At 49.2% G+C, this 140,589-nt stretch overlaps 4 protein-coding genes and 1 pseudogene across 12 annotated transcripts in view; 2 read left to right on the forward strand and 3 right to left on the reverse strand.

Annotated features, from left to right (window-relative positions):
• Positions 1-15,928: 15,928 nt before the first annotated feature.
• GBGT1 (globoside alpha-1,3-N-acetylgalactosaminyltransferase 1 (FORS blood group)) lies at positions 15,929-23,821 on the forward strand. 4 transcript variants are annotated; one of them, XM_003407403.4, is made up of 8 exons: positions 15,929-16,096; positions 16,380-16,596; positions 17,127-17,218; positions 17,713-17,778; positions 19,844-19,894; positions 19,976-20,011; positions 21,076-21,210; positions 22,189-23,821. In XM_003407403.4, the coding sequence occupies exons 3-8, from the start codon at positions 17,148-17,150 to the stop codon at positions 22,871-22,873; spliced, it is 1,044 nt and encodes a 347-aa protein (XP_003407451.1). In that variant the 5' UTR covers positions 15,929-16,096; positions 16,380-16,596; positions 17,127-17,147; the 3' UTR covers positions 22,874-23,821. The 4 variants fall into 4 exon arrangements, with proteins under 4 accessions (XP_003407451.1, XP_010585842.1, XP_023400544.1 ...); XM_010587540.3 differs by having other exon boundaries at positions 16,380-16,582; XM_023544776.2 differs by lacking the exons at positions 15,929-16,096; positions 16,380-16,596; positions 17,127-17,218; positions 17,713-17,778 and adding an exon at positions 17,785-18,722.
• Positions 23,822-26,792: 2,971 nt separating this feature from the next.
• Positions 26,793-80,070, forward strand: RALGDS (ral guanine nucleotide dissociation stimulator). Of its 6 annotated transcripts, none has more exons than XM_064291250.1 (18): positions 26,793-26,825; positions 65,378-65,488; positions 67,349-67,542; positions 68,067-68,162; positions 69,063-69,256; positions 69,519-69,949; positions 70,674-70,889; positions 71,257-71,360; positions 71,850-71,934; positions 73,323-73,391; positions 73,854-73,940; positions 74,694-74,726; positions 75,047-75,168; positions 75,350-75,445; positions 75,743-75,944; positions 76,151-76,393; positions 77,587-77,701; positions 78,995-80,070. In XM_064291250.1, exons 1-18 carry the CDS (start codon positions 26,808-26,810, stop codon positions 79,168-79,170), a joined length of 2,592 nt encoding a protein of 863 aa, XP_064147320.1. In that variant the 5' UTR covers positions 26,793-26,807; the 3' UTR covers positions 79,171-80,070. The 6 variants fall into 6 exon arrangements, with proteins under 6 accessions (XP_064147320.1, XP_023400542.1, XP_010585844.1 ...); XM_023544774.2 differs by lacking the exon at positions 26,793-26,825 and adding an exon at positions 46,551-46,793; XM_010587542.3 differs by lacking the exon at positions 26,793-26,825 and adding an exon at positions 47,272-47,958.
• On the reverse strand, positions 51,366-52,511 carry LOC135232379 (small ribosomal subunit protein uS8-like; annotated as a pseudogene).
• Positions 80,071-90,325: 10,255 nt separating the features above from the next.
• On the reverse strand, positions 90,326-99,821 carry CEL (carboxyl ester lipase). The gene is made up of 11 exons (XM_003407404.2): positions 99,661-99,821; positions 96,736-96,886; positions 96,522-96,644; positions 96,026-96,223; positions 95,282-95,412; positions 94,997-95,104; positions 94,732-94,849; positions 93,269-93,455; positions 92,840-93,043; positions 91,408-91,605; positions 90,326-91,004 (listed from the first exon to the last, which is right to left on the reverse strand). The coding sequence occupies exons 1-11, from the start codon at positions 99,724-99,726 to the stop codon at positions 90,326-90,328; spliced, it is 2,163 nt and encodes a 720-aa protein (XP_003407452.2). The 5' UTR covers positions 99,727-99,821.
• A 21,618-nt stretch (positions 99,822-121,439) lies between these two features.
• Positions 121,440-140,589, reverse strand: part of GTF3C5 (general transcription factor IIIC subunit 5) — a 24,944-nt gene continuing 5,794 nt past the window's right edge. The window contains exons 4-11 of the mRNA XM_003407405.4: positions 136,441-136,636; positions 135,074-135,178; positions 133,699-133,813; positions 133,177-133,257; positions 132,832-132,926; positions 131,462-131,544; positions 130,715-130,857; positions 121,440-129,795 (exon numbers count right to left, since the gene is read on the reverse strand). Of these exons, the coding sequence (XP_003407453.1) occupies positions 129,641-129,795; positions 130,715-130,857; positions 131,462-131,544; positions 132,832-132,926; positions 133,177-133,257; positions 133,699-133,813; positions 135,074-135,178; positions 136,441-136,636 (973 nt within the window). The 3' untranslated portion in view covers positions 121,440-129,640. The remainder of the gene's footprint in view (positions 129,796-130,714; positions 130,858-131,461; positions 131,545-132,831; positions 132,927-133,176; positions 133,258-133,698; positions 133,814-135,073; positions 135,179-136,440; positions 136,637-140,589) is intronic.

The raw sequence follows: 140,589 nt of genomic DNA on the forward strand, positions 1-140,589 counted from the left end.
CAGGCCTCAGCCTGCATGTCCCCTCCTCAAGGAGACCTTCCCTGACCACTATACCTATTTAGGGGACTTCTCCCTCTACTTCTTGTTTCCCTCCATCACTTCTCTCTGTTCATTTCCTTCGTAGCATGGATCCCAATTGGTAAGTATATTGTCTATGTATTTGTTTTTTTTAAATTATCAATTAGATGTCTCTCACACTAGAATATAAGCTCTACTTCTGTTCTTGTTCACCCTTGTGTACCTAATGCTAGACATTATGTTTGCCGAATAGTTAAGTTCTCAAAGACTACTTGCCACACGTGGAAGGATGAATCACCCTAGTTTGTCACCTTCTAGGGCAATTTACTTTCCTTTTTAAACATTCTTATTTGTAGAATGGGGATAATTGTGGTACCCACCACATACTGTTGTAAGAATGAAATGAGATAATGTATATAAATTCCTGGGACAATACCTGGCTGTCTTAGTTTCCCACAGCTGCTGTAACAGAAATACCCCTGTGGGTGGCTATAAAGAACAGAATTTATTTTCTCACCATTCTGGAGGCTAAAAGTCCAGATCAAGGTCTCGGTTGTGTCAACTCCTTCCATGCAGGTAGTCCAGGGCATTCCTTTGTTCCTTGGTTTGTTGAGGATCCTCACATGTCATCTGTCTTCCCCTGTGTGAGTGTCTCTGTGTCTAACCCGCTCTTTTTTTAACTTAGAAGTAATTAGATTTAGAACCCACCCTACTTGGGCCTGATCTAATTAACATAACAAAGAAAACTATTTCCAAACAGAATTATATCCACATATATAGAGGTTAGGATTCCAATACATATTTTGGTGGGCCACTATTCAATCCATAATACTGGCACACAGTAAGAGCTCAACAATGATTATTTTCTTCTTTCCCCATCCCTGAATTCTAGGTAACTCCAACCCTGGGCTTGGGCAACCTTGGGTTAGTCACTGAACCTTTGGGCTGTCAGGGTTTATTTAATCAACAAGTATTTATCAAGAGCCAACAGTGTGTCAGTTGCTATTCTAGTCCTTTGGATACGGTGCTGAGCAAAACAAGCAAAAATACCCACTCTCACAGAACTTACATTCTAAGCTCTCTAAGGGCTTTGATGCTTTTGCTCAAATTCTTATAATTTAGGAGCTGGAATTATCTGTTGGAATTTTGATTAGAGGAGGGAATGAGGAATGATCTAGCTTGACAATTGGGTCTGGTCATCAGTTTAATTTGGTCCAGCTCCAGCAGGTGTTCTACAATTACCTAGCAGACTTCCTCTCTACTGCGGTTTGAAGGGGACATTTACAGATGACAGAGCACCTGATGTTGTCACTGTAGTTCTTCACTCTGACAGTGGATTAGAATCAAGGAGTTAGATGTCTGCCAGAGTGCCTTTTGCCCAGAGGGTTTTGAGAAGGGTTGAGGGAAGAAAGGAGCACAGGCAATGATAGCATCCAAAGGGCCCCAGCTGCCTTGGGACTGCATTTCTTATTCCCCACCTTTTTGTGTCCCTCTTGCTAGAAAATAAAACCAGGGTCCTTGTAAGAATGCATTCTTATTGGAAAGTGCTGTGTGCATAATTTTATGTGTGGCAAGTCTGAAACAATCCTCTTGAACTGGCATCTAATTTACAGATGGAAGTCCAGAGAATTAAGTGTGGGTCCAGAACCCAAAACACCTGATTTCTGGTCCAGTACACTAACTCTCATATTAGACAACAAGAGTTCAATATGATAAAGTTATATCAGTCCCACGGACTGCTATATCAGTTCTATCAGCTTCAGTATATCAGTCCCATGGAAGGGTTCTGATTGGCTCTGCTGGGATCATGTGTCTACCCCTTGGAACAATCACTGCTGCTAAGGGAATGGGAACATATGATTGGCCAGGCTGGAGTTGGGGGAGGCGGTGTATATTACCAGATGAAGGGGAATGGGAAAACTTTCCAGGCTGCCAAAAAGGAGAGCTACCCATAAAGCCTTACATCTTTAAATTCCCACTCATTCTTGCTTGGCCTTAGGCTTCAGCTCAGGCATAGCAACAGTGCTCTGACTCAGAGCCTAAAGACTTAACTTCCTGCCAGGAGGTGATTTTGGTTTTGGGGAAAAGTTGTTGTTAGTTGCCACATTTCAGAAGCAAATTGCCAAGCCTGTCTCCTGAGGTGCCACTGGATGGGCTCGAACCTCCAACTTTTCAGCTAGTAGTTGAGCAGGTAACCATTTGCACCATGCAGAGATTCCTAGTGAAAAGCTAGTCCATTGCATTTGCTTAGATTGATTGACAAGATAAATTGCCAAAGGCATATTTTTCTGTAATGAGGGATGAGAAGCAGCAATATGTCCTAGGAGACTAATTCGGGGGCCAGAGCCTGAATCCAAGCTCTGGAATGAAATTTGCTACATTAATTTGAATTTAATATAGATTAAGATCATACGATATGCAGCAAATTAATTGATCAATAATTCCAAAATGTTTTTGACAATAAATATTAAATCTGTGAATAATTTAAACAATGTGCTAATCATGAAAACTTTTAGTGGCCACAAAAAAAGGGGGTTTGGACTTATTTTCAGAGAAAGGTTCCCTGCAGGATCCCTTGGGCTATGTGTGATAATGTTTGATCCTTGATCTAACAGGTTATGAAAGTTTCAGGCAGGGGCCTCTCTCTTGTGCAAAAAACTCTCAAAGCAGACTGATAGGACAAGAGGAAAGAAGCATATGATATTCAGAATATCACCTGGGGAGAGTCATTCTTCCTGCTTAGTGAGGAATTTGCACTAATACTCCAACAGCCCTCAAGGAAGCAGTCTGGTGGAGTGGACATGTGTGGGCTTTATGAAGCCAGACAGGTGTATTTTCAGAGCATAAATTTCAACAAGTTAAAAATGTAATTTTCGTACAAATACTTAGTGAGCATATGCCAAAGATTTGATTAATTAGAGAATTAATTAAGAGGAAGCCAGCAGGAAGGCAAAGCTGGTTGAAAGGAGACTAGAAAAAGCTGATTTATACAGTCAGTGATGTAAACAGAATGCTGCAATAGGGTTACTAAATTAGGTATCTAACTGGTTAGTGTCTGTCATGGATTGAATTGTGTCCCCCCAACATATCTGTCAACTTGGCTAGGTCATACTTCCTAGAATTGCATGATTGTCTACCATTCTGTCATCTGATGTGATTTTCCTATGTGTTGTAAATCCTATCACTATGATGTTAATGAGATGGATTATTGGCGGTTATATTGATGAGATCTACAAGATCAGATAGTGTCTTAGGCCAGTCTTTTTGGTGATATAAAAGAGAAGCGAGCAGAGAGACAGGGGGACCTCATACCACCGAGAAAGCAACTCCTGGAACAGAGCACATCCTTTGGACTTGAGGTTCCTGTGAAAAGAAGCTCCTAGACCAAGGGAAGAGTGATGACAGGGACCTTCCTCCAGAGCCAATGCCCTGAAATGGGACTTGTAGCCTACTGGCCTATGAGAGAATAAATTTTTCTTTGTTAAAGCCATCTACTTGTGGTATTTCTGCTGTAACAGCACTAGATGACTAAGACAGTGTCCTACGAGTATAAAAACCATAACCCTTGGGGCTACCTTCCTAGGCAAGACTCATTGGCATCATTTACAGATCTCTTTTCTATAAATTGACATTCTTGAGACCTAATCGATAGCACATAGTAAGTCAGATAAAGCTACATTACCTTAGAGCAGAGTTTCTCGACAGCAGCGCTACTGACTTCTTGGAGCAGATAATTCTTTGTTGTGGCTATCCAACTTATTGTAGGATGTTTAGCAGCATCCTTGTGTCTCTACCCACTTGATACCAGTAGCACCCCAGGAGTGACAATTGGAAATGTTTCTAGACGTTGTGAAATGTTCCCCAGGAAGTAAAATTACCCATAGTTGAGAACCATTGTTCTAGTATAACTTTGAATTAAAGGCCTAAAGTCATCTTTTTGTGTGTGTGTATGTGTGCCTTACTTTCAAATTTTAGATAATTTTTGTAAGTGTCCAAATCCCTGGTTTGCCTCTTACTGGCTGTGTGATCTTGGGCTATTTTTTAACTGCTCCCAGTTTCAGTTTCTTCATCTGTAAAATGGAGCTAACCCCTTCCCTCAGAGGTTTGTGTGAGGATTGAGTGAAACAGTAACAGTCAAACACAGAAATCAGCAAACATTAGTAACACATTTAGCTTCATGGTTAGCCACGGTGGCTTTTTTTCTTTTTTAATCATTTTAACAAATGTTTTATTTAGCCTCCATATGGAAACTCCGGTGGCGTAGTGGTTGAGTGCTATGGCTGCTAACCAAAGGGTCAGCAGTTCGAATCCACCAGGTGCTCCTTGGAAACTCTATGGGGCAGCTCTACTCTGTCCTATAGGGTCACTAGGAGTCGGAATCAACTCGACAGCACTGAGTTTGGTTTTTTTGGTGTAGAGTCAAAGCTATAAGAAATTATCATCTTTTAAAAACATATATATTTGATTTTATTGTGCTTTAGAAAGTTTACAGTGTGAATTAATTTCTTATCCAAAAATTTAGACACAAATTATTTTGTGACATTGGCTGCAATCCCTGAAATGTGTCAGCACTCTCCCCTTTTCCATCCCAGGTTCCCCGTGTCCATTCCTCTAGCTTTCCTGTCCCTTCCTGCTGTCTTGGCTTTGCTTTTGGGCAGGTGTTGCCCATTTGGTCTCATATGCTTGATTGAACTAAGAAGCACATTCCTCACCTATGTTATTGTTTGTTTTATGGGCCTCTCTAATCTTTGGCTGAAAGGTGGGCTTCAGGAATAGCTTCAGTTCTAAGTTAGCAGGTGTCCAGGCACCACAGTCTCAGGGTTTACTCCAGTCTCTGTCAGATCAGGGAGTCTGGTCTGTTTTTTTGTGAATTTAAATTTGAATTTTGTTGTATATTTTTCTCCTGCTCTGTCCAGGACCGTGTCTGGTGATCCTTGTCAGAGCGGTCAGTGGTGGTAGCCAGGCACTATCAGTTCTTCTGGGCTCAAGCTGGTAGAGACTGGTTCATGTGGTCTGTTAGTCTTTTGGACTAATATTTTCGTTGTACCTTTGGTTTTTTTCATTTTCCTTTGCTCTCTAATGGTTAATGAGATGCAAATCAAAACTGCAATGAGATACCACCTGACCCCTGCAAAAATGGCAATGATAAAAAAAAAGAAAAACAGAAAATAACAAATGCTGGAGAGGTTGTGGGAGGATTGGAACTCTTATACATTGCTGGTGGGATTGTAAAATGGTACAATCACTAAGGAAAACAGTATGGCGCTTCCTCAAAAAGCTAGAAATATAAATAATTTATGATCCAGCAATCCCACTCCTAAGTATATACCCCAGAGATATAAGAACTGAGACGTGAATAGACATATGCACACCTATGCTCATTGCAGCATTATTCACAATAGCAAAAAGATGGAAACAACCTAAGTGCTCATCAACAGATGAATGAATTAACAAACTGTGGTACATACATACGATGGAATACTATACAACTGTTAAGAATAATGAGGAGTCCAAGAAACATCCTTTTTTTTTTTTTTTGAGGGTATGATTTTTAAAATATTTAAATTAAATCAAATTTTATGTTTCCTGTTCTTAATTTCAAAAGTGTAAAGATTGCTAGCATTTTAGGCGTGAACCTGTCTTTAGAAATCATCTGTTATTATTCACTAATTTTTTTTAATAAGATGACTTCAGGGAATATTTTTGGTTTAATGTTTAAAGATTATCTCATGGCAATAGTTTCAGGGGTTCATCCACCCTCCGTGGCTCCAGAAAGTCTAGAGTCCATGAGAATTTGAAAGTCTGTTCTGCATCTTCCCCCTTTCGATCAGGATTTTCGTCTATGAAATCTTTGATCAAAACATTCAGTGATGGTAGGCAGGCACCATCCAGTTCTTCTGGTCTCATAGTAAAGGAAACAGTTGTTCATGGAGGCAATTAACCACACATTCCATAACTTCCCGTTATTCTTGATTCCCCTTTTTTCTCTGTTGCTTCAGATGAGTAGAAATAATTGCTGTGCCATAGATGGCCACTTCAAGCTTTTAAGGGCCCTAAACAATAAACTAGGGGGTAGAACAGAAGCACTGAACATGTTATTATGCCAATTAACTGGGATGTCCCATGAAACCATGACCCTAAACCTCCAAACCAAGGAACCTAATCCCATGAATTGTTTGGCCATACATAAGCAGCCTCAGCAGCTACTCTTTCTTTCTGTGGTTGTTGTAAATATATCTGTCATACAACTTTTGCCCATGTAACTTTTTACAGGCGTAAAACTTACTGATAGCAATTATAATAATCAACTGTGCAACCCTATCCTTAATGTGATTTTTCCCTCTCCCTCCTTCCCTGATAACCACTAATAAACTTTGTTTTCTATACATTTGCCTTTTCTTGTCTTTTTGTATAAGTGAGGTCATATGAAATATTTGCCCTTTTGTGATTGACATTTCTCTCAGCATAATGTCTTCAAGCTCCATCCATGCCTGAGCGTATATCAAGATTTCATTTCTCCTGCTGGCTGAGTAGTATTCCGTTGTATGTATGTTCCACATTTTGTTTATCCATTCATCCGTCAATGGGCATTGAGGTTGTTTCCACTTTTTGACTACTGCCAATAGTGCTGCAGTGAATATTGGTATACACGTCTCTTTTTGAGTCTCTGCTTTCAAGTCTTTTGGGTATATACCTAGGAGTGGAATTGCTGTATCAGACTGTTTTCCACAACAGCTGTGCCATTTTGCATTCCCGCAAGCAACAGATTAGGATTCCAATTTTCCCACATCCTCACCAACATTTCTTATTTTGTTTTTTTTTTTAATTTTAGCCACCCTACTAGGAGTGAAATGATATCTCATTGTGGTTTTGATTTGCATCTTTCTGATGGCTTATGACACTGAGTGTCTTTGCATGTGTTTGGTGGCCATTCAAATGTCCTCTTTGGTAAAATGTCTATTCAAGTCCTTTGCCCATTTTGTGATTAGGTTATTTGTCTTTTTGTTGTTGAAGTTTTTATATATTTTGGTTATTAGATTCTTGTTAGAGATGTGATTTCTGAAGATATTCTTCCAGTCTACTGTTGAAATCTTTTGATGAACAAAAGTTTTTAATGTTTATGAGGTCCCACTTATTTTGTCTTCTGTTGTTTGTGCTTTTGTTATTATATTAGATAATCCATTGTTGAAAGCTGGGCCTGACAGCATTGCCCCTCCTTGTTCTTGTAAGAATTTTATGGTTTCAGTTTGCACATTTAGGTCCCTAATCCATTTTGAATTTGTTTTTGTGTATGGTGTGAAGCATGGATCCTGTTTCATTTTTCCACATGTGGAAGTCTAATTTTCCTGGTGTCATTTATTGAAGAGGCTCTTCTTTCCCCATTGAATGGACTTAGCACCCTTGTCAAAAATCAGCTGACCACAGATGTGTGAGTTTATTTCTGGACTCTCAATTCAGAGCCCTGGTGGCACAGTGGTTAAGTGTTCAGCTGCTAACCAAAGGTCAGCAGTTCAAATCCACCAGCTGCTCCTTGGAAACCCTACGGGGCAGTTCTACTTTATCCTATAGGATTGCTATGAGTCGAAATTGACTGGACAGCAACAGGTTTGGTTTAATGTTGCTGTCATTATACCTATAGAGTTAGAATCAACTCAATGGCAATGGGTTTGGTTTGGTTTTTGTTTTTTTTGTTATACCAGTTGTGAAATATCCTCTAACATGGATGGATCTGGAGAACATTACACTGAGTGAAATAAGTCAATCACAAAAAGACAAATATTGTATGGTCCCACTATTATAAAAAATCTAGACTAGGTATACACATAGAGAGCAAAATTCTTTGATGTTTACCAGGGATGACAGAGAAGGAATCAGTTTCTAGATAGCAGATACTTGATACTTTTGTTGATGGGAAAGGCAAGACCAAATATGTGTGGAGTCAGCACAATTTGACCAAGATAAAGACACTAAGAAGTACACAAGAAAAAGGGACAGTTTCGGTAAATGCTATAACATATAGAAATTTGCAACAATAGTAAAAACAACTAAAAAATATGTGTGCGGTTATGTGGGTTGATATGGATGCATATGTGTGTATAGAGAGGCAAAAGCAAGCAAATACGCGTGCGTGTATAGGTGTATCTGTAGGCATGCGTATATACACGTTTGTGTGTGCTGCATATACACCCACATAAATAACAAACCACATAGGGGACACAGTTACAGAGCCTTCCTAGACATATCCACATAACTTGTGGGATTAGTTTACTGGGTTAGAAGGCTTGGGACTATAGTCTTGGGGGATAACTTAGTCAATTGGCATAACATAGTTCACAAAGATCATGTTCTACATCCCAGATTGGTGAGTAGTGTCTGGGGTCTTAAAAGCTTGCAAGTAGCCATGTAAGATACAACTATTGGTCTCTACTCACTAGAATGGAGCAAAAGAGAATGAAAGAAATCAAAGGCTCAAAGAAGAAACTAGTCCATGGGATGAACAGTGCACACAAACCACTGCTTCCTCTAACCTGAAACCAGAAGAACTAGATTGTGCCTGGCTACCACTACTCACTCTTCTGGTCAGGGACACAATAGGAGGTTCTGGATAGATTGGGAGAAAAATGTAGAAAAGTCAAGTCCCCAAAAAGGGCCAGAACTACTGGACTGATAGAAACTAGAGGAACCCCCAAGACTATTGCCCTATGATAACCTTTGAACTGGGATTTGAAGCTATTTCTGCAGGTCAGCTTTCAGCCAAATAATAGATCGGCTTATAAAATAAACAATATCACCCATGAGTAATGTGTTCCTTAAACAATTAACTATATAAGACCAAATGGTCAACATTCACCCAAAAGCAAAGATGAGAAGTCATGGAAATAATGAGAATGCTGACACAGTGGTGTAAAAACTGTAATCAATAGTATAAAAACTGTTAAATGGAAACCTAATTTGCTGTGTAAACTTTCACCTAAAACACAATATTATTTTTAAACAATTGTGTTCCATTGTATGATTCTCCCATCATTTATTAGTCTAGTCCTCTATAGATTAAAGCTGTTCTCAGAAATCTTCAAATTATAATAATAGCGTGCTATTCAGTTAAAATCACCTGTGTGGATGTTTAAAAAATATTAAGGCTTAGTCCCCATCTTCCAAAGATTCTAATTTAATTGACCCTCGGTGAAGCCCAAGCTTTAGTGTTTTATGAGATTTTTTTTTCTTTAATCTCTAGGTTATTGTAATGTGAAGCAAGAGTTGAAAGCCATTGAGTTAGGGGAATACACCAAAAAAACAAACCCATTGCCATTAAGTCAATTCCGACTCCTAGTGGCCTTAAAGGACAGAGTAGAACTGCCCCATAGGTTTTCCAAGGAAAGCCTGGTGAATTTGAACTACCAGCCTTTTGGTTAGCTGCTAAAATTCTGTCTGAAAGTGTGCTTTCTCCCATGCCTTCTGCTATGAGAGTGTAGAGTGGGCACTCTTTCATAGCTACTGTTTACCGAGGACTTACCATATGTCAAGGACTATACTGAGTGCTGTTCGTGCATGGTTACCTCATTTAATTGTGAATTCCTTGTCAAATGGTAGTGTACTTTTGTGTATACACACTTCAACATACATCCCAAAACCCAGTGCCGTCGAGTCGATTCTGACTCATAGCGACCCTATAGGACAGAGTAGAGCTGCCCCGTAGAGTTTCCAAGGAGCGCCTGGTGGATTTGAACTGCCGACCCTTGGGTTAACAGCTGTAGCACTTAACCACTACACCACCAGAGTTTTCAACATATATACACTTCTGTATATATATATATATATATATATATATATAGTTCTGTGTATATGCACTTCTGTGTTTGTTTACTCCACCTGTATATGCACTCCTGTGTATATACATTTCTGGTACTTACACTTCGGTGTTTTTTCACTTGTGTGTATATGCACTTCTGTGCATGTACACTTCTCTGTTTATTCTCTCTACCTGTACACTCACTTTTCTGTATATATGCACTTCTGTAGATATCCACTTGTGTGGCTATGCATTTGGGTATAGCCCCTTCTGCTCTTATTCACTTCACATGTGTATACTATTCTATATATATGCACTGCTATCTATATGCACTGTGTGCATGCACTTGCATGCATATAACCTTGGTTGTACACCCCCTTGTGTCAATATCCACTTGCATGTATATATACTTCTGTGTACAGGCATACCTCAGAGATATTGCGGATTCAGTTCCAGACCGCCACAATAAAGTGAATATTGCAATAGACCAAGTCACACAATTTTTTTTCATTTCCCAGAGCATATAAAAGTTATGTTTACACTATACGGTAGTCTATTAAGTGTGCAGTAGGATTATGTCTAAAAAAAGTACATACCTTAATTAAAAAATACTTTATGCTAAAAGTGCTAACCATCATCTGAGCCTTCAGCAAGTCATAATCTTTTTGCTGGTGGAGGGTGTTGCCTCCGTGTTGATGGCTGCTGACTGATCAGGGTGGTGATTGCTGAAGGCTGGGGTGGCTGTGGCATTTCTTAAAATAAGACAACAATGAAGTTTGCCACATTGATCGGTTCTTCCTTTCCCAAAAGGTTTCTCTGTAGCATGCGATGCTGTTTGATAGCATTTTACCCACATTAGAACTTCTTGCAGAATTGGAGTCAGTCCTCTCAAACCCTGCTGCTTTATCACCTAAGTTTATGTAATATTCTAAGTCCATTGTTGTCATTTCAACCATGTTCATAGCATCTTCACCAGAAGTAGATTCAATCTCAAGAAACCACTCTCTTTGTTCATCCATAAGAAGCAACTCCTCATCCATGAAAGTTTTATCCTGAGATTGCAGCAACTCAGTGACATCTTCAGGCTTCACTTCTAGTTCTCTTGCTATTTCCACCACATCTGCAGTTGATGGGTTGAAATCAACTTCTTCCAAACTCCTGTTAATGTTGATATTTTGACCGCCTCCCGTGAATCACAGATGTTCTTAATGGCATCTAGAGTGGTGAATCCTTTTCAGAAGGTTTTCAATTTTCCTTGCCCAGATCCATCAGAGGAATCACTATCTATGGCAGCTATAGCCTTACAAAATGTATTTCTTAAATAATAAGACTTGAAAGTCAAAATTACTCCTTGATTCATGGGCTGCAGAATGGATATTGTGTTAGAAGGCATGAAAACAATATTAGTCTCCTTGTACATCTCCATCAGAGCTCTTGGGTGACCAGGTACATTGTCAATGAACAATAATATCTGAAAGAAATCTTTTTTTCTCAACAGTGGGCTTAAAATATTTAGTAAACCATGTTATAAACAGATGTGCTGTCATCCAGGCTTTGTTGTTCCATTTATAGAGCACAGGCAGAGTAGATTTAGCATAATTCTTAAGGGTCCTGGGATTTTCAGAATGGTAAATGAGCATTGCCTTCAACTTATAGTCACCAGCTGTATTAGCTCCTAACAAGACAGTCAGCCTGTCCTTTGAAGCTTTGAAGCCAGGCATTGACTTCTCCTGTCTAGCTATGAAAGTCCTAGATGGCATCTTCTTCCCCAATATAAGGCAGTTTCATCTACATTGCAAATCTGTTATCTAGTGTAGCCACCTTCATCAGTTATCTTAGCTGATCTTCTGGATAACTTGCTGCAGCTTCTACACCAGCAATTGGTACTTTCACCTTCATGTTATGGAAATGGCATCTTTCCTTAAACCTCACCAACCAACCTCTGTTAGCTCCCAACTTTTCTTCTGCAGCTTCCTTACCTCTCTCAGCCTTCACAGAATTGAAGAGAGTTAGGGCCTTGCTCTGGATTAGGCTTTGGTTTAAGGGAATGTTGTGGCTGGTTTAATATTCTATCCAGACCACTAAAACCTTCTCCACATCAGTAATAAGGCTGTTTTCACTGTCTTGTCATTCATGCATTCACTGGAGTTCAAGAACTTTTCCTTTGCATTCACAACTTGGCTAGCCATTTGGTGCAAAAAGCCTAGCTTTTGGCCTATCTTGGCTTTGGGCATGCCTTCCTCACTAAGCTTAATCATTTCTAGCTTTTGACTTAAAGTGAGAAACGTACGACTCTTCCTACCACTTGAACACTTGGAGGCCATTTTAGGGTTATTAATTGGCCTAATTTCAATATCGTCATGTCTCAGGGAATAGGGAGGCCAGAGGAGAGGGAGAGAAACAGAGGAACAGCTGGTCGGAGGAGCAATCAAAACGCACACAACATTTATTGATTATGTTCGCCATCTTATATGGGCATGGTTCACGGCACCCCAAAACAATTACAATAGTAACATCAAAGATCACTGATCACAGATCACCATAACCGATATAATAATAAGAAAGCTTGAAATATTGTGAGAATTACCAAAATGTGACACAGAGACATGAAGTGAGCACATGCTGTATGAAAAATGGTGCCGGTAGGCTTGCTCTATGCAGGGTTACCACAAACCTTCAATTTGTAAAACATGCAATAAAGTGAAGCGCAATAAAACGAGGTATACCTGTATATACTTCTGTGTTTATTCACTCCACCTGTATATAGCCGCCTGTGTATACGCTCTTCTGTGTTTATGCACTTCTGTGTATACGTTTTTCTTTATATATGCACTTGTGTTCATATACACGTGTGTACACTTTTGTGTATGTGTTGTTGTTTTTAGGTGCGATCATGTCGGCTCCAACTCATAGCGACCCTATGTACGACAGAACGAGATGCTGCCCATTCCTGCACCATCCTCACAATCACTGTTATGCTTCAGCATACTGTTGCAGGAAATGTGTCATTCCATCTCATTGAGGGTCTTCCTCTTTTTTGCTGACCCTCTACTTTACCAAGCATGATGTCCTTCTCCAGGGCCTGGTCCCTCCTGATAACATGTCCAAAGAATGTGAGGTGAAGTCTTGCCATCCTCCCTTGTAAGGAGCATTCTGGCTGTACTTCTTCCAAGACAGATTTGTTCATGGCAGTCAATGGAATATTCAATATTCTTCGTCAAAACCATAATTTGTGTATATACACTTGTTTATGCATGCGTGTGTATATGCACTTCTGTATATGTGCACCTCTGTGAACATGTATTTGTGTATACATGCACCTGTGCGTACATGCATCTCTGTGAACACACACCTCTTGTGTACATGGTCTTCACTGTACAGGCACTTTGTTGTATATGCCCTTATGTGCACATACACTTCTGTGTATACACACTTGTCTGTGTATACACACTTGTCTGCGTATACTCACTTGTCTGTGTATACGCACTTCTGTGTATACACTATTCTGCGTACGCACTTCATTTGTGTACACCGTTTTGTGCATACACACTTCTCTGTATACATACTCATGTGTGTACACGGTTGGTGTACACATGTTGGTATACACACACATCTTTGTTTAGTCACTCCACCTGTATATATACCTCTGTGTTTATTTGCTCTACCAGTATATACATGCCTGTGTAATACATGCCTATGTGTGTATGTATACCTGTGTGTATACACTTCTGCCCAGGTATGGATAATGAGGAGGTGGGTGTGGGTAGGAGGCAGTCCAGACTTGGGTAATGAGGAGGGGGGAGGGTTCCAGAGAAAGCATAGCTGTAAAGAATAAGCAGGTGAGAGGGTCCAGGAGAATGCCCAGGTGTGGCCAATGAGATGGTGGGAGGGATCAGGAAGCAGCTCAGGTATGGAAAGTGAGGAGGTGAGAGAAGCCAGGGCAGAGCCAAGGTGTGGGTAATGAAGAGGTAGTGGGAGTAGAAGATAGCTCAGATGTAGGTAATGAAGAGGCGGGCGGGGTCAGAAGGCAGCCCAGGAATGGAAATGAGGAGTTGGGGGGTAGAGGGCAGAAGAGGCAGAGGGGTGATACGGAGGCACAGCTATGGAATATAAGGATGTAGAGATGTCTATAGAAGGCATAGCTGTCACAAGGGAGGAGACTGAAGAGCCAGATAGCAGCCCCAGTGTGGGTAAGGAGAAGGTGGGAGGAGTCAGGCGTGGGTAGCGAGGTTTGAGGGATCAGGAGGAAGCCATGTTATGAGAAGTGAGAAGGTTGGGGCGGGGAGGAGATTGCCCAGGTGTACGCATTTTCAGGCAGTAGGAAGGGTCATTAGGGTGCTTAGTTGTGGATAATGAGGAGGTGGAAGGGGCAGGAGGCAGATCTGTATGGGGAATGAGGAGGTGGGAGGAACCTTTTCTTCAAGGGCAGCCTGCTGACTGATGCCCCATGTTCTTTGGTCCCATGGTCCTCCTTATCTTCCTCCATACCCTTGAAAATGTCTTTGAGTCTCACATTGCCATGAGAGACACGGCCAAGATGAATATTCCCCAGTGTGGCCACCATGGACACCAACTACAACCCTTGCCTCATCACTTACCCTGTCCCAGGCAATGACATGCCCCATTCCTCTGTCCCTTCTGCAGGCTTTTCCAGACAACCAGTCACCAGGCCAAGGAGAAGAGAAAGCAGACTGAGGCCCTGTAGGCCAAAAGGTGGCCAAGGGCTGGGGACTACCAGATGCCCCAGGGGGAACAGACTGGACTGGACTTGAGTCATTCCCTCTTCCCAGATAAAAACAATAGCCAAGCCTGTACCTGAACTGGGAATCCCCTTCTGGCTATGGGTCCTATAGCATTCCCAGTCATTCTAAGCATTTGGGACCCTATTAACTAAAGTACTACCAGGCTCCATCTCGGACTCCTGGGGCTAAGCAGGCTGAGATTGGCACTGGATGTTTCCCGGCCTGGCTGCTCCATCTGTGCCTCCTTTCTGCCTGTTCCTACTTCTGTCTGCAGAGCTCCACGCAGGAGATCGAAAAGCTGGTCAACAAGGTCATTTGTTATTTTCCATCTTTTTGTTTGTTTTTAGTATCCATCCTAGTGAGTATGAAGTGATATCTCATTGTGGGTTTGATCTGCATTTCCCTAATGACTATTGGGACCTCCGGTGGCGCACTGATTAAGAACTCAGCTGCAACCAAAAGGTCAGCAGTTCGAATCCACCAGCTGCTCCTTGGAAACCCTGCGGGGGCAGTTCTACTCTGTTCTGTAAGGTCGCTATGAGTCAGATTTGACTGCAACAGGGTTTTCAAATGACTAAAAATGTTGAGCATTTTTTCATGTGTTAGTTGGCCATTTGTGTATCTTTGGAAAATACACAAGTCCTTTGCCCATTTTTCTTTGGTGTTTTTGTTTTAAACATTCTTTACATAATCTGTATTCTAGGCCCTATCAGATTATGACTTGCAAATATTTTATCCCATTCTGTGGGTTGTCCTTTCATTCTATTGATAGTGTCCTTTGATGCACAAAAGTTTTTAATTTTGATGAAGTCCAATTTTTCTATATTTTGCGGCTGATGTTTTTTTAGTGATATCTAAGAATCCACTGACAATTACAAGGTCATGAAGATTTACAGTTGTATTTTCTTCTAATAGCTTTTAACTCTTACATTTAGCTTGTTGATCCATTTTGGGTTCATTTTGCATATCTTGTGAAGTAGGAATCCAACTTCATTCTTTTGTACATAAATATCCAGTTTCCTCAGCACGATTTGTTGAAGAAACTATTTTTTCCCCATTGAATGTTCTCGGTACCCTCTTGAGAATCAGTTGGCCATATATGCAGGAGTTTTTCTCTGGACACACAATTGTATTCCATCTGTCTGTCTGTCCTTACGCCGGTACCACATTGTTTTGATCACTGTAGTACTGGAGTAAGTTTTGAAAGTTGGAAGTGGACTCCTTCGACTTAGTCAAAACAATGTTGAAAACAGACCATCTGGAAGCCCTCGCAAGGCCGTATGAATTTGACATCCGCTTATTCATTTTCCTGGGCGGGTGGGGCGCGCTGGCGGGGCTGACGGTGGGCGGGGCGCACGGGCTGGAGGCTTCCTCCCCCTTTATGTCCCGCCCACCGGCTCTGGAAAACACTGGATTCCGCATCTCCCAAGCCAAGCTGAGCCCAGGGCGCTCCAGTAGGCGCAGTGCGGCTGCCTAGGATAGCCGAGTCCCTGGATTTTGGGCCAGGGTGCGACCCAACGTCTTAACGCCGGTCTGGTCGCTAGAGGTGAGTGGTCAACCCGCCGGAACAGTCGCCGTTCTCCACCCCAAGCCCGGAGCTAGCGGGGCAGGCGGAAGTCGAGGCGCGCGTCTTGTCCCCGGGCTACTGGGACCGGTTAACGGGGCCGAAGGACGAGGCAGGGGCTTGCAGAATCCTGCGTCCCGTGGCCTGGGTGGGGAAACTGAAGCCCGCAGAGGGAGGGAGGCCTAGCGAGCTTGCCCCAGAGGCTCCGGAGTTAGCCGGGGACCTACCCCCGGACCGCGGCCCTGGGATTTTTCTCTGACCCCAGGCGGACCGCCCTGGAGCTGTCAGTGGTCCCCGGCTCCTGCCCAGCGCTTGACAGCGGTTTCCGCGCGTCGTCCTCATGGGCTCAGAGTGGTGCGTGTTGTTATTCCCCGTAACAAGAAGTCTTAACTAAGGAAGACACAGGCCGAGGGGATCGACTTACCCAAGGATCAAAGATGTGGTGAAACCTATATTCACTGCAGTTTAGTAAGTAAACACAGGTAAGCCCGTGGGTACATTGCTTACTGGTTAATCCGCCCAAGGCAGTAAAACCAGGGAGAGTTGAAGTCGATTCTCGCGGTTCTGGGGAGAACCCAGGCCCCCCCACCCCTTCCCCACTCCCGGGGAATCCCGGCGCCCTCCCTGCCTGGCCACCCTCAGCCGCCGCGCCTGGGCTGGGTGTGTTGTCGCTGTACCGGCTTTGGGGACTTGGTCACGTGTGCCCTATGGGAATCCTCCTCGAGCCCGGCTCTGGAGCTGCTGCTTGCCTGCTGGGGGGGGAGGGGGGGCGGACACGTGGGCGGGACTTGGGGGCGAGACTTGGGATCCACCATTCCTCTGCAGTGGCCGTCCAAGGGCAGGGCAGGGCAGCGCAGGGTAGGGCGGAAGAAATAGTTTCCGGGTCAGAACACCGGCCTCCGATAGGGAGCATTCTGTTGTAGGGGTCCCCAGGACCGCGGAGACGCGGGCTCAGCGTACAGCCCTGGGAGCGGAGGGGCTGAGCCGCTGAGGCTTGGCCCTGTCTCTGCAGGTCTGATCTCTGCACCCAGTAATGCACTGCAGAAGATTGGTCCTGGGTCTGGGCTTCTGCCTGCTAGCAGGTGTGGGCCTCTGGGCCCTGTGGTGAGTACACCCTTCCTTCTCCACCCCAACCCCAGGACTCTTGTCTATTGGCATCTCAAGCCTAAACCGTGACCCCTGCACGGGCTTCCTGGCTTCTACCCACCTCTCCTGGCTCACCCTACCCCCAAAGCCAGCCCTAGCCCGAAATAGTTTGTTTCAGAATTTCTGCCAAGACCATCCTTCCACCTGTCTTGAGGTGAATTCATCCCTGTTCGACTCTGACTCTCCCAGGCCATTCTTTCCCAGGGCTCCCCCAGCCCCTGTGTGACCAGCCTGTGTCCCCATCTGACCCCTGCTGCTGTGTGCTTGGCCTGGCATGGAGCCGTGCCCCATGGATGTGTGACTGCATGGTGAATGAATGACTGAATGCCAGGTCCTGTGATTCTCCTTGTAGAACCCAGGAGTGAGGGAGGATATACCACTAATTTGCACTAAAGCAGGTTTTCAGCCTCGTGCCAGGGAGTTGAGTTAGCAGATTTTTTTTTTTTCCCCAGGGTGTATACTGAAAACTGGCTGCCAGCCTCCTATGTCCCCTATTACCTCCCCTGTCCGGAGATCTTGTAAGTAAGGGGCTGAGGGATTGGGGGCCCTTCAGGCTGTCTGGAGCAGGACAGGAGAGTTTTTATGGCTACTTTGTCTGCACGTTCTTGTGTCCTGAGCCTATGGTTCTGATGAGTGTTTAGATAATTTATGGGTTCTGCTGTTTCAGTCTTCAGGCGTCCTTGCAGCTCCTCTCTCACAGTTTGACCTTGGGTGTGCTACATACCCCTGAGCCTAACTTTCTGCGTCTCTAAAATGGGATAGTGGGGGTGATCCATCTTGCTCCCCAGAAGGGCAATGGCACATCACATGCTCACACATATGCCACCCAGCTGTGCCCAACAAAATTGTGACTGGACTGCACCTAGGCTAGAGCTGGGGAATACTAGGTGTTTTCATGAAAAACAAAAACCAGACTACCTTGCTGATTCAACATATGAGAAATGTTCTCTTTGGTTTAAATTCCATTTATTTGGCGCTCTATTCAAGAGTATATATAGACTAAAGATGGGAAAGCTCAAGGAGGCTTAACCCATTCCATCATATATGACATTGAAAATTAGTAAACAAGTTGCAGAAAACTGTGTCACCAGGTGGCCTAATCCTTAGGGCGCCTGCTTTAAGACAGTTGACCTCAGGCGTCTTCTGGAGCTGGCTGTGACACACTCACTGAGTGGCCACGGGCAGGCCTTTTCCTTCTCTGGACCTCAGTTCTACCACCTGTGGGAATGACTCAATGGAAGGTTTTAGCACCCCTGTTTCAAGGAGGAGGGAACTCAAGTTTGGGGAGTGAAATGTGCAGCCCAGGTCCCTCAGCCCACTGGCAGCAGAGCCACAGGCAATCCCAGGTGTCCATCCTGCAGCCCTGTTCCTTCTTCCTCCGGAACCCCCTTTTCCTGGGCTCAGACTGGCATTTGTGGAGGCAAGCGGAGGCTGACCGCGGCAGGCTGCTTGCCAAGAAGGGGTGAGGATGCTTGGCTTTCCTGAGCACGTGCTCTGTGCTGGGCTAAATCCCCACATTACTTCGTTTAATTCTAACAGCAACTCTAAGGCTTAAGAATGGCTTCCCCATTTTGCAGATGAGGAAAGGCAGGTGTATCACTGAGGGTTCCTTCCATCAGAGAAACACCAGTAGTGGTATATGTATGTGTGTGTGTTTATGTAGGCTTATTGCAAGAAGTGATGGGGGCTGGTTAGGCAAGTCTGAAATCCATAGGGCAGGCCACGGCAGGAAGAGCAGGTTGGGAACTCTTGGGCAGGGGCTGATGTGGCAGTCTTTCTTTTCTTTTGATGCTGCAGTCTTGAGTCATAATTTCTTCTTCAGGGAAATAAGTTTTGCACTTAAGGCCTTTCAATTGGTGGATTCAGGCCCATCCAGATTATTCAGGACAGTCTCCTTTACTTAAAAAGTCAGCTGATTGTACGTGTTAAACACATTTACAGAATACCAACCTGATGAGTGTTGGATGGAGTAACTATCACCTAGCCAAGTGGACACATAAAACTGACCATTCTGTTGGGTTCAGGTGAAATAACTCACCCAAGGTCTGCAGGATAGAAGGTAGCGAGGTGAGCCCGCTAGGTCTTGGTGCTTCTCAAACCTTCTAGGAGATGCTGGGATCTTATAGAACGATGTGGTTGAAAAAGCATCTGCTGTGGACCCATGTGGCACTGGGTTCGAATCTTGGCCCTGCCACTTTGTCAGTGGACCCTGACAGACCACCTCACCTGCAGAAGCCTGACCCCCCTCCTCTGTAGAGTGGGCAGAACTGTGGTGAAGGTCAGAGAGTTGGCATGGACCCTGGGGGGTACCTGCCTATCTAAACCTGTTGCCGTCAAGTCAATTCTGACTCATAGCAACCCTACAGGACAGAGTAGAACTGCCCCATAGTGTTTCCAAGGAGTGCCTGGTGGATTCGAATTGCTGTCCTTTTGGTTAGCAGCCATAGCTCTTAACCACTACACCACCAGGGTTTCCCCTGCCCATCCTAGGGGTGGATTAGTCTCAGCTTCGTCATTATTCGTGTGCTGAGTTCTTTGCTACCAGTCCTGACACTAACGGCTCTTTCTCACCTCTGCCACCAGCAACATGAAGCTGCAGTACAAGGGGGAGAAGCAATTCCAGCCTGTGGCACAGTAAGGAGACTGTCATTTCTCCCTTTGGTGGCCCCTGGGGTAGGGCCACCTTGCCTCACCACTGGCCCTTCTTGGTTGCAGGTTGCAGTACCCTCAGCCCAAGCTGCTGGAGCAGAGGTAGGTGTGGTTAGGGCCTGAGAACAGGATGGAGAGTCTGGGGGAGGAGGTGGGTGGAGGGGTCAACAGAGGCCCTGATTTACAAGCCAGGATGGTGGAGGTGGAGTTTCAGGGTGGCCTGGGGCCCAGGTAGTCTGGAACTGTGGAAGGACACAGGCTGGGAGTTGTACCTGGGTGGGTCCCAATTCTAGCTGTGTCACTAGCTGTGTGACCTTGGGCAGGTTACCAAACTGCTCTGAGCTTTTTCTCTATAAGGTGGATGATAATAGTACCTACCTCATAGGAAAAGGAGCCCTGCGGTACAGTGATCAAGGGCTCGACTGCTAACTGAAAGAAAGGTTAGTGTTCAAACCCACCAGCAGCTCTGTGGGAGAAAAGACCTGGCAATCTGCTCCTGTAAAGATTACAGCCTAGGAAACCCTATGGGGCGGTTCTGCTGTGTCCTATAGGGTTGCTATGAGTTGGAATCGACTTGATATCGCACAACCACCACCTTATAGGGGGTTGGGAGACCAGATGAGATGATGTTTGTAAAATTTGCAGCGTTCTGCTTGCCCCATAGTCAGTGCCCAGGAGGCTGTTAATGATGGTATTAGCATTGTTAGCATCCTTGTTGATAACTCCTGTTTATTAAGCACTCAGCAAACCCGTGAAATGCCAGGCTCAGACATTTGAATTAACTGCTGGTCCTCTCAACCACGTTAAAAACCAAAAACCAAACCTGTTGCCATCAAGTCAATTCCAACTCATAGCGACCCTACAGGACAGAGTAGACCTGCCCCATAGGGTTTCCAAGGCCGTAATCTTTACAGAGCAGACTGCCACATCTTTCTCCCGTGGAGCGACTGACGGGTTCAAACCATCGACCTTTCGGTTAGCAGCCGAGCTCTTAACCACGGTGCCACCAGGCTCCTTATCCCCACTTTCCACATGAGGAAACTGAGGCTCAAAGACAGGGACAAAGTTGCCTTGGGTCACACACTGTGTGGCAGGCAGAGCTAGGCTGAGACTCAGGCTTTCACAGAGGAGACATCTCAGTCCCCCATGACCTCCCCTGCTGCCAGGTCCACACAGCTGCTGACACTCACGCCCTGGTTGGCACCGATCATCTCAGAGGGAACCTTTGACCCCACGCTTCTGCAGAACATCTACCAGCCGCTGAACCTGACCATTGGGGTCACAGTGTTTGCTGTGGGGAGGTGAGTCCCAAGCTGGGGTGAGGGTTTCTCCCTGAGCCACAGGAGCTTACAGTGTAAGGGAGGCCCAGGACCTCGTGCTGGGACCTGATCTGGCACCACGGAAGGCCGAGCAAATGGGAAGGTAGATAATAGTGTGATGGCATGGAGGGGGAACTTCCTGGAGAAGGGGATCTGGGGAGGGAACAGCAGAAACTGATTCCTCTGAACAGATAGGTAAGTTTCAAGGAATAGAAATCCCCTAAGACCACTGAACATAAATGAGGTTCATAGGCCATAGGCAGGTTGCGGGTCTAGGCAAGCCTCAGGAATATCTCCCCTCCACCCCTTTAATGTTTCTGCCCCGCTCTCTGGATCTCTCCTCTTCTTCCTGGCCCTACATGGCCTTGCCTTTAGAAGCCTCCACCTGGCAACTTCCCTCTGGGTCTCTTCCTGGAACTCCTAAGAAAAACGGTGTGTGATGGGGCCACAAGGCCTACGGCACTGGCCAGATGATAAATGGCCTACCTGGGGTCAGGTGGCCCCTTATCCAACTGCTGAGGGTGGGGTCATGGTGTCCACTGCCTACCCCACATCCCTGGCATCCACAACGCACCTTCCCTTGATGTCTCCAATTACTTGTTTCCTGGTGACCTTCATCTCTGAACCTCAGAGTTCCTGCCTATAAAAAAGGGATTAGAACACCTGTCTTATAAGGATTGGAAGAGGTAAGAATCCCTTAGGACACTTCCTGACATTTAGAAAGTGCTCAGTAAAAGTTAGCTTGGTTTGTGAATATAAGAATTGTTACTGTTAAGTATCATCCTTACAACAGTCTTAAGAGGTCGGGCCCGTTACTTGAATTGGACAGACTAGGACCTTGGGGGTCAGACCTTAGTAACTCTTGAAGTGAGGAGCTGGGAGGTGGACCCCATCCTGGCCAACTGCAAAGCTCATGCCCCACGTGGCGGTGGTGAACATGGATGGGGGTCTTATCACCAGGTACACTCGCTTCGTCCAGCACTTCCTTGATTCGGCCGAGGAGTTTTTCATGCGGGGTTACCGTGTGTCCTACTACGTCTTCACTGATGACCCAGCGGCCATACCTCACGTCCTGCTGGGTCCTGGCCGGCTCCTCAGTGTCATCCCCATCCAGGGTTACTCCCGCTGGGAGGAGATCTCCATGCGCCGGATGGAGACCATCAGCCAGCACATTGCCAAGAGGGCGCACCGTGAGGTGGACTACCTCTTCTGCCTCGATGTGGACATGGTGTTCCGGAATCCGTGGGGACCTGAGACCTTGGGGGACCTGGTGGCTGCCATTCACCCAGGCTACTATGCTGTATCCCGCCCGCAGTTCCCCTATGAGCGTAGGCGTGTTTCTACCGCCTTTGTGGAGGACAATGAGGGGGACTTTTATTATGGTGGGGCAGTTTTTGGGGGCCAGGTGGCCAGAGTGTATGAGTTTACCAGGGGCTGCCACATGGCCATCCTGGCAGACAAGGCCAACGGTATCATGGCAGCCTGGCAGGAGGAGAGTCACCTGAACCGCCGCTTCATCTCTCACAAGCCCTCCAAGGTGCTGTCCCCTGAGTACCTCTGGGATGACAGGAAGCCCCAGCCACCCATCCTGAAGCTGATCCGCTTTTCAACACTGGACAAGGATACCAACTGGCTGAGGGGCTGACAGCAGAGGAGGGGCTACCACATTCTGTTACCCAAAGCCCTGTAGCCAGGTCGCCCAGAGGAATACTTGGGTCCCCTCAGTGGAGCACCTGGATCCCCCCCAGGGAGCCATCTTACACCAGTGCCTCACTTCTTCAGGTCTTTGGTGGGCACCAGCCCTGCCCTGCTTACTACCTCTCAGTCTGTCAGGAGAATCCAGCCAGAAAAAGGATGTGGAAAGGCCTGCGTACACAGTGAAGGGCCGTATACACTCAACACAAAGGTCACATGAATGTGGCACAGGAATGGTTGGACGTGAGGACAGGAGATAAAGAAGTACAAGAAGGCAGGGCCCTACAGGCCTCCCACAGCAGAAGTGCCTTCCGGGTGAGGCAGCAGAGCCTCAGCCCCACTCAAGTGCCTGAGAACCCACCTCTGCCCCCTTTGCTTGCGTACTGCCCTTAAAGTTGCACTGATGACACCCTAGTGTGGAAGACTTCCCAGATCCGTTTTCTCTGGCTGGAGAGGGTCCTGAGTACTGTGATGCCCCCAAGCACATGTAGCCAAGTCCTCACTTAGAACTGAGAAACCAGCCTTTGAAACGCACAACGCCTAGGCTTTCGGAGTTAAGTCCAGCGCACACCCTATGGCCAGCCATACACTCTTATACCAGCTGCCTCCTTTGCAAGAGGGCTTAGGGCAGTTTTAATGAAGGTGGCATGTGATAGACCCTCATCAGGGGTCTGTCCACCTACATGTCTGAGTGTCTGTCAGGCACTGGAGACCCAGGCAGCTTGGATTTCAGGTACACTTGCAGTGGGGGTAAGGAGTGCAGAAAACCTGGGCTAAAACCAGCTGCTGCAACAGATGGTGGGACTTAGTTCTGATCCTCCTGGGAGTCTGGGTGAAGTGGAAACTTGCTGATGACTGACTGCACTCCCAACTGAGTAAAAGGAAGCAGAACCCTCAACTGAGAGCCTGTGGGCTTTTATCTGTTTGTCCCTGACTGTATCATTGATGTCTGTCTGGGTTAACCTCAGCTCTATAAGGCCCCTGGCTGGTGTGAGACTCCTGGGTAGCAGTGATGTGTGCCCAGGATTAGAGGGTGTGTAAGGGTGGCCTCACCAACCTAGACCAGAGGGATTTCAGAGACCTATGGTGGTTCTGTTTGCCTGGGAGGGCAGAGATAGAGGTGGGGGCTGGGGTCAGGACTGGGTTGCCTAGTGCCAGCTTCCCTGGGAGAAGGATCATTTCCACTGAAGGGGGAGGCGAAGGCTAGGGAGCAGGTGCCCGCCCACCTGGCCATTTCTGGCAAAGCTGGGGACCAGCCTTAAGCCCACTGTTACCTGTGCCCTGTGGATTGGCTGGTGAGTGGGGACAGCTGCCAAGAGTGTAGGCAGGTGGAGTGACCAAGTGAAGAGACAGCTTGGGCTGAGGAATGGACTTAGGGAGAGGCCCCAGGTATTGCTTGAGCAGAGGGCAAGGGGTAGACTGATAACCCATGTGCCCCCAATGGGGAACACCTTCCCAGGGCCCTCTACCCTGCCCTGGGGGGCAGCCTGTGTAGCACTGCTGTGGAGGACGATCAGGCCCTGCCTTCAAGGAGCTGGGAGAAACCCTGAGATGTGGAGACCAGGGAGGGGGCTTTGGCAGCATTGGCTTGGCAGAGAAGGGAGCTTCCACCTCACTCCCAGCCCAGCTCTGGGCCCTGGCACAGCAAGCTCTGTGATCCAGCCTCTCCCAGACCTCACTGATGGGCCCTTGTCCCAAGCCCCTAGGGACTATGGCTGACTCTAACCTATTCCCAGGGTGTGATTTGAGATTCCTGTTGAGTGACAGAACCCAATTCCTGGAGCCAGACTAGTCCAGGCCACTTTTCAGAAAGGAGTTGAGGGACAGACGAAAGCTGCCCCATGGTTGGGAAGAAGTCAAGGGTCTGCGGGTGGGGTGAGGGGCCTGACCAAGCAGAGAGAAGCAGTTGTGGGAGGAGCCGGGTACAGAGTCCCACAGGATTGGGTTCCAGCTTTTCCTAACTACAGGTACCGATCTGGCCAGGATAGATCCAGGTTTTGTGGGCTCAGAAGTCTTTGAAATTTAGGAAGTACCTGTTCATGAAATACAATACAAATACAGAATGCCTGCTGCCCTCCCCACCTTAAAATTAAGGCCCCTTAAGCTTCAAGTCCTTATGGTCAACTGTCTTTCTTCCTGTACATTACAGCCCAACATCATTTCAGCCTATAGGGCTTGGCCCAGCACACTTGTTCAGGCCGCCTACTAGTCTAGCATAACCATCCCACCACCTGGCCAATACCAAGTGACCCCCATCTGATATCACCTCCTTCAGGAAGTTTACCTTGATTTGTGCCCCCTTCAGAGTGAGTGCCCTTCCTCTATGTTCCATAGTACTTCCTTCTCATATCTGCTATCACTTACAATGTACCTATGTCCATCTCTCCGCCCCTCCCCAGGCTGTAAGCTCTGAGAAGGCACGGATGGTGCCTGACCAGGTTTTGTTGGACCTGCCTTCAAGACTGGGCTCAGAGGCCACCTCCTTGGGGCTCTTCGGCAAAGTACAGCCTTTGAGGTCAGATTGACCTGGGATCAAACCCATGGCTGGGGTACATCATAGCCTGTGACAGGCAAGCTCACGTTGTGACTTCTGGAGCCTCAGTCTCCTCGATTGCAAATGGAACCAGCCACTCCGACCTTGTGGGGGTGCGTTGGGATTAAAGCCAGGGAGATGAAGGCACCTAAAGTGCTTGGACTTCAGGAGTCCACCTGGTCTGGGGAGCCGTCAATGCAGGAGGCCTCTGGTGATCAGGTCAGATGTCAGTGATGGTTAAGAGCAATGACCCTGGTTGGAAGCTGGGCTTGGTTCCTTAGAACTGCATGACCTTGAATGCTGGTGCCAGTGGCTCGTCTATAAAATAAGGGGAAATCACTGAGTGCCTAGAAGGGGCTCCCTAACAACGGTAACTAACCCCATGCTTGGCCGGCTTCAGCCTGCCCGCATCTCCTTCATGGGCTCCTTCACGGCCTCTCATACACCAGCCAGGGCTCAGGCAGGGATAGGCAAGACAGGAGGAGGTGGTGGAGGTTGAGGGGTAGGGGCCACCCGACCTTCTTCCCTGCTTGGACTCCCTGGTCACTGCCTGCTCCAGGTCCCCCTAATCTTGTCTCTCTCCCTCGCTGGTCCCTGCGGGTGGCATCAGAGGACCAGGACCGGCGGAGGGGTATTCGATGGGTCCCGTGTCTCCAGGTTGTCCATGCCTACCCCGCCTAGGGCCTGACGGCCCCTCCTGGCTGAGGTGGGGGTGGCCCCCGGGTCCCATGGTGGTGTGGGGGGGGAGGGGCGCACAGCAGGCGGCGGGGACGGGGAACGTGGATTCAGCCGCAGGGGCCGCTGGTGCGTGGAGCGAGCAGCCAGGCGGGGCTCATGTGCGTGAGCTGTCCGCGGGCCCGTGCCGACCTCATGTGCGCGTCTGGACTTGGATACGGGGCCCGGTTGCCCCGCGTGGTGTCCACCTGCATCGCCAAGCCCTAGGCCGCCCTCCAGTGTGTGCCCCCAACCCGCCCGCGGAGCCCGCCCTTACACCTGCGGGACGGGCTGGGGCGGGGCCGGGACGGGCTGGGGCGGGGCCGGGGCGGGGACGCGGCTCTCTCCGCCCACCCCGGCCCGAGCCCGGGAAGCCTCTGATGAACCAACCGAGCGGCGGGGCCAAGCGGCCGGCAGCGGGGCGCGGCGCAGACAATGGGAGCGGCGCTGGTGGCGGCGGCGGCTGCGGCCGGGGTAGCGGGGAGGGCCGCTGAGCCCCGGGCCCGGCGGGGGCAGGAGGCCGCGCAATGAGCCCAGCAGCCGCGCGCCCCCCTGCGCCGCGCGCGGGCCGAGGCGAGCGGCCGCTGAGAGCCCCGGGCTCCGCCCTGGGGCCGGCGATGAGCGGCCGAGGCTGAGGATGATGGTAGATTGCCAGGTGAGTGCCCTTCCCTGTCCGGGCCTCCCTTCCAGCCGTCGGGTGTTGGGGGAGGACCACACACCCCACGCCCACCCCCCAGCCAGTGTTGGGGGACCTGGCCCCGTCCTTGCTGAGCGCCCGCTTATGCAGTTCCACGTCCAATCCTTTACAATTGGGAAACTGAGTTCCAGAGAGAAGCAGGGACTGGCCCAGGGCACACGAGGTTGGCAGAGATAAGGATAACATAGAGTTCCAGTCTCCTAGGTCAGGGCTCAACCATCACCCATGGGATTTGATTTGGGAATGAGATCTGGGGATCCCTGCTCACCCCTTCCCACATGGGGCTGTTTCCTCTTGGCATCCCCACACGTGCACAGGTGCGCCCCTGCACACACTCACACATGCTGACTTCACTGGTGGAGACCATGGGGGTGGGGTCAGAGGAGGAACCTACCCTAGGGAAATGACAAGAAGGACGAAGAAAGAGGTCGGAGGCAGCTCTGCCATGGGGCAGTGGCAGTAGCAACATGCCCACAGATCTATAGCATAAGGATGGGGAGAGATACCAGGCTGATGGGTCAGGGGATCCCCAAGTTCCCCAAGGGGTCTGCCTGGGCAAGAAGACAGGGCCTGAGGTTCTGCAGTCCACGGCTCTGGGCCCCTGGAACCAGGATGAGTATTCCTAGCATGGAGCGCGGCTATAGGAGAGAAGGCCTCAGTATCTCCCTCTATAAATTGGAGTGCTTGGAGTGATTGACCACAAGAGTTTCACAGGCTTGGAGAAATGTCCATTGGTCTTGGTTCTCCACTGGTGACCTGCTGTGCTCTCTGGCCCTTGGAAAACGATTTTTACTCTGTGCAGGTCATCCAAGCAGAGAGAGGCTTGGGGTTCTGGGAACTGAGGACTTGGGGTAAGGCAGAGCATGGCAGAGCACTGGACCATGAGTCCGGGGTCCAGATTCAAGACAAGTCCTTGTTGGAGCCTTGGGATCCTCCTTTGGAAGTGGGGCTGGAATCACCCTGGTGTGGCAAGGATACCTCATGGCTGGACTGGACACCCTAGGGTGAGTGGAGGCAAAAAGCAGAGAAAAGGAGTCTTTTGAAATCCCTTGCACCGCTTGTGGAACCTTCAGATTCCTCTCTTTTGCCCCTTGGGGCTGGGAAGAGCTGTTGCCTTGACAACATGGGAACAAAGGTGTGTTTTGTTTTGTGGTTTTCTTGTCTGGGGCTGCAGTGCTAGTGCTGGCCGCCAGGGGGCAGGCAGCCTCTTCTACTAGTGGTGCCCGCTGGGCTTTGCTGGAGCAATTGGAGCCAGGAGAGAGTCACCCAGCGGTCATTTTGGCCACCCCTTTCCTCAGACATGTACCTCCTATTACCAGCTTCCATCTTCACCACCTGAGCTGGTGAGAGGTGGGAAAGGTATTGGAGAACCTCTGATATATTCATTCAGTACCTATGCCCCAGGCACTCACCCTGTGCTAGGTGCTGTGTTAGGCTCTGGGTGCAGTGCTGAAAATGACTGATGTGGTCCCTGCCCCGTAGGAGCTCAAAGACTGGAGCGGTAATGGACAAAGGCATGAAAGCAAGTACATGTGAAAGAAAAGATTAAGTGCTACTGTAAAAATAAAGCAGGGTGCCAAGAGGGAGGGCTGGTGGGGGGAGTCCAAGAGGGCTCACTGAAATAACATTTATGTCTGGCCAGAATGACAAGAGGGACCAGCCCTGCACAAGTCTGGGAACAGTGTGCCAGGGAGAAGGCACAGCTGGTGCAGAGACTCAGAGACAGAGTGACTGGCCAGAAGGGAGGTTAGAAAGGTGGCCAGTGTGACTGGAGTGAGCTTGGGAGGAGAGGAGGGAGGGAGGGAGGAGGGCAGGGCCAGATCCTGGAGCGTAGTGAACTGTGTTATCCACTGCGTGTGACAACGTTATCCCAGAACTTAATGACTCACAACAACAGACATTTATTAGCTCACAGTTTCTGTGAACTGGGAATCCAAGCACAGCTTAGCCAAGTGCCTCTGCCTCTCTTAAGACTGAGGCTGCAGTCTCAACTGAGGGTCGACAGGGGGAGGACCCGTTTCCAAACTCACTCACGTGCTGTTAGCAGGATTCAGTTTCTGGTGAGTTTTGGCCTGAGAGTCTCAGTTTCTCTCTGACTGTTGGCTGGGGCTCTCCCTTGGTTCTTTGCCTCATGGGCCTCTTCACAGAGCAACTCATACATCAGAGCCTACTACTCCAGAGCATGGGATCTGAGAGAGAGAGACAGACAGACAGACAGACATACGGAAGTGATACCCTATCACTTTTGCCCTATTCTGTTCTTTACAATCAAGTTACTAAGCCCAGTTCACACTGAAGGGGGTAGGAGGACTACAGAGGATGTGTATTCTAGGAGGTGGGACTCGTTGGGAGCCGTTATGTAAGCTACCATAGTCCAAGATGAGGCACTTGGGTCTGATTCTAAATATAATAGAAAGCCATTAGAGAGTTTTATGCCAGGGGGTGACGATATCTGATTTCCATTTAATTTTAGCGCTTCCATGGTGCAGGCTGGGAAACTTAGCCAAGAGCACACTGCCAGGGCCCAGTCCTGTTTTGTTTTATTTTATTGTGGTACAATCCCAGCCCTGTTTTAGTTTGTGCTGCATGCTGCTTCTCACCCCTTGTAATTCATTCAGGGTCACAGAACTAACTGGTAAGAGGGAGTGGCTGGTTGCTCCAACTCTGTTTCCTTGTTCTGGAAATGGCCCCTTAGCCAGCTCAGTTGGCCAGAGAAGCTCAAGACAGCCTGATGTTCTCCTGCTATACCCCTACTCTCCAAGGCTCTAGCTTCAGGAAGAGGAGCCCTGGTAGCACAGTGGTTAAAGCGCTCAACTGCTGACTGAAAGGTTGGCAGTTCAAACCCACCAGCCGCTCTACGAAAGATGTGTCAGTCTGCTTCCATAAAGATTATAGACCTGGAAACTAAGGAGCAGTTCTGCTCCGACCTATAGGGCCTCTATGAGTGGGAATGGACTCAACAGCAACGGTTTTTTGTTTTTAGCTTCCGGAAATCCTGGGAAACCCTGAGAACCTTTTCTATCACTGCAGACGTTGGCCCAACCCTCAGTCTAGGCCATCTGGCAGAAGGTGCCCAAAAGTAACACAGGGCAGCCCTAGGGGAGGCCAACGCAGCTCAGGCCACCACTGTGATCCCACCTGGGCAGCCCCTCACCTCACTCCTAGTGGGCCCACCCCTAAGGCTGCTTAGAAGGCCTGGAGGCTCAGGCCCAGCTGTATCCCAGCAAGCTTCTCTGTGGCCCTGGGCAAATGGCTTTCCCTTTCTGAGCTTCAGTGGCTGAGAATATGGAAACACAGTAGTTGGTTGTCCCAGCTCATAGGTTTCAGGAGCACCTGGAAGCAAGCTGCTACCTTGGGGCTCTCCTCCTCACCTGCTGTCATCCTCCCCATTTCACTTCACCCCTAGCACTGCTGTCCCGTGATTTTTATGAATCTCTGAATCTGGAAAAGTTACAGAAGAGGTCATTCATTCATTTGTTTAGTTGGCACACATTTCCTGAGCCCCAGGCCATGCCAGGGGAGGCAATAAGTACTGTCCAGAAAGTTGTAAGGAGATGGGGCACAGTTCATTCGGGGACTAGCCAAAGGACGCACAGAGAGATTCTGGAAGGAGGTGTTCCTGAGGTCTGGCTTGATATGAGGACAGAACATGATGATGATGATGGGGATGATGGTGGGGGCAGCCCTATTGAGCTGCACTCCATCCTTACTACCCCAGGAGGTTGCCCTCATTGGATTCTTAGGGCACTTGGTTGGGGGCAGAAGTGGAGTTTGGTCCAGTAGTAATTCTCCTCCCAATGGCCAGGTTCCCAGGTGCCTATATGGAGTAAGGGGCAGTTGTTGGGGTCTGAGGATGTCTCAGGGAACTCACCTCCCGGCTAGAGGTTGTAGGGTGTGAGTGGAGTCTGGGGATGCCCAGTCAAGAACAGCCCTACTTCCCTTGCTTGTCACACTCTCTGGCGGCAGTACCAGCAGGTGGTGCTGTGACCTCCTGTGTGGACCTCCTGGGCGGGGCATGGAGCAGTGGTGGAGTAGACAAAGGTTTCACCTTCTAGTTGCCAGGAGACAATTCTCAACTGTAAACAGACTGGTAGTATAGTCATTTCAGGGGTGATATGAGTCGGAATCGACTCTACGGCACTGGGTTTGGTTCCTTTTGGTATACAGTGGGAAGAAAATAAAACAGGGTGGGGCCATGTGATGGTAACTCAGTAGGGACTTTTTTTTGAACATTTTATTGTGGTTTAGGTTAAAGTTTACAGAGCAAATTAGTTTCCCAATCAACAATTTATTCACAGTTTGTTTTATGACATTGGTTCCAAATCCTTGAGTGTGTCTGCACTCTTCCTTCTTCCTCCTGGGTTCCTCATGTCCATTTGCCCAGCTTTCCTGCTGCTACCTTCCTTCTGAACTTTGCTTTTGAGCAAACGCTGCCCTTTAGGCTTGTATAGTTGATTGTCCTGAGGTGTACTTTCCTCACTGGTGTTATTGTTCATTTTATAAGCCTGTCTGTTGTATGGCTATACTGTGATCTCTGGGAGTGATTTCAGCTCCAAGTTTGAAGAGTGTCTAAGGGCCGCTGTCTTGGGGGTTCCATGATGGCAACTTTGGCTTGGAAGCTGAGAGGCCCTCTGTAGGAGGTGACCTGAAAGAGGAAGAGGAGCATATCCTAAGTAGTGAGGTGACTCAGGGACAGCAGGAAGGCAGGGGAGATGGCAGTGGAGAGCAGGAAGGCAGGTGGTGCCAGAACCTCAAGGTCAGAAGTGCGTGTTGGAGTCTCCACTTGGAAGCCAAGAGGGCCCTTCACAGTGATTTCGGCTATGAAACTACTGGTTTCAGAACAGCTCTCCTATTACGACAGGGCAGCCTGTGTGTGCAGGTCTAGGAGGCACATGGGAGGCAGCATAGGGATGGGGGGCTGTCTGTCCAGAACATGACATGAGGGTCCCACCTGCAAAGGGACGTTGCCCAGAGAGGGTGATGATGCCTGAGTCTCACCATTGCTGCACTTGGTGGGGTTTGTCTTTGTTCTCCTCAACTCCCCTTTTGGTATACAAAGAGGAGGCAAAGGGCAATCTGGGGCTGAGGAGCAGGCCCCAGGTCCCTTGCCATGGAGTGGGCTTACGTGAGACATCAGTGAGATGGCCCATGGACAGAGGCCATTCTTACTGTTATCACCCAGGCTCTTCTGAATCCCAAGAGGCCCCTTCCCATGGAGCTGCTGGAACCACCGCCAAGGTGGTCCTTGACAGCCAGTTCATTGATTGGCTCACACAGCAGATATTTATCAAGGGCCTCTGAACCTAGCCCTGTGCTGAGTACCTTGGCCTGAAGGGAAAGCCGGAAGCAGGGGTGTGGGAGGGTCAGGTCTGATAGAGAAGGCACTGGGCTGGGAGCGGTGACCTGGTTTCAGTGGGAGGTCTGCCATCAGTGGGGTGGTTGGGGCAGGTCAGCATGGCCACTTCAGCCACGGGCCCCTTTTCTGCAGAGTCCTCCCAGGCTGCTCACAGGCCTTTGTCCCTCTGCTTGTGGGGGTGTCTCATGATGGCAACCATCTTCACTTACAGGTGGGAAAGCCAAGGGGAAGTGACCCCCACATCTCATTAGTGGCATGGCTGGTGGGAGCACATCCCTGTGTGCAGACAAGCCTGGGAGGGGCCAGTCTCAGGTGCTGGGACCGAATTCCTTCCAACTACAGTGGACTTCCAACAGGGAGGGCAGGGCTGGACTGGGCTGGGCTGGGAATCCCCAAGGTGGTGGTTAACGGTGTGGAGTGGAGACATAAATAGAGCTAATGAGCCCGTTTCGTCCTCTCCCTGCTCCAGTGAAGACCTTGGACTCTTGTTTCTGCACTTTCTCAGGGGTTCTTGGTTTTTGAGCCACAAAGATTCTTCTTGCCTCCCACAGCCTAAGGCGGGGAATGGAGGGGATGGAGCCCTTAGGGCCAGGACTGGGAGGCCTTAGGTGGGGGGCATGGAACCTCTATGCCCTCTCCCAGACAGGTCCCAGGACAGCCAAACCAGAGTGAGGGGTGGAGAGAAAGGGCGCAGGAAGCATTGCGGCATCCCCTAAAAAAATGACAAGCCCCAGAAGACGGAGAGTTCCCATGGCAACCAGAGCAGTTGCATGGCAACTGCAGGGTCCCCAAAATACTTGCCTGTAGGAAGGCTCTGGAGAGGGGGCTTTCCAAAGGTCTCTGTGTGGACCTTAGCTGCTGTGTTCATCCCATACTCCTCCTGGCTGATCCCTCCCTGCCCCTCTGCCAGGACCCAGCAGCCCCCACTGCCTGAATCCTACCTAAGGGAAACCCCAGTCTGCTCCTCCTCCCTTCCCCCTCCCATTGCCCCACCCTACATCTGGGCAGTCCCCTAGCAACAGAGGCCATTTCCTGGATATCCAAGTGACAGTTGTCAACAGAATGTCAGAGAATACAGGGTCAAAGGGCACAGTGGTTAGGCCTGGCACAGTCAAAAGAGTGGGAGGGACTGGGCAGGAAGCCTTGTGCTTCACACATTCTGCACCCTGCAGCCAGGAGCTGACTCTCTGGGTCTGGGGGCAGGATGGCAGGGCAGAGGTGTGGCTGGGCTGAGTGGAGCCCCTAGAATAGGGACTGCAGTTCTGGGTCAGCTGTGTGACCTTGGCAAGTCCCTTCTCGTTGGCCTCCCCGTGTTCCACTCTGCCTGTGTATTCACCATTCAGTGCATAAACATAACCTGTGAATTTTGTGACCTATTGGGGCCTTGGAGCAGGAGGATGAGGGGGTCAAGACCAGGTCAGCCTCTGCCCTCAGACCTCCACCTGCCTGCTTTAATTTCAGCAGTCAGACCCCAGGTGCTCAGGAGGAGGCAGATGGTGCCATGGTTATGGGCACTGGCTTTGGATATGTGGGTTTGAGTCAGCTCAGTGCTAATTACTGAGTGCCCTGCAGTAGGCACTAAACCGTCCCAGCTTCAGTGCTCCCGCACAGTGAGGAAAATACCCACCTCCAGGTCTATGTGAGGATAAGGAAATCAGGCCCTGTGGGCTCCCTTCCAAACCAAAAAACCAAACCCACCACCGTCAAGTCGATTCCGACTCATAGCAACCCTATAGGACAGAGTAGAGCTGCCCTATAGAGTTTCCAAGGACTGCCTGGCGAATTTAAACTGCCGACCTTTTGGCTAGCAGCCATAGCACTTAACCACTACACCACCAGGGTTTCTCTGGGCTCCCTTAGAGTCTGCTTTAGTAGGGGGTTTCCACCCTGCAGGAAGCAACAAGGGGAGGGAGCCCCTTGACCACAGAAGGTGATATAGTAGAATGGGAGTGAGAGGACAGGTAGTGGAGCGGGCTGCCTCATTAGGGAGAGAGCAATTGGGAGTATGTAGCAAGGTGGATATAAGTTTTTGTGTGAAAGACTGACTTGATTTGTAAACTTTCACTTAAAGCACAATAAAAATTTTAAAAAAAGAGAACAGATGGGATCCAGATTGTCAGGTGGCTTTGGACCAGGGGAAGGGTATGAGGCCCTCAGAAATTCACTCTGCTCAGGGCAGTGAGGGGTGGAACTATTGGTGACTGCCTCCCTGACAAGGGGTTTTTGGGTGCTGTTATGGATTGAATTGTGTTCCCCCCAAATATGTGTTGTAATTCCTAATTTCTATGCCTGTGATCATAATCCCATTTGGGAATTATTTGCTATGCTAATGAGGCAGGATTAGTGTAGGGTGTGTCTTGAATCAATCTCTTTTGAGATATAAAAGAGATTAAACAATCAAGTGAGCAAAGCATTGATGGGGTAAGATAGATGCCAAGACACACGGAGATCTCCAAGAAACCAGAAAGCAGAAGCTGAAGAGACACGGACCTTTGTCTAGAACCAACAGAGAGAGAAAGCCTTCCCCTAGAGCTGGCACTTTGAATTCGTACTTCTAGAATCCTAAACCATGAGAAAATAAAAAGCTTCTGTTTGTTAAAATCATGCACTTGTAGTGTGTCTGTTATAGCAGCACTTGATAGCTAAGACAGAATTTGGTACCAGAAGAGTGGGGTGCTACCCTAACAGATACCTAAAATATGGAAGCGGTTTTGGAATTGGGTAATGGGTAGAGGTTGGAATAACTTTAAGGTGCCTAATAGTAAAAGCCTAGATTGTCTTCAGGAGACTGTTGGTAGAATTATGGACGTCAAAGACAATTCTGGTGAGGGTTCAGAAAGTGAGGAGACCTGAGAATACATGTGGTACTTACCGGCAACAGAATGTGGCTGGAAATATGGATGTTAAATGTGCTTGTGGTGACCCTTTAAAAGAAAGTGACGAACATGTGGTTGGAGGAAGGTTGATGATTTTCATGCGGTGGTAAAGAGCTTGTCTGAATTATGTTCAAATGTTTGGTGGAAGGTAGAACTTATAAATGATGAACTTGGATACCTGGCTGATGAGATTTCTAAGCGAGGTCTTAAAGGGGCTGTGTGGTTTCTCCTTGCCTCTTTTAATAAAATGCGAGAGGAAAGAGAAGGACTTAAAAATGAAGGGTGCAAAATGAAAACAGAACTTAAAGATTTGGAAAATTCTGTTGTACAAACTAAGGACACGTGTCCTAGAATGTTCATCAAGGACGTGGCTACATAATCTTTTGTTAAAGAAGTTAAGCCTGTGACTGATGGATCTAACCAGCTACCGCAGCAGAAAACCCACCAGCTTAGACTAAAGGGGACAGAGAAAGAATGAAAGGAAAGAATACCGCCTGCCTCTTAGAATTCTACAGGCAGGAAACAGGCCAAAGGAGCTACATCTGTTGTCCTCCAAGAAAAGAAAAGGATCACCCTGGAGCAACTCGGAGATCAGCGGAACTATTGGAAGGAGCACAGGAAAGCAGAGCCTTCTCCATTTCAAGAGTGGGGCCAGTCTCCTGGATTTCAAAGGGTGGGGCCTCAGCCTCTTAGGTTTCAAAGAGTGGAATCCTTGCCAACTCAGTCCTGGAGCATGGGGCTGCCATTAAGATGTACCAGGAGGATGGGGCCACTGTCTAAGGATGATGGGCCAGGGTGCCATGCCCAAGGGGCAGAAGAATGGGGCCTGCCAGGGCCAAGAGGATATGGCGGCACTCAGATAGTCTAGGAGAATGGGGCTGCCTAAAGCCAAGGGGGCAGAGTTGCCATCCCAGAGGGCCTGGAAGGTAGAGCTGAAGCCCGGGCACGAGGGGCTTCCATCCAGCATCCAGAGGGCATGACCAGCACCCAGAGTCTGGAGGGCAGAGCCATTGCCTAGATGCTTTCAAAGAAGAAAGGATTATTTTCAAGTCTGGAGAGCTAATGTAAATTGTTCTGCTGGGTTTTGGACTTGTTTGGTGTGTATTATCCCTTTCCCTCCAATTTCCCCCATTTGTAATGGAAATGTCTACCTTAAGCCTGTTCCACCATTGTACTTTGGAAACAGATAACTTGTAGTCTAGATTTCATAGGGTCACAGATGAAGAGGAATTTTGCCCCGGAATGGAATACACATGAAGTCTCACCCATGTTTGATTTAGATGATTCAGAAGATGAAATTTTGGATCAGAAGTTGATTTAAGACTTTTGGGATGGTGTGATGGGGTAAATGTGTTTTGCATGTGGGAAGAACATGAATTTTAGGGTCCAAAGGGTGGACTGTTATGGACTGAATTGTGTCCCCCCAAATATGTGTTGTAATTCCTAACCTCTACCAAAAAAAATTTTTGGTGGCTTTTATGCCTTTGGTTATAATCCCATTTGGGCATGGGTTGTCTTTTGTATGTTAGTGAGGCAAGGTTAGTGTAGGGTGTGTCTTGAGTCATTTTCTTTTAAAATATAAGAGATTAAACGATCAAGTGAGAGAAGCAGAGATGGCGTAAGATAGATGCCAAGACAGGGGAGATCTCCAAGGAAGCAGGAAGCAGAAGCTCAAAAAGACAAGGACCTTCCTCCAGAGCCAGAGTCCACAGAGAAAACCTTCTCCTAGAGCTGCTGCCCTGAATTTGAGCTTCTAGTCTTCTAAACTGTGAGAAAATAAATTTCTGTTTGTTAAAGCCATCCACTTGCGGTATTTCTGCTGTAGCTGCACTAGATGACTAAGACAGATGCCCTCAGGGAGCCAGGATTCTAGTCTGACCTGGAACCTTCACTCACTGTGTGACCTTGGGCCCTATCCTCACCCCCTTTGAGCCTCAGTTGCCCCATCTGTCAAATGGAGGTGGGGCGGGGAAAAGTGCCCACCTCTGGAGGAGGGGGAGGCTCCCATGGCCCTGTACTAAACACGTTGTGAGTGCTCTCTCCTTGTGTTAGCAGCTATGTTCGATTTGTGGGGGGTGAGGGCAGCAGCCTTGACTCTGCCAAACCGCCAGCCATTCAGGCGTGGCGGGAGGAGGGGGCGGGGCAGAGGCTGCGCAGACAATGGCCTTCAGCTGGAGTTTCCCTGGAGCACCCAGAGCAGGGCTCCAGGCGCAGCTGGGGCCAGATGGAGTTGTGGAGCTCAAAGAGAGCCTGTCCTGCCAGCCCTGACTGGTGCAGCCTATGACAGTGTTCATGCTGGGCATCCCACTGATCGTGCAGGTGGACCAGGTGAGAGCGTGAGGCCCTGGCTGGGTCGCTGCAGCCCCAGCTCCCTAGGCCTGGGAGGAGGGGGCAGGAGGCCACACAGCAGGGGGAAGGAACAGAGATGGGAGCTCAGTGCCCCCTGCTCTACTGGTGGCTTTGGCCTGTTCTCCCTGTCTGGTGGGTGCATAATTAATAGAATTGAGGCTGCCCCAATCCTCCCAGATAGGATTAGAGGGGGTGAGATCCACCTTTTGGCAAGAAGGCACGCTGGGTTCTCCCCTCTCTGAATTGGGATCCAGAAGTGGTTCCCCTGGGGAGGGCTCAGGGCCTCTTTTCTTGACTCCACCTGAGATTCCAGGTGTGTCCACCTGACCTGTGTGTACCAGGCACGGGTGGGAGGTGGGCCTGTCCAGTTGAGATGAAAGGACCCTGGGCCAGTGAGTGGCCCTGAGTCCTAGAACTTCCTCCTCCCACCTCCATCCTTACTGGGAATTCATCCTGGAAAAATGGGGGGTGGGTTGGGTGGGCGTCAGGCCCTTCACTTGTTACTACCCGGCACAAAAATGCGAAGGTGAGAATATGTGGGAGGGGCAACCCTTGGGGCCACCACCACCTGGGAAAATCTGTTCCTTTGGAATTCTTGCTCCCACCCCACCCCACCTGGCTGGGGTATGGCCGGAGAGAGAGGGGCAAGCCCAGCCCCCATAATCTCCCCAGGGTGCCTGAGCCCTGGCTGGGAGGGGCTTCTGGCCAGAACCAGGAGGTGGTGACAGTGACATAGGGGAGGTTGGGTGTCTAGAGGCCAAGCGGGAGAAAGCAACCTGGTGCCTGGGTAGGAACCCTAGATCGTGGGACCCAGACAGGTAGGTTACTTGACTCCTCCAGCCACAGTTGCCTCATCTGTGGACTCATTGGGGGTAAAGGTATGTGACGTGTTCTGAAACACCTGGCATAGTACTCGGCACACACATATTCAGCAGATGCTGGGAAAGATCTGTTCCCACCAGGGAAGGCAGACAGTCATTATGGCCACCGGTTGTGAAGATGGTGGTGGTGACTGTCCTTGGGGAACTGGGTACAAGGCCGGGGGGTCCTGTCTTATGGGCCCTGGGTTGCTCCACAGTTTCTCCAGGTGAGGAAACTGGGGCTCAGGAAAGTGTAGTCGATTGCCTGGGTCACATGGTGAGCCCCAGTAGGATCTCCTTCCTCCTTGAGACCAAGGTTCCGGCCCCTCCTCCCTCCAGACCAGATGCCCTGGCCAGGAAGTCACCTGGAGTTGCCCCTTTGATTCTTCAGTTGCTCCGAGTTAAAGTTCAGAGTGAGCCTGGGGCCCTGGGTGGCCAGGGAGTGGGGAGTGGGCTTGGTGGCAGGGAGAGTGGCAGGCAAGCAGTGCCCAATGCTGACAGGCTGTTGGCAGCACTGCCATCTGCCCCCCTTCCCAGTCTCAGCAAACACTTGAAAAGCTGCAGGATTTCGAGAGGAGTTTCCCTTCCCAGCCGCTTGGGGCCAGGAAATCCCTGAGCAGAGCGTGTGCCTCCTCCTCTCAACAGCCTGCCAGGAGCAGGCACGAGGCAGGCACAGGGCAGGCGCCCGGTGGGCATGCGGGCCATGAGGAAGCATGCTCCTGGATCCGAGCCATAGGGTGGCCTGGAGCCTCAGGCAGACTGGTGGGTGGGAGGTGCACTTGGGGCTTCTGGGCCTGCAGGGGTGAAGCTGTGTCTCTGCTGGTACATGAACACGAGGTCCTGTGTGCACCAGCATGTGTGACTGTGTGTGCACCTGTCAGGGGCCTCTCCCTACCTGTGGGTGACCTTGTGCACATTTGAGCGAATACATGAACATGTGGACATCGTGTGGCTGCCAGTGTACATGTGCATGACTGTGGCCCAGCCAACCCAGTGAAAGGGCGTGTGGGGCTACATGTGGAGACCTGCGACCTGCCTGGAGGAGGGCAAGCATGTGTGTGAGGAGGTGTGCCCCGTGTGTGCCTGTATGTGTATGCATATGTGTGTGTATGCATCTTACTTTTCTCAAAGCACCAGGCCCAAGCCTTGGCCTGAGGAGACCTGAGAGTTTGTGGCCCAGCCCCTCTACCTCTGAGTGTTAGTTTTCTCATCTGTTAAATGGGTTGATAACCATACCCTCCTCATAGGTTGTGGTGGTTGTAAAGGGCTTAGTACAATGTCTGGCACATATAGTCACTCTTGCCCTGGAAGTGGCATGGAGACCTATATTTGTTCTTAGAAGGCCCCAATCAGGTTGCTGTCCCCTTTTCAGGCATCCCGCATATGAGCAGGTACAGGCAGAGAGGAGAGACCCTTGAGGTTTTGCTTCTGTATACAGGAGAAACTAAGGAAGGAGCAAAGTCCAAGGGGTTGGCAGAGGGACAGTGAGTGGCAGGAAGGTAAGACAAAGGCAATGTCTCTGAAACCATCACTCAGCCCCAGGGCTCTGGAAACCCAAGGCATTGCCTCCCCCACTTGCCAGAGAAGGACTGTGGGAAAGAGGGCAGCAGGCACCAACCCCACCACCTCCTGGCAGCCAGCTGGAGCCCCAGGCCCTTTCAAGAGGCCAAGGCAGCTCAGGAAATCCCTCTCTAAAAGGGCAGCCCTGCTTCCCAGGCCCCCGGCCCCCTCAGGCAGACAGCAGGCGGGCGGCGGCACCAGGGACACAGTGTTCCTGGCACGACGGGCAGCCTCCAGCGCCACAAGGGCCCGTTTGTCCTGACTCCCCTAGTCCCAGAGTCCTGGGTACCCAGAGCCTGCTGGGCACAGGGGCCTGACTGTGGGCTTAGCCCCTCTCCCTCATCCTCACCAGGCCCTGGCCTGTGCTGTGAGGAAGGGCTTCTTAGCCCAAATCAGACCACTCTGGAGCCACAGCAGCCTCTACTTACCTTATGAGCAGATGCCCATTCCCAAAGAATTTTTATTGGTCCAGGAATTTAGGAAGGGAAAACACCCCAGGTTGAACCAGAGCTGAACTGACACTTCCCTCCTACCCCTCCTCCCCCCATCAGTGAAGGCTTCTGCTTTTAAGAAAAAAGGGCTCCTGCTTCCCAGAAAGCCTGGCTCCCTCCTGACTTCTTCCTGCCTGGGCTCACTTCCCAGCTTGGTTCCCAGCCATGCTCCTTGGAAAGCACTTTAATGGGAGGCAGGTTGGCAGAGATGGCCTTGCCATCCCTTGGGCTCCTCACTGGTCTCCCTTCCTCCTCTGAGAAGCTTTCTTGGTGACCTTCCCCAAGGAACTCTTTGGCCCTGAACTCCCTGAATATCTTAGAGTCCAGGAACTTTGAAGCTGGAGGAATCATCTGGAGTTCGTTTGTTCATTCCAGTGTTTATTGAGTGCCCACTGTGTGCCAGGTACTGTACTAGGCATCAGTACATGAGGGAATAGAGTCCCTGCTCTCATGGAGCTTACGTTCAAACTCCCTGCCCCTCCAATTTTAAAAAGGGGGAGGGGATGCTCAGCCTAGAACGCCAGTGCTCTTTTCCCTGAACCACAGTGTCATTCGTGTGATGCTGTGTGTGTACATGTGTATGCACGTATGTGTGCATGTGTGTGCCCTTGTGTGCATGTAAGTGTATGTTCAACCACCTCCCCAGTAGCAGCTATGAGAATGTACTACATGCCGGGCATTGTTCTGGGCACTTGGGTGTGGAGGGATGAACAGGACAATATGGCCGCTGCCCTTAGAGAGTTTCAAACCTAACTGGATTGTGGGGTAGGGGGACATGAAACCATCCCACAGTAGACGGTAGACCACTGGTTTTATTAATGTTCCTCATTTGAGCTTTTACCTACATGTCACTGTCTCAACTTTCCCATCCTATTTCACACTGCAGCGCACCCACCTCTCACATGCCCAGTCCTTCTACCCTACTCCGTTATTTTCTTCCACCGCATTCTCACCTTCAAATGTGTCTTATATACCCCGGGACCAGAAGGTGATTTTTCTCTGTTTTGTTCCCTGGTGTATCGCCAGCACTTGGACAGTGCCTGATACACAACAGGTGCTCAATAAGTTCGCACGGGCTGCGTATGTGAGTGCCGTATTTGTGTCTTTCTCTGGTCTGTGAACAGTGCAGGCTGCAACCTTTGTTACTGACCTTGGCAACATAAGTAGAGAAATTGAAATTGCTTAGAAATTTTTATGGCGATTTGACATGGCTGCAATATTTTTTTTTTCTTTTTACCTTTGTAAATATATATATAACACAACATTTTCCAATTCAGCATTTTTGCAGCGACATTTTGATGCATTTTACAAAAGTCTCCGTCTGCTCTGAATTGGGAACCAAAAACAAGAACCACTGGTTCTTCACTACAGAGAGCGTCTAAGGCTACTTTGGGGTCATATTTTTTAAACTTGCAGCGTATGCCAGGCCCTGTCATAAGTGCTTCCCACTCAGGATGGATGACCTTTTTGAGACACCCCTGTTTATAGGCCAGAAAACTGAGGCTCAGAGAGGGACAGTAACTTGTACAATTTCACCCAGCCATTATTAGGTGGCAGGCTGTGGGTCTGAATCCAGACTCTGTCTTTTCAAAGCCCCAGTTTGTAGCTGCTGCTCCAATCCTTGCAGTTGGACATTGGGTTCCTTGCAGAGCTGGACATGGGAGGCAGGCCCAGGCTGGGGAAGGAGGAGCTGTCCTCTCTGTTACGGAAGGAGGGAGCTGCCTGGTGCCCTTGGGGCATAAAGCTTGCAAAAGCAGTTGGGGCAGGGCCCTGGTTCTCAGCTCTTCAGCTTCTCGGCTACAAGCATGACTCACTGGGCTGGTAAAAGGAGCTGCAGGGGAGCCCTGTGGTGGGTGAATCAGTGACAGAGAACCTGACCGCTGAGTTACTGTTCTGAGGTGGAGCTTGGTAGTAACTTGTCAGTAACCCAGCAGTGCCAAATAAAAACAGGTGCCAAATAAGCACAGCCCTTCTTTGCCTTTCTCCCCACCCCCCAGCTCCCTGGGGCTGCCCACCCTCCCCATCCCTCAGCAGGTGCTTCCTGTGGCTCCGCCATTCCCAGGGGTTCCTGGGTCTCCCAGCCTGGAGTAGGGGAACGGGCCTCCCCAGTGGGGAGCAGCTGGGAGCACTGGCCTCAGAGTTGAGTGGGGTTAGAAGCTCCGCTCTGCTGTGTGACTTGATCAAGCCTGGTGCTGTCTCCCCTAGCTCCCTGCAAACTTCCCTCATTCATCATGAAGATCAAACGATATCCACACGGTTACAACAGGGAATGGTAGAAATGTCAGTGTATAATTAACTCTGGCATAAGCACTGGGTTGGGATGGTGGCGGGGCGGGGTGGGGGGGAAGTAGAAGAACAACTGGGGATAATCGAAGTCATAGTCCCCAGCCTGCGCCTCCTACAGGGGACAGACTACCCACTCCAGTGACAAGGACCCCTAGCACCAAGCCTGCCTGTGTTGCTGGGAGCAAATTTACCTATGGTCTTTACCCCCAGGGCAGGATGGAAAAAGCAAGCTGCCCTAAAGGTCGAACAGGCCTGGGTGAGCACCTGACCTCAGAAATGACCACTGTGTGACTTGGGGTCAGGCATTTGCCCTCTATGGGCCTCAATTTTTTCAGTGTTACAACAGAGATAACTACCATGGCTTCATTTGCCTTGCAGTTGCTGTGTGGATGGGTGCTTTGTCCATGCTATGCATCTCTAAGGGCTGGGCTGGGCTGGGCTCTGTTGTGTGGGTGGGGGTTGGTCCTGTCCCCAAGGCGTCTAATTGTGGGCAAGTGCTGGCCTGTGGGCTGTGGAGTGGCTGTGTTTGCCAAGCCCTGGTCCCTGGTAGACTTGCGGTCAGAGTGGAGGAGGGAGGGGCTGCCAGATGGAGATGCCCCCAGATCTACGCCTTTATTCCAGCTGTGTGGGCCAAGGAGCAGGATGCCTAGCTCGGGGCTGGCTGTCTTGTGCGCAGTTGTGTTACCATCCCTGGTGCAGAGCTGGTGCACAGAAGGCTGGCAGTGACTCCGTGTTGAGTTACTTAATGGTGGGCCTCAGGTTCCCAGAAACAGGGGGAGGAGACCTGAGCTGCTCCCCCCCCCCCCCCCCCGCCCCGCGGGGACCCCCGTGTCAGGTCAGGAGGCTGCGGGAAAGAGGAGCAAAAGCAGGGGCTGCGGCCTTTCCTATCTGCTTCCTGGACAGGATGTCGTGCTAAGTAAACAGTTTTGAAACCGAGTCACCACTCTGGCTCTGAGTCACAGCTCCTAGCGACAGCCACAAGGTGTTTATAAACAATGTGCCTAGTACCCAGACAAGGCCTCCCCGCCAGGGACGGGGAGCCTAGAAGGAGTGAGAAGCCCCCTGCTTCCCATGCACAGCCAGGGCTCCAGATGTAAGATGCAGCAGGCCCCCACGGTCCCTCTCTGCCCCCCAAAGGACTGGAGAGCGTGGGTGCACGTATATGCACACATCTGTGTCTGTGAGCAGAGTTCTGCTACACCTGAGCTTGTGTGGCTGGCCAGGTGCCTTATTCCTGAGCCACCTGGTGTGCTAGGCAGAGCATCCTGGGACCACTGGCGTCAGTTTTGAGTCACGTGACCTCAGTTTTCTGGTAGAAGCGTGGAGTCGGCTGTTGTGAGCGCTCACAGAGCTCCACGCACAGTTGGTGCACAAGAAATGTTTGTGTTCGGTCCAGTCCTGAGTAGACCCAGCTCCGGAAAGTGGCCGAACTGCTCAAGCACGCAGCCACGGGCCCCAGGGCGGATGCTCCCAGCCCCCAAAGCCCTGGCTCTTTGTGGCCGGTCCACGTTCCAGGCGGTGACAGTGATGCCGTGCATCATGTGGCGACACCCAGCCGGCAGGAACAAAGGCACTTCTGCTCTCCCCGACGCTGGGGGGCGGGGAGGGCCGTGGACCACGTGGGTGGGAGGGGCGTGCGCTTCTCTCCTCCCGCCAGCCCCGCCTCCCTGAGGGTTCCGCCTTTCTGGGCTGCAGCTGGTGGTTCTCCTACCTCCCTACCTCTGGGCTGTGACTCAGGCCCTCGGCCTTCCCTTGAAGCTCCCTGACAGCAGCCTGGGGCAGCCCTGGTTGGCTGGGAGGGGCTCAGAAGGAGTAGACCTGGGATTGGGCCCCGAGGGTAGACTGACCTGTGCCTGGAGGTGCCAAGGATCTTAACCTGCTGAGCCCAGCTGGAGGCTGGGGTTGGGGAAGGCAGTTTTGCAATTATGAACTCTGGAGGGAGAGGTGGGCCCTTGCACAGGGCCTGCTATCCAGGAGGCACTCAGTAAATGTTCACTGAATCAGACTTTTAACATACACCCCTCCCCCCACAGGGCAGCCCACTCCCTCTTGGTGCCCTCGCCCTCCTCTACTCCTCACAGTTAAGCACTCCCTCCTAGGAATTTTTAAGCTGTCTCCCCCACCCCAGACCCCACCCCTCCACGTGTCCAGGCTGTAGGGAAGGCTTCCTATCCATTGCCCAATGGCCCATTTCTGCCACAGCTACAGCAGGCTGGACCGGGACCTGCTGTCCCACCTTGCAGAGCAGGAAACCAAGGCTCAGGGAAGGCCCTTCCCTCCTCCTCCAGTTCATCTAATGCCCCCAAAGGCTCAAAAGAGGTCACTGTCAAAGGTGCAGGACAGCCAAACTGAACTGCATCACAGCAGTGGCTGTGGTCACATGGCCAGGCAGTTGGCCATGCAGAGGTGAGAGGCTGAGGCCCAGCCACCCCAGATTATAGGCTGAGGTTGTGACCAGCCCAGCTATCACTGGGCTGTCTCCCTCCCTGGAGCTCTACTGACTCCTGCCGCCTGCCTCAGTCAGATCCTGCCTGAGTGTCTACACAGGGCTGCTCTCCACATGAGACTGAGTGCCCAGAGGGTAGGGGCCGAGCTGGTGGGCTTTACAAAGTGCTGTACCCATCCTGGAAACCCTGGTGGCGTAGTGGTTAAGTGCTATGGCTGCAAACCAAAGGGTTGGCAGTTTGAGTCCGCCAGGCGCTCCTTGGAAACTCTATGGGGCAATTCTACTCTTTCCTATAGGGTTGCTGTCAGTCGGAATCAACTCGACGGCACTGGGTTTGGTTTTTTTTTTTTGGTGCCCATCCCAGTGTTGGGCCCAATTTGGGGGAAGGAGTGGCCTATCCGCTAGGGTGTGTCTGCCGGACCTCTCTACTCTCATGGGGACAATCCTGGAATGTGGTTGCAAGACCACACTGAGTACCACTGGGCAGACCCCAGACTGCCATCTTGGAGCTTGCTCTTGGGTGTGGAGTCAGGCCACAATACTCCCAATGTTTATCACTGTGCCAGCATTTATTGAGCATTTATTAGAGGGCAGGTACTGGGACAGGCACGTCACCCCATCACGCCTCTATCCTCAAGCAACCGACTGGGATAATCAGAGTTCAAGTCTGCTCTGTGTGGTCCCTAAGCCAGGCCCGCGCTGAGTTCTCGTTGAATCCTCCAGCCTCTTGTGCCTTTTAGAGGAGGAAACAGAGGCCAGAGACACTATGTCACTGGCCCAGAGTCCCCAAGTTAATGAAGAAGTCAGGATTTGAACCCTGGACTGGCTGGTCTGCTCTGCTGTTTCTCAGAGGTCAGGGCGGAGTATCAGTGTGTGGCAGGAGGCAGAGATGAGGCCTGACTCCCAGAGGACAGGGCCTCAGAGCCCGGCATGGAGCAGGAAATACGCTGAATGAAAAAGAAGGGGAGCAGGATGGCTGGCAGGAGGGACATCAGGGATGGTGGCTGTGCAGCTGGGGGTCCCTGGGTTGACACCATGGGTATTCCCGATGCCTCGCCCATGTTGGATTGGTGCCCTGTTGGCAGATAGCAGGCACCCACACTCTCTTAGAGAACCCCCACCCCAGGGATTTCCTAACTCATATTCCTGGCATCCTTTCTTCCATGAAAGACACTGGGTGAAAGCTCAAGGTGGAAAGCTCTGGGTGAAGCTAGGGGGTGGGGAGTGGCAGTGGAGGTTGGGGGAGCAGGGGACTGAGGGGACAAAGCTTTGGATTTGAGTTTCAAAACCTAGCTGCCTCCCCCACCCCACCCGTGGTACAGCAGATCAGGAAACCGAGGCCCAGAGAGAGGAGGAACTTGCAAGTCCCACAGGGAGGCAGTGCTAAGCAGGGACAGGAATCAGGTCTCAGCTCAGCTGGGTCCCCTGTGCCCCACAAAGCCACCGGAAGAGGATGTGAAACGCTCCAAAAGGCAAGGCAAGGGCAGCAACAAAACGCCAGTGGAACTCTGGGTCAGGGCGAGATGCTGGGCCCTGGCGACCCCTGCCAGGGCCCGGGGGCCTGATGTGCCTATGGGGCAGCTCCGAAGCCCCTGCCCATCCGCCTCTCCTTCCTGCCTACTCCGAGGTCCTGCACGCCCAGTCCGCTGCTTTCTGCCCGAAGCTAGGGTCAGGATGGCCACCTGAGCACTATCCCAGGAGGGTAAGGAAGCAACCCAGCCTCTTGGCTTTGACTTCACTCTGGGATCTCTAGGCTTTGGACTCTGGGCTCTGAACTCTGACAGAAGAGTCTGTGGGCCTTGCAGAGCTGCTGGATAGACCTGGGCAAGTCCCTACTCTCTCTGGGCCTCAGTTTTTACATTTGTAAAATGGGTGTGTTGAACTTGGCCGATGGCTTCCAACGTCTGGGTTGCAGCAAAATGAGATGAGGACAAGGAAGTGAGTTTTTCTTAAACCTATATTTATTCATTGAACAATTCTTTTTTTTTCTGATGGTACGCTCTTCCTACTTACTTTTGGTGTCTTTTCTGAAATGATCATAATGTTAGTGGTAATTTTTTTTTTTTTTAATTTGTTGAAATAACAAGTCGGCAACCCTGGGTCTGTCCCCCCAGTTTGAAATGAAATCCCGTGTCTGGGTGCCAAGCGCTAGAGGAGCTCTGAGGTCCTCTTGCCTGTGTTTCTGGAGCTTTGTTGGGCAGGGAAGGCTTCTGGAATGTGGTGGTGGCTTGGAGTAAGCAGGGTCTCTTGCTCTTCTCCCACCCCACTGGACTGGGCCCACACCACCAAGGGACTCTGGGGCTGAGCCTATTGGACCTCAGTCGGTGTTTTGTGTGGCACTGTGTTGAGTATCCAGACCCCCAGGCTGAATGAGGTGGGGTAGAGAATGGAGTCTTGGGGTATTGGAGGAGAAACCAGGCCCATCCCAAGAGGAGCAGACCTGACCTAGAGTCACGGGCCCCACTCGAGACAGAGACCTGTCTACTGTCTTTGGCTAGCCCAAGGCCTAGTATGAGCGGGAATTCCTGGCCCTGCCCATCATAGGAGCAGGTATGACAGCCATGCGGGTGACACCAGGTCTAGGCACTTGGGCAATCGACTCAACCAGGGTGGATGGGCAGGCTGGCGGACAGGCAGACTGGCAGAAGGCCTCCCAAGGACCCTAGCCCTCCGCCCGCTCCCACCCCACCATGGCCCGGGAAGCAGACCCAGCCGGCGTCAGGTCTGCTGTGGCCAGGGGGAGGAAGGGTTGGGTGTTCTTTGCCTGTGTCTCGGTGGTAACTGCCAGGCGACGGGCCATTGCCCGCCGCACCACTGTCCGGAGCCTGGCACCTTTGCCAGCACCTTTGCCAGCCTCAGCAACAGAGGTGAGTTTCCAGAGCAACACTGCCTTTCCTAGGAGAGGCTGGGTGGGTCACAGCCAGGGCCCAAGGCTCAGGAGTTGGTTTCCTGCCAACTTCCCTCACCTCCTTCCCTGACAGAACTTGTTGAAGGAGTTTGCTGGCAGCCGCCCGGGCAGCTTCATCTCCCATTCTGGTGTGAGAGAGGAAGTGAGGGTCGCTATGCCGATGGAGTGAGGGTGCCCACTCCGCTGGCCTCTCTATCTGCCCCCAGCCCAGGCCAGTTGGTGGGGTATTGCTGTGGGCTGCCATAGGGGCTCCTGTCTGTGTGGTGCTTCTCCTATTACAGAGCGCTCCTGTGTGTTGTTTTATCATTCTCTTTCTTTTTTTTTTCTTTGAGAACTCTGAGAGCCAGGTGGCATTAATATTATTGTCCCCATCTTAAAAAAAAAAAATTTTTTTTTTTTAAGATTTACTGGTGAACAAACAAGTTAGGAAAGGGCAGAGCAGGGACTTGAACCCAAATCTAGCCTCCAAATCTTACGAAATGGTTTTCTAGAACTACAGAAAAGCACAGCCTGCTCAGGGCTGGGTCCTCCCAGACCCCACACTGCTGTGATGGTTTTCAGTGGGTACTTTCCTGAATGCTTAAGAGGAGCTCGGCTGAGCACCCAGCAGGGGAGGGGAGACAGGGGAGAGCCAGGAGTCCCTGGGCTGTGGGCCCCCAGGGTGTGATAGGAGCTTTCACATAGGGCTGATATCTCCGCCGAGCACAGATGTGGGACTTTGCTGGCTGCCTCCCAATCAGGGCCTCAGGGCTTGGGGGCAGGCTTGGGGCTGAGCCTGTGGGACCCGCCGGGACACCCGTCCCTTCCTTTCCATGGACAGAGGGGCCATGTGTGCTCAGCGCGCCCGCCTCAACCCCACACCACGGCCAGCCCAGCCTTGGTGAGGGACAGGAACCCTCTGTCTCCATCTCTTTCAACTCTTTCCCTTCCTCACCATTTCTATCTCCGTTACTGTCCATGTTTCAGTCTCAGTTTCAGAGTCTCAGTCTCCATTTCAGTCTGGTTTTGTCTCCCTTTGCTTCTCTTCCTCTCTTTTACTTCCCTCCACCTTGGGCTGTCACATATTGAATTGGCGACCCTCAGGGGTATGCGTGACCCCCCCGGGGGTGTCGGGCACTGAGCACCCTGGGAGCGGGAGACAGTTGTGAGGGCAGCCTCAGTTCCCACCCAGTGGACAGCATTTATCACACTGGTACGTGGACCATGTGTTTGCTCCTCTAAGTGCTTTCACGGCCACGCCCTGAGAGTCAGGGGTTGTGAGTACCCCTTACAGAGAGGGCAGCAAGGCCCCACAGTGAGTCACACCTGAGCCCGAACCCTCTGGGCGTCAGTCCTGGCTCTAGGCTTTGGTGCATCTTGTTCTGGTTGCTCTGGGACAGTAACACCCTGTGGGGTCAGAGATTTGGGATGGATGGTGATGTCACATCCCTGTGTCCATTGTGGTCTCCTGGATGCTATGTGATCAGCTCTCAGCTCAGTTCTCTGGCCCATGGGAATCACCCTGAATGTTCCTGGGAACTCAGCTATAGGGAGTGCGTCACTTCCCACCAAGGTGTGTGCTCATCCGCCCACAGAGGGCCAGCCTAGGACTCAGGCAGGCCAGGAATGGTGATGCTGGTGTCAGGAAACGACTGGGGAACCAGGCCAGGTCACGCCCTCTCCATAGGCATTAAATATAGGCCACAATAGAGAGGCAGACAGTGACCTCCATCTGCCCAGGGACAGGTAAAATGTCCCCTGGAGTCTGGCCTGAGTCTGGGAACCTGGCTGCTGTTCCTCACTCTGCCATCACAGGCTGTGGGTCCACAATCCCAGGCGGAAGCTGACCGGTGGCTGCCCCTGTTAGCCGGGGCATGCACTCACAGGTATGCACAACTCCACTGGGCACCTTCCAGTTTACATCTTCCCGGCTCCAAGAAGTACCCCTGAACGACCACCTCCACTTTAGGGAAAAGGCGTGCTAAGGTCCAACCTCTGTGGTCCTTTTTCTTCCCTTCCACCATCACAACATTGGTTCCCCTGCCAAAGGGATCTTTGACCCTTCAGTGGCCTCCCAGTGCCCTCAGCAAAAGGCCAACTGGGTGGTGTGGTTCCAGGTAGCATCTCCAGACTCTTCTCTCATTGCACCCAGCATGAGACTCCCTCTCTGCTGTCCCCACTCTGGGCGTTTGCCCATGCCATCCCTTCTCCCTGGTTCACACTTCCCACCTGCTCCCCGCCCCTTTGCCAGGTACACGATAGGTGATTGATAAATGCAGCTCGAATGAACATTCAAATCAAGATGTAGGCCAGGGCCCTGATGGGAATCAGGCTGGGTGCAGCTTGAATGATGTCTGCCAGGCACACAGCAGCCTGGATCCAGCACTGGGCAGAAGATAATGCCCAGGCTACAACACACCTTGGCAATCACCTTTTCCAACCTGGGTTTGGCCGAGGCCAACGAGGGAGACACCCTGAAAGTCAGGATGGCCAGGTCATCTGAATTTACCAAAGAAGCCGGAAATGTAGATTTTTATATGAAATCACCTGACCTTTTACTGTTGCTCAAAAACATAAAAATACTTTGCAAGCCAAACACAACACACATGTGAGTTGGCTTTGGCCTGATTCTCATTCTGGGCCATCCGTTTGCAGCCTGCTCCTCACAGTTTGTTCACAAGGAGCATCCGGTCTGTGGGATTTTCTGTACAGTGTTGTTCTTGGTGGCTTATTGTGACCTCTGAGGAAGGGGAGATGCACTCCCCAGGAGAGGTGGGGGCCTGGGAAGGCTGGGTGGGTGGGGGGTGAGATGTGAGCAGGATGAGGAAGGAAGGGAGAGACAACACTTGGTAATCATCCCCCATTTCATATAGTGCTTTGTGCTCTCCAAAGAATTGTTTCCTTTGTTCCTCCCAGCAGGCCCTCCAAGGGCAAGAGTTATCACTGGTTAGATCTTCAGACTTGCCCCTTTCAGTGAGGCTGCCTCAAACCTCCATTCCCCCAGCCTTCTCTGACAGCCAGTCCAGGCAGAGGGACTCAGTTTCCCAGCTGCCCTCTGTCTGGGCCCTCAAAGCAAAGCTCCCAGTCCTTTTGGTCGTAAGGATGCCATGAGTGACCACTGTGGGCTCAGAGCCAGGAACCTGACAGCATGGGGGAGTGGTGAAGCTGATAGGCGTTACTGCCATGGCTCCTGCGCTGGGGTTTCTGACCCTCCCTCGAAGGCTGCTGGGAGCCTCAGGGTTGTCAGAGGGTGAGTCTCAAACTGTGTCCTTTTTCTTTTTTTAACTATCATTATGGAAAATTCCAAATACACACAAAAGAAAAGAAAATGGCATGATTAACTGCTGTGGTGCATCCCCAGATTTAATGATCATCAGCACAGGCCACTTTTTTTTTTTTTTTTTAATAATTTTTATTGTGGTTTAAGTGAAAGTTTACAAATCAAGTCAGTTTTTCACACAAAAACCCATATACGCCTTGCTACACACTCCCAATTACTCTCCCCCTAATGAGACACCCCGCTCTCTCCTTCCACTCTCTCTTTTTGTGTCTATTTTGCCAGCTTCTAACCCCCTCCACCCTCTCATCTCCCCTCCAGGCAGGAGATGCCAACATAGTCTCAAGTGTCCACCTGATCCAAGAAGCTCACTCCTCACCAGCATCCCTCTCCAACCCATTGTCCAGTCCAATCCATGTCTGAAGAGTTGGCTTCGGGAATGGTTCCTGTCCTGGGCCAACAGAAGGTCTGGGGGCCAGGACCGCCGGGGTCCTTCTAGTCTCAGTCAGACCATTAAGTCTGGTCTTATGAGAATTTGGGGTCTGCATCCCAGCACAGGTCACTCTTGTTTCACCTCTTACCACCCCTATCGCCCTCCCTCTCCTGGCAGGTAATATTTATGCAGATCTCAGGGGTATCATTCCATCCATAACTAGCTCAGTATGTGACTCTAATAGTACCTGCAATACCATTATCCCACCAAAAAAATAATTTGTGATATTATCAAATATCCAGTAGTGTTTAAATAGTCCCAGTTGCCTCATAGTCTTTTTTTGTCTCCGTCATTGAGGCGTTATATTTGTACATGTTTTTTTTTTTTTTTATTATATCCCTGGAAAAAGAATCTCAGGATTTTCCCTCCTGTGTGTTTTTGTCTTACTTCCTCATGGTCCGTGATGCCAGCTGAGCTTATCAGTATAATGAGACCAAACTAATGGAAGAGAAGTAGATTTATTCTGCCACTTTTCAAAGTCTTTGAGTTGCATGTCAACTCTAAGGCCCATCACTGCTGTGAGGTTCATAACAACTTTCCCAGCTCTGCAATCATCAATGATTTCAAATTTGCCAACGTAAGCATGCTTCATCATCCCAGTTAGAAACCAAACGATGACTTTGGAGCATGGCCTGATAAGAACCTGGTGTTTGCCGGTCTTCTCGGTGCTATTGATGCTCTTGAGAGCGTAGGCCGGGATGTTCACGTACACCACTATGGCAGCATGGAAAGATGGCGGAAAGAGGGTGGTAGGGGCGAGTGCACGGTGTTATCTCTTAATTGTTTTTTGAATAGCTAGCATGTTGAAATCATGATCCAAAGTCCACGCATTGCGTTTAGTTGATGTCTCTTCCCTTTCTTTGATCTATAGCTTTCCCCTTCTTTGCTTTCGCCCCTGAAATTCACTGGAGAAACTGGGTGGTTTTTCCTATAGGGATTGCCACAGTCTGAGATGCGCTGATTGCATCCTCACGGTATTTTTCACATGTTTCTCTGTTCCCCGGATCTCCTCCAAACTGGTAGTTCTATGTAGAGGCCTTACTGGACTCAAGCTCAGTTTCTGGCCTGGGTGTCACCGTGTTCTTCCACAGTGATGGCACAGCTGGGGGGAGGATTCGAGGTTAAGGGGCATATGCCTTGCACACAGAAGGTGCCCAGGAAATTCAGCTCCTGTTGCTAACGGCCTTGAGGCAGTGTCACCTGCTTGCCTGATCTCGGGGCCCCAGGCACCACGGCCTGTGTGAGGTGCTTCCTCTGTGCCATCTCATTAGATCTCATTATTATTCTCACTTTACAAAGAAGAAAACTGTGACTCAGAGGTGAGGTAGCTTGCCTGGGGGTCACGGAGTAAGAAGCAGGCAGAGCTGGGATTCAAGCACAGATATTTCGATGCCAGAGCTTGCTCTCCATGCTACGCTGCCACTCTGGGAGCTAGGGCCCCGCTGTGTGGGAGTATGCAGCTGGGCAGGGGTGGGGGAGCCCCAAAGTGGAGGCGAACAAGGCAGGGAGGGGGACTTTGTGAAAACAGACAGGCGCCAACTGGAGAGACTGGTTAAGTAATGGGTGGGAACTTTCCCCGTGTAGATGCTGGCTAAGCAGTCGGATGGGATACAGCCAGGCCTGTGGCGTTTGGGGAGGGGTGGTGATGGTTAACACCCCCACTGTCCAGCCCCTTTCCAGCCTTCTTGCCCCCCCCAACCCGTGTACCCCTGGAGCAGAGTGGTGGTGACATTGGATACCCTTGTGAGTCGCTTGGCCTCATGGGCCACTTTTCTGGCTGTAAAATGGGTACAGGGTTGCTTCCCAGGCTCTCCCCTCTGCGAAAGAGATAAAGAGACAAAGAGGGGCAGGGAGCTGCCCAGTTCACTCAGCCTGTTCCAAATTCCCAGATGCACTAAGCTTGGCCCTGGAAGACGGGGTAAGCTTGGCCCTGGAAGATGGGGTGGGAGGAGAAGCTTGGAGTCAGAGGGTCAGTGTCTGGGTCACCCCCTTGTTGCCCTTTGAGGAGTTTTTCCTCTGAATGAGCTGCTGTGCACCTCACCCTCCCAGGCAGCAGGGTATGAAGACATCCCGGGGACCTCCACTCCAAACCAAATCCAACCATCTTGCCCTCAAGAATCCCTGCATTTATTATATGTTTCTGATTCTAAAAATATATATTTTAGAAAATTCAGAGAAGTAAAAAGAAAAAATGCTTACTCCCACCCAGAAATAACCACCATTACTTTTGTGAGGTAGATCCTTCTAGTCTTATGCATATATTTACTTCCCAATCATAGCTGATGCATTGTCCTGTGTCGTGGAAGAGTCTGTTTCTCCTATGGCATCAAGAGTCCCCTGATTTATTTCATCATTTGGTCCTGGTGGGGACTTTGAGTTAGTTCAGTTTGGCAGTGTAATCAGTGCTTCCATAAACATTCTTGTATAGAAATCCCTGTCCACAGCTCTGTTTCCTTTTGATGAATTCCTAAGAGTGGGATTGGCCGGTCAAAGGGCATGAACGTTTTCAGTGCCCTTAATATAAACTGCCCAATTATTTCGTGCCTGTGTTTGTCAATGCTTGGCCTTGTGCCCAGACAGGAAACCTCCCAGCATGTGCTCAAGCTGCCCAGGTGGGTTCCCAGGGGATGTAACTTTCTGGGACCCCAATGCCCATAGACACCTGGGGTTTGGCATAGGCACATAATAGATGTGCAAGATATGTTTGTGGAATGTGTGGTCTGGTCCTGTCCCCTCATTTTACAGATGGAGAAGCCGAGGCCCAGTGGGTATGGGACTGATTGCGGGGAGGCTGGTGGCATTGCCAGGGCTGTTAACAGCAATGCCACCTCTGTGAGGACTAAGGGCCGAGGCTAGGGCAGTCCTCAGCAGTGGGTTAGGTGTGGATGTTCACTCATCCATTCTACAAATGTTTTTAAAATGCCTCTTTTGACCCTGCTATTAACCTCTAGGCTCCCTCTTCTTTGCCTTTCTGACTTCTGGAAAAAGCAGCTGAGGCTCCCTAACCCCACTGCCTCTCCATCACTCAGCAGCCTCACTTCTACCCTGACCTCTCCCGAGACAGTGGGCACCAAGGTTGCCAGTGGCTCCAGCTGACCAGGCCAGTGGACAGGTGCTCTGTCTGGCATTTATCACTCTTGATCCCTTGCTCCCTACTTTTTTTTTCCCCCTGTCCCCTTACCCTTTCATCTTTGCTTTTGACCATTTGGTTTCATATAGATGATTTTTAAAAGATGCACAGTACTCACTGCTAATATTCTTTATTTTATGAGCCAATCTGTTATTTAGCTAAAGGGTGCCTCCCTCCTTTTTGAATTTCTGTAGACCCCGACCCTGGTGACTCCATCTCCAGTTCTCCCCCACCTCTGACCATTCCTCCTCTGCCTCCTTTCTGCCTGTATCTACTACCCATGGTAGCTGTAGTGCTGGAAGGCGATAGTGCGGGGAAAGGTTCTGGCAGGCGTAGCACACTACACTCCCCCTACCAACCTTAGCCTAGCACCAAGCACACAACACAACACTCAGGACTTCCAAATAGGCACGTACACCCAGCACGTGGACACCATTCCAGTACTTACGAGTACTGGCCAGCCCCCGGCACCCGTGCCTTACATCAGTTACCTAATGTGATCCTCTCAGCAACTCCTTAAGGAAGTGCTTTCCATTACACGTATTTTCCAGATGAAAAAACCGAGGCTCAGAGAGGGTAAGCAACTTGTCCAGGGCCACAAGGAAGGGCTGAACTGAATTCAGGGCCTGGCTTTACCTTCGGCTTCGTCACAGATCAACACGTACACAACTCAAGCCCATATAGTGTACGTACAGCCACATACCACACACACCCACACACAGCCGCACACCCTCTTCTCTGGCCCCGCCTCTTCTCCCGGCCCCGCCCAACGGCTCCAACCTCGCTGTTCCTCCAGGGCCCCGCCCCTCCGCGCCGTGGGCCCCGCCCCCGGCCGGGCCCCGCCTCCGGCCTGACATCAGCAGGGGCCGGGCTGCGGGCCCAGAGCGCAGGCAGCGCCGAGCTGCGCGGGCCGCGCTGCCGCCCCCGCCGAGCGCCGGGCTGGCCTCCAGCGGCCGCGCCGCCCCGGGTCCCGCGCCGCGGCTGGCCGCCCGCGCCGCTGCGACCCGTCCATGGTGCAGCGCATGTGGGCCGAGGAGGCCGGGCCTGCGGGCAGCGCCGAGCCGCTGTTTCCGGGCTCCCGGCGGAGCCGTAGTGTGTGGGACGCCGTGCGCCTGGAGCTGGACGTCCCCGACAGCTGCTCGGTGGTGCTGCACAGCTTCACGCATCTCGACCCCGATCTGCCGCGCCTGGAGGTGGGTGAGCCAGGGTGGGCCCGAGCCAGCCCCGATGGGGGTCGCGTCTGGAGCGGACTGACACACAGGCAGAGCGAGGCTGACGCGGGCTAGCAGCGGAAGGGGGCCCATCCCTCCTTGGTGGGTCACCCCCCTTCAGAATAGGCGTGTCGAGGGTCGTTCCGCAGAAATCCACTTCCTTGCTCAATCCCAAGACAGCAGAGTGGGCATGGGGGCTGCCAGCACCCCGGTCCAATTGTTTAGGGGCCAGAGCTGGGTTTTCGTGCCCCCTCCTCAATACCGTACCAAGGCCTGCTCTTGCCAGCCCAAGCGTGCCTACCGGAGCTCCTACATCACTGGAGTAGACCTTTTCCCGCGGTGCTGTCACTGTTTGCGTCTGTGGCCCCAGTACTGCCTGTGAACTTCCCGACTGCAGGGGTTGGGTCCTATTTCACCTCCCTTGCCAGGGAGGGGCCAGCACCCGGCATGTCAGGCTTTCCGGTAGCAGACAGTGGTTAGGGTGGCAAAGCCCTAGAATCCTCAGAGGCGATTGGGACCCTAGGGGCCTTCCCAACAGCCCCCTTTGGGGCCAACGTGGATCTGATGATGAGGGAGACATCAGGGTTGCTGGGGGCGGGGAGGGAAGGGGGAGACACAGAACTCCAAAATGTGGGGCCAGGTGTCCAGGCTGAAGGGGACAAGGTCCTCATTTCTGCTTGATTAGAAAATGCGCTGACACCCTGAGTTTTTAAGGATTTGGGAGGATTCGGGCAAGAGGGAGTGTGTATGTGCCTGTCAGGGATGGGGGCGGTAGGAGCCGGGACTCATGTTTGTAGTGAGCCCTGGGCAGGGGGATCCAGTGAATGGCCTACCACCTCCAGCCTGAATCGCTCCTGGCTCCCTTACAGCAGAGGCAGCAAAATGCAGGGCAGTGCCTCTTACCTGCCCTGCGTGGGTCCTAGACAGAGGGCTGACGGAGGCCACCCCTGGCCAGGGGATTCAGAGCAAATTTAGGCTCTGTCTGGGCCAGTCCTTAACAGTGCTGCTCCTGGTCCCCGTGCTGCTTAGGGCCCCTTGGTGCTCCTCCAGCCCCTTCATTACTGCAGGCCACGGTGCATTGTAATAGCTGTGTTTGTTGGCCTCCTGAGAGCCTGGGTCCTGTGCGTGTATCTCTAGTGCCTGGACAGGGCCTGGATGTGTATTTGCATAGGGATAAAGCATGTTTCCCTGTCCAGCTTGGGGAGTGGGCAGGAGGTCGGGGGCTCTTGGACAAGAAGCATCCAGGGCTCTTAGAGGGGGTACTCAGGCCTGGGAGACCCTTTACTCCTGAGCTAGGCAGGTGGCAGGGCCAGACATGTTCCCATCCCTCATTTACCCAGAGCTCTGGTCTTCGTTGGCAGCTGGAACAGGCCCCCAGGGGAGTGGGGTGGGAGGCCCAACACCAGCCCAGAGCTCATCTGGCTTTCATTATGTCTGGCAGCCGCTCGGACATAATGTGTGCAGGGAGGGTCTGGCCTGAACTCACACGGGCCCAGCAGGTTCCTGGCCAGAGTGGGTGGGACTCGGCTGCTTTCCTCTTTTCTCCTTTTGTCTCTCTGTCCATCTACACCCTGAGGAATCTGAGGGAGAGGCAGGTCTGAACTCCTTCCCTGCTCAGGGATCTGCCTTCCTTCTCTCTTGCTGCTGCTCTCCCTCATCTGTCCTTGGTGCTGGGATCCAGGCTGTGGCCTGGGATCCAGGCCGTGGCCGCTGTTTAGAAATCAAAGGGAAGCTTCTGGCTGGGGCAGGAAAGCCAGGGTCCTGGCAGGAGAGAAGGCCACTACCGGAAACCGAACACAATGACCATTTACTATGGGCCCAGGGGAGGGGGCGGGGAAGTCCCTGTCCCTCTTGCCAACAACCCTCTCCCTCCCATCCTGAGGCTGATTTCCTGGCTGCTGTATCGTGCTAGAGCTCAGCAGCGCTGCTCGTTGCTCTGCTCGTGGTCCCTGTCCCCTCTGGGAAACCACCAGGCTCTGTGTGCCTTCCCTACCCCCAGCCCTATTTCCCTACCAAGCCTCCGCCCAGTCCTTGCCTCTCTGGGCTGCCAGATGTTGTTGCACATCTGGGCATCCGCTCTTCCTGGTGATTCTAACCAAGCAGGACCCAGCTTGTCCTGGGCAGTTCTGTGCTTTCTAGAGGTCACAGAGGTCCATGTCTCCGTGTCCAGGCAGGCCACTACCTTAGCCAGGTAAGAGGTGTTCTCAAGTCTGTAGCACGTGCTGGCTGCAGGCACTATCAGCTCATTCCATAGGGCTTAGCCAGCCCTACAGAGCAGGTGCCAACCTACTTTATAGGAAACCAAGGGTCAGAGAGGCCAAGACCCTGACCTAAAGGCATGCATGGCAAGAGATGATTTAGCCAGGATTCAGACACAAGCAATGTTCTTCACTGGAGCCTGCTGTGAGCAGAGCTTGTGGGCATCAGAGAAGGATAGGGCTGAGCTCGCTGTCAAGGGAATTGTAAATGCATGGGCAGGACTAGGCAGCTGTGGGAAAACAGGACCAGGCCCAGGCAGCCCATAAGCCCCAAGGGTTGGGCAAGGGGTAGGCCTATGACTCCCATGTCCCATCATTTCCTCCCCTGGCCTCCTTTCTGGTTGTCTGCTCTCTTGGCCTTACTGTGTTCTGGTCTTCAGCTTAACCCCCAGAGCTCATTAGCACCTTTGACAGTGGAGGCCCAAGATGGGTGGCCTAAGTAGTGTGTCTTTGCGTGTGTTTGTAAGTTTTATGACATGGAATCTGTTTTGTAATCTTTGGGGAGGACCTTTTCTTGGCTGACTCCAAAGGCACAGCCTCCAGGAGCTTCAGGGACTGTCATGTTCAGGCAGGGATTGTCTCTGGTACCCCTTTCGTTTCACTCCTCTGGGGTTCCTGAAGAAGATGGTGGCAGCCAGGCTGGCTGGCACTGGGTCCTTGTTCATGGAGAACAGGCCAGGAGCCTTTAGGTGGGGAACGCTTAGGCATACTGGGGTATTTCCCACGAGGCTCAGGGTGGCCCTGGGACAGGAGTGGGTGGCAGGGCAGTGCTGGGAAGTGCTGGACTGCTCAGTGGCAGGGCTGGGAGCCGAGCCTTAGCCTGGAGGTTGGCTGTTTCCAGGCTCTGCTTGGGAGCCCGTTGCCTCTCCTTAGCCTGACCCTGTGCTGGGGAGAGGGGTTCAGGGCCGATTCTGCACTGGCCCTCAGCAGGCATCAAAGGAGTGAGTGGGACAGTTTCAGGAGGTTGCACCCACCTGTTGGAGGTCTAGTTCCCAGGGGCTGCTGGCTGGCTGCCCAGACAGCTCCCACGGTGTGGCTCTGTGTAGTGTGGCCACCGTGTTCCAGGTCAGCTCCAGCCCTGCAGATCCAGAAACGCCATGTTCCCGGACACGCAGGCCCAGCGAAGCAGCTCTCCGCAGTCCGATTCAGAAGGGACGGAAGTTGAAACCTGGGGCCTAGTGTAGGAGTTGTTGAGTGGGATGGGAGCCAGAAGTTTGCTTGGTGAGCACGGCAGGACAGGGAAGGAGCGAGGGACTGCATTTGAAGAGTTACTGGCTGTGGGTGCTGCGCTGGCACTTTCCTCTCCGCTGTAGGAGCCATTCGGTCTTGTGTAGCCTTCCCTCAGGTGCGTCTAGAAGCATGTTGTCATTTTGAACGAGGAGGCTGTGTGGGGTATGGTGGTCAAGGGCCTGGGCTCTAGAGGGAAAGGAGCTGCTGCATCAAAATGCTTGCTTGGTCCTAGACCTGCTCCAGCCCTCCAGGCCTTAGTCTCTTCATCTGTAAAATGGACATGATGCTTGTTCCTCCTTTTAGGATTCTGGGGAGCACTGATGAGACAAGCAGTGTGACAAGCAGTCCACACAGTGCCTGGCCCAGAGTCAGAGCCCAGCAGGCCATGGCTGCCACAGTTGTGCTTTCTGACTGGATGCCAGTGGCCCTGGTGTTTGGTACCTTTGTCAGTACCGGTGAGAGGAGTGTCAGGCCTGAGCCTGTGAAGCACCCAGTGCCCTGGGCTCCTGCAACACCTAACTTGGCCTGGCTAGAGCACACTACTCCGCCCAGTCAGCACACTGCTTCCAAGGCCTGGTTCCTGCAGCTGACCCCAGAGCCCCTGGCAGCTATTTGTGGAGCCCAGTAAGAGCCAGATCTGGGTGTGTCCCCACAGGACATGGGAGTCACAGGCCTGGGTTCAAATCCCTGGACTGTCTGCCACTTCCTGGCTCCATGACCTGGGCAAGTTCCATAACCTGTCATTTCCTCATCAGTCAGGTGGTGGTGGGAGGATAAAGTGCAATGAATGTATGAAGGGCCTGGTACCCAGGAAGTGCCCGACACACGCTGGATGCTATTGTTGGTGGTGTTGGTGTTGGGTTCTGGCCCTGAACTGGTCTCTCCCAGACCCTTTCGGGACCCGACCACCCTCCTCTTCAGGCAGCATCAGCCACGCCCCTACCCAAGCCCAGTGGCCTGCTTGCCTGACAGCCAGGAGCCAGTTGTGAAAGGAAAGGGCAGGTGGTGGAGAGGGGTTTGATCTCTCTCCTCCAGCTTGATCCATGCTTTTTTTATCTTCTTTAAAAGCTGAAGTGGCGAGTAGCTGGACTCAAGCTGGGGGTAGGGTTCTTGGGGAGATGGTTGGCCTCTCTGGGGGCTCAACAAGCTGGTCGCCAAACTCCAGTTTCTGGGGTCGAGCTCACTGGCTGCCTGGCAACCAGGCACCTTGTGTAGCTCCTGGCCAAGGCTGCCTCTGTGGGCTATGGTGTCTGGGGACTGGGAGTGTGATCTGCCTCCATTCAAGGCTGTTCTTCGTTCCGGTGTCCTGGCTGTACCCTCAGGCTCAGGGTGCACGACACCTCCCTGGGGCAGGACACGGAGGACCATTCTCTGGACCATTCTCTGGACACCTGCTGCACACCGAGGACCATTCTCACTCCCTCGGGGTGCTTGCAGTCTAAAGTAAAAACCAGACATGGACTTGAGAGGTCTTGGGTTTCCACCTCAGCTTGGATACCCTCTACTTGACCCTTGGCCCTGGGCCTCAGTCTCAGCTTTGTAAAATGGGGAGTTTGCGTGACATCTGTAGGGTTCCAACTCTGTGAGCCTGGGATTCCATGGAGGGTGAGCCATTCGGTCCAATTTGTTTCATGTTTTGGTTTTGGCTTCTGCCTTCGAGCAAAAGGCTATTAAAAGGTCAGAAAGCTGCTGGGCTTGCTGCCCACCTGCAGTGCAGTAGGAAGACCCGCCCTCTCTAATGGTGCTGTTCCAGGCTTCTGGAGCCTCCTGGCAGGTTCTAGACAGGTTTCCCACTCAGGGTTGGTTCTTTGCTCCTAGGGGCTGCGGCGTGTCAGGTGTCACACAACTACCATGATGATGCCATCACCAGGTCCCACTTACTGGGTACTTTTGTGAGCCGTGTGCCGAATTCCAAGCTGGGCAAGCTGCATGTGTTTTCTCTCCTGACCTCTCACAGTCACCCTCTCAGAGAGTTGCTACTGCTCTCCCCATTTCACAGACGAGCTCACTGAGGCCAAGGCTAAGGGGCTCTGGAAAGCCCTCCATGAGAGCTGGTGGGCCCTGGGAGGGGCCTCGTGTGCTTAGAGCTGCTGGTGGGTGCTGATGGTGGCTGAGTGAAGGCCCCAGCGTGACTTCTGGGTGACCCCATGGACCTGGGAAGCTGGCCAGTGGGTGTGGCAAGGCCCATGAGCCAGTGATGGCATGCATATGGAGGCTCTGAGGGGGCCAGCCTCTGCATCTGTAGCCCTGGAGAGTGGGATGAGGAGGAGACTTCTGGGCAGGCTTGGCCTCCCCCTCCCTCTGCTCTAGCCCACAGCCAGGTCTCCTTAGGAGAAGCTAGCCACAGCTGGAGGAGTCTGTGGGTCTGAAGGCCTGGCGTGGGGCTCCTGCTGGAGATGGCAGGGCTAGGGAGAAGCCCAGTAGGTCACTGCAGGCCTATTCCAAAAAAAGGGGTGGGATCGGACCCCTTCTGGCCCCCATTGTTCTACTTCGAGGGGGTCAAGTCTTGGTCTGTAGCTTCCTCCCTCTGTTAGCCAGAGACACAGCCTGTCAGCTGGCCTGTCACTATGAGAAGGCTGATCTGGTGACATGCTAACCAGACACCACCCAAGCCCTATTTCCCCTCCTTGTCCTCAGGCTCTGGCTGTACTCCTGGGACAGTGGTGTGTGGAGTCACCCCAGGTGTCCATTCTGCTGGCCCCTCCTCATTAGGGCCCTGAGGGGACCAGAGCCCACACTTTCCTTGACCGAAGTGTGGAAGGGAAGGCAGTGTGTTCAGAGACATGGCTGCTGACTGGATCCCAGGGCCCTGGGGACATCAGCAGGTGCCTGCTGGGGGTAGGATGGCAGGATCGTCCCTGAGGACATAGCCAACCATGTGACATTCTTTTCCCAACAGTCAGCTCAGAGCAGTGGCTGCTGTGGTTGCCCCTCAGTGGGAAGGCATTTTCTCCGCATCAGCTATTTACTAAGCCACCCCACTCCTCCCCTTCGCTCCCCCAGCACTGCCAGAGCGTCCCTGGAGGGCCCGGCATTACCCAGATGGGCTATCTGCTCCTGGGTCTGCTCGCTGCCCGCTAACAGAGAGGGTGGCCCAGTGGCATGGGGTTGCCTGCAGGCACCAGGGCCCCATCTGTCCCATCCCAGAGCATCCTGAGTACAGAAGCCAGGGCTGTTGGCTGCTCCTTCTTTGTCCCTGGAAGAGGGTGACAGCAGGGAGGGGATAGATCCCTCACGTTGCTACTTTCTGCCCATGGGGTCTGGGACCACTTGGCTTCAGAGCCCCCTGTGTCTGTCATCTCTCTGTGAGACAGTTTCAGCGGTGCCTGCACTCAGCATTGCCGTCACGGTCTGTTTTTGTTGCTGTTGCTGCTGCTGCTATTACATAAAGGAATCAGAGAGGACAGGGTTAGCTCCACACAGCTGGGAGCAGCCTCCCATCTGCGAGATGGGGTGGCGATGCCCGTCCAAGCTCTCCCGTCCCAGGCATGTGTGGTTCTCAGCGTCCCTCCCTGCCCCCCACGAGGCTGGCAGAGGGGGCCACGGCGGGGGGGCATGGGGATCACATGGCAGCAGTGCAGGACCAGGCCAGCAGCTCAGCTGCAGGCTGAGGGCCATGGCTCCCTGACAAGCCGCTACTCAGACCTGCTGCGGGATGGGCGAGGCCACAGGCCCCAGCCTCTACTGTGGGTAGGCCTGTGTGGTTGGTCCCAGGAAACACTTCCATCTGGTGGCATCAGTGGAGCCCTGCTGGGAGCCAGGCATTGAGCTGGGCTCTTCAGGGGTCAAATGCAGGCACCCAGTGGTATGTGGGTCCCACAAACTGCTGCTGGGAGATCGCCTGACTCCCAGAAGGGCCAAAAAAACCAAAGCCATTGCCATCAAGTCGATCCCAACTCATGGCGACCCCATGTGTTACAGAGTAGAACTCTCCATAGCGTTTTTATGGCTGAAATCTTCATGGGAGCAGATTGCCAGGCCTTTCTTCCTTGGCACTGCTGGGTGGGTTCAATTGCCCACCTTTTGGTTAGTAGTTGAGTGCAAATTGTTTGCGCCACCTGGGACCTTCCAGCTGGGACGGAGGGCAGAGACCCTTCAGCCTTTGCAGGAGGTCAGCTCCAATTCTGGAGGAGGTGTTGGGGCGGTTGGAGCCTGGTCCGGAGGGTAGACAGCTGCCTCCAGATGTTACCAAGGCCTCAGAAGCGTGTCTCCCTGAGGGGGGATTTTCTAGTCAGAAGTGGCATGTGTGAGGCAGGAAAAGGAAAACGAGCATCTGTTTCAGTTTTTCTGCTTCAAAAGCAGGAATTTCCCATCCTCGGTGGAAGGGCTGGACCTCTACCAAGTGTGGGTTGCGAGGTATGTATGAGTGTGACGGGTGTTGCTCGGGAGACTCTGCCTGTGGTTTCCCTGCTAGCTTCCAAGAAACGGGGCTGGTTCTCTCTTTGGAGGAGGCAGAGGGTCAGGAGCCGAGTGTTATTTCAGCCCCTTTCCTGTTGGTAAGAAGCCCAGAGTGGGAGGGCAGCCTCATGTCAGAGGAAATGACTTCCGGAGGAAGGTTCCCGGCCTCCCTGAGCCCTCTGAGGGGTGGGCAGAAGGCGAGAGGGCCACGCTGTCATCTCTGACCCCAGCTGTGTTGATGTTGCAGGGTACAGCCCACAGGACACTGGGCTTCTGAGCCCCCACCCAGAAAGCCCAGCTTACGCAGAGGGCCAGCGGGTCCCATGCCGAGGCTGCATTTGACCTGAACTTTCTCTGAGCTACACACTCACCCTGTGTTGGGGAGCTCACCCCCCATCCTAGCTGTTGGTATTGGCTGCGCCATTTATGACCCTGTGCCAGCCCAGCACTTCTCAGTTCCTCCCTGCAGCTCTCAGGGGTCAATATCTTTTCCCCCTCCTCCCCACTGCGAGCTCTTCTCTTCTCTGGACAGAGTAGGGGGAGAGGGGCTGTAAAGCCCAGGGCGGCCATGGCTTAACAGTGCAGCCACCGGGCCAGTCTGCCCAGTGGGAGGAATCGCTGCCTGCTAGAACAAGGGCCTTTCCTTTTGGCTGAGGAATCTGGGGAATAGCCAGAGGACTCCTCCCTCCCCTTGCTCTTCCAGTCAAGGCCCCGTGATTTTGTGGTTCCTTGAAATCTCCAGCCTTCAGCACCGATCTCGGTACTGTGACGTTTCACACCCTGCCCCATGCACGTGGTGACAGACAGGGAACTGGGAACTCCTCTGTTGCCCAAATGGGCACAGGGCATGAATGAACAGAAGGGGAAGGAAGTGGCCTCGGATGTGGCCACTGGGAACACCCCACACCTGCTCCGGGCCCATGATGCTGACTCCAGGGTGCGTTGGGTGACTAGGAGGAACTGCCCTCTTGAGGCTGGGCAGATTTGAAAGCAAGTGTGAGGGTAACCGTGGGGCCTCTGGTCCTGGGGAGGCGCCTTCTCTGAGGCCATAGCCTGGTGGATGCAGTTGGCTGTATCAAGGCCTTGGGATCCCAGCTTCACCATTTACCCTTAGCAGCATGATCTCAGACAGGTTGCTGGTCTCTCAGCCTCCACATACCCATCTGGATGACAATTTCACACCCCAAACTGTAACTGGTAGGGTGGGAAGGAAGGTGCTGGGGGCTGGTCTGCCCAGATGTTAATTCTCAGCTGTCAAGCTATCAGTTCATTTCTTCCCAGGCTGGACACCCATCTGTGCCTGATCGGGGGCACAGAAGGTTGTGGGGAATGTCCCTCTGTGGCAACGTCCAGGCAGACCCTTGATGTCCCCTGGCCCGGCCACCGGGCATTGTCTTTGCAGAGCTCCACGCAGGAGATTGGCGAGGAGCTGGTCAACGGGGTCATTTACACCATCTCCCTGCGCAAGGGGCCGGTGCACCATGCCGCCAACAAAGGCCAGCGCTGGCTTGGGGTGAGTGCGGGCACTGCAGGGTCTCCATACCCAGGGCCCCCCAGATGGCCAGAGATGGCCCAGGGCCCAGACACTGTCCTGGTGGTTCCCCCAGGCTTCTTCCCTGGACTTTTCCTCTTGAATGGTCCACGGTTACTCCCAACGGAATCTGGCCACCAATTCTTCCCTCCTCTCCCACGCCCACCGCCCAGCATCAGCTTTGACCGGGTACAAAGTCACTTTTCCCGTATTTGTAGGAACATTAGAAAAAGACTTTTATACTGTTTCACTTCATGTTAGGCGATGAGTATTTTTGCATTCTGCTACTGTTGTTAGTGTTTTAACTCCCCTGCCCGAGGTATCCCATGCAGCAGTCTGCTTGACTGTCCTTCCGCACCTTCTGCAAGCCTTACAAATTAGGCTTAGTAGGGTTGTGTAGACCCAACAAGGTCAGGGGCTCATGCCATGATATGTAGTTCTCTGCAACTTACAATCTCATGGAACACGTCACCGTGACCCCTCTAGGTCAGGAGCTGTGGCTTGACTTGACTGCAGAATATTCCAGAAGAGAGACTGGTTACCACAGTGATTCAGCATTTCACAGCTCTCAGACCTGGACCTGATTCCTTTCTGTTGCCATTTCAGCAGTGCTGAATATACAGCCCTGATATACTGATCCTGCCCCCTGCCCCCCCAGGCTAGTCTCCCAGGAACGGGATTGCTGGGTTGAAGTATTATTGTCGTTAGGTGCCATCCAGTTGGTTCAGACTCATAGCGACCGTCTATGTAACAGAACGAAACGCTGCCCGATTGTGTGCCATCCTCATAATCATTGTAGTGCTTGAGCCCATTGTTGCAGCCACTGGGTCAATCCATCTCGTTTAGGGTCTTCCTCTTTTTCCCTGGCCTTCTACCAAGCATGATGTCTCTTTCCAGGGACTGGTCCATAGGTATATTTAAAATTATAATTTTAGGTAGTGTCGGATTACTTTCCAAAACAGCCATAGCAGTTACATGGCCACCAGCAGTCTGTGACAGTCAATGCATCCCTGTACCCCACCTGGCCCCAGGTGTTCTCATTCTTTTAAATTTTTGCCAGTCTGGTGTGAGGGTGGCTGGTGGAATCACAGTGTTCCTTTGATTTACAACTGCCTCCCCCCGCCCCCCCTCCCCGGGAAGGTGAGCCACCTTTCATTTGTTGAGCAGCCTTTTGGATTTTCTCTCCTGAGTTGTCTCTTCATAGCCTTAGCCCTGCCAGAGGGTCTTTCTCCCATCCTGTCCCTTTGTAGAATCTGAGGTCACTGTAGCCTGAGGTCCTTAAACTCCCTTTAATGTAAAAGAAAGAAAAATAAGCATCTGGCTTTGCAATCCAAAGGAAGCTCATGGGCGTGTGTTCACCCTGTGTACTGTCTTCAAACTGGGGAGGGACTGCAGTTGCCGCAGACCCTCCCCCTCCATGTCAGGAGCAGACCAAGCCTCATCCAACAGAGAGGCAGTATCACACAGCACTAGCATTGGATGGCTCTGGGCTCTGACCTGTGTGGCCTTGAGTAGCCACTTGACATCCCCAACCCTCTGTTTTCTCATCTGTATAATGGGATGTTTTCCGAGGACTCCCTGTGATTATGCTCTTAACAGGCTCTTAATACAGGGAAGTACTATGATAACTCAGCTAACAAAATGACTTGAAGGCACTAATATTTCCATCATTCCCCCACCTCAAGTTCTACCTTGAAAGGCAAGCACTTTTTTCTGCTGGAGGCACTTATGTCACATAAGTGACTGAGGGCCTGGGAGTTCCTGGTCTGAACTCTAGCCCCCGACCCTTCTGGTGGTTCATGGTGCTGCCGTTGACTGTGTCCCTCCTTTATCCCACCCCAGTATGAAAATGAGTCAGCCCTGAACCTGTATGAGACCTGCAAGGTGAGGGCAGTCAAGGCAGGCACGCTGGAGAAGCTAGTGGAACACCTGGTGCCTGCCTTCCAGGGCAGCGACCTCTCCTACGTCACCATCTTCCTGTGCACCTACCGAGCCTTCGCCACCACCCAGCAGGTCCTGGACCTGCTGTTCAAAAGGTGAGCTCCCTGGCACAGTGGCTACTCTGCCACCTACTAGCTGCTAGCTCTGTGTCTTGGGAATGTCACTTCATCTCTGTTCACTAAAAATTGGGCAAGAGGACCAGCCTCCTCTGGTTATTTTAAGGACTGAATGGGATAAGCCATGGAAAGAGCTTACACAGAAGCTGCACCTGTGGAAAAGGCTGCTGGAGGGGCTGGGGTCGTTCATGTTTCTTATTTTCCTCTCCCCAACAATGAAGCTCTCTGTCTCACCCTCACGACCCTATGGACTTGGGCAAACCTGTTTTCCCATTTGTAAAGGAGGTTTGAGATTCTATCTAGTGGGTCCCTGTCCCTGGTGTAGACAGAGCAGGGATCCCCAAGGGCTGGCAGAGAGTTTCCAGGCCCACTCTGATATCAGGGAAAATGCTGGTTGGTTTCATTCATTCAGCAAGTATATATCATGCAGACCAAAATCCCTGCCCTCCTGGGCTTCCATTCTAGTCGGGGGGTCAGACAGTAACACTAGACATCGTAAGCAGGTACGGTAGATGTGACGCCCTCACGGCCTCCTCTAGATACGGATGCATCCTACCATATTCTGATGAGGACGGCGGACCCGAGGACCAACTGAAAAAGTGAGTAGATTTTGGGTCTAGGAGGAGAGGAACCGCTGATCTCCATGGAAGAGTGGGGGGTCTGTGCGAGGGCTGGGCAGAACCCTGTGTCCCACACATCTTAGGATTCCCCCTAGAGGAATGGATTCTGGGGGCTTCCCCCTGCAGGAGGAAAGCAGTCAAAGAGCTGTGGATAGAGCCCCAAGGGTCGTAGGGAGCAGTGGGAGGCTGGAGCCTCAGACCCTGACAGAATCCATCCCTACCACAGTCCCATCCTTGCTCTGCTCTCCAATCCCGGCCCCAGAGCAGGAGGCGTGCTGAGCAATCTGCTCCCAAATCTCATGAACTTCGGTTGTGGTGCTAGCTGCATGTAGGGCTGGGGTGGCTGTGCCTCTGCCCTTTGGGAAAATAGTGTCAGTGGGAAGAGGAGACCCACGGTGCACGTAAAGCATAAGACAGCAGGTTGGCCCACAAGCTGCAGGGTTAGGTGCCATGAGGGCCCTGGGAAGGCTGAGGCAAGGACAGGCTCTGTTTGTTCTCTCATCCGTCAGATACTCATGTAGCACCCACTGTGTGCCAGCACCCTGCAGTGAACAAGCAGACACAACCCCTATCTTCCCTCGTGGAGTTACTTTCCTGTGGGATGGAGCCCGGGGAGACAGTATGTCAGGCTTCCCTCAGTTAGGGGAGAGTTGGTCAGACCATTGATCAGGAGCTTTCTGGGATTGAGGCTCTCTGTTAGCTCCCTGCTTGGTGGCCAGGTCTGCCACTGCCAGGACAGCCAGAGTAGGGTTGGGAAGTGGCACAGGGCTGGCCTCTGTAAGGCAGAGATAGGTACAGGGGTGCCTCCGCAGGGGTGCCATGGGAGGACAGCATGGAAGGGAGACTGGGCCTCTGACTATGCTGCCTGCCTACCCGCAGTGCCATCTCCTCCATTCTGGGCACCTGGCTGGACCAGTACTCTGAAGATTTCTGTCAGCCCCCGGACTTCCCATGCCTCAAGCAGCTGGTGGCCTATGTGCAGCTCAATATGCCTGGTTCAGACCTGGAACGCCGTGCCGACCTTCTCCTTGCCCAGCTGGAGCACTCAGAACTCACTGAGACAGAGCCAGAGGGTGAGGAGGATTGGGGGTGGGTGCATGTGAATGTATGAGGAGGGACACGGGGCTGGACGGTACAAGAAGGATATCCCAGACAGCAGTGTTGGGCCAGAGCTAAGAGTAACCCCAGACCACTCATCTGATGGCCTGTGGTCAGGAAAATTTCCTGGGGTGGTGTTCATAGGCTTGGGCTTCTCTTAATGGTGATGGAACGTTTTCTGCCTTTGGAAAGGCACAAGAAAGGTAATCATGTTGGTGAATATTTCTTCTCCTCCAGCTCCAGCGCCAGTTCTACCTCCAGCTCCAGAGCTAGTGCCAGCTCCAGCACCAGCTCCAGAAATAGAACCAGCTCCAGTACCAGGTTCAGCTCCAGAGTTAGAGCCAGCACCAGTTCTAGAGCTAGAGCCTGCTTCAGCTCCAGCTCTAGAACCAGCTCCAGCACCAGCTCCAGTTCCAGTTCACACTCCAGCTTCAGCCCTAGCTCTATCTCCAGCTCCAGCTCCAGCTCTATCCCCAGTTCCAGCTCCAGCTTCAGCCCCAGCCCCAGCTCCAGCTCCAGTTTCAGAGCTCGAGCCAGCACCAGCTTCAGCACCAGAGCCTTCCTGCCCATCCCCTGTGACGACGGAGAATGGGCTGAGTGAGGAGAAGCCTAACCTCCTAGCATTCCCTCCAGAACTGGTGGCAGAGCAGTTTACACTGATGGATGCGGTGAGCAGCTGGGCTCCATAGGGCAAGGCTCCCTCTGGCATCTGCTGCCCCAGACCTGCCATTCCCCGACCTGGAGTCCAGTGATCTGGGTCCAAATCCCAGCTCTACCACTAACCAACTAAGTGACCTGGGCAAGTTTCTTACCCCCTTAAAGTCTTGCTTCCCACCTTTGGACAGCAACCGTGATGCGCACAGTGTCGTGACGATTGAATGAGATAGAACAAAGAGAAAGCTTGGTGAGGCCCTGGCCCATTATGGGGTAGAGAGGTGCTCACTGGTGTGCAGCTAGGCCCAAGGGTCATACACCCATCTGCCCAGGCCTCACCAACCTCCGCATTTATTAGACACCTGACGTGTACTAGACTCTCTGGTACACACCCAAACAAAGCCCCTAGTTGTTGTGCCCACAGGGAATGTGTGTCTGAATGGGGAGACAGATCAGAAGTCATCAGGGTGGGCAGAAGATGTCACCTTCTGGTACTTGATTAGTGAGCATGGCTGAGCGAAAATGCCTCTCTTCCTGCTATCATTGGATCCTGGGTCCCTTATGCACTAGGCTCCCTGAGTGAGCAGAGAACAAAACCCAGAGACCCTCACAAGGTTTGAGCCATATCCTTAGCTTCTTGAACTCCAGCTCAGACAACCAGGCCCCAGCCTGGGACTTGGGGGGAGTGCAGGCTGTACTGGGGCAGGTGGGGCCAGTGACACTTCCCATCCTCCTCAGGAGCTGTTCAAGAAGGTGGTGCCCTATCACTGCCTGGGCTGTATCTGGTCCCAGCGGGACAAGAAGGGCAAGGAGCACCTGGCACCCACCATCCGCGCCACCGTCACCCAGTTCAACAGTGTGGCCAACTGTGTCATCACCACGTGCCTGGGGGACCGGAACATGAAGGCCACGGACAGGGCTAGGGTAGTGGAACACTGGATCGAGGTGGCCAGGGTATGCTGTTGGGGAAGCCTGGGGGACCTCTCTCCCTAGTCCTGCACATTTCCTCTTTGCTTTGATCGTCTCTCACAATAACAGCCTGTGGTCTAAGCCAGGTCTTTCTTCCACGGAGCTGTTGGGTGGGTTCGAGCCAGCAACCTGTAGGTTAGCAGCCAATCCCAAACTGCTTGTGCCACCCAAGCTCCAAGCTCCTTCCTCAGATGGAGCTAAAAATCCTCCTCCCTGAGAGTGTAACCCATTGAGTGCAGGGTGTGCCCTCAGAGGCTCCTGGGCACCTGTCTCTTCCCGGAGGGGAGATGTCAGCTGAGTGGGAGGAAGCTGGAGCAGGCCGGAGCCCCAGCTCATTCTTTTTCCTCCCCAGGAGTGCCGAATCCTCAAGAATTTCTCATCTCTCCATGCTGTCCTTTCCGCTCTGCAGAGCAACTCGATTCACCGTCTGAAGAAGACGTGGGAAGAAGTTTCCAGGTGGGCAGGCTCTCTGTGTAGGAGCTCCACGGTGGGCTTATGACCTCCCACAGGGCTGGGCACTAGACTGGCTCCCCAGTGAGCCGGGATAGCTGGGAGGCAGCCATCCTGGGGTCAGGGATGGGACTGCTAGGCCTGGTCTCCAAGTCTCTGTGTGACCTTAGGGCCAGCAGTTCTGCCTCAGGCCTTGGTTTCCAGATGGATTAGATACAGGGTTGAGCCACACAGATTTTCTATTTTTTTACTTCACCACAACCCAACTGTTGGTTCAACTGAAATCAAACTGGTCAAAGCAGAGCTACTCAGTTGAATTGAAAGTGGGAGACCCCAATTACACCAACAGGAGCACTCACCTCCCCAGCCCCATGGCACCCCTTAGAGCTCATCCAGGCACTTTGAATACTTTGGGTTCTAAAATATAATGGACTTGTACTCACACCTCTCTCTACCATTCCCAACTTTTTCCTTCCTTGTTTGCTTTCCCCACAGGGAAAGCTTCCGAATCTTTCAAAAGCTGTCTGAGATCTTCTCAGATGAGAACAACTACTCACTGAGTCGGGAGCTGCTCATCAAGGTAAATGGGAGGCTGGCGTGGGGGGTGGGGTGCGTGGGGCAAGGCAGGTGAGGAGTTGTTAGCTTCTCCCTGAAGGTTTTTATGAAAACTTCCAGGCGTGTATTCTCTGGATCATCAGAAGAGGGATCTATCTGGTTCCCAGGCATGTGGGGGGCAGTTGGGAGGCAGGAAGGCCCTGGTAGTAGTGGTAGTGGCTAGGTATTTCTAGGAGAGCTCAATCAGCTGTCAGAATTATCAGCTCACTGCCTTCTGTCCTGGCCCCTCCTGCTTGGACTGAGCTTCCTCCAGGCTATTGAGTGCGTTGGGTTGGGGGTGGGGTCCTTCCTTCTCTAAACCAGCCCAGTCTGTCCTCATGAAGCCAGGCCCCTGCTGCTGTTTCTGTCTGCATCTGCACTGCTCATCCAAGGGAAGCCAGCTTGCCTGTAGCAGGAACAGGGACTGCAGGGGCTCCCCATGGGCCAGGGTAGCCAAAGGGCTGCCTGGCCTTGGGTCCTAGTAACTAGACCTGGGAGGCAGGTGTGCCTGCATTCTGTGACCCCTCACCTTACCCCTGGAGCAGACACTGCCCATCAGTCACAGCCTCAGGATCCTCATCACACCATCTCTCTAGCAAAGACATTCTCATATGCCCCACGTGGCTTCTGAGAAGTATCTGGGTTGACTAATGACCATATCTGAGACGCTTCCATGTAAAAGAGGAGGCAAAGAGTAGCCACCCAGTGCTCCCGGGAGACCCCTTCTGACTGGAAAAACACAAGGGAGATGAAGCCTTTGGTATGGCCTCAGGCCCAGCCTAGGGGCAGAGACACCAGAGAGGCTGGAGCAGGCAGGAGCAGCTCAAAGGGGCCTTCTGGTCAGTGGCGGTGGGGGTGGGTGAAGGCAGTTTGGACAGGCTCAACTCTCCTCTGTCTCCCTTTGGGCCCTGGACAAGTCCCTGCCCCTGTCTGGTGCTGTTTCCTCATCTGGAAAATGGAGGTGTGACAATCATGAGGCACCAACCTCACCAGGTGGTGATGAGGTTCAAGGGAGAAAATAAATGTGCCTGAGCTTTGTGGAGGATACGCTGAGCGGAGGGCAATAGTGAGAACAGTGATGATAGTAATATAACCTTGAGTCCTCCTGAGGCCCTGTGAGGTACACAAAGTTTTCATCTGCACTTTCCAGATGAGGAAAGAGGCTCAGAGAGAGGCCAGCCCACTTACCCAAGGTCACACACTGTGAGAGGGTTGGAGCTGGAATTCATGTCTAAAATCAGAGTGCACTGGAGGTGGCACTAGTGCTGGTGTCGGCTGACTTGGGCTGGGTGTCCAAGACCCGAAGTGAGGGGTGTTGCAGGGGAAAGGGGCGAGGAGAGGAAGGCTTCACTGGCCTCATCCCTGATCCTGCAGGAGGGGACTTCCAAGTTTGCCACCCTGGAGATGAACACCAGGAGAGCCCAGAAGCGGCAGAGGGAGTTGGTGAGTGTGCGAGACTGGGGAGGGCAGGGGGCACTGGCCCCCTCAGGGACCCTCTGCTCCTCCAGCCTTCCCTCCTGTGGCCGCAGTGCCTGAAATGCCTCCATTGGACAGGATCTCCTCTGGGTCCTGAAAAGGCCAGGCCTTGACCAGCTAAGATCTTGAGAGGATGAGTTGCAGACAGCCAGAGCCAGGGCTTGGAAGGGCTGAGCACAGGCAGATATGGGGGTGAGGAGGGGCCCAGACCACACAACCTTTGTGATGTGCCAAAAACAGGTCCTAGGAGGTGACCAGAGGGGGAGTGGAGTCTGTGGAGGCCAGGAGAGAGACTTGGGGGAGGCAGCTAAGGGTCCCCAGGCTGCTCCAAGTGGGAAGCTTAGAGTAGGGGGCTAGAAGTCTTCAAGAGAGGGGCCTTCACGTGCACTGAGAGCCGGTGTTCATTTTCACCCCACCTCAATGCCACAGGGTGTCATCCAGGGCACCGTTCCCTACCTTGGCACGTTCCTCACTGACCTGGTGATGCTGGACACAGCGATGAAGGATTATCTGTATGTGAGTGAGCTGGGGGACCAGGGCGGGACTGGGATCCTGAGGCTTGGGAGGAGTGGGCCCCGTTGCTGAGTGCTGCTCTCTCAGCACTTGGCATACTGCCCCTGTGAGCTGGGTTATCGTGTCATCTTACTAATGAGTAAACACAGGCTTGGCATAAGCTGGAAACCCTGTGGCGTAGTGGTTAAGAGCTACAGTGGCTAACCAAAAGGTCGGCAGTTCGAATCCACCAGGTGCTCCTTGGAAACTCTATGGGGCAGTTCCACTCTGTCCTATAGGGTCATCATGAGTCAGAATCGACACAAGGGCAATGGTTTTGGTTTTGCTGCTTTTGGCATAAGCCACCAGTCTTGGTGCCTTGGTCGGGAAAGCAGCAAAATGGCCTGCCTGCAAAGCTGCATAGGGTTTTAATTGAGCTGGATACAGCCCCTCCCTCAGGTAGGGGGCGTGGGTAGAAGAATGAAATGGGGCCCTCCAAGGTCAGGCAGCATGTGAGTGGCAGGGCAGTGCCTTACTGCCTGAGATCTCAGAGTCTCCATCTGTCATCATAGAGGGTTGGACTAGAAGGTCCCTGAGCCTCTGCTCTGGGTCCTCCCTGCCCTGGTGCCCAGAAGAACCAGGCCTAGGTCCTAATCCAGTATGTGTGCATGTGATGCCCCCTGGTGGGCCCTTGCGGTAGTACAGCATGAGGGGTTGGGTCACTGGTAATGGCCTAGGTAGGACCTTTCTGATGGATGGTGGTGGTCTGCCTTCTAGGGGAGAATGATCAACTTCGAGAAGAGGAGGAAGGTAAGCAGCTGCAGTCCTTGCTGGGGGGTGGGGGGTGGGGTGGAAATCAGAGACACTCCCTGGCGCTATCCTCCTTCCTCTTAGATTTATGAGGAGAGCTTGATACACAGAGAAGGGAGAACTGACCCACTGAAGAATGGTTAGGGGGTTGGAATCAAGAACAGCTTCCTGGAGGAGGGGCTGTTTGAGCCTGGCTCTGAGAACGGGTAGGGGCTGAATGGGAGGAGGCGGGCCCACATAAATAGAGACCCACAGCCTGGGCACCCCACCTCACCCCCGACCCAGACCCCTCAGCACCCTGCCCTCCCCTCTGACTGCAGGAATTCGAAGTGATTGCTCAGATCAAGCTGCTCCAGTCAGCCTGCAACAATTACAGCATCGCCCCTGAGGAGCACTTCGTGGCCTGGTTCCGAGCCATGGAGCGGCTCAGTGAGACTGAGAGGTAAGACCAGCCCAGGAACTGGCTGAAGGCAGGAGTGGGCTCTCCCTGGTGGTCCGCTCCGAGAGCCTGTGGCCATCGGCCCTTGGTTAGCATCAGAGCCTGTTGCCTGGACACACGGCCACAGGAGGGAGACCTGAGGGGTGGCTCCCGGAAGCCTCACAGCTGGCGTTCTGTCCCATAGTTACAACCTGTCCTGTGAACTGGAACCCCCTTCTGAATCAGCCAGCAACACCCTCAAGGCCAAGAAGAACACGGCCATTGTCAAGCGCTGGAGCGAGTGAGTGCCTTGGCCAGGGCGGGCAGGGGTGGGCTGCCCGGGGTCTGAGTGTGGGCTCAGGGATTCACAGCCCGGTGCTGGGATCCAGCTGCCCTGCTGACCAGCCCTGTGACTGGAGTCAGTCACCTTATCTCCCTGGGCCTCGGTTTTCTCCTCTGTGAAATGGGGTGATGCTAAATGATCTCAGACGGCTAGAGCAATGGGGTACTATTGACTGAGCCCTTGGCACAGTGCCTGGTGCTTGGAGTACAGTGGTAGCAGGGAGAGGGTGGGAAATAAGCCAGCCCTTCCATCCAGCCGCCAGGCCCCCAGCACAGAGCTCAGTACCAGCGGCAGCTGCCACTCCAAGTCCTGTGACCAGCTCAAGTGCGGCCCCTACCTCAGCAGTGGGGACACAGCCGAAGTGCTCAGCGTGCACTCTGCTGGCTCCTCCAGCTCCGACGTGGAAGAAATCAACATAAGCTTTGTCCCGGAGTCCCCTGACTGCCAGGAAAAGAAGGTGACTGCCTGCCCCTTCTCTCTGGCAGCCCTGCCCCAGCCCCTCCCCACCCCAGTGCCAGCGTTCCCCACTCTGTACCCATGAAAGGAATCAAGAGGCCCCAGCTTTAGAACAGAGCTTCTAGAAGCTTCCCTGCCCCAAGCTGGACACCAGCCTAGGACGCCCTACAGGGTGCGGGGCTTCTGCTGACCTCGCTGTTCCCACAGTTCTGGGAGTCAGCCTCCCAGTCATCCCCAGAGACCTCCGGCATCAGCTCAGCCTCCAGTAGTACCTCGTCCTCCTCGGCCTCCACCACGCCCGTGGCCTCCACACGCACCCACAAGCGCTCTGTCTCAGGGGTCTGCAACTACAACTCCTCGCTGCCCCTCTACAACCAGCAGGTGGGCGACTGCTGCATCATCCGTGTCAGCCTGGACGTGGACAATGGCAACATGTACAAGAGCATCCTGGTGAGTGGCCAGGCGGTAACACACACTGAGTGACACCACCCTCCCTGCCCTCCTGGAGCTGATACTAGTGGGCTGGGAAGGGCAGTCAGTCAGCCAGGTACAGAAGTAAAGGAGACAGGGTGTTTGATGGCAATCAACGCTAAGGACCGTGGATGTCAGGTTGAGGTGGCACATTGAGATGGGATGGCCAGGGAGGCCTCACTGAGAAAGCCCCTGAGAAGCTTGGGAGGGAGGGAATAGCCCTGCAAAGCCCCGAGACGGGAGTGTGCGTGGAAGTTGGAGCAGTAAGGAGGCCAGAGATGAAAGAGCAGGGGCCAAGGGGGTAGAATTGAGGCCGGAGAAGTGTCAAGGGGCTGGGTTGCATCAGGCCCTATGGGCTTTCTCCAGAGTGAGATGGGGCTACTGGAGGTCAGAGCAGAGAAGGGACAGGGGGTGACTTTGGCTTCTCGTGGGGGATGGGCTGGTGCCAGGAGACACAGACAGATCAGTTGGGAGGCTGCTTTGCAGTCCAAGTTGGAGAGAACAGCCGCTGCCCAGGGTGGTGTCCGTGGTGGGGCAATAGTCAGATTCTGGATGTAGTTAGAGTCAAGTACCCCATTACACCCCCACCCTGCACTGCGTGTTTCTCAACGCCAGGAGCTACATAGTGTGGTTGTATTTAAACATCACTTGTATGACCCTTGGTCTAAGCCCTGCTTGAGCCCTGGCCCTTGGGGATGAGGCAGCTGAGGGTCCAGGCTGTGCTGACTACCACTTCCCCTGGAGCCCAGTGCAGGCTGGGGAGCAGGTATCTCGGTAGCTCCTCATCTTACATTCAGGACTTGGACTAGACACTGTCTATTCCGAGGGGTCACTGATACTCTTACCCTGGAGAGACTGGGCCAGGTAGGGGGTGGCAGTGCCCCAGGGGTCAAGCAGTTTCCTGAGGCTGGTGGGGGATGGTGGCAGGCTCTTGGAGGAGATGGGGGAAGGAGCAGTTGGAACGTCCCCCTTTTATTAGGTGGAGGTCTTCTCCAGGGAGTAGGAGGAGGTGGCAAGGCCCCCATGGACCCGTCACCTGACCGCGCCCGACCTGAGGCTATGAGTCTGTGCTCAGTGCTGAGTCGGCTCCCAAGGGTCCCGGGCCACTCCTCCCTTCAGGAGCCAGCTCCAGGGCCCTTACCTTGATGGCCTGTCCCTCACTCCCACTCCAGGTGACCAGCCAAGATAAGGCTCCTACCGTGATCCGCAAGGCCATGGATAAACACAACCTGGATGACGATGAGCCAGATGACTACGAGCTGGTGCAGATTATCTCAGAGGATCGAAGTAAGCGGGAGGGCTGGTCAGATGAGGGTGCTACGGTGGATGGGCTGAGGACTGAAGTAAGCCGGAGGGCAGGTCAGACAAGGGTGCTGCGGTGGATGGGCTGAGGACTGAAGTAAGCCGGAGGGCTGGTCAGATGAGGGTGCTGCGGTGGATGGGCTCAGTACACACCAGCCTCTAGGTTGGAGGCCCCCTGGCCCTAGAATACATGCCAACGGGGTAGGGGAGGCACTGTGCACACGCATGGACCTGTCCTGGGGCAGGGGGCAGAGGGAGGTCCACAGTAGCTGCGTGATCACCCTGTCATATGCCCTTCCCTGAGTGTGAACCAGGCAGTGGTTTGAACTAGATCCAAAACTAACATCATTGAGGAACCAAGAGTAAGGGGTTTTGTCCTGAGGCTGTGGGCAAGAGGACCCAGCCCATAGGATCAGCTCCTCTAGGGCCACCTCTGGCCAAGATAGGGAAGTTTATGCATCTCAAAGAATCATGACTGTTGTAGACTGAAGCATCAGATATGTTAGAATCCATGTGTTTATGACCCTGATAACAAACACCATCTCCTTGATCCCCTTTGGAGGCTCTAGGGACCCAACCCAGTGTTCTGAAAACTGGGAAAGGGAACAAATCAAGAGGAACAAGGGCACACTCAGAGGTGGAGAGCCTGGGCTCTGAGACCTTGGGCAAGTCCCTTTCACCCTCTGTGCCTGTTTTCTCACCCCAGAGTGGAGGGAACAGCAGTCAGTGGGTTAATCCACATATATACCTGGGAGCACATAGTACATGTGTGCACCATGACGGTTCACTGTAAATATTGCTGTCACCGTATTTTCTTTATGGTAAGCTGATCACCTACTCCCAGCCATTGGCCCAGACAGTTAGGAATGACTCCCGTGATCCCCCTTTCTCATCTTGCACCATTTTGGTTAGTTGGGCAGGGCAGGTGGGATGTCTCAGTGGGAATCTCTTTGAGTTTATCCTACTTGGAGTTTGTCCAGCTCCTTGGATGTGTACATACACATCTCCCTTCTCCTTTTGGGATTCCATAATGTATATGTTGGTCTGCTTGATGGTCTTCCCAGAGTTGCTTTTTAAACAAGAGTAGTTAGGTTTAATCAGTGCCTCTACAAGGCAGGTGGCATTTAGAGAGTCCTTGCTGGTCCTTGGACTGGATTGGGGGCCTCAGGTCTTTGGCTCAAGCCTGGCTTCCCAAGTAGTGGGGGTGTCAAATCCTTACCCTGGCCTGCGGCCACCTCTCGAGCACAGCTGACTGTCCCTCTGCCTGTCTCCCACCAGAGCTGAAGATCCCTGACAACGCCAACGTGTTCTATGCCATGAACTCTACCGCCAATTATGACTTTGTCCTAAAGAAGCGAACTTTCATCAAGGAGGCAAAGGTCAAACACGGGGCCAGCTCAACCCTTCCACGGATGAAGCAGAAGGGACTCAAGATTGCCAAGGGCATCTTCTAGCTAGGCCCTGGCACTGGCCAGCCACAGAGCTGCCCTCCCCAGGGTCTGGCTGGCCGGTTAGGGAAGCACTTACAGACTAGAGAGGCTCAGGGCAGGCAAGTGCCGCCCTCCCAACCTGCCAGCCCAGGCCACACTCAGACTCCAGTTTTACCACTCAACCTCTCCTGCTGCTGGGCATGACGCCTGCCAGTTGACAGGCTGACCTGGACCCCCGTGGACCACTCGCTGCCTTAGGTGCCTTCTGCTCCCTGGGAACCAGAGGACTACCTTACCTTTGCCAAGGAGCACTGCCAATGGGCGTGCTGCCCTGCCCACCGCTGGCCACTGCCCTGTGTACACATCCCTCGCGCCTTTGTGGGTGTGGGTCACTGCCACCTGTGCCCATGGGCACCCCAGACCACCCGCTTACCCACTGGGTCTGACCACTGCAGTTCTCTCCTCATGCCCACGGACCTGCCTGTGACCTTCCCAGGGGTACGGCCCTGCCTCCCACCGCTCTAGCCTTTCTCAGGCTGCACCAAAGATTCCATCATCAGGGCCAACCGAGAGTAAGGGAGTTTCGCCCGTCCCCCTACCCAGCCCTCCCCCGGGAGAGGAGAGACGGACCCTCTTCGTGGATCACGCTCTTCACCCCGAGTGAGGAGGGGCCCAGCTGAGTCCCATGGATGTCAAATCTCACTTCACTGCAAGTGCCACGCGCCGCTACTTCTGGGCTTTGGGACTGTGTGGGATGGGGGCTAGTGGGGAGGGAGGGCTTGGGGGAAAGGGAGGAGGAGGGGGATTGAATATTTGTATAAAGGCAAAAAACAATGTTTACCAATTGGGGAGGGGCAATATTTATTTGTTGTAAATAGCAAATGCTAGACTTGAATATTATATTAAAATCCCATTTCTACTACAGCCTGGGAGTTGCAGTTTTCTTCTTTCGTTTCCTGTGTCAGATCACGTGAGACACAGATTCTCTCATTCCTCCTTCAAATAAGAAATCTTGCACGGTCATCAGTTTACTTTATGCAGGAAAACCCCACAAGGGCCAGCCTCCCTTCTCTGGCTACAGGAGGAAGCACACAAGCCCACGTTTCACGGAGCACGCGTTCATCTCAGGGTCATGAAGCCAGGCAAGGAGCTGAGACAGTCTATCGAGCTCCTTCTTGTTCTAGAAGAAGACGCTGTCACAGAGTGCAGTGGCAACCTCTGAAACGTGGGCGTCTTAAAAAATAACATTTGCAAGGACTGATTTCCCGACCCAAGAGGGTGGCCGTCTTTCTGCAGCTTTGGGGAAAGAGGGAATATTTTCTTCTTTTGCTGAGGTTTCTTTGGACCACCAGTTAGTAACTTGTAGTCTTCAAGTTTAAACTCTGCCACTCCATCAGCAACTATTAGGGGAAATGTGAAAAGATCAGAACTCACAGTGTGGACAAGACAAGGCCAGAGGAGGACCATTAGCAACTGGACAGAGGGTAGGTGGAACTTTACCCCCAGCTCTCCCTAGCAACCCCACGGTCAGCCATTTACCTTAGATTTGAATCCTCTGGGCTCCACGTCCCTAACCTCAGAATTCCTGCTTGCCTCCCATCCAGGGGGAAAGATTTGGGATACAGCTGTAAAGGCTGTAGCTGGGCCTCACTCCCTAAGCATTACTGCTACCAGTGAACTTGTGTTTCCAACCTCCCTACAAATGCTTGTACACTTTTTTAGCCTAGAAATTCCCTAGAAGGCCCCAGCCTTTGCCTGGTTCCTTTTGGCCACTTTTGGCTGGAACCTGATGAATCATGGTGAGCTCTGGTTTCCTAGGAGAAGGGTACTTACTCCCTGCCCATGAAGACCCTTCACGCGCCCCTTTGCTCACCAAGGTGATGTCTGGAGCGGTGTGGTTCTGAGGTCCTGTCTCAGTGATCACCAGCTCACAGACTCAGTCATGTTGCTACTGACTTGTCCTAAAAGAGTAGCTGGGCCCCGAGCCCTTAGAGCTTGCAGCCCCCTGGGATAGCTGTGTTCTTTGCCCAAAGTCTGGTCCTTTGGTTATATCATTAGCCGTGTAAAACTCTCCCACGGGGAGAGATGAAAGATGCAGCATGAGAGGGCCAGGGGATGCCACCAAGACTGAGAGTCCCTGGGCACACAGGGATACAGCCTACCAATTACAATACTGAAATGCTTCCAATCTGGGTGTTAATTAGACACTGCCCTGAGTGTACCTGAGGCACCTCCCCAGCTTCCGCAGGGTGGGGAGCTAAAGGGTGAACACCGGACCCAGCACAGGACATGCACCAGCCTCCAGCCTGCTTCTTATTAAATATTTTCAACCTCGTCCCTCGGATACATCCCGTAAAGGCAAGAGCCAGGTCAATTGCAGGGCAAATCTGAGTTGCCTCCCTCCTTGCTGATAGCTCTAGTGTCTCCCAGACACACATCAGGGATCCATTCTGCTAGGGAGGCCTCAGTGCAACCCTAGGCCCTGGCTGATGTGGTCTAGCCACCCAGGGACATGATTTGCTAAATGAAAGGTACAGCTGAGCATTCCCACAAAGGGCTAAAAGCCAGGTCAGGAAGCTAGTCTAGGGCTGCAGACGGCACTGGTGCCCAAGGGGTTTCTCCCGCAGGGCCAGGAAGCTAAGAGAGAGCAGGCCCAGCAGTGGAAACATTGAATTAGTCTTGTGCAGTCCACTGTGGAAGAGGGAGGGACTCATCACTGCACCTTTGAGCATCCATCCGCCAAGAGTACAGTGACGGTTACCCAGACAAGACCCATGTTTGCAGTCAGGGTCCATCACAGACTATCTTGATGGAGAACCCTCTCCTTACACCCAAGACTCCTTGACCAAACCAGAAAGCCCAGGGCAGCCATGGTTGTCACAGGCAGGCCCTGGGTACCACTGTGTTCCTGGGGGAGAGGGTTGGCACCCAGGTCAGGCTCTGCTGTGAGGGGAAGCAGGACTCCAGCTGGCCTTGATTCCTGATGGCAAGTGTTACATCAATTCCTGGCAGGAAGCAAGTATCAGGGCAGTGCCTGTTGGGCCAGCAGACCAGGGCAGGTGGCCTGAGGCCTCCGGAATCTGCCTTCCTCAGGAAATGCTAGCCTACCATTTCAATGGATCTTAAGTCCTAGCTACGGGCAGTGTGGTTGCTTTAGTCTGGTTTCTGCACAAACCTTGGTTTTTTAAATAGAATTCCATTCTGATAGCCCCTTCCCCGGCTGGTTCTAGATAAAGAGGACAGTAAAGGTGTGGGCGAATCTAAATGGTTTTAAAATGCCCTCTGCCATCTGCTTATAAAGGGGACAGAGAGATATCTGTTAACAGTAGGGATGGGAGGCCTGTACCCATTTCTTCTTCTTCTTATTAGGTGCCGTCAAGTCAGTTCCGACTCATAGTGACCCTGTATACAACAGAATGAAATACTGCCCGGTCCTGCACCATCCTCACGGTTGTTGTTATGCATGAGCCCATTGTCGCAGCCACTGCGTCAATCCGTCTCGTTGACAGTCTTCCTTTTTTTTCTGATCCTCTACCTCACCAAATGTTATGGATTGAATTGTGTCCCCCAAAAATGTGTTTCAATCTGGCTGGGCCATAATTCCCAATATTGTGTGATTGTCTACTGTTTTGTCATCTGATTTGATTTTCCTGTGTTATAAATCCTACCTCTATGAAGTTAATGAGGCAGGATTAGAGGCAGTTATGTTAATGAGGCAGGACTCAATCTACAAGATTAGATTGTATTTTGTGTCAATCTCTTTTGAGATACAAAAAGAGAGAAGGGAACAGAGAGACAAAGGGACCTCATGCCACTAAGAATGAAGAACCAGGAGAATAGCACATGCTTTGGACCTGTGGTCCCCTATGCTGAGAAGCTCCTAGACCAGAAGAATATTGATGACAAGGACCTTTCCTCAGAACTGACAGAAAGAGAAAGACTTCCCTTGGAGCTGGCACCCTGAGTTCGGACTTCTAGCCTCCTCGACCGTGAGAGAATAAACTTCTGTTTGTTAAAGCCATCCACTTCTGGTATTTCTGTTATAGCAGCACTAGATAACCAAGACACCAAGCATGATGTCTTTCTCCAGGGAGTGGTCCATCCTGACAACATATCCAAAGTATGTGAGACAAGTCTTGCCATCCTTGCTTCTAAGGAGCATTCTGGCTGTACTTCTTCCAAGACATATTTCTTTGTTCTTCTGGCAGTCCATGGTACATTCAGTATTTTTCGCCAACATCGTGATTCAAAGACATCATTTTTTCTTCAGTCTTCCTTATTTGTTGTCCAGCTTTCCAATGCATATGAGACATTAAAAAATACCCTGGCTTGGATCAGGCGCACCTTAGTCCTCAAAGTGACATCTTTGCTTTTTAACACTTTAAAGATGACTTTTTCAGCAGATTTGCCCAATGCAATTGTCATTTGATTTCTTGACTGCTGTTTCCATGGATGTTGATTGTGGATCCAAGTAAAATGAAATCCTTACAACTTCAGTCTTCTCTGTTTCTCATGATGTAGTTCATTGGTCCAGTTGTGAGGATTTTTGTTTTTCTTTATGTTGAGGTGCAATCCATACTGAAAGCTGCTAGTAGATTTTAATGATGTTATCCTTCTCAACAACTTCAAAGAAAAAAGAAAAAAACAATCATAGCATCTCTTTTTACGGCCTTAATGAAAAAGGCTGAGGCCTTTTTACAGCACTTTCACTAAACCTGGAGTTTCAAAGATTCTGTTGTGTTTTAGCACAAAAAAGCAGTCTTTATCTTTGATGAGCGGTGGTACTAAATAAAATTTTCAAATTTCCCTATGGAAAAAGAAATTAAAAAGCAATCAAAGACAAATGATAGACTGAAAGAAAATATTTGTTACAGTGTAACAGACAAAAAGTTAGTATCCCTAGTCTGATCTTCACCAGTGAGTGCTTCAAGTCCTCTTCACTTTCAGCAAGCAAGGTTGTAACATCTGCATATCTCAGGTTGCTAATGAGCCTTCTTCCAATCCTGATGACATGTTCTTCATACAGTCCAGCTTCTAGAATTATTTGCTCAGCATACAGATTGAATAGGTACGGTGAAAGCATACAACCCTGATGCACACCTTTCCTGGCTTTAAACCACGCAGCATCCCCTTGTTCTGTTCAAATGACTGCCTCTTGGTCTGTATACAGGCTTCTCATGAGCACAATTAAGTGTCCTGGAATTCCCATTCTTCACGGTGTTATCCATATTTGTTATGATCCACACAGTGGAATGCCTTTGCACGGTCAATAAAACACAAGTAAACATCTTTCTGGTATTCTCTGCTTTCAGCCGGGATCCATCTGGCAGCAGCAGTGATATCCCTCATTCTCATCCTCTTCTGAATCTGGCAGTTCCCTGTTGATGTACTGCTGCAGCCGCTTTTGAATGATCTTCAGCAAAATTTTACTTGTGTGTGATATTAATGATATTGTCGTTGTTAGGTGCTGTCAAGTTTGTTCCGCCTCGTAGTGACCCTATGTACCGCAAAATGAAACACTGCCTGGTCCGGTACTGTGCTTACAATCATTGTTATGCTTAAGCCCATTGTTAGAGCCACTGTGTCAATCCATCTCATTGAGGGTCTTCCTCCTGTCCACTGAGCCTGTACTTTACCAAACATGATGTCCTCCAGGGACTGATCCCTCCTGACTACATGTCCAAAATACATAAGACGCAGTCTCGCCATCCTTGCTTCTAAGGAGCATTCTGGTTGTACTTCTTCAAACATTTTTGGCAGTCCATGTTATATTCAATATTCTTCGCCAACACCACAATTCAAAGGCGTCTGTTCTTCTTCGGTCTTCCTTATTTATTGTCCAGCTTTCACACGCATATGATGCGATTGAAAATACCATGGCTTGGGTCAGGTGCACCTTAGTCTTCAAGGTAACTACTTTTCAACACTTTAAAGAGGTCCTTTGCAGCAGATTTGCCCGATGCAATACGTCGTTTAATTTCTTGACTGCTGCTTCCGTGGCTGTTGATTGTGGATCCAAGTCAAATGAAATCCTTGACAACTTCAATCTTTTCTCTGTTTATCATAATGTTGCTTATTGGTCCAGTTGTGAGGATTTTTGTTTTCTTTATGTTAAGGTGTAATCCATACTGAAGGCCATAGTCTTTGATCTTCATCAGTAAGCACTTCAAGTCCTCTTCACTTTCGTCTACATATAGCAGGTTGTTATTGAGTCTTCCTCCAATCCTGATGCCCCGTTCTTTTTATATAGTCCGGCTTCTTGGATTATTTGCTCAGCATACAGATTGAATAGGTATGGTGAAAGGGTACAACCCTGACACACACCCGTCCTGACTTTAAACCATACAGTATCCCCTTATTCTGTCTGAATAACTGCCTCTTGATCTATGTACAGGTTCCTCAGGAGCACAATTAAGAATTCTCATTCTTCGTGATGTGATATTAATGATACTTTTCGACAATTTCCTAATTCCTTTGGATCAGCTTTCTTTGGAATGGACACAGATATGGATCTCTTCCAGTCAGCTGGCCAGGAAGCTGTTTTCCAAATTTCTTGACATAGATGAGTGAGCACCTCCAGTCCTGCATCCATTTGTTGAAACATCTTAGTTGGTATTCTGTCAGTTCCTATTTTTCGTCATTCCCTTCAATGCAGCTTAAACATCTTCCCATAGTGCCATTGGTTCTTCATCATATGCTACCTCCTGAAATGGCTGAAAGTCAACCAGTTCTTTTTAGTACAGTGACTATGTCTACGTAATCTGTCTGTTTTCTTTTGATGCTTCCTGTGTCATTCAGTATTTTTCCTGTAGAATACTTCAGTAGTGCAACTTGAGGCTTGAATTTTTTCTTCAGTTCTTTCAGTTTGAGAAATGTTGAGCATGTCCTTTCCTTTTGGCTTTCTAATGCCAGGTCTTTGCACATTTCATTATAATACTTTACTTTGTCTTCTCTAGCCTCCCTTTGAAATCTTCTGTTCAGCTCTTTTCATCATTTTTTCTCTGTTCACTTTAGATTCTCTATGTCAAGAGTAAGTTTCAGAGTCTCTTCTGACATCCATTTTGGTCTTTTCTTTCTTTCCTGTCTCTAATGATCTTCTGCTTTCTTCAGGTATGAGGTCCTTGATGTCATTCCACAACTTGTCGGTCTTTGGTCACTAGTGTTCAATGTGTCAAATCTATTCTTGAGTTGGTCTCTAAATTCGGGTTGTATTTTGGCTCTTGTGGACTTGCTCTAATTTTCTTCAGCTTCAACTTGAACTTATATATGAGCAATTGATGGTCTGTTTGGCAGTCGGCCGCTGGCCTTGTTCTGACTGATGATATTGAGCTTCTCCATCGTCTCTTTCCACAGATGTAGTCAATTTGATTCCTGTGCCTTCCATCTGGCGAGGTCCACGTGTATAGTCGCCATTTATGTTGTTGAAAAAAGGTATTTCCAGCGAAGAAGTCTTTGGTGTTGCAAAATTCTATCATATGATCTCCAGTGTCATTTCTGTCACCAAGGCCATATTTTCCAACTACCAATCCTTCTTTGTTTCCAACTTTTGCATTCCAATCACGAGTAATTAACAATGCATCTTGATTGCATGTTTGATCAATTTCAGACTGCAGAAATTGGTAAAAGTGTTCAATTTCTTTGTTTTTGGCATTGGTGATGGGTGCGTAAATTTGAGTTATAGTTGTATTCCCTTGTAAAACCATTGCCTTCGAGGACAGAGTAGAACTACCCCATATGGTTTCCAAGGAGCGCCTGGTGGATTCAAACTGCCGACCTTTTGGTTAGCAGCCTTAGTTCTTAACCACTATGCTACCAGGGTTTCCCATTTCCTTGTAGGCATATGGGTATTATCCCATCACTAACAGCGTTGTACTTCAGAATAGATCTTGAAATGTTCTTTTTGATGATGAATGCAACACCATTCCTCTTCAACTTGTCATTCCCGGCATAGTAGACCATATGATTGTCTGATTCAAAATGGCCAATACCAGTTCATTTTAGCTCACTGATGCCTAGGATATAGATCTTTATGCATTCCATTTCATTTTTGACCACTTCCAATTTTTCTGGATTCATGCTTCATACATTCTACATTCCAATTATTAATGGATGTTTGGAGCTGTTTTCTTCTCATTTTGAGTCACGCCACATCAGCAAATGAAAGTCCTGAAAGCTTGACTCCATCCATGTCATTAAGGTGGACTCTTCTTTGAGGATGCAGTTCTTCCCCAGTCGCATTTCGAGCACCTTCCAACCTGAGGGGCTCATCATCCAGGACTATATCAGACGGTGTTCTGACGCTATTCACAATGTTTTCACTAGCCAATTTGTTTTAGAAATAGACCATCAGGTCCTTCTTTCTAGTCTGTCTTAGTCTAAAAGCTCCGCTGAAACCTGTTTACTGTGAGTGACCAGACTGGTATGTGAAATACTGGTGGCATAGCTTCCAGCATCGCAGCAACATGCAAGCCGCCACAGTACGAAAACTGACAGACACAGTATGACCAACTGACAGACGGTTTCCTAGGGCTGTCATAACAACTACCACAAACTTGGGTGACCCCGAACAACAGAAATTTATTCTGTCACAGCTCTGAAAGTTCAAATTTAGAGTGTCGGCAGGGCCATGCTCTCTCTGAAAGGCTCTAGGGAAGATCCTTCCTTGTTTCTTCCAGCTCCTAGTAGCCCCAGGTGTTCCTTAGCTTGGGGTAGCATAATTCCAATCTCTGCCTCCATCATCATATGGCATCGCCTTCCCTCTGTCTCTGTCAGTCTGTGTCTCTTTTTATAAAGACACCTGTCATATTGGATTAGGGCCCACTCTACTCCAGTATGACCTCATGTTTACTTAACTAATTCCATCTGAGAAGACCCTATTTCCAAATAAGTTTACATTCAAAAGTACCAGGGGTTAGGATTTAACACTTTTTGGGGAGGACACAATTCAACCCATAATAAGTCCCTTTCCTCGCTGACCACTTCTATCACCATTGGGTCATCTTGAGGACAACGCTGCTTTAGTCTTTTGCAGTCACGGAGAGGCAGAGGCTCAGGTAGGAGGGAGAAAAGCTGATGGAGAAAGTTCAGCAAGAGGAGAAAAGGTTCTGTCTCTGCCCCTTCAACTCATCCTGATAACATTGTCCTAGTCTTCCCAACTTGGGCTTGCTCCACCCTCCTGAGGAGGGTCATGAAGTCCCTGAAGAGTGTCATGATCAACACAAAATCAATCTGAATTCAGATAAAGTTCCTAATGGAAGGGTCAGCATTTTTGCACGCCTCCTCCTCAGGGCTGACCAGCAGGGCAGCTCTTGCAGCACTCTTGAGGAACTCTGGAAGGATTTGGAGTGTAATAACCATGCTTAGTGAATCTAAGGACCCCCTATTGCTCCCCTGTGTCTTTCCATGGGGACACAAGCAAGGGAGGGATTAAATCTCTGCTATTCCAATTTTTTTTTTTATTCCCCAGCAAGTTGCAGAGCATTTTCTGTTTAAACAAAAACATCTAGCAGAGTTATAGATTTGTGTTACCTCTGTGCATGTGGAAGTCAAAGAGAGTGTTTGTCTTTCTAAAACCAAGATGTTAATTTAAATATTATTACCATGGCTTCAAATTAGCCAGTAAAGCGACTGACCAGGCAGAATGACAGTGGTTGGAAGGTTGAAGGTTTTCTTCATAGGACAGAACCACCACCTTGAAGTCCAGGAGTCTCATGGGTCTCCCTCATTAGCCATGGCACCGACTAGAGCTCTCTTCACCTCATCACCTTCCTACCTGAGCCCCTGCCCTTCCATGACTGTGGAAGAATGAACCTACATAGTTATCAGGAGCACTAGCTTTGGGGTCTCAGGCCTGGGTTTGAATACTTTATTAGTGAACTTGGGCAAGTAACTCTCCTCTCAGGGCCCGGTTTCCCTCTTAAGTGTCTAAAATGGGGGTGTTAATAGCACCTGCCTCATATGACCACAGTGAGGTCAGTCTTGTCAAGTGCTCAGCACAGTGCCAGACCCAGAACTTGAAGAGGTGAGATGGGCCCTGTTGTGGATTGAATTGTGTCCCCCCAAAATATGTGTTGAATTCCTGGCCCTTGTACCTGAGGATGTGATCCTGTTTGGAAATAGTGTTTTTTTCTTTTTGTTATGTTAAGGAGGGCATACCAGCATAGGGTGGATTCTAAACCTAATCACTTCTGAGTTATAAAAAGAACAGAATAGACACAGAGACACATACACGGGGGAAGACAGATGCCATGTGAAGATTGCCTACAAGCCGAGGAATGCCAAGGAACCAAGGAATGCCCAGGGCTGCTGACAAGGAAGGAATTGACATGGCTGAGAGACCCTGATTTGAACATCTAGCCTCCAAAACTGTTACGTTCTTTAAAGCCACCTGTTTGTGGTATTTCTGCTACTGCAGCACTAGGTAACTAAGACAGGCCCTGACTCTCACTTCTGTCGTCTGCCCCTCTGACTCTGCTACAGTGGCCAGGTACTGCCCAGAAGGCCACTGCACAGTGTGGGATGTGGCACCCAATGCCCAGCCATCTCGTACCCTTTGCTCCTGAACATCCACTGTGATTTTTTGTTCTGTTTGACTAGTATCCAGCTGGAGGAACAGAACCCATTTTCTCTTCCATAGCTACCTCCCCAGATCACAGAATATGGAGGTCACTCGCCAGGACTTGGGGTGTAGCTGGGTTCCACTGGCTCCAGAGGAGGCCACCACCTGCCCTTGAAGACATTCCTCTTCAAATCCCAGTGCCCTTCTCTGGCTGCTACCACCACCTGACCCACCCTTTGGGACCAGAGCCCAGCCCATCAGGAGCCAGCAGCCTGGTGAGGAGTGGGGAGGTCAGGCTTTGGGGTGACCCACGCCTGAATCCCAGTGCAGTGCCGGGTCTGCCAAGGAATGTCTCCAAATCTGTTGCCTCCTCTCTAAAATTAGAATATCGACCTCTGAAAGCTTGGAAGGTTGACGGAGATCCTAGGTATAAATTGTTCAGCACAGCTCCTGGTGCTGTAAAGATAAATAATTGCCCTGCCCATCCTCCAGATGGGTCTTCGGAGCAAAGAAAGACGCTAAACGCAGCAGGATGAAACTTTATTCAGGAAGAGCACTGGAGGGGAGGTAGTCCCTGGGGTTTCCACCATTATGGCCTCCTAGATCCCAGGCCATGGGACATTAGAAGCCAATGACTACAGGCATCTGAGCCTCCTTGGAGTCACCCGTGGAGGGGTCAGGGGCAGCCTCGGAGTCATCCATGGGGGGCTCAGGGGCAGCCTCAGAGTCATCTACTGGGGGCACAGGGGCAGCCTCGGAGTCATCCGTAGGGGGCACAGGGGCAGCCTCGGAGTCATCCGTGGGGGGCACAGGGGCAGCCTCGGGGTCATCCGTGGGGGGCACAGGGGCAGCCTCGGGGTCATCCGTGGGGGGCACAGGGGCAGCCTCGGGGTCATCCGTGGGGGGCACAGGGGCAGCCTCGGGGTCATCCGTGGGGGGCACAGGGGCAGCCTCGGGGTCATCCGTGGGGGGCACAGGGGCAGCCTCGGGGTCATCCGTGGGGGGCACAGGGGCAGCCTCGGGGTCATCCGTGGGGGGCACAGGGGCAGCCTCGGGGTCATCCGTGGGGGGCACAGGGGCAGCCTCGGGGTCATCCGTGGGGGGCACGGGGACAGCCTCCCCATCAGACACTGTGGGCAATGCCTGATAGGTCACATTCCAGTATTCCAGGTAGTTGGACCTCAGGTGCTGCTTCATGGAGTTGCCATCAATCTTCTTGGTGATCTCCAGGTAGTTGTCATTTTCCAGGGTGTAGGGATACCACTGTGTGGGGACAGCCAAGTGACCCACGTTGGGGTCCCTGTAGAGTGAGAAGAGGCTGGGCAGGAGCTGCAGGCTCACAGGAGGCTGAAGACCTGCGCCCCTGACCCAGCTCTGCCCTCCCACATGCCGGGGCAATCCTCCCTGGCTCCAAGCTTGTTCCTAACACCAATGCCACACTGTGTACTGGGCACTGGCTGGAGCACTCTGAGGGCCTGGTACAGAGCAAGGCGCACGCAAGTAGCGCTTATCCTCAACTGTCAGATGGAGATGCCTGTGTTCAGGGAGGTTACTTGATTGCCCAAAGTCTCCCAGCTGGTAAGTGAGGGTGTGGGGACCCCAGGCCTGCAGGGCCATTGTCTCTGTAGTGGCGTCCACTCTGGATGGAGTAGGAGACCCTCATGTCTGTTGCCTGTGGCCCTGGGCTCAACCTCAAGCCTTACCCACTTCTGGCAAAGTTGGTCCAGTAGGCGATCATGGACTCGGAGACAGTCCTGTCTTGAGGCCGGTAGCCCAGGGGAGTGACGAAGGGCTTCCCAAAGACATACTGAAGGTCATCTGCATGGTCAGCCCCCACCCAGTCCGGGTAGATGGGCATCCGAGAAGGGTGGGAGAACAGGTAGGTGTAGGTCTTGGCACTCCTGAGGGTGAGAGGGAGAGACCACCCAGGTTGGTCTGCTCGCCTGGGCCACCCAGCCCAGAGACAGGCCAGAAGGGAGTCTGTGAGGAGTACATGGATGATTCTGGGGAATTCCCACAAGACTCACAAAGAAACTAGGATTTTTCCCTCTGGAGAAGGGAAAGCTGTGGGCCAGACTCATGGATTCTGCTATTTTAATTGTGTTCATCCCTCACCGCTACACAAAGTTTTGAGGCATCTTCCTTCTATAGTTGAGTACCAAGAGTTTTCTTCTCTAATTGGATTTGTAGTCTTCATTTGATTGGACAGTGTATATGCTCTCAGCTGTTTCTCTTTTCGCCTTGACTGCAGGAAGCTCAGAGTTAAGTTTACTATTCAGTTGCTGCAAAATTTTCAGCCTAGACTTACAGGTTTAATTATGTCCCCCTACCTTTTAAACATCCTGGTGGCACAATGGTTAAGCACTCGGCTGCGCACAGGAATGTTGGCGAGCTGAGTCCACCCAGAGGTGCCTCAGAAGAAAAGCCTGCTGATCTACTTCCGAAAAATCAGCCACTGAAAACCCTGTGGAACACTGTTGTACTCTGACACACATGGGTCGGAGTCAACTCAACGGCAGCTAGTTATTATATTTAATGTGCTAACAGGAGCCCTGGTGGTACAATGGTTAAGTGCTTGGCTGCTAACTGAAAGGTCAACAGTTCGAACCCACCAGCTGCTGCATGGAAGAAAAGACCTGGTAATCTGCTCCCATAATGATCGTAGGCTAGGAAATCCTAGGCAGTTCTACTCTGTTGTATAGGGTTGCTATAAATTGAAATCGACTTGATGGCACACAACAACAATGTGGTCACAGGCTTAAGCTGTTTCAAAAGTGGGCAACATTGAAGCCCTTAAGAATGACTGAACAATGACCACTGTCCAGTCTTCTCTCCACCTGCACAGCATGGGGGTTGGAGGATAGACTTATGAACTCCCCAGTGGGAAGGGCTGGATAGGGTGGAGGACCATGGAAGGGTTTTGTAAACCCCTGAGTCTGGGAGGGGAGGAGAGGCCCTCTGGAGCCTTGACAGGCCTGGGCAAAGCAGATGGGGCAGGGACACGAGACCTGGGCAAGGCTTTCCTAGGCATCCCAATGCCTGTGAGCCACCCACTGGTGAGGCTTTGGCAGGAAGGTGCAGCATCCCAGGTGGGTCTCCCCAGGAGGCCAACCCCACCCCTGCCCAGGTCCTCACTTGGCGTTGATTCTGTGCTGGGCCACTGCAATCTTGGTGGGCATCAGGAAGAGGATGTCAGTCTCGAAGTTCACCATGGTCTTCTTCTTGGCCTCCTGGGATGAGTCACTGGCCCAGAGCTCAGTGTAGAAATGGAAGGTGGCATTGGCGCCTCTGAGCCCCTTGGCAATGGTGATCCCTCTGACCAGCTTGTAGAAGTCCTCTCTGCAGGGATCAAGCAGGCACTGGAGCCTCTGCCCAGTGCCAACAGGGGGTGCCTGCATATTCACCCAGAAGACAGCCACGGACGCCCCCCCCCTCAAAACATGTTGCTAACTTCCTTACTCCCACCCTTTGATAATGCCTTCCCCCTCTGGGACCACCTCCCCCAGGCTGACTTCTCCCTAACAGCCTTCAGCACTGTTCCTGGCTCCTGTGCCTCCTGCTTACTCTGTGACAGTCTTGTAGGGCTTGTCAACTGCTGGCATATCAATGGTGGAAAATATGTGGCCATCCATGTTGTTGGTGCCTGCTATGTAGTCGATGTCTGCAGCGTTGGCATATAGTTTGATGGGGTCATCAGGGATGAAGTCTCCATCGATGACAGGGAGGAAGCCCAGATAGTACAACATGGGGTCTGGGTGGGAGAGCAACAAATTCTTGTACCTTCCAGTATCCCCTGACCCTCCCCTCTGCCTCTGAGGGCGGAGTTGACCCCATCCCTATAAGGCTGCAGCGGCGATCTCCTTCCTTCTTTGATCTAGAGTAGAGCTTCTCAACTTTGGCCCTATTGACATTTTGAGCCAGATAATTCTATGTTGTGGGGGGCTGTCTGTGTATTGCAGGATGTTCATAGCATCCCTGGCATCTACCCACTGGGTGCCAGTAGCACCCGTTCCCCAGTTGTAACAACCAAAAATGTCTCCAGATATTGCCACATGTCCCCTGGCGGCAAAATCACCCCTAGAGGACCACTGATCTAGAGTACCACATTTGTCCTCTTGCTGTAGTGAGTACCCTCTCTTTTCGCTGGGACTAAATTTGGGAGAAGGAGACCTAGAAGCAATTGAAGGGACTGATGATGAAGGAGGCACCCCTCTTCTAGGGCTGGACTTTAGTCTATTAGCCAAAAATTCAGGGAGGCCCATATTGTCCTCCAGTACCCCTGAACTAGCCCCTAAAGAACCACATGGGGCAAGTGGCTGCACGAATTTCAGTAGGTTCAGGCTTGCCTGTTTTCCCGCCAGGCAAGGATGCGGCAGCTTGTTGTTCCTTCAACAGAACTCCAAATGAAAGTGTTGGCTTTGTTTCTGCCAAGCACTTAAGTTTAATTTACATGTGTTATGTGATGGGCCCCACTGTACCTTGAGCAGAATGAGCAGAAGAGAATTCCAGTCTACCACGCAGAGGATGCCGACATTCATCAGTTTGTGCTGATGAGTCCCCGACACTTCCCAGGGTATAGAATATTAGAGCTGGAGGCCCAAGTGCTACTGTAGGTGCTCAGTAAATGTTTGTTGAATGAATGAATAGACATCTAGTACAAATTTCTTGGTCTGGGGTCCATGAATTGCCAGGTGGGCATTAGGGGTCCATGAATCTCCCTAAAATTATGTACAAATAACTGCTAATGTGTGCATTGATAGGGGTGCAACCCAAATGTCCATCAGTTTCTCAGGGGGATCCATGACCCACAGAAGATAAGAAGGAAGAATGGTCCCCTCCACTGCCTACAGCTCGGTCTGCTGAGGCCTATGAAGCCGCAATTTCCGAAACGCGAATTCTGCAAGTTGGTGACAAGATTAAGCCTCAGACAAGATGCCTTCCTGTCCTCTCCAGGAGCATGGCCCTGCCCAGCAGAACCCTCCCCCCACCTTGAGCCCCCAGGCCCCCACGCCTGCCGCCCCACTCACACTCCATGCCAGCCAGAGGCATCTTGTAGGCCATTGTCAGGGCACGGGGGTCAGTAATCTTCAGACACTTGGCCATCTCGGAGGTGTCATCTCTGGGGCAGCCCACTGTCTTGGCGATCTGTGAGGGGGTGGGGTCGGGGGGGAGTAGTAGGCAGGCAAGTGAGTCCAGTGCTCAGGACAGAGAATGACTGAGGACAAGGACACGATCCGGGGTAGAAAACAGAAATGCGGAAGACCTCCTCCTGGCCTCAGCACTGCCACTTACCATTTTGGCCCATAAGAGCGGCTTCTTTTGGATGACCCAGGGGCTCAGCGCCACGCCACTCTGGCTGATGGCTCGCTGGATGAGGCCCTTGTTGTAGGGGGAGAGGGTCTGCGACACACAGAGGTCCTGTCACCAAGGCTTCACCCATCCTGCCCCAGCCCAGGCTTAGCCAAGGACACCCAGCACTCAGCTCCAGCCCTACTCTCCTCCTCCTGTCTGCCCCACCCCCATCAGCTCCCTCCCAAATCCTTTGGAGCAGACCCTCCACTCTGGGGGGCCCCAGACCTGCAGAGAGGCACTGGCACCTCCAGCTGATTCCCCAAAGATGGTGATGTTGTTGGGATCCCCCCCGAAGGCTGCAATGTTCCTCTTCACCCATGCGATAGCCATGTGCTGGTCCCGAAGGCCATAGTTACCTGGGGGCGGGGTGGGGGGGCATTCACTGGGGACCCTTGGCTGGGAGATGGGGGTGCTAGAAATGAGTGGCCCAGGGCCTGGCACACAGTAGGTGCATAACCAGTGCGGGTTGGGCTAAAATGTCCTCAACTGCGTAGAGCCCTAGAATGGCTAATGGTGGACCCAAGGAGTCTGGGCCTGGGTGGGGCGCTGGAGAGGTTTGCGAAGTTGAGGAGGGGGAAGGGGCAGGATGGCCTGGTCCCTGCTCATCTCTCTACTCCCTGCCGTGGTCCTTCTGTTGTTTGTCTCTCCTGTTGGCATCTGTGTCTCAGCCTCAGTGTGTCATTTTCTGTCTCCATTTCACCTGGCTTTGCTGTCCTTGCTTCCCTTAGTCTCTCTCTGGGTCTCCATCTTTCTGTCTGTCTGGCAGCCTCTTTTATTTCACTGTTCGAGTCTCATGATTCAATTCCAGCTTCCCAGCTCTGTGAAATGGATTCTGGACCTTTCTGTAGAGCTGCCAGGAGATGAGTTGGGAAGAGGGGCATGGAGAAGGGTCCCCCTGCTGTATTTGGAGCTCAGGAGATTGGGCACATTCGTTCCTCCCCACTCAGGGCCCCCATGTGCAGGGCGAACCTGGCAGGTTGGAGTCCCCAGTGCTGAGGAAGCCGAGGGGACCGACGCGGTAGTTGAAGGTGACCACAATGACATTGCCTCGCGTGGCGATCTCCTCCCCATCATATAAGTAGTTGTTGAGGAAGCTGGCTCCTTGGCCAGACCCCATGAGGAAGGCACCACCGTAGATCCAGATCATGACGGGCAGGTCCCGGGAGACTGGGGCAGGAGAGAGAAGGTCTGGTGAACCTGAGATGCCTGCCCCTCTTCCTGGGTCATCCCCCGACTTTCAAGCAGGCGGTGCACCCTTGTGGCCTCCAAGGGTCTGCCCTGCTCCAGGCTTGGAGACAAGCAGTGAGAACCCCTTTCATTGCCCCCCTCCACCCTGTGCTGATTTCAGTAAAGTTCTGCCTTGGAGTCCCCAGACACAACCGTTGGGGTTGGGCCTGGGACTTGGATTCCTTCGGGGCTTCTGCAGGGAGAAGGGAACTCAGGGGACTACAAAGGGAGAGCTCACCTTCCCTCTTGCCCTGGGGGACCCAGATGTTGAGGTAGAGGCAGTCCTCATCCCCGTAGGTGTTGTTCTGGGTGATGGTGGCCTGCAGGCACCGCTTCTTGAAGTCGTTGGCCTTCAGGGTCCCTGCAGGTGAAAGGAAGAGCTGGCGTGATGGTGGCCACTGCGCCATGCCACCCTAGTTGCAGTGCCCCACCAAGCACCTGTCCACTCACACCTTGCCAGCCAGGGTGTCGCTGGGGGTTCTCCAGGGCCTTGGGGGGAGCAGCGAAGGGGATGCCCTTGAAGATGTCGACATAGCCACCAAAGAGGCCAAGGTTCTTGTTGACACCTTCCACGAAGCCGCCTTCCGTGTACACTGCACCCAACTATGAGGAAAAAAAACATGTGCAGGTCAGGTGAGTTCACAATCAGGATGGCCCCAGGGTGCCACACGCTCCTCAGAGATAACTTTAAGGGGGAGGTATAAGTCCACACCTGAGACCAAGGCAGCACCCCCTGCCACCTGCTGCAGGGATGGATTAACCAGTAAGCAAGGTACACACGGGGCTTGTGTGCTTACTTACTAATCTGTAGTGCAGAATTTCACTTTGATTTCAAAATCAAAGAAGTGGTGAAAAACAGGTGAAATTGGCACTACAGATTAATAAGTAAGCACAAGGAAGCCAGTAGTGCCTTGCTTATTGGGTAATCCATCCTTGCTTGCCCGCGTTGCTTAAGGAACCGGCTTACTGCCCTCTCCTCTGGGGTCCTGCTCACTGACCTCAGAGAAAGCTGCTTGACCACTGTCTCCACTCAAGAAGCCTTCTCCGCGGGGGACCAGAGAGGCAGTGTAGGCTTAGGTTCTGGTTCTGGCCTTGAGTTCAGTTTTCTCATGTGTAAAATGAGCAATAGCAGTGTCTTCCTGTGGGCATATGTGTGATCAGATGGGATGCTCCCCGGTCTCCAGCTGGGGTAGACATCCAGCCTAGACTGGCTGAATGATGAATGTTTTTGTTTTACATCCAGTCCTGAGCTTCCTGGGAGCAGATCCGTCCATCTCTCCCTTTCTCTGGTCTCCCCAAGGTGCCTTGCTGGAGAATTGGTGGCCTGATGCCCAAGTCCTCACAGCCCCTGTGCTCCCTGCTGGGAAGATGCCACGCCCACACCCATGCCCACCCTGGGCAGTCAGAACTGCTGCTGAGAATCCCGCTAAGGCACCTCATTGCACAAGGGTCCTGGAGCGTGGCACTCTCCTCTGCCCATTTCCCAGTGGAGGGAACTGAGGCTCAGAGGCTTTCCTGCTGCAAGTCCCCCTCTTGAGACATGGCAGTCTGACCTCAGAGCCAAGTGCTTCTCACCTTCCCAGGGCTGTCTCCCCACCCCAGAGCGAGTGGGGGCAGGGAAGCAGTGCAGCCACCCTTGAGGGTGGCTGTGGCGGGTAGCTGCTCCTGGCTTTCACCTGAGTCAGGCTCTAGTGTGGGGATGGGCAGGACAGCCCTGCACCCCAGGCGCAGCTGGGGCCCCTATCCCCCTCTGAAATCTAGGCAAATAGGTGCTCCCTGCCACACTGGGGAAGGGAGAGTGGGGCAAGTTGGAACTGGACAGAAGCAGCAGCCAGAAGCAATATCTCCAGGCTGCCCTGGGGATGGTGGTGGTAGGAGGGTCCAGGAGGTGGGGCCAGGGCCAGGCCTCTCCCAGGATAAACTTCTTGTTTCAGGTCTCCAGGTATTTTTCCTGACTCAACTGGCCACCTCTGGGAGGGGGCCGAGGGCCAGGTCAAGGCCTGGGGACTGAGAAGCCACCTCCCAGAAGCATCTCTTCGTCATCGAGATGAGGGCCCAAGGGCATGGGAACCCTGGCACCAGGGGGAGGGCTGGCCCTGGACTGCTGCAGCAGTGGGGAGGAAACTCCACTCCCCCTTGAAAAGCAGTCTCCCCAAGAAAGAGCAAACCCATCCCAATGACAAGTGACCCAGGGCCAGCGCCTGAACCTCCAGGTTTGAAAAAAGACAAAGGGGCAGGTCCCTGGGACACAGGAGTGCTGGGAGCAGAGTCCCCAAGGCCAGAAACAGCAGGGGTGAGGAGTGCACAAAGAGGCTCTTCCTGGAATCCCTGCCTTTCCTGGGGCCTGAGGCCCCCCATGCAAGCCTGGTTGGGGCCCACAGTCTGCTTGTGGCTTTGAGGGCTCTGTCCTCCAGGCTCTGTTCCTCACCCTCACAGCAAAGGGAGGAGAGTTGCTGTGGCTCCTGACCCCAGGCCTGGAGGAGGGCCAGCACATAGTAGGTGCTTGTTAACTCTGCCTTGGGAGGAACGTGAGATGGCAGTTACATTGTGAGCCAGCCTCCAGGAGTGGAGTACACTGAGTTTCAGATTCCTGCTCACCCACTTGAGGGCTGTGTGTTATTGGGTAAATTGCTTATCTATTCTGGGCCCGTTTCCCCTTCTGTAAAATGGGAATAACACTGACATTAGAAGAGTGTTGTAAGTAGGGTGGCCAGATTTAGCAAATGAAAATGCTGAGTATTTAGTTAAATTTGAATTTCAGATACACATCATTTTTAGTGTAAGTATATCCCAAATATTGCTTGGGACATAGTCATACTAAAAATGATTCATTGCGTATCTGAAATGCAAATTTAACTGGTGTTCTGTATTTCATCTGGCAACCTGAGTTGTAAGGTGCTGCAATGGTTAAGCCCTTGGCTGCTAACCAAAAGGTTGGCAGCTTGAATCTACACACTGGCTCCTCTAGAGAAAGACCTAGTAATCTGCTCCCCTAAAGATTACAGCCTGGAAAACTCTATGCGGCAGTTCTACTCTGTCACATGGGGTCGTTATGAGTCAAAATCAACTTGACAGCATCTAATAACAACAACAAAGCCTGAGTTGTGGGATGAATGACCTCAGTTGTAGGGTGAATGAACCCTGTGGAACAGCACAGGCCCCAGCACTGAGTAAGAGCCAAGTAAATCAACGTTGGCTGCTCTTGTTATTGTTGCCAGGTTCTGCTTCTCCGGCCAGTGCTTTCTCCTTCTCTGTCCAGTGCTTTCTCCTTTGTTTCCATCCTCTCTCTTGCCCTCTTCCCTGCTCTGCCCCCAGTTTTCAGACCTGGTTTAACAGGAAGAGAGGGAGGGTCTCCCACCCTAGCCTCCGTTGCCTACCTTTGCTGAGCTCGCCACAGCCAAGCAGCAGGTGAGGCCCAAGACCACCAGCCCCAGGCGCCCCATGGTGTATGCCTGCCTCTGGGTGGCCCTCCTGCAGGGCCTGTGGGTATTTATGGAGCCAGAGCCCGCCAAGAGCCTGTGCTGGTGGCTCCCTACGGAGAGTTCCTTTCTCCCTCCTCCTACCTCCGCCCCATTCTCCAGGCTGGCCATGATCCAGCCTACATCCCTGGGGTGAGGAGACAGCTGCTGTTCCCAGGGGGTCTCAGTCTAGGCCAAGGTTGTACATACATACTCATGTACACCCAGGTGCAGGGAGGCTTTTCCCCAGTTCCAGCTGCTCCCAGGTGCCCTGGTGCCAATGTTGCAGCTGTGCAGATTGCTGCCTACCTGGGAGCAGAGGCAGGTGGTACGAGGTGCGGGAGGATGCTTCAAGGGAGCTCAGTGCCCTGAAGTCTGGCTCATTTACAGGGCTTGGTTTCCTCATCAGAGAAATGGCCATGCTTGGTCTCCATACTCTGCCTGCCCCCAAGTTCAGTGGTATGTGAGTTGTAGGAATTCCTACAGTGTGGCATTGCGTGTGTGACTTCCAGACAGGGATGGCCGTATGCTGTTTGGCCACCAGTGTGGCTTCCCCTTATTTCCACGAGCTGACTGTGCCTGTTACCAAATCCAGGAAGGTGGGTCCTTGTCCGGCGTGCTCAGACTTGCCAAAAATCTGGACACCTGCCTTTAAGAAAGAGAAAGTCACTTTGTCGCAACGCAGAAAGCAAGAAGACGGACGAAGCTCCTCAGATCCGACTCCACTGTCACAGGGAGGCAGGGCTTATATGTGATTTCGGCAGCAAGATGGCGGCTGCGCAGGCGTACTGGGAAGGAAAAATTCTAGAAGGTGGCCAGGAAACAGGAGGTGACGTGACTCTTGTCAGATCTATTGGTTCGGAATAGGATCCAGGTGATGATTTTCCTTCTGATTTGTTCCTCCTGTTTCTATATCCTCTGCTGAGGTCAATTAGCAGTCACAACTGGCCCTTTTGCGCATGCGGGAGGGCTAACTGGCTTGGACTAGTTTAAGGGCTAATGGAAATTTACTGGCATTCATAGGGTCAGGTTACAAGCCCACTGGGTATGCAGGCTGGGCTGGGTGCAAGGACACAGAGCAGTACAAGACAACTCTGCCCTCAATGATCTTGCAGGGCATAGGGGAGATATCCCTGGTAAGCATGATGAGATCTGGGACTGGAAAGGGCAAGGAGCTCTGAATGGGCATGGGGTGGGGGATGGGAAGCACTGTGCCAGTCTTGAGAGTCAGGGAAAGAAAGAAGGAGGGAGGCTTTCTGGCCATAAAGAATAGCATGAGCAAAGCCCTTGGGGTATACTCTGACCTAGAGAGAGACAGAGACACAGAAAAAGATAGAGATGAGATAAAAGCAAAAAAGACCACTGATATTTCTCGTGAATGTGTATTACTTTTGCAACTGGAAAAGAAAGTTATTAAAAATTTGAAGACCACCATCAATAAAACTTGAAAGACCCTGATCACATTTAAGAAGTTCAAACCCGTCCCAAGTCTCTAAGCTGGGTGTTGCCTCTCTGCAGAGGACATGCATGTGGCAGCCTCCATACTACACAGTTCTCAATGATGTGTTTGGGGGCTGGAGAATGGTGTGGGAGCAGCCAGGATCCCCTTTGCCATCCTGGAGCCTTTGCTTCTAATGCTAAAGCCACCCTCGTGGCTATAGCCAGGGCCTGCATGAGTCTGCAGATCCACACCTGCCTGTCTGCCTACCTGCTGCAGTTCTCAGATCTTTTGTGCTGCATAGCGGGCAGAGAAAAGCTGGAGAAAGGTAGGGAGGGGTCAGTGGCTGATAGCTAGGAGGGAGAAGTTAGGACCCATGAAGAAAGGGTCCATGCAGGCTGAAGCTGGGGCAAGCCTGGGTTCAGCTGCGGGGTGTGAGGACCGAGGAGCAAATGGTTAGAGGGATGCTGCCCTGGATGAGGAAATGCATTTGGCAACTCACACCTTTTGCCTCAGCAACTCCAATTCTGAGAACCTGTTCTAAAGGAAGTAATTTTGAATACAGAGGGGAATAACCCTTTGTGTTCAAGGATATTCACTGTAGTGTTATTTGTAGTCACTGAGAAGGAAAGGAAAGGAGGAAGAGAGGTATCAGGGGAAAGGGAAAAGAAGGAGGCCCACATTTTACAGAGGGGCATTAAATAGACCACAGGTCACCCAGTGTCAACACAATCCCACACAGGGTGGGTGTTCAATAAACACTGAATGAAAACTGAACGAGTCTTGCCAGAAATATCAGAAGAGACTAGCATTGTCCATTCAGTGAGAAAAATAGCTAGCTGGCTACATTGTTGACATGTCCTGTCCATTAGTTGATTCTGCTTTTTTTTTTTTAATGATTTTTGTTGTTGTGTTTTTTTTTTTCTTTAGGTGAAGGTTTATAGAGAAAATTAGTTTCTCATTCAATAGTTCGTACACAAATTGTTCTGTGGCGTTGGTTGCAATCCCCGCAATGTGTTAGCACTTTCCCTGTTACCACCCTCAGTTCCGCGTTTCCATTCATCCAGTTTTCCTGCCCCTTCCTGCCTTCTCATCTTTGCTTTTGGGCACTCATTACCCTTTTGGTCTCATATAGATGGTTGTTCTAAGGCGCACTTTCCTCACGGATATTACTCTTTATTTTATAGGCCTGTCTATTATTTGGCTGAAAAGTGATCTCCAGGAATGGCTTCAGTTCCAAGTTAGAAGGATGTCTAAAAACCATAGTCTCAGGGATTCCTCCAGTCTCTCTTGGACCAGTAAATCTGGTCTTTTTTATGAATTTGAATTTTATTTTACATTTTTTTTCCCACTCTAAATGGGCCCTTCTATTGTGATCCTGGTCAGAGCAATTGGTAGTGGTAGCTGGGCACCATCTAGTTCTTCTGGTCTCAGGCTAGTGGAGTCTGTGGTTCCTGTGGTCCATTAGTCCTTTGGACTAATTGTTTCCTTGAGTCTTTGGCTTTCTTCACTCTCCTTTGCTCCAGATGGAAAGAGACCAATAGTTGTATCGTAGACAGCCACTTGAAAGCTTTTAAGACCCCAGACGCTACTCACCAAACTGGGATGTAGAACATTATCTTTATGAACGATGTTATGCCAATTGACCTAGATGCCCTCTGAGACTATCGTCCTTAGTTTTCAAGCCCAGTAACTCAGTCCCGCGAGATGTTTGATTGTGTCTGGGATGTTTCCATGATTGTGTCCCCTGTGTGCTCTATTATATATATGAGTATACATGCAGTACATACAAATATGTAGAAATACTCACAGCCAAGCCTCTATATGCACGTGGGTGTACTCCCATGTGTCTTCCCACACCTCTTCAGCGTACCTTCTACCTATGGATCCACTCATAATTTCTTGTTTGTTATTATTATTGTTACAGAATTACATATGTTATAGTATTTACCATAGTTGTTTTTCATTCTTGCATACCTCTTGCCTTGGTCATCTCATTGTAGTTTCGATTTGCATCTCTTTAATGGCTAATGATTGCGAGCATCTCTTCATGTATTTTTTAGTCTCCCGAATGTCTTCATTGGCAAAATGTCTGTTCATGTTCTTTGCCCAGTTTTTAATTGGGTCGTCTTTTTGTTGTTGAGGTGTTGACGCTTTCTATAAATTCTAGAGAATAGACCCTTGTAAGATATGTTGTAGCCAAAAAAATTTTCTCAGTGGGTCTTTTGGTGAAGTCTTTTGATGAGCACAAGTGTTCATTTTTTAGGAAATTCCAATTATCTAGTTTGTCTTTTGCTGTTTGTGCATTTTTAATTATGCTTCGTATTTCATTTATGCCATATAGTAGGGCCCCTAGCATTGTCCCTATTTTTTCTTCCACGATCCTTATAGTTTTGGATTTTACATTTAGGTCTTTGGTCCACTTTGAGTTAGTTTTCGTATAAGGTGTGAGGTATGGATTTTGTTTCATTTTTCTTCAAATGAATATCCAGTTTTGCCTGTATCATTTGTTAAAGAGACTTTCTCTTCCCCATTTAATGAACTTTGACATTTTTTTGAAGATCAGCTGTCCATCCAAAAAAAGAAAAAGAGAACTCATTGCTGTCGAGTCAATTCTGACTCATAGTGACCCTACAGGACAGAGTAGAACTGGCCCATATGGTTTCCAAGGAGTGCCTGGTGGATTTGAACTGCTGACCTTTTGGTTGGCAGCCGTAGCACTTAACCACTACGCCACCAGGGTTTCCGGCAGCTGTCCATAGGTGGATGGATTTACTTCTGGGTTCTCAATTCTGTTCTGTTGGTCTATTTGTCTGTCATTGTACCAGTACGAAGCTGTTTTGACTACCATGGCTGTTTAGTAGGTTCGGAGATCAAGGAGTGTGATGCCTTCTACTTTGTTCTTCTTCAATAATTCTTTGCTTATAAGGATTTCTTTCCTTTCCATATAAAGTGGTGATCATGATTCTGCTTTTGTGAACTGAATTTTAGGGGAATTAATTTCAACCCCAAATGATTCAGCCAATTCTAGAGATCTCATGACCTCTACAGAACCCTGGGGTCCCCATCTTGTGCAGGGGGCTGACTTGTGCACCAGGCTGCCTCTGTCCTCCATCACTGCCTTGTGCAGGTTGTGTGCGGCCAGCTACCCCACAGCCTCAGCTGTACTGCTCCTCTCCTAGGCTACCTTCTAACTCCTTAGATTCCATTAAAGGCTGGGAGGGAAAATCAGACAAATTAGGAGCAGTATAGTTGTTACACTTAGCTGCTGCATGGTAACTTTGGTGGAGAAAATGTAAGCCAAAAGCCTGGACCGGGAGCTCTGAATCCACATCCATGGACCTGTTAGGAAGTTCAAGGACAGACTGTGGGGGCCGGGACTCCCCCTGAAATCAGGTGCACATATTTGCGTGTATGCATATTCCTCTGTGGAAAGAGTCCATGGTTTTCATAGGATGCTTGGCGAGTTTATGACTCTAAAAAATGTTTAGTCTGGAAATACCAAGGTTTTGAACAAATACAATTGACTAAGTAGAAAACTCACCCAATTGATTTAATAGCATGTAGACGTTAAGCAAATAATGTTTTTTTTCCCCATTTCTCCAGCTGGAGCGCGTCCTGTGAGGGCAAACATACCCATGGCAGTGACTTAAAAGGCAGACATTGTAAATCAGACACAGGTTCAGCCGTACCTCTGCCACTTGCCAGCTACGTGACTTGGCATATGTCTTCACCTGTCTGAACCTCATGTTTCCCCATCAATAGAGCAGGACCACTGAGACCCTCTCTCGGGAAGATGTTGTATGAAAAGTTCCTAATGCAATACCAGGACCAACAGTTCTTATTCTTACTGTTTACAAGGTGCTTTAACAGGGATACTGAAAATTTGTTTTCAGATAGAGAAACAGCTATTTAAAAATTGTAGAGAGCCCAATTTAGACCAAGTTGATGACTGAACCATACCAAGTGATTTGAAAACGTGACTGTATATATCCTAAAGAAAAAGAAACTGTGAAGCAACCTTAAATGATCTTTAATAGTCTTATTACTTTACATATGTTATTTTCTATCATTTATTCTCATACTTTAAATATAATTATATAGTTCATAATATTTTATATTTTGGAAATATTTTATGTATGTTGCTGGAGAAAGAAGTTAAGTAATCATGCTGTTAGAAATCAAAATTTTCAGCATAAATGGAAAAAGAAACAAGTGTGAAATCTGAGAAGTAAAGCCTTATAATCTTATATTTTAATGGGGAAACAGCTGCATTATAAACTCGTAATGTAAAAAAAATCGTTTCTTTGTAAAAAATACATACTTTGTAGTTCTGTCTGTTGAAAAGGTCTAGAAGTAAAAAACAACAACATCAAAAAAACAAAAAACAAAACCCAGCAGCAGCAACCTGGTGTCCAGATTGTGGTCTCTAAACTATTTCCACGTCTTTCCCTAGGACAGATGGCTGAGTCCAGGTTTGGGGCAAGAAATACGTAGGGAGCCTGTGCCATCATGGCTGTTGGAAAGCAAGGAAGTCACCAAAGGAGTTGTGTCAAACGACTACAGCAGCCAATGTGAAGGCCACCCTCGGGCCAAAGATGGGGCAAGTTGGGCATCAAAAAGCAACTGCAACTGATTGAAATAAATCTAAGAGTTCATTATGAAGCTCAAAAAGAAAACCAAAGGTCCCCACCAGTCATCATTGGCACTTGCTGGGGTACCAACTCATCTTTCTGAAAACTAATTAAAGGGGAAACACAGTCAAGCATTTTCCTACCTTTCCTGTCTAAATGATATTTCAAGGTAATCAAATAGATAAGGAAAAGTCTTTTATAGAATTCCAGCTAATAAATGTAGAAAGAATGATAGAATTCTAAAATTTCACCTTTTTGCAGCTCCTAAGGACATACAGGCATGCCTTGGAGATATTAAGGGTTTAGTTCCAGACCACCACAATAAAGTGAATATCACAATAGGCCAAGCCACACAAATTTTTTGGTTTCCCAGAGCATATAAAAGTTATGTTTACACTATAGTGTAGTCTATGAAGTGTGCAATAGCATTATATCTAAAAAAACAATGTACATACCTTAATTAAAAAATACTTTATTCCTAAAAAATGCTAACCATCATCTGAGCCTTCAGTGAGTCATAATCTTTTGTTGGTGGAGGGTCTTACCTCGATGTTGATGGCTACTGACTAACCAGGGTTGTGGTTGCTGAAGGTTGAGGTGTTTGTGACAATTTCTTAAAATAAGACAACAATGAAGTTTGCTACTTCGATTGACTCTTTCTTTCATGATTTCTCTGTAGCACGAGATGCTCTTTGATAGCATTTTACCCATAGTAGAACGTCTTTCAAAATTAGAGTCAATCCTCTCAAACCCTGCCGCTGCTTTATCAACTAAGTTTATGTAATGTTCTCAGTCCTTTGTTGTCATTTCAACAATGTTCAGAGATCTTCACCAGGAGTAGATTCCATCTCAAGAAACCACTTTCTTTGCTCATCCATAAGAGGCAACTCCTCATCCGTTAAAGTTTTATCATGAGATTGCAGCAATTCAGTCACATCTTCAGGCTTCACTTCTAATTTTAGTTCTCTTGCTATTTCCACCACATCTGTAGTTACTTCCTCTACGGAAGTCTTGAGCCCCTCAAAGTCACCCGTAAGGGTTGGAATCAACTTCATCCAAACACCAATTAATGTTGATATTTTGACCTCCTCCCATGAATCATGAATGTTCTTAATGGCATCTAGAATGGTGAGTCCTTTCCCCAAGGTTTTCAATTTACTTTGCCCAGATCCATCAGAAGAATCACTATCTATGGCAGCTATAGCAAAAAAAAAGAAAAACGTTGCAGTCGAGTTGATTCTGACTCATAGCAACCCTATGGGACAGAGTAGAATTGTCCTTACAGTTTCCAAGGAGTGGCTGGTGGATTCAAACTGCCAGTCTTTTAGGTAGCAGCCAAGCTCTTAACCTCTGTGCTACCAGGGCTCCATGGCAGCTGTAACCTTACAAAATGTGTTTCTTATAAATAACAAGACTTGAAAGTCAAAGTTATTCCTTGATCCATGGGCTGCAGAATGGACGTTGTGTTAGCAGGCATGAAAACAACATTGATCTCCTTGTACATCTCCATCAGAGCTCTTGCGTGATTAGATGCATTGTCAATGAATGGTAATATTTTGAAAAGAATCTTTTTTTTCTGAGCAGTAGGTCTCAACAGTGGCCTTAAAATATTCAGTAAACCATGTCGTAAACAGATGTGCTGTAATTCAGGCTTTGTTGTTCCATTTATAGTGCACAGGCGGAGTAGATATAGCATAATTCTTAAGGGCCCTAGGATTTTCAGAATGGTAAATAAGCACTGGCTTCAACTTAAAGTCACTAGCTGCATTAGCCTCTAACAAGAGAGTCAGACTGTTCTTTGAAGATTTGAAGCCAGGTATTGACTTCTCCTCTCTAGCTATGAAAATTTTAGATGGCACCTTCTTCCCATATAAGGCTGTTCCATCTACAGTGACAATCTGTTGTCTAGTGTAGCCGCCTTCATCAGTTACCTCAGCTAGGTCTTCCGGATAACTTGCTGCAGCGTCTACATCAGCACGTGCTGCTCCACCTTGCACTTTTATGTTATAGATATAGCTTCTTTCCTTAAATCTCATGAACCAACCTCTGCTACCTTTCAAGTTTTCTTCTGCAGCCTCTTTCAGCCTTCACAGAACTGAAGAGAGTTAGGGCCTTGTTCTGAATTAGGCTTTGGCTTAAGAGAATATTGTGGCTGGTCTGAGCTTCTATCCAGATGATTAAAACTTTCTCCATATCAGCAATAAGGCTGCTTTACTTTCTAATCATTCATGTGTTCACTGGAGTGGCACTTTTAGTTTCCTTCGAGAACTTCCTTTGCATTCACATCTTGGCTAACTGTGTGGTACAACAGGCTTAGCTTTTGGCCTAGCTTGAGTTTGGACATGCCTTCCTCACTAAACTTAATCGTTTCTAGCTTTTGATTTAAAGTGAGAGATGCGTGAATCTTCCTTTCACTTGAACACTTAGAGGCCATCATAGGGTTATTCATTGGCCTGATTTCAATATTGTCGCATCTCAGGGAATAGGGAAGCCTGAAGAGAGGGAGAGAGATGGGGGAATGGCCGGTTGGTGGAGCAATCAAAACATAAGCAACATTTATTAAGTTTGCCGTCTTATATGGGTGCAATTTGTGGCACCCCAAAACAGTTTACAATAGTAACATCAAAGACCACTGGTCACAGATCACCATAACAGACATAATAATGAAAAAGTTTGAAATATTGTGAAAATTACCAAAATGTGACAGACAATTGAAGTGAGCACATCCTGTTGGAAAAATGGTGCTGACAGACTTGCTGGATGCAGGGTTGACAAAAACTTTCAATTTGTAAAAAATGTTAATATCTCAGGCGGAGCCAACATGGTGCTATAGACAGAAGCACCATGGCAACCCTCTGCAGGAAGGACTTGAAAAACTAAGCAAAACAGATACAAATGTCAATCCTGGGACCTAAGTACCAAATGAAGGGCAAAACAAAACTAAGAAATTTACAACAGGGAACCAGAGATGTCAATCTGTAAATGACAACAATGTCAGAATAATAAAAGGGAATAAACGGTGTAGGTATAGAACTTTCAAACGGAGAGGAAGTCAAGGCATTATCAAGTAATAAAAGACTGGTTTAAACTCAGGAAGATAAGGGTAAATTTCAAGGTAACCACAAAGAAAGTTAACAAATCTACTCATCAAAATAAAGAAGAAAACATAAAGTCTCAGTAAATGCAAAATCTACAAAAACAAAAGAAATGAGAAAAAAATACACAGATAAAAGGAATACCACAGAGGAGTAAGAGGAACAGAGAAAATGTCAACACCACGAAAAAAGCACTACAAAATGACATCAATAAACTCACACCTATCAATAATCACACTGAATGTAAAGACTTAAATGCATTCATAAAGAGACAAAAAGTGACAGAATGGATTGAAAAAAAAAAAGGACCCATCAATATGCTGTCTGCAAGAGACACGTCTTAGGAACAAAGACATAAATTTATTAAAAATCAAAGAATGGAAAAAAACATATCAAGTAAATAGCTACCAAAAAAGAGCAGGAGTGGCAATACTAATCTCAGATAAAATAGACTTTAAAACAAAATGGACCATAAAAGACAAAGAAAGGCATTATATGATGATAAAATGGACAATTCACCATGAAGACATAACCATAATAAATATCTACGCACCCAATGACAGGGCTCCAAATTACACAAAACAAATTCTAACAGCACTGAAAAGAGAAATTGAGAGTTCCATAATAATAGTCAGAGATTTCAACACACCACTCTTGGTAAAGGACAGAGCATCTAGAAAGAAACTCAGCAAAGATACAGAAGATCCGAAGGCCGCAATCAACCAAGGTGACCTCACAGACATATATATAAACACTCCACCCAACATCAGCAAAATGCACTTTCTTTTCCAATGCACATGAAATGTTTTCCAGAATAGACCACATCTTAGGCCACAAAGCAATCCTCAACAAAATCCAAAACCCTGAGATAATATAAAGTATCTTCTCTGATCACAATGCCATCAAAGTAGAAATTAATAAGAGGCAGAGCATGGAAAAAAAAAATCAAATACATGGAAACTGAGTAACACCCTGCTGAAAAACCATTGAGTAAGAGAAGAAATCAGAGATGGAATTAAAAAATTCCTAGAATCAAATGAGAATGAAAACATATTATCAAAACCTTTGGGACACAGCAAAGGCCATGCTCAAAGGTCAATTTATACCAAAAGATGAACACATCAAAAAAGAAGAAAAGAACAAAATCAAAACTTTAGTTACTCAACTCGAACAAATAGAAGAACAGCAAAAGTAGCCCACAGCCACCAAAAGAAAGGAAATAATAAAGATCAGAGCAAAAGTAAGTGAGATAGAGACTAGAAAGACAGCGGAATCAATAAAACCAAAAGTTGGTTCTTTGAAAAGATCAACAAAATCAACAAATGATTGGCCAAATTGACAAAAGAAAAACAGGAGAGGATGCAAATAACCCAAATAAGAAATGAAATGGGGGTCATTACAACAGATCCGACTGAAATAAAAAGATCATAACAGAGGACTATGAAAAACTATACTCCAACAAATTTGAAAACCTAGAGGAAATGGACAAATTTTTAGAAACACAGTACCTACCCAAACTAACACAAACTGAAGTTGAAAATCTGAACAGACACATAACAAGAGAAGAGATGGAAAAGGTAATTAAAAAAAAAAAAAAAGACTCCCAACCAAAAAAAAAAAAAAAGCCCTGCATAATCCTGATACCAAAACCAGGCAAAGACACCACAAAAAAAAAAAAAAAAGAAAGAAAATTAAAGACCAATATCTCTCAGGAATATGGATGCAAAAATTCTCAACAAAATTCTAGCCAATAGAATTCAGCATCATATCAAAAAAATAATATACCATGACCAACTGGGATTCATACCAGGTATGCAAGAATGGTTCAACATTAGAAAATCAGTCAACATAACCCATCGCATAAATAAAAGAATCACATGATCATCTCAAGCCATGCAGAAAAGGCATTTGATAAAGTCCAACACACATTCCTGGTAAAAACTCTCAATAAAATAGGTATAGAAGGGAAATACCTCAACAGAATAAAGGGTATCTATTTTTTATACCAACAGCCAACATCATTCTTAATAGAGAGAGGCTGAAAACATTCCCCCTGAAAACAGGAACAAGACAAGGATGCCCTTTATCACCATACCTATTTAACATTGTGCTGGAAGTCCTAGCTACAGGAATAAGGCAAGAAAAAGAAATAAAAGGCAACCAAATTGGTAATGAAGAAGTAAAACTGTACCTATTTGCAGATGATATAATTCTATACATAGAAAACCCAAAAGACTCCACGAGAAAACTACTGGAACTAATAGATTCAGCAGAGGAGCTGGATACAAGATAAACATACAAAAATCAGTTGGCGTCCTATACACCAATAAAGAGAATGACGAAAATGAAATCAGGAAAACAGCATCATTTATAATAAAATACTTAGGAATAAATCTAACCAGGGATGTAAAAGATTATGGAAAGAAAACTACAAAACACTACTGAAAGAAACCAAGAGACTTATATAAATGGAAAAACATACCACGCTCATAGATAGGTAGAGTCAACATTGTGAAGATGTCAGTTCTACCCAAAGCAATCTACAAATACAATGCAATCCTGAACAAATACCAACAGCATTCATGAAAGAGATGGAAAAACTAATTATTAACTTTATATGGAAAAAGGAGAGGCCCCAGGTAAGTAAGCACTAGTGAAGAAGAAGAATAAAGTAGATGGACTTGTACTACCTGACCTCAGAACCTACTACACAGCTACGGTAGTCAAAACAACCTAGTACTGGTATAATGACAGACACATTGACCAATGGAACCGAATTGAAAACCCAGATGTAAATCAATCCCCCTCTGGTCACCTGATCTTCAAAAAAGGCCCAAAGTCCATCAAATGGGAAAAAGACAATCATTTTTACAAATGGTGCTGGCAAAACTGGATGTCCCTCTGCAAAAAAAATGAAACATGAGCCATACCTCACACCATACACAAAAACTAATTCCAAATGGATCAAAGGCCTAAATATAGAACCAAAAACAAAGGTCATAGAAGAAAAAATAGGGTCAACTCTAGAGGTCCTAATACATGGCATTAAAAGGATACAAACCATAACTAACAATACACCAGAAGAGAAGCTAGATAACTGCACTCTTCTAAAAATTAAACATTTATGCTTATCAAAATACTTCACCAAATGAGTAAAAAGAGAACCTACAGCCTGGGGAAAATTTTTTGGCTATGACAAATCCGACAAAGGTCTAATCTCTAAAATCTATGGGAAAATCCAACATCTCTACAACAAAAAGGCAAATAATCCAATCAAAAAATGGGTAAAGGATATGAACAGACACTTCACCAAGGAAGACATTCAAGTGGCTAACAGACACATGAGGAGATGCTCACGATCACTAGCCAATAGAGAAATGAAAATCAGAACCACAATGAGATACCATCTCACCCAGGCATTACCGGCACGAATAAAAAAGACAGAAAATAACAAATGTTGGAGAGGCTGTGGGGAGGCTGGAACTCTTATGCACTGCTGGTAGAGTGCAAAATGGTACAACTATTTTGGAAAATAATATGGCATTTCCTTAAAAAGCTAGCAATAGAAATACCATATGACCCAGCAATCCCACACCTAGAAATGTATCCTAGAGAAATAAGAGCCATCACATGAACAGACATATGCACACTCATGTTCATTGCAGCATTGTTCACGATAGCAAAAAAAAAAAAAAGTGCCCATCAGCAGATGAATGGATAAACAAACTATGGTACATATACACAATGAAATACTACACAATGATGAAGAACAATGATGAACCTGCAAAGCATCTTGCAACATGGATGAATCAGAGGGCATTATGCTATGTGAAATAAGACAATCACAGACGGACAAATATTGCATGAGACCACTACTATAAAAATTCATGAAAAGGTTTACACACAAAAATAAACGTTTTTTGATGCTTAAGAGGGAGAGGAGCAGTGTGAGTGAAAAACACTAAATAGACAATAGATAAGTGGTAACTTTGGTGAAGGGTAAGACAGTACACAGACTGTCCAGCACAACTTGTCCAAGGCAAGATCATGGAAGCTCCATAGACACATCCAAACTCCCTGAGGAGCTGAGGGCTGTGGGGACCATGGTCTTGGGGAACATCTAGCTCAATTGGCATAGCATAGCTTATAAAGAAAACGTTCTACATTCTACTTGGGCAAGTAGCGTCTGGGGTCTTAAGAGCTTGTGAGCAGCCATCTAAGATACGTGACTGGTCTCATCACATCTGGAGCAAGGGAGAATGAAGAAAACCAAAGACACAAGGGAAAGATTAGTCCAAAGGACTGATAGACCACAACTACCACAGCCTCCACCAGACTGAGTCTAGTACAACTAGATGGTCCCCAGCTACCACCACCAACTGCTCTGACAGGGATCACAATAGAGGGTCCTGGACAGAGCTGGAGAAAAATGTTAAAAAAAAAATTCTAACTCACTCACACACACACAAAAAAAGACCAGACTTACTGGTCTGACAGAGACTGGAGAAACCACAAGAGTATGGCCTCTGATCACTCCTGAGATTCACCCTTCAGCTAAAGATTAGACAGGCCCATAAAACAAAACAACACTAAATGGGCACACCAGCAAGGATGAGAAGGCAGAGGGGCTGGTAATGGGGAACCAAAGTCAAGAAGGGGAGAGTGATGACATGTCGTGAGGTCGGCAACCAATGTCAAAACAACATGTGTATTAATTGTTTAATGAGAAACTAGTTTTCTCTGTAAATCTTCATCTAAAGTACAATTAAAAAAATTTTTTTTAAAAAAAGCAATATCTACCAAGCGCAGTAAAGTGAAGCACTATAAGATAAGATGTGCCTGAATTTACTTAGCTGCTAACCAAAAGGTTGACAGTTGGAACCCACCAGCAGCTCCATGGGAGAAACAACCTGGTGATCTGCTCCTGTAAAGATTTCAGACTAAGATACCCTATGGGGCAGTTCTATTCTGTCATATAGAGTCACTATGATTGGGGATTGTCTTGACAGCACACAACAACAATGAGAAGGACATATTGGTTTCCTGGATGGTGCAAACGGTTTGCGATCAGCTACAAACCTAAATGTTGGCAGTTCACTCACCTGGCTGAACTGCAGAAGAAAGTCCTGACCACCTGCTTTTATAAAGATTACAGCCAAGAAAGCCCTGTGGGATGTTTCTATTCTATAACTCTGACAGCAACAGGTTTTCTTGTTTATTTGTTTTTAAAGACATGTTGGAGTCCCTGGGTGGTGCAAATGGTTAACATGCTTGGCGGCTAACCAAAAGGTTGGAAGTTCAAGTCCACCATAGGCACCTTGGAAAAAAGGCTTGGCAATCTACCAGGGCTTTGAACCAGCTCATTCCAGTTCAAACCCCTGCCGAGAACCTGCATACCTAACAAGTTCATAGGTGATTTTATTTTAATTATTTATTTTTCAGCCTTTATTACCTGCCAAGCACTGTTGCAGGCGTTGAAGATATTAGCCATAAAATAAACAAAACAAAGTCGCTTCCCTTATTATTCTAGTAAAAAGTCTTTTGGTTAGATATATACCCAAAAAGCACACCCATTGCTGTAGAGTCGATTCATACTTAGTGTCCATATAGGACAGAGTAGAACTGCCCCTTACGGTTTCCAAGACTGTAATCTTCTTTTTTTTTATTTGTACTTTAGATGAAGGTTTGCAGAACAAACTAGTTTCTCATTAAACAGTACACATATTATTTTATGACACTGGTTAACAATCACAGGTGATTTTAACGCTGCTAGTTTTTTTTAGTTTAGTTTAGTTAGGGACTAATTCTGAGAACCACAAGTAGAGTAGCGGTTCTCAAAATTTATTACACATAAAGTCCACCCAGGGATCTTGCTAAACTGTAGAATCTGATTCAGTACGTCTGGGGTGGTAATGCAAATTCTCATCAGGGTTCAAACTGGAATGACTTGGTTCTAAGCCCTGCAATCTACTTCTAAAAAAATCAGCCATTGAAAACCGTATGGAGCACGGATCTACTCTGACACACATGGGGTCACCATGAGTCAGAATTTACTTGATGGCAACTGGTTTTTTTTTTTTTTTTTTTTTAAGGATATATTAGGTCCAGGCAATTATCAACAGCTGTTAAAAGCTATTAGATTTAAAAGAAAAAATGAATTGGGCAGACAACCTGTGTACCCACTGGTCAAACCTAATGTCACTAAAGGGATAGAGCAGACACTGTATGCCTCCTGACTGGACAGGCACAGCTCTGCCTGGGGAGAGTTCTAGAACCCGAGTCTGATCAAGCCTCCACCAGTTCATAGGAAATATAGGGAAAGGAGGATCATGTTCACCACCACCACAAGGAAGATTCAGAATGGGGGACATTTTATAGGACTGTCAGAGAAACAAACTTCTTACTCTGTTAGAAATAAAATACAAATGAGTTTTATTGAGGAATAGAACAACTTGAGTTGGGGAGCACAAAGCGAAAGTACAAAGTGTTCTGAAGGTAAGAAATGGGAAGGGTTTTTTATACATGAAGTTTTAAGAAAACAGTAACCATTAGTCTATCAGTTAATCTACAGACTCACTGGAGCCACCCTGCACAAGCATTTTGCTACAGAAGGCAATTTAAAAAAGTATTTTTGCCACAACCTTCCCAGAACATTCTGATTACACTCTTAACCACATACTTTCTGAGAACAACCACAATTTTGCCCCCTTCCCTCATTCCTCCAGAGACAGTGCAGATTAACCTGTTGCTGTGAACTCAGTCCAAACACCTCTTATTTGAGAGTCTGCTAATACAGAACAAATGACTCTGTTTCTTCAAGAAATAAATGGTATGCACACAGGAATAGGGGAGGGAGCTCTATCAAAGATTCAAGTTGACACAAGAGACTCATCAGTCAAATGCAATGCTTGGACTTGTTTAAATTCTGACCCAAAAGTAAAAAAAAAAAAAAAGTTTTGAGACAATTAGGAAAATCTGAATATGGACCAGAATTAGATATTAAGGAATTACTGTTAATTTTGTTAGTTGTGTGTTATAGATTAAATTGTGTCCTTCAAAAATATGTGTTGTAAATCCTAACCCTTATACCTGTGGTTATAATCCCATTTGGGAATGCATTTCTTTACTATATTAATGAGTAGTAGTAGTTTAGGGTGTGTTTTAAATCAATCTCTTTTGAGATATAAAAGAGCAGGTTAAGCAAGCAAGCAAGCAAGGAAACAGATGAGAGAAGATAGATGCCAGGCCACATGAAGATGGTAAGATCGTTCCCCCACAGGGCATTTTTTCTAATTAACTAAACAGAATAAGGAATTGCAAGGCCAAATTTCAGCTTCTAACCCCTCTGCTCCATTGCTATTCCTTTGTATCCTTCTCTGCCTTCTTATTCCTCTGATAACAATTTATCTGAGCTCCTTTTCTTTCCAACAAAACCTTGGTTGACATGAGCTGTTCTCCCTCCTAAACTTTCCATCTGGGTTTGGAGATTAATTTGGTTTCAGATATGTTGAGCTTGAGGTGCCCTGAGGCTGACCAAAACGCAGTGGATACCCAGAGATGCCACCCTAGAACCCAAGAAGTCAGGACTTAAGTCACCAGTGTACAGGAGTTGCTAGAGCTGAGAGTCAGAATAAGGTCACCTGTGAAGAATACGGAAGAACAGTAGAGAGATTCTCTAGTCCAGGAAGCAAAAGGAAACCCAGAGGAGAAGATAGTCACAGGAGGCAGGCCGTATGTGTAGGGGAGGTGTTAACTCGTTATGAGTTGTTTGTAGCTGAAACTTGGGATGGGAAAGGGGAAACTAGAGAGAAAAGTTTTATTTAATATGTTATACATTATGTGAAATGTATTTGTCAAATCGGAAGTACCAAATTTTCTTTGAGTTAAAATTTACGTCAGTAATTTTATTAGACAACAAGCACATAGTATTATGTCATAATTTTATTATTTCAATTAATAATGTAGTTGCAACATTGTTTCCTTTGAATCTAATATCATCAAAGCCAATGATTTTAACTGAGGAATTCACATCATTTACCCACGGAGTTTTTGTTACTATTTAGAGGCTTAGAGACTTGATAATCTTACTATATTCTTAGAATATCCTTACTATCTAGTATTATGTCTCAAGATTATTATAAGTTATATCTCAAGCTCTGTGAAAATAAGGTTAACCATTATGTTTAAAGATATTTTCATTTAATTTTTTAATTGGCTTTATTTGGCCTTACATTAGTTATATAATTACCATTAGAGCTTTCACTTTTAAGAATTATTATTACTTTAATTCAGCCATAGTCATTTTTTTAATTGTGCTTTAAGGGTAAACTCATAGCTCAGGTTAGTTTCTCATACAAAAATTTATACACATATTGTTATGTGACCCTAGTTGCTATCCCTATGTCATCATGCTCCTTTCTGCCGTGGATTTCCCGTGTCCATTCAACCAGCTCCTGTCCCTTTCTGCCTTCTCTCATTTTGCCTCCAGCAGGACCTGACCATTTAGTCTCATGCATCTGCTTGAACTAAGAACACACCCTTCACGAGTATCATTTTATGTCTTATAGTCTAGTCTATTCTTTGAAGAGTTGGCTTCAGGAATGGTTTTAGTTCTGGGTTAAGAGAGAGTTCAGGGGCCATGTCTTCTGGGGTTCCTCCAGTCTCTGTCAGACCATTAAGTCTGGTCTTTTTGCTAGAATTTGAGTTCTGCACCCCAATTTTCTCCTGCTCCATCAGGGACTCTGTGTTGTGTTCCCCATCAGGATGATCTTTGATGGTAGCTGGCCAACATCTAGTTCTTCTGGTCTCAGGCTGATGGAGTCTCTGGTTTATGGGGCCCTTTTTGTTTCTTGGGTTAATATTTTCCTTGTGTCTTTTGTGTTCTTTATTCTCCTTTGCTTCAGGTGGTTTGGGACCACTTGATGTATTAAGGCGGCAGCTCGCTAACTTTTAAGACCCAGACACCACTCACCAATGTGGGATGCAGAACATTTTCTTAATAAACTTTGTTAATGCCAGTTGACCTAGATGTCCCCTGAAACCATGGTCCCCAGATCCCCTCCCCTGCTACTCTGTCCCTCAAAGTGTTTGGTTGTATTCAGGAAACTTCTTAGCTTTTGGTTTAGTCCAGTTGTCCTGACTTCCCTTGTATTGTGTGTTATCTTTCCCTTCACCTAAGATAATTCCTTTCTACTAATTTTTTTTTTTACTATCTAGTTAGCGAATACCCTCTCCCTCCCTCCCCACCCTCGTAACCATCAAAGAATGTTTTCTTCTGTGTACTATTTCTTGAGTTCTCATAATAGTGGTTTCACACAATATTTGTTGTTTTGTGACTGACTAATTTCACTCAGCCTTTCAGGTTCATCCATGTTATGAGCTGTTTCACAGATTCTTCGTTGTTCCTTAACATTATGTAGCATTCCATTTTGTGAATATGCCATAATTTGTTTATCCATTAGTCTGTCATGGGCACCTACGTTGTTTCTGTCTTTTTGCTATTGTGAACAGTGCTGCAATGAACATGGGTGTGCACATATCTATTTGTGTGATGGCTCTAATTTCCCTAGAATATATTCCAAGGAGTGGGATTTCTGGATTGTATGGCACTTCTATTTCTAGCTTTTTAAGGAAGCGCCAAATCAATTTCCAAAGTGGTTGTATCATTTTACATTCCCACCAGCAGTGTATAAGTGTCCCAGTCCCTCCAGGACCTTTCCAACATTTATTATTTTATGGCTTTTGGATTAATGCTAGATAGCCATGTTGGCGTAAAATAGATCATGTCTCATTGTACTTTTGATTTGCATTTCTCTAATGGCTAATGATCCTCAGCATATCCTCATGTATCTATTAGGTGACTGAATGTCTTCTTTGGGAAGTGCCTGTTCATATCCTTTGCCCATTTTTTAATTGGGTTATTTGTCTTTTTGTTATTGAAGTTTTGCCGTATCTTGTAGATTTTAGAGATTAGACCCTGATCAGATATGTCGTAGCCAAATTTTTTTCCCCAGTCTGTAGGTTGTCTTTTTACTCTTTTGGTGAAGTCTTTTGATGAGCGTAAGCGTTTGATATTTAGGAGCTCCCAGTTATCTAGTTTCTCTTCTGGCATTTGTGCACTGTTAGTTATGTTTTGTATTCTGTTTATGCCCTGTATTAGGCCTCCTAGCATTGTCCCCATTTTTTCTTCCAAGATCTTTATTGTTTTAGATTTTTCTATTTAGATCTTTGATCCATTTTGAGTTAGTTTTTATGCATGATGTGAGGTATGGGTCTTGTTCCATTTTTTTGCAGATGGATATCCAATTATGCCAATTTCCCCAATTAACAGATTTTGGGCCTTTGTCAAATATCAGCTGCTCATAGGTGGATGAGTTTACATCTGGTTCTCAATTCTGTTCCTTTGGTCTTTTTATCTGTTGTACCAGTACCAGGCTGTTAGGACTACCATGGCAGTATAATAGGTTCTAAAATCAGGTAGTGTGAGACCTCCCACTTTGTTGTTGTTCTTCAGTAATACTTTACTTATCCAGGGCCTCTTCCCTTTGCATATGAATTTGGTGATTTGTTTCTCCATCTCATTAAAAAATGTTGTTGGAATTTGGATCAGGACTGCATTGTATCTGTAGATCACTTTGGGCAGAACTGACATTTTCACAATGTTAAGTCTTCCTATCCATGAGCAAGTTATGTTTTTCCGCTTATGTAGGTCTCTTTTGGTTTCTTGCAGTAGTGTCTTATAATTTTCTTTGTATAGGTCTTTTATGTGTCTGGTTAGATTTATTCCTAAGTATTTTATCTTCTTGGGGGCTATTATAAATGGCATTAATTAGGTGATTTCTTCTTCAAAGTTCTCTTTGTCGGTGTAGAGGAATCCAACCGATTTTTCAATGTTTATCTTGTATCCTGATACTTGGCTGAAATCTTCTATCAGTTCCAGTAGTTTTCTTGCAGATTCTTTGGGGTTTTCTGTGTATAAGATCATATCATCTGCAAATAAGGTTACTTTTACTTCTTCCTTACCAATTTGGATGCCCTTTATTTCTTTTTCTAGCCTAATTGCGCTGGCCAGGACCTCCAGCACAATGTTGAATAAGAGTGGTGATAAAGGGCATCCTTGTCTGGTTCCTGTTCTAAAGGGGAATGCTTTCAGACTCTGTCCATTTAGGATGATGTTGGCTGTTGGCTTTGTATAAATGCCCTTCATTATATTGAGGAATTTCCCTTCTAATCCTATTTTGTTAAGAGCTTTTATCATGAATGCGTGTTGGACTTTGTCAAATGCCTTTTCTGCATCAATTGATAAGATCACGTGGTTGTTGTCTTTTATTTATGTGATGGATTACATTGATTGTTTTCTAATGTTGAACCATCCCTGCATACCTGGTATGAATCCCACTTGGTCCTGGTGAATTATTTTTTTGAAGTGTTGTTGAATTCTATTGGCTAGAATTATGTTGAGGATTTTTGCATCTATGTTCATGAGGGATATTGGTCTGTAATTTTCTTTTTTTTTTGGTGACTTTACCTGGTTTTGGTATCAGGGTTATGCTGGCTTCATAGAATGAGTTTGGGAGTATTCCATCACTTTCTATGCTCTAGAATACCTTTAGTATTAGTGGTGTTAAATCTTCTCTGAAAGTTTGGTAGAATTCTGCAGTGAAGCCATCAGGGCCAGGGCTTTTTTTGTTGGGAATTTTTAAATTACCTTTCCAATATCTTCTTTTGTTGTAGGTTTATTTGGTTGTTCTACCTCTGTTTGTGTTAGTTTAGGTAGGTAGTGTGTTTCTAGAAATTTGTCCATTTCCTCTAGGTTTTCAAATTTGTTGGAGTACAATTTTTCATAGTATTCTGTTATGATTCTTTTAATTTCAGTTGGGTTTGTTGTGATATTGCCCATCTCAGTTCTTTTTGGGGCTATTTGGTTCCTCTCCTGTGTTTCTTTTGTCACTTTGGCCAGTGGTTTATTGATTTTGTTGATCTTTTCAAAGAACCAGCTTTTGGTCTTTTTAACTCTTTTAAAAGTTTTTCTATTCTCTATTTCATTTAATTCTGCTCTAATTTTTATTATTTGCTTTCTTCTGGTGCCTGAGGGCTTCTTTTGCTGCTCTCTTTCTATTTGTTCAAGTTGTGGGTTTAATGCATTGATTTTGGCCCTTTCTTCTTTTTAGATGTGTGCATTTACTGCTATAAATTGACCTCTGAGCACTGCTTTTGCTGTGTCCCAAAGGTTCTGGTAGAATGTGTTTTCACTCTCATTTGATTCTGTGAATTTCTGTATTTTGTCCTTAATTTCTTCAATATCCAGTAGTTTTTGAGCAAGGTGTTCAGTTTCCTGTATTTAATTTTTTTCCTTGCTTTTTTCTATCGTTGATTTCTACTTTTATGGCTTTATGGTCAGAAGAGATGCTTTGTATTCTGTTAAAGCTTGCTTTGTGGCCTAACATGTGGTCTATTCTGGAGAATGTTCCATGTGGATTGGAAAAGAAAGTATACTTGGCTGCTGTTGAGTGGAGTGTTCTGTATACGTCTATGAGATCAAGTTGTTAGATTGTGGCATTTAGATCTTCTGTGTCTTTGTTGAGCTTCTTTCTTGATGTTCTGCCCTTCACTGAGAGTAGTGTGTTGAAGTCTCCTACTATTGTTGTGGAGCTGTCTATTTCTCTTTTCAATGCTGTCAGAGTTTGTTTTATGTATTTTTGAGCCCTGCTATTGGGTGCATAAATATTTGTTATGGTCGTGTCCTCCTGGTGTATTGACCCTTTAATCATTTTATAGTGTCCTTCAGTATCCTTAGTGGTTGATTTTGCTTTACAGTCTATTTTGTCAGATAATATTGCCACTCCTGCTCTTTTCTGATTGTTGTTTGCTTGCTATATTTTTTTCCATCTTTTGAGTTTTAGTTTGTTTGTGTCTTTAAGTCTAAGGTGTGTCTCTTGTAGGCAGCGTATAGACGGATCGTGTTTTTTTTTAATCCATTCTGCCACCCTCTGTCTCTTTATTGGTGCATTTAGTCCATTTACATTCGGCATAATTATTGATAGGTATTTTTTTTTTTAATGAGTTTACTGCAGTCATTTTGATGTATCTTTATGTGTGTGTCATTGACAGTTTCTTTGTTCCACTTAATTTTCTGTGGTGAGTCGTTTTTATGTATTTTCTTTTCATCTTTTTCATTGTTGTTGATTTTGTATTTGCTGAGTCATTACGTTTTTCTTGTTTTTGATTTTGATGTGTAGGATTGTTAGTTTCCTTTGTGGTTACCTTAATATTTACCCCCATTTTTCTAAGTTTAAACCAATCTTTTTTTTTGTTTATATCGCCTTGACTTCCTCTCCATATGAAAGATTTATAACATTTTTTAGTCCCTCTTTTTTGTTTTAATGTTGTCATCTTTTACATGTTTATGTCTCTGTTTCCCTATTTTCTGTGTTTTAGCTTTGATTTATTTTTGTGACTTCCCTATCTGGATTGATATCTGGTTGCTCTGTCCTATGTTCTAGTCTTGGGTTGTTATCTGATTTTATTGATTTTCTAACCAGAGAACTCCCTTTAGTATTTCTTGTAATTTTGGTTTGGTTTTTGCAAATTCCCTAAACTTCTGTTTATGTGGAAATGCACTAATTTCACCATCATATTTGAGAGATATTTTCCCTGGATATATAATTCTTGGCTGGCAATGTTTTCTTTCAAGCCTTTATACATGTCATCCCATTGCCTTCTTGCCTACATGGTTTCTGCTGAGTAGCCTGAGTTTAGTCTCACTCTCCTTTGTAGAAGACTTTTTATTTATTCCTAGCTGCTCTTAAAATTCTCTCTTTATCTTTGGTTTTGGCAAGTTTGATTATATGTCTGTGACTTTCTTTTGGCAATCTACCTCGTGTGGGGTTCGATAAGCTCCTTGGATAGATACCTTCTCATCTTTCATGATGCCAACAAATCTTCAACAATTCTCTCTGTATTCTCTATTATCCCCCCTGTTCTGGTACTTCAATTGCTCATAGGTTATTCCTCTTGATAGAGTCTCACATAATTCTTAGGGTTTCTTCATTTTTTTTTAATTTCTTTTATCAGATTTTTCCTCAAATGAGTTGGTGTCAAGTGCTGTATCTTCAATCTCACTAATTCTGACTTCCATTGCCTCAATTCTGCTTCTATGACTTTCTATTGAGTTGTCTCATTCTGATATTTTATTGTTAATCTTTTGGATTTGTTTGCTGTCTCTCTATGGATTCTTGCAGCCTGTTAAGTTTGTCATTATGGTCTTGTATAACCTTCTTGGTTCCTCTATTGCTTTATCTGTGTGTTCCTTGACTTGTTCTGTTTTGCCTGATCTCCTTAAGAGCTCTGTATATTAATCTTTTGAATTCTACCTCCAGCATTTCCAAAAAGTTCTTTTCCTCCAGGTTTTTGGATTCCTTGTTTTGGGTGCTTGCTGAAGCCATCATGGTCTGCCTACTTATGTGATTCGATATTGAGTGTTGTCTCCAAGCCATCAATAATTTATTATATTTATTTTATGTTTGCTTAGTGTGTTCTAGCTTCTTGTTTTGTTTTGTTTTGATATGCCCAAATAGGCTGGTCATGTGAGGTAGTTTGACTATTAGGGTCTTTGAAGCCCTCACGTCCGGTCACCAGGTGGTTAGAGCTGTTACTAGGTATGTGAGTCCAGGAGTCCATTTACTTTTCATGTATGGATTCAGCTCAGGTATCCAGGTTGTTGGTCACCAAGTGCATGGTGCAGGCTCTCACCACAGTCCTAGGTGGGCAGGGGTGATTTGAGTAGGCACAAGTATCTGGCTACAGTAGGGGGTCATGTGCTGAGCAATGCAAGGGGCTGACACCTGTCCGTGTCTGAGAGGAAAGCGCATCCCTCTTCCCTAGAGTGCATAGTTGAGTGGGTTTTGCAGCTGGACTTTGGACACCCAATGCTGTTGGTTGTAAGGTTTGGGAGGCACCACTTATTCTTGGACCCCTGTTGGGGGTAGCTAGGTAGTGCAGGTGAAGCCACAAGTCCTCTGGCCCCTGATGTGGCTAGGTGAGGGCCCTGCTTAATAGGCAGAGTGGTGTCAAATGTCACAAATCTGCCACTCCCCGTTATAGTTGATATGGTTGAAAATAGGCTTCAGGTATATACCCTGTTGAACTGTGTGAATGAGGGCCTATGCTGTTGAAAATGGGCCCACACAAGTCTATCCAGGGGTGAAAGGCATTCGAAGTCCACAGACCACTTATGCCTGTGCCTAGGCCTTCCCTGAGTTTCCAGTTTAGGGGAGCTGGCAGATTATTTTTTTCTGTTAATTTGTTCCCTGTCCAAAGTCAGGAGAATGGCTCAGGACGCATGATGGGTCTTACTTCCATGCCAGCGGACCCAGCGATCACTGAAGCCAGATCAGGACCCAGAGCAGAGCGGGAAGGGGGTAGGTAAATGGGAGAGGTTCTTCCCTAAGGGTGTGTGTTTTGCTCTACGCAGTAGGTTAGAAGCATGTACTTATCTTTTGCTGATTGAGTGCCATTTCTCACTGATTCTGGAGAGTTGAGCAGATCTGCCACTGCTTGGTCTCTCCCGATGTCAAAAACGCGTCGAGTGCCACTGCTTGCCTCACCAGGCACTCCACACAATCCAGCCTGCAGGGTGCCTTTTCCCACCAGGTCAGGTCTGGCAACTTCTCACTGCTTCTGAACTGTCTCTCCCTCCCCCTGCCACTCAGTCTGATTCCTCTACTTTGCCTTTGATGTTCAGGGCTCCTAGATGGTCATATATAATTGATTCACTTGTTTTTTTTTTGCGGGGGGGAGTCTTTGTTGTAAAAGGGACCACAGGAAGCATCTGACTACTCTGCCATCTTGGCCCCACCTTTAACCATAGCTATTTTTAACTTTGTCATTTGCAGGTAAGTTTTACTTTGCTGATTCACTGAAAATGCTTGACCAGAATATTTTAACCAAAATGGACTATATCAGACTTATCAAAAGGACCATACTTAGTTCTTATCACCGATTCCTGTGCAGAGAAACTTGAAGGAGTTAAAACCTGGATCTACCTGTCACAATTGAAGAGGAACAAATCTCCTCTCTGGACCAGTCAGTCTTCTGGAGACTTAAACATTACCTTCAAACACTCCTGTGGCCAGAAGCAAACACATTTAAAGAGGACCACTAATCCCATGATCATGGAACAAGACCTATGCATATTACTGGAGTTTGTGGACTTTAACAGTAGTAGCTCTTTCTATATTAATAGCCTTACTATATACCTGTAGTCTTATTCCCTGATAAACTTATTCAAAATGAAAGTTCATTTAAGCCTTATGCTTCTAACCCTAAGAATTCCTTCTCAGAGAGAAAAATGCATTTGTCAGATTAACCGAGTCAGTAGCCAATGCCAGTAACTTAAATGAATGTTGAGCTGTCCATATTAGATTATGGCATCCCCTGGATTACTGACTTAACCTCAGGTATCATGTTTTATTCTAACCCTTATCAGAACAAAGAAGTGTTCTGAAACTCCCTGAGACCCTTCTGATCCCAACTGCCAAAATTATTTTCTAGTCTGTTATGCAAGACTCACTAGGTTTTGGTCTGATGCTCATGCAGCCACTATAACTGCATAAGCAAATTCAGAAGACTCTCCTGTGCCAAACTTTGGAGTCCGGAAAATTTAGAACAATTGTTCATTTCTAATAATTCTGGCAGAGAAATGATTTATGCAAATCAACCAAACCAGCCCCTTTCCACAGAACGAAAATAGCGTCATTTGTGCTCCTTATGGATATACATTAACCTTATGCTTGGGCATTACCCTGCTTAGATGGCTGGAAAATGGGGGTCAGTGTACCTTATGGCATTTAGGAGTCCCTTCAGATAGCCATCCCTGTAATGAAAGTGTACACTGAACCAATGATAAAGATCCTCATTTGGAACAAAAGAGACCCTGTGCCTCAAAATAACCCCTAATTGAGAAACCCAAGACGGGAAGGGTATTCCTCCAGGCACTTTTACCTAACTATGGTATGCCTCAGCTTGAGAAGTCTATTTGCAGTTTATCTGCTACTGTGGTTCAAATTGCTGATGATATTGCAAATGGAATGTCAGCCCAACAAAAATCCTTAGAATCTCTTGTTATAAGAGTTTCATTAAATAACAGAATAGTCCTCGATTTCCTTCTAGCTCAACAAAGAAGAGTGTGAGTCATTGCCAATACCTCCTATTATACTTGGATAAATACCACAGGAGTAGAACAAGATATTAGATTCACCAGAAGACTACTTGGTTACCTTCACTATCTCCTATGCATGACTCTCATTTCCTAAATATCCTTAGTTGGTTGCCCAATGGCACTGGTTCTTGGTTGCGCTCTATACTACAAACCAGGTTAATTCTTTCAATTGTTATAATAACTGTGGTAGGCTTCATTAAATGATGTATGAAATGCTTGACTAATGCTTGTGACCAACAGGGAGGGGCTCCCATTGCTTTGCAGAGAGGTAAGTATCTTAAAGAAACCTATCATACCACACCTTTTAATCCCCCTGTGTACTTATGCTACCTTTCAGAAATGACCAGAGCCACTTGAAAGAACCATTTTGTTTCCCAGGAGCATTTCATTTTGATTCTTATTGTTCGAGTCCGGTCTGAAATTGTTCCTCCAACGTGGCCTTGTCTACTACACTACCCCAATAGAATGAACTCACCCTGAAGATGAGGCCTATTAGCTTGGCAAGGTGAAGAAAATAATTCCTATCAACCAAAGCCCTTGAGGAAAGCAGATAGAGTCCTTGCAAAAGAAGGCAATTCTATTGTGGGGGCTTGACCAAGAGGGAGGAATGTGCTGGCAGACCTTCAAATACAGAGGCATTCAAACTGAACTCACAATGACAGGTTAACTCTGACCACTCTTGGGAAAAACTAGGGAAGAGGTGAAACGTGGTTGTTCCAGGAAAATATGTTGTAAGAATGTTCCAAGAAGCAGGTAACCAAAAATATTATTTGATCAATCTGTCCTTGGAAAGAATGCTTACACAGGTGCCCTTCTCTCTCAAAAGAGATTGCCCCATTCTCAGGAAATGTGAACTGTCCTTATAAAATGCTTGCTTAAGTTGGCTCCAAGAAGTCTGCCAAAAAAAAACCAAACCAAACCCACTGCCGTCTAGTCGATTCCGACTCATAGTGATCCTATAGGACAGAGTAGAATTGCCCCATAGAGTTTCCAAGGAGCTCCTGGCGGATTCGAACTGCCAACCTCTTGGTTAGCACCCATAGCACTTAACCACTACGCCACCAGGGTTTCCAAGAAGCCTGCAGATTAGCTGATATTTTGAAAGAATTACTTATGGTTATAGTTTTTACTAAGGCTTGTACGGATAAAAATCCCTCTTGTTTTTTGTACTTTGGAGCAGCTAGTGCTTTGCTTCATGCTCCCTAACCCGGGTTGTTCTATTCCTCGATAAAATTCATCTCTTTCTACGCCAACAGAGTAAGAAGTTTGTTTTGCTTTGACAGTTTGTTAAAGCCACCCACTTGTGGTATTTGTAATAGCAGCGCTACTAAGACAGTGTGATAACAGCATCATGGTACCGTTAAAACAAAAAGGCTTTATGTGTTAGAGGTAGTAATAAATTATGGATTTCCTTAGAACGATTCCCATAAAAAACACAAAATCAAAACAAAAACCTGGGGGAAGAAATGCAACAAGATTGGCAAAATGTAGTAACTGTTGAAGCCAGGTGATGAGTAAATGGGGCTCATTATACAATTCTGCATACTCCTGTATATTTTTGAAATTTTTTGTAATAAAAAGCTAGACAAAAAAAGTGTAGGTATTTAGGTTTCTAACGGGAATCAGGAGACCCTTAAAACTGCTGCTGTTGAGTCAATTGCAACTCATAGTGATCCTACAGGACAGAGTAAAACTGCCCTATAGGGTTTCCAAGGCTGTAAATCTCTATGGAAGTAGACTGCCACATCTTTCTCCTGTGGAGTCGTTGTGGGTTCAAACCACTGGCCTTGGGTGCTACAAAAGCACTTGGTTGCTAACAGAAAGGTTCAAGGTTTGAGTCCACCCAAAGGCACCTCGGAAGAAAAATCAGCCAATGAAAACCCTATAGAGCACAGTTCTACTCTACAAGTTGCAATCGATTCGACGACTACTGGTTACACAGGAATCATTACGAAGTTTTTTTTTTTAATTTGGGAAGAACTTGAGCAGCCCTCTTCATTAGGTAGATACATGGTAAATGTGCCCCCCCCCCGCAACTGTTCTGGAACCTGAGTCTAAGGCTTAGTTACAGAGGATGGCAGATTGGCACAGGGACCAAGGAGGCTTCTGAGAAGATGGGAAGATAACACGTAGCATGGCTCAGAAGTGGGAGTAGCCCCAACTGAGATCCACTGATAGAACACCAAGGGCCCCTGAGGGAAAAATCACTAAAAGGTGAGGGAAGAGGAAGCTCAACTGGGCCTAGGGGCCAGCTTGCCTTTAGGGAAGAGGTGCTTCTGGAGGTGCCTGAGCCTTCTCCTCAGAAGGGAGCAGGGAGCATGGTGCTCTCCGGGGGCCAGGCAGCTTCCAGCTTCTCCTTTATAAGGCAGATAGCCCCGACGAGCCCCTTCAGGTTGACTAAGTAAACAGTGGGGGCTCCTGAACTTATCGTGGGAGGGAGCTTCCAGGGAGCACCAGTCACCAGGATGGGAAGTTGCCTGAGGTATTTGACTTTGGAATGGATGTGACTTCATTTTACCCTAAGCGGCTGAAGGGAGTGATGGTCATACCAAGTGTCTCCTTCTGCTGGGCAGAAGAGGGGGGTGAAGGCCTCATCTCTGGCACAGATGCTCTCTGCCAGGAAAGGGGCGTGGATGTGGCCTGCCTGTGAGCGGTCTCCAGAGAGAGTGGGCTTATCCCCGTGAAGGAATATGTGTGCACCCCTGTGGTTTCACATCAGGAATCTGAGAGACAACAGGTCTGTTTCACAGTGAACCGCTCAGGAGCTCATCCATTTGAAAAACTTTGGGATAAACCTGAGGGCTGTAAGACTCTCTGGGACTGGGGCCTGGGGTTACTTCTGGCTGCACTTACCCTACCCACCTGGAGTACCATGCCAGCATTGCCCAGTACGAGGTCACTGAACGAATGAATGTCTCTAACAAATGATGGTACCACTGGAGCCCTATGCCTCAACGCGAGAGGAAACTCTCCTCTGGCTATACCATCCCCACTGAGACACTGACACTCTGTAGGAAGGTATGTTTAATAAGGACAATTCCAGCTGGGCCTGGCCCTTGCCAACACTATCCCAAATAGTTGGGATTCAAACTCAAGGACAGTCTTTGGGCACCTGCGACCATGGACCAAGCTTCCTAATCACAAGGCCCAAGACAAGACTGGCCCCTCCCCTAGCTGCACCATTTCCACATCCAACTTTTGTTGGTCTCAGTCAGAGAAAGGTGGTGGGCACTGGCTCAGCCTGCTGGAAAATGAGCTGTTCATGGATGTGCCAAGCCAGGGCACAACCTTCAGGGTGTGTCCCCAACCACCCAGGGTCAGAGGGCAGCACCAAGCATCAGCTTGCAGCCGGGACCAAAGTCAGGTGTGCCCATTGCTCAGATCCTAGCTTTCCTCTAAGGAGACTCCCAGGGCCACTCTGGTGAGTGTGGGGGCACAAGGGAGCCCTGGCTTTCTAAGGCTGGCATACCAGCTTTGCCTGGTCAGGGAGGCCCAGCTTCAGGGCCAGGGCTTATCACACGTAGTCCAGAATCTCTGTCTCCATCTCGTTCTCACTTCCATCTGAAGGTTTGAACTCTTCCTCCTCTTCATCGTCCTCCTCATCTTCCGCATACTCATACGTCAGCTGTTCTTTTTCTGTGTCAGCCTTGGCTGGGCTGGAGAAGAGAGCTGGGGCCAGAGGGGAAGAGACAGTGTGTCCTAATGCAGGGCTTCCTGAGTGCCCCAGGTGCCCAGAGCATGCTCCCAAGGCTCATGGGAGCCTGTTTAAATTAGAAGAGTCTGGGCTCAAGCCCTGGAAAAGCTGCCTCAGGAAGTATGGGGTGGACCTTGGAATCTGGAGTTTTACAAGCACTTCAGGGGTTTCTGGAGAACACGGGTTTGAAAACCACTCCCAGGGGAGCCATGTGTGAGTGTCAAGGTATCTATGGGCCTCTAAAAGTGTGCATACCATTCTGTGTGAAAACATTTTTCTGGGGAGAGGGTCCATAGTCTTAATTACTCTTACAGGGGCTGTGTGTCTACAAAGGCTGAGAACCCCAGGTATCCTTAGATCTGCGCAGGGTGGCTAACTCTGGGACTCCCCTCCCCAACTCTGAAAGAGAGGCCCCTCTTGCTTATCCTCCCAGCATCATTGAACCCCTAGCCAAGAAACAGCTCACTCCCCTTTCTCACTTCCCCCGTAGCCAGCCCTTGCCTAGCGCTGGGGAAGGAGCAGGGCTACGTGATGCGGGGCAACTGCGATCAGGGGCCCCTACTTGCCTCTAGTAGAAGGCAAAGGCAGAACGTGCCCGCTTGTGCAGGAAGGTGCAGGATGGTGCCAGGGCACAAGGTGGAGGCCTGGACTACAGCACCAGCTCTGCTCCAGCCCCTGCCCTCTGGGTCCAGCTCTAGGTGCCATGACTCCCACCCCAAGCAGTCTCATCAGCTGCCCGAGGGCATACTGGGTCACAAGGCCTCCCTCCCACTTGAGTGCAATTTCCAAGGAATGGGTCTATTAAAGACCCTTGCTCTGTCCCCAGACTGGGCCTAAGGCCCAGGGTCCCTAGGCAGCTGGGGCCTCCCTTCACCCTGAGTGAGTGGCTCTCACCAGGCCTCTTGGAGCGGAGGGCCTGCCTGATCATGCCAGACATGGCGTTCCTCAGGTCATCGCTGGTCTTGGGCAGACACCACCCATCCCGTTCTGTGCATACATTCTCTGCCCCATCATTGCGGTGAATGATCTTCTGTAACCTGGGGGGAAAGAAGAAGGGTTGAGCTATAGAATTCCAGGATGGGGTCACTGCTACAGCTGCCAGCTGAAGGATCTTGCAGAGACAGGGATGTGTTTAGTGAAAACAACCCTTAGAGTGCAGTCTACAGAGATGACTGTGATAACAGAGAACATCTATTAAAGCTGTACCTCCCAGCTGGGTCCCTAACCTGTGTGGTTTCTGGACTCCCTCAAAAGTACGCAAAGCTGGGGGTGTGCTTGTGCACAGTTTCCTGGTGAAAGAGAGGTCATAGCTTTCACCAGGCTTTCAAGCCATATTTCACATGCTCCCCTATCTTTCCCCCTCTCCCTACCCTAGCTTCCCCACCCCTCCGTCCCACCCACCCAATGTTTTCAACATCACTAAGAACAAATGGATTAAAGTTTGTTCCTGGGATTCTGATTTAGAATCTTCCACTGATGTGGCAGAATGAAGCTGGGATCCAAGGATCCACCTGTGGATGAGCTCTCTTTAGGAGGTCTGTGACCGCCCCCCCTTATTTTATGCCACCTGAGGATAAGCTCCCAGCACTGACCCCAGTCCGGCTTTCCCCACCTGTATCCCATGGCCCCTGATGTACGTACTCTTCCACGTTCAAATCACAAAACTGATAGAACATCTGTCGATAAGGCGGCAGAGCGCCCTCCCGGAAGATATAGACAGAGTCCTGCAGAAAAGAGGGGTGAGAAGCAGGAAAGGTTAGTGGGAGCTTTTCTTTGGGAGCGGCCAGTGTCGCAGGTCCCCACGCTGCAGGCTCCCACGGGTCTCTCCAGGGAGTGGGCAGGTTCTCAGGACCCAGAGGCCTATCTGTTCTCCCAGGATACAGGCTGGGTGCACAGGCCAGGTCAGTGAGCACGTGCGAAGATAACAAGCTCAAACTCCCCTGGAGGTTCTGGAGGGACAAAGCAGCCAAGCACCATGGGGCCACCGTGAGCCAAGACAATGTCCACGTGCTAGGCTACAGTGCTTACAACACGGAGCATGGCATTAACCTTGTGCTGGGCTCAACTTTCTGTGCCTTCCTGCTGAGTCTGCCCTTTTATTCTTTGCTGACTTCTAAATGGACATGTTATATATCCTTGCAAGCTGCCTTGACATTTTTTTCCAGGAAGAAAGCAGAGTTTAATGAGTATCAGCTTTCTCTTTTCCCTTCCCAGGCAGGTAGTTCTAGAGGTGGTGATAACTGCCAAGAAATTAGAGAATCCTTGAGAAGGAAGGTCACTCAGGCAATGACCTGGTTGCCCTCACTAAGAGCAAAGGTCTAGAAAACCTGTGGGGAGGCATAGGGCCTGGGAGTACTGATGATACTGGTGACAGCTGTGTCCACTCCTGCTGCCCCATCTCTGCCCCTCTCCCCGCCTCCCTCCTGGCTGCTGTTGCACTTACACTCTGTATTACCCAGTGTTTCAGGCAGGGATTCCAGGGAGGCAGACGCACCGTGCCCTGCCTCCCCCACAGGATCATGGAGCAGCTTATAGGAGCCTGAGGAAGGGAAAGGGCTTTGGCAACTGTCAATCTGTGGCTGTATTAGCGAGGGCAGGCCTGGGTTCTTGTTCATCACAGTGCCCACACCCAGAACATAGCTAGGGCCAGATGGTCTGGTTCAGTTCCGTGCTAGTTCCGGTGCCTGATTCTGACCCTCCCGGTGCAAGCACACACCTCACCGAGGCCCAGGCACACCAAGGTACAGCATACGTAGTTGTTGGTGTCGTCTATGACTTGCTGCTACCTCTCTGCACAGGAAGTCCTCAATATCCACTGCCCCACATGGTCTGTACCCCATGTTTTCACCCTCAGTTCCCGAAAGCAGACAGGACTGCCTGCCTTGAATCAGAGCCCCCTCCCTGGTGTGATTCGTGGGTATTCTGTGTGAGGTGGGTGCTGAACAGCATCACCTTCAACGAGGCAGGGAGCTGACGTCAACAGCTCTCTCCTGGGCTCAAGAAGCACCCACCTTGAGCTTGTACTTGTTGGAGGTTGATTTTCGTGCACTGGCCATTCCCGACGGGCCCAGACCCTGCTTCAGGTCCTGCATGGCGAGCTGGCTGGCTGTGAGGACACAAGGACAGTGCTCTGAAATGTGGCAGGGGTGGGTGGGGGGTTCTCCCAACCCCTTCCCTGCCCTGCCCACCCCATTCCTGTCCTCCATGAAGGCTGCACAGCAGTGTCCTGGAGTGACTCCCTCAGAAGCTCCTCCCCATCTGGCTGCCCAGATGCCCCATCTTCCTCAGCGTCAGTGTGAGGGCAAACACTCCTCCATGCATGGTGACCTTCTTCTGAACCAGCTGGAGCCACTTACATGTCTTTTTGACAGTGATGGGGAGGCTGTAGTTGTAGGCACTGCGCTTTGTCTTGACAGGCATGTCGTTGGGGGTGTAACCTGCAGACAAGGGAGTCGTGTCACGTGATGGTTGGGTGCAGAGCCCTGTTCTGGCAAACATCAGAGGTGGGACCAGGAGTAATAGTAGCTGGTGTTTTCTGGCACTCACCACTAGGGCTGTGTGCTCACGGTCCCCGTGCATTAGCTTACTGCAGTACTGGGGAGCAGGCATTTATGGGATGCCTGGCACATATTACATGAGCCAGAATGATTGCTGAATAAATGAGTGAATGACTCAGAGAGGTTCAGTGACTCGTCCAAGGCCAGTGGTGGGGTTCAGATCTTAATTTCTACCCTATCCTGCATCCAACAGATTCTTACCAAGAGAAGAAAGGTTTTTTTATCCCTTCTATATGAATACATTCCTATTGCAAAAGAAAACGCTAAAAATTGAAAGAAAAAGAGCAAAAGACAGAAAGCAAAGGTTTTAGTAATTTTTACCGTATTTCATTCCACAACGGATTCGGAAATCAAGGACTTGATAGATCTTGGCGTCTGGGTTTTTTCGGGGGTCATACCCATATCGAATCCACAGGCTTCTCCAGGGGCCTGTTATCTGGAGACAGACAAGGTGGGAGTGCCAGATGGGACCAAGGCCACAAGTCTTGAGCTGTCTCTGGTGAGCATCGATCAAGCCCCAGCTCCCTCAGAGATGCATGCCCAGGTCTCCTTGGTGACCAGGCCAAGCAGAGCCCCACAGTGAGGCCAAGCACCCCGATAGTTGGGAACATGACTCTGGAATCACAGCCGGTCCCGCCACATGCAAACTCTGTCACCTGGCGCAGGTCACCAGACCTCTCCCAGCCTCGGTGTTCCTATTGAATGGAGATGGTCGAGCACCTTTCTCACTGTTTTTGTAAGGATTAAGGGAGATCATGCCCATGGAGCCTTTACTACAGCACCTGGCACATAGTAAGTGCTCAATTAATGCTAGCCATTATTATTATCTTAATGGATGGAATGTGTTTGGCCCTCGAATGATGCCCCTGAAGTCCTTACGTCTAAAAAATCAATGCAAAAAGACAGAGCCGGCTCTTGCAAGTCTGGAGTCCAACAGGATAAGAGGGATTTCTAAAGTGATGACCCTTTCTCACACCCTGCCACCTGCATTAGCCCTCATGATCATGCTTTCCACTGGCCTCTCTGAGTGCTCCAGTACAGGAGCCCTTGGCAGGTAGGCTCCCTTTCCTACTGGCACCCATGGGAACCTCAGTAATAACGCCCCCACTCCCCACCCTCCCAGACTGAATCAAAGGTGGATCTGTCCCCCACTGAACCCCAGTTGACCCAGCTGAGGCAGTGTGGCACTGGGTGAGAGGTCCAGGCTCTGCACACAGACGGGCCAGGGTCCCCGTGTGGCTCTGCCACTTGCTGGCTGTAGGACCTGGGTATGGCATGTCACCTCTCTAAGCCGAAGCTTTTCCTCAGAGATAAGATGGGAACCCTTCCACTACCTCCCAATGAAGAATAAAGGACATTCTGTACATACATGCTTAATAACCCCATGCCTGGTCCTTAGGGAGTTCTCGATACAAAAGCATTTAAATATGTATAATCTCTTTATTTAAAAGTTAGGGGGATACTAAAATTGTCCAGCTATGACCAGATATGTTACTAAAGAGGCTGGGTGAGCTCCCTGGAACTTTTTCACACAGGAAGCTGAAAACCTTCCTAGATGGTTTTAAAAAGCCATCCCAGGGGTGCCAGGACAGGGAGCCGCCTGGTCTTGTGGTGGCTCTAAGACGTCACATCAGGGATCGAGGGTGACCTTGGTGGAAACCAAGGCAAGCAGGCAGGCAGGCAGGTGAACACTTACCATATAATAGGCCATGAAGGGCAGCAAGACCTTGAGCTTGTCGGGGTGAACGCTGATGTTGGCCTTGACGGCGCTACGGGACCAGATGGGACGAAGGTCAAACAGCTGGGGAGGGTCGAGGGCAGAGGCTGAGGTAAATGTGAGCAGCTTTCCACTAGCCTACCTGTCCCAGACTCCCCAACCTGATCTGGCTCAAGTGGGCCCTTGGGGCTGAGCCCCCGGTGGGCAATTCCAGAGAGCAAGTGGCAAGAGCCGGGGCAGAATGCCCACCCCCCGGGCTTCTGCAGGGACAAGCCTCCCAGAACTACTGCCCTCACTCCCTCAGCCCTCCACTCAGAAATGGGTTGAAAGCCTGGTGGGTGCCAAGTGCAGCTGTGAAACCTGGGGGTCCTGAAATGACCTCATGGACATGGCCTCTGTCTTTAGGCAGCTCCCAGTGCAGCTGGGAGGCAGATGACCAAAGGACCCAGAGCAAGGCTCAGCGGGGAAGTGCTGGAGCTTTAGGAACCCTGAGTAGGCCCAGTTAGAAGGTGGATGCTCAGTTGAGACATCCTGAGGTGTGAAGGAGACAGCCTGGCCCGGGAGGACCTGTAAAAAGCCCAGTGGGGCGGAAGCATGGAGGGCAAGGGCGGAAAGGGCCTTGTAAGCCAGGGTTAGGGATTTGGACCATGTCCAGAGGACAGTGAGGAGCTACAGGTAGTGGTTTTTCTTTTTTTTTCCTGGAGTGTGACTGCTACAAATTAAACAAGTCTCTTTAAGAAATAAAAACCCTTCAAGCGAACAGAGTGTAACTTCAGCTTAGACAAGGGAAGAGTCCTGTGCTTCAGGTGGCCAGTGACTTGGCCTCATTGTGCACCTGGCTTTTCACGTGGACAGAGGACCCAGCCTCCGTGCCCACAGAACCCACAGGCCAGAAGGGAAGGCAGAGTGCTGCCTCTTGGCCAGGGCAGTGCACGGCGACAGAGCTCCAGCTCTCATGGGATGAAAGCACTGGGGCCTGGGACGTGGAAGGCACTCCATCTGGCTTGTTGGAATGAACAAATGGATAAACAAAAACTTACTGGATCTGGAGCTACACGTTTAAGTCGCATTTGGACAGTGCACCCATTTCTACACCACTTCAAAGAGACTGCTTAAGAATTCTAAGAAGTATTTTCAGCCTTGGGAATTACAGGCCTTATATTGGCATGGCTTTTAGATGTGACATCTGGAGGTGAGAAATTCCCATCTACTAAAGAACCAGTTTACAAAAGAAAAAAAAGAAAAAGAAAGCCTGGCCAACCCCAAAACGAAGAAGAGCTGGAACCAGCTGGGTAAATACAAGGTAGTAACTGCAGAGGCAGGTGGACAGGGTAGGACAGGCTCACCTTCCTCAGTTCCTCCTCCACCTTCCTGTCTATGGGGTTGGTGCAGACTTTCTTCCACGTCTGGACTGCAGCCTCCAGTGGCTGCATGGGCACCTCATCCTCCTCAAAGTTGACAAAGATGGCATTGTGGGGGCGCCGGGCCCTGCTCAGGCCAATCAGGTTCTCGCCTGAGATGGTAGGGTTGTTGTAGCCTTCCCTGGGGGCAGAGAGAACCATCTTTGTGAGCTTTTCCCTGGGAACCCGGGTTAGGGAGAGGATCTTAGCACAGGCTGCTGAAGGCCGAGCCTATATTCTCAGGGAAGAGGACAAGGCAGCCACTGTGTGAAGCTCACAGAAGCTCTGGGGCCTGCAGCTCTAAAGCTCACCAAGCCCAAAAGGCCCCACGCATCTGGCTGGGCTGAGCCAGAGAATCTGCCTTCCTAAGAGGCTAGGCTGTGGGACGGGCACCCTGTGATGAGGCTTGTGGCCTCCTAACTGCACTCTGTCACACGCAGCACCATCCAGCTAGTGAAAAGTTGGACACAGCCTAAATGCCCACCAGTGGAGAATGGCAAGATCGATTAAGGCACAGCCACACAACGTAACACAATCTGCTGTTACAATGGACAGTGACAACAACAGCTAAGCTTACTGACATTTACTCTTATGTGTTCGCTTATTTAACCCTCAAAACAATCCTATGACAGCGGAACCATTTTCCAATGAAGTAACTGAGGCCACAGGGATTAGGAAACCTGCCCAGAGTCAAAGAGCTGGTAGCAAGAGCTGGCATTCAAACCCAGGCAGCCTGGCTGCAGAGGCTACGTACTAACCACGTGCCCTGCTGACTCTCCAACACAGAGTGTGAGTCTTTGGCTCGGAAGCATTTTGTCAACAGATGGTGAGTGAACAAACATTAGTACCAAGTGGTACCATCATCCAGCAGAGAGTTAAGAGGAAGAGTTCTAGAACCAGGCGTTCTTGGATCTATCTATGTGTTGGCATAAAATGCAACTAGAAGAATGTTGCCCGATATGCTCATAGTGGCTAGCTCTGTGGGTAAGATTTCAGAAACGTCAAACTTACACAAAAGTGGGGAGAATGGTATCAAGAACCCATAAACCCATCATCAGCTTCAACAGTTATTGTCACATGGCTAACCTTGTTTCATCCATACCCTGCCCCAACCCCACTAAATTATTTCAAAGTATATTTTAAAGTATACCTTGGGCATCATACAGTTTCATTTCAGGTGATTATTACCTTTTTATTTCTTCCCATTTTGCCTTAATTTCCTACATGAATATGTGCCACCTTCATATTTAGAAGGAAAAACAAAGTCATTTTCACAATGGGAAACAAAATTAAAAAGATGGGGTGAAGTCTGTGCCTTTGCTTTTATGTAAATTCATTAGAAACCATCCTTGACAGGTATAACATTAACCTGTTTTCAAGGACACCTCCCCCAAATCCCTGACACCCCAAAGAAGAAAGCTGCTGGTGGCTATACTTCCAGGGCCAAGCACCCTTCTGCAAGAGCAGCAGGAGACAGGCTAGCCTGTGCCGGGCACTGCAGACCCATAGCTGCCTTTACTACCTCCCCACCCTCCATGGCGGCTCCAGGCATTAGACATCTGCGTGCCATCACCACTATTCTAAGGGAGTGGAGAACTGCTGGTAGGTGATGAGGGCTGGCAACAAAGTCAGTAGGACCACCCCAGAGGGATCCCCTGAGGAGCAGAATGGGCTGAACTGCCAGGAGGAGGAGGGACCCTCCCCCTGCCTGGCCTCCTAGCCTCTCTGCCCACCTGGCTTATGGGGAGCTCAACTCCCCAGACCCAGGGTACATCCAGCCAGTGGCCTGGCCTGACCCTGCCAAGTCCTGTGTACCCAGGAAGGCCAGCAGAGCAGAAAATACGATAGCAGGCCTGGGAGAAAAGGCAGGTTCTTTCCAAGGGCAGGAAAACTGACAAACCACATGGGGAGGGAAAAGAGGCCTGTAGGCCTGATGGTGGCTGGGCCCCCATCCCTCACTCCCACCCCAGAGGTTTGTGAACAGCTGCTGGCTGGCCACCACAGGACGGAGAAGTGACTCAGTGAAAAGAGTGCTCTATTTTCTTCTATACATTTTTCTTTGTTTCTGACAACAAGAGCAAATGACTTGGGGGAGGAGGAAATCAAAGCATTTCAGAAATACTTAATTGAAAAAAAAAAAGGATCCTATCCCCACATGCTGAAAACTCTTGCACCTAGTATAATAAACACATAGAAAATTGGCTGTATCATATTATCTGTAGGGTTTTAAACCAGGAGGTGATATGACCTGAGTCTTTTTCATTACACATTTCTGTTATGTTTTGATTTTTTCTAACAAACACAACTTACTCTTGCAATCAGAAAAAAAAAGGGGGGTGGGGAGGTTATAGATTCAACAGACCTGAGAGACACCAATCAAAATACCATGTGGCCCTTGTTTGGCTCCTGAGTCATTTTTGAGACAACTGGGGAAACTGAACAAGGACTGGGTATTGGAGGATTTGAAGGAATACTGTTTATTTTGTTTGGTATTGTAACAGTATTGCAGTTATGTTTTTTTAATCAAACCCTGCCAGGTACTCATTGGTTTAAGTACTTTAAAAATCTTAAATCATTTGTTGCTGTGTGCTGTCGACTTGATTCCGACTCATAGAGACCCTATAGGACAGAGCGGAATTGCCCCATAGAGTTTCCTAGCCTGTAATCTTTACTGGAGCAGATCGCCAGGTCTTTTCTCCCTCAGAGGGGCTGGTGAATTTGAACTGCTGATCTTTTGGTTAGCAGCTGAGCGCTTAAGCATCGCACCACCAGGGTCCATTAAGTCATTTACTCTTCCTAACATTGCAGGGAAGTAGGTATTACTATCATCTCCTGTAAAGACAGGGAAACTGGTGCAGAGAGGTTAGGCAGCTCATAAGACCACACAGGACTGAGCTGTGGTACCAGGACTTAAATGCAAGCAACCAGGTACCAATGTCTGGGCTCCTCTCACCAAACCAAGCTTTTGCTCAACTTCCTGTTGCTGTCAACAATTAAATCAATAAATGGTCTCAAAAACATATCTTTGAGCACTGAGGTGAGAATCGCTGTGGGAGAACTCCTAGAGGTGGGACAGCTTGGTCAGTAGGAAAGAACATGTAAAACTGTAACAGATTTTGCCAAGCTGCTCTCCAAAAGAGTTGACATCATTCATGGCACCCCTTACAGTAGGAGTGCCTGTCTGTCCTCTCCACACCCCAAGGTAAGTGCTTTTTGGGACACGTCTTTAAGTCTCCAAAGGTGACACCCCCAAGTCACTTTTTGCGATGTGGGGAAGCATCAAGCTAGGCCTCCAGTAGGGAACAGACTCAGGCTGGTTCCTGACACTCCGTGTTAGGCCCACCCTTGCCATCAGCTGCTCTGCCTTTGGAGGCAGGACATAGGGGGCACTGGGACTGTGGGCCTGAACAAAGCTGGCAATCCCCCAGCCAGCTGGAAGGGAGATGACCCATGGCTGCCCACGTCGGCAGGCTCTGTATATAACTCATCTCAAGTTTAGAAGCTTAAAACACGCTATGGAAAAATTCTTTAACAAAGATCATCACCTATGGGTCATTTTTCAAAATTTCCTTTTCCTTTTGCTTACGTGTTTTTACTAGTCTTGCTATTCTAAACAGTTACTCGCTCAGTCCACAGATACTTGCTGAGTGCCTCCCGTGTGCCAGGCTTGTTCCAAGCACCGGGAGTACAACAGAGAACAAAACAGGCTAAATCTCAACGTTTATGAAGCCGATGTTAAAACTTGTGAAGTTTTCTAATTTTGTCTTCTGTGGGTAATTTGAGAAAAGCAAAGAAAAATCAGGACAGCGTAGCATTGGGCAGTAAGCAAGGCCTGTGGCATTGGAATGACTGGGGTTCAGGTGCTGGTTCATGTGACCTGGGCAAGCTCTTATTCCTAAGTACATTTCCTCAGTTGTAAATGGGCGTGACACAAACACGGAATCACTATAAGGCTGGGGATAAAATACACACACAATGCTTCTCCCAGAAGAATATTAAATAACTGGCAGTGGAGGTGGCGGATGCTATTTTCTCCATATTTTCTAACAGTATTCAGTCTTGGCTTTTACACAAAGGGAATCCTATTCCCTCATG

Source organism: Loxodonta africana, chromosome 9, assembly GCF_030014295.1.
Source record: "Loxodonta africana isolate mLoxAfr1 chromosome 9, mLoxAfr1.hap2, whole genome shotgun sequence".
Taxonomy (NCBI): Eukaryota; Metazoa; Chordata; class Mammalia; order Proboscidea; family Elephantidae; genus Loxodonta; species Loxodonta africana.

Bases quoted from the DNA above. Each gene is read 5' to 3' on its own strand.
- GBGT1 (XM_023544776.2), top strand. From the start codon at position 18,487: ATGACTCAATGGAAGGTTTTAGCACCCCTGTTTCAAGGAGGAGGGAAC. The intron at 18,723-19,843 runs GTGAGGATGCTT...CTCTGCCACCAG, and splicing joins AGGCTGCTTGCCAAGAAGGG to CAACATGAAGCTGCAGTACA. The intron at 19,895-19,975 runs GTAAGGAGACTG...TCTTGGTTGCAG, and splicing joins CAATTCCAGCCTGTGGCACA to GTTGCAGTACCCTCAGCCCA.
- RALGDS (XM_003407454.4), top strand. From the start codon at position 55,889: ATGGTGCAGCGCATGTGGGCCGAGGAGGCCGGGCCTGCGGGCAGCGCC. The intron at 69,950-70,673 runs GTGAGCAGCTGG...CATCCTCCTCAG, and splicing joins AGTTTACACTGATGGATGCG to GAGCTGTTCAAGAAGGTGGT. The intron at 73,392-73,853 runs GTGAGTGTGCGA...TCAATGCCACAG, and splicing joins AGAAGCGGCAGAGGGAGTTG to GGTGTCATCCAGGGCACCGT.
- CEL (XM_003407404.2), bottom strand. From the start codon at position 99,726: ATGGGGCGCCTGGGGCTGGTGGTCTTGGGCCTCACCTGCTGCTTGGCT. The intron at 96,645-96,735 runs GTGTGAGTGGAC...TTTCACCTGCAG, and splicing joins GCGACACCCTGGCTGGCAAG to GGACCCTGAAGGCCAACGAC. The intron at 96,224-96,521 runs GTGAGCTCTCCC...CTCCTGCCCCAG, and splicing joins CCCCCAGGGCAAGAGGGAAG to TCTCCCGGGACCTGCCCGTC.